This window comes from Equus asinus, chromosome 20 (genome assembly GCF_041296235.1).
Source record: "Equus asinus isolate D_3611 breed Donkey chromosome 20, EquAss-T2T_v2, whole genome shotgun sequence".
NCBI classification, from domain to species: domain Eukaryota; kingdom Metazoa; phylum Chordata; class Mammalia; order Perissodactyla; family Equidae; genus Equus; species Equus asinus.
Genome location: NC_091809.1, coordinates 45638658 through 45778970, shown reverse-complemented (window position 1 = coordinate 45778970; position 140313 = coordinate 45638658). Strand labels below are relative to the sequence as shown.

The 140313-nt window shown below is 49.4% G+C and overlaps 5 protein-coding genes and 1 long non-coding RNA gene across 16 annotated transcripts in view; 4 read left to right on the top strand and 2 right to left on the bottom strand.

Annotated features, from left to right (window-relative positions):
• Positions 1 to 31651: 31651 nt before the first annotated feature.
• Positions 31652 to 56037, bottom strand: LOC106840291 (uncharacterized). 4 transcript variants are annotated; one of them, XR_011495670.1, is made up of 5 exons: positions 48899 to 56037; positions 35958 to 36023; positions 35438 to 35570; positions 34859 to 35003; positions 31652 to 32404 (listed from the first exon to the last, which is right to left on the bottom strand). It is a non-coding gene; the product is annotated as an uncharacterized lncRNA (long non-coding RNA). The 4 variants fall into 4 exon arrangements; XR_006516840.2 differs by having other exon boundaries at positions 55740 to 56037; XR_011495671.1 differs by lacking the exon at positions 48899 to 56037 and adding an exon at positions 36730 to 37296.
• Positions 46696 to 58820, top strand: CXCR5 (C-X-C motif chemokine receptor 5). The gene is made up of 2 exons (XM_014855640.3): positions 46696 to 46910; positions 56049 to 58820. Exons 1-2 carry the CDS (start codon positions 46854 to 46856, stop codon positions 57114 to 57116), a joined length of 1125 nt encoding a protein of 374 aa, XP_014711126.1. The 5' UTR covers positions 46696 to 46853; the 3' UTR covers positions 57117 to 58820.
• A 1643-nt stretch (positions 58821 to 60463) lies between these two features.
• On the bottom strand, positions 60464 to 87216 carry BCL9L (BCL9 like). Of its 8 annotated transcripts, XM_070490130.1 has the most exons (11): positions 86481 to 87216; positions 80105 to 80162; positions 74386 to 74706; positions 71568 to 71669; positions 69901 to 70286; positions 69074 to 69193; positions 65848 to 66058; positions 65596 to 65680; positions 63204 to 65496; positions 62476 to 62757; positions 60464 to 62042 (listed from the first exon to the last, which is right to left on the bottom strand). In XM_070490130.1, exons 4-11 carry the CDS (start codon positions 71591 to 71593, stop codon positions 60949 to 60951), a joined length of 4497 nt encoding a protein of 1498 aa, XP_070346231.1. In that variant the 5' UTR covers positions 71594 to 71669; positions 74386 to 74706; positions 80105 to 80162; positions 86481 to 87216; the 3' UTR covers positions 60464 to 60948. The 8 variants fall into 8 exon arrangements, with proteins under 8 accessions (XP_070346231.1, XP_070346232.1, XP_070346230.1 ...); XM_070490131.1 differs by lacking the exon at positions 74386 to 74706 and having other exon boundaries at positions 80098 to 80162; XM_070490129.1 differs by lacking the exon at positions 74386 to 74706.
• Positions 87217 to 87523: 307 nt separating this feature from the next.
• UPK2 (uroplakin 2) lies at positions 87524 to 110171 on the top strand. Its single transcript, XM_070490138.1, has 7 exons — positions 87524 to 89908; positions 92378 to 95281; positions 107180 to 108004; positions 108481 to 108615; positions 108807 to 108945; positions 109189 to 109259; positions 109655 to 110171. Exons 3-7 carry the CDS (start codon positions 107929 to 107931, stop codon positions 109789 to 109791), a joined length of 558 nt encoding a protein of 185 aa, XP_070346239.1. The 5' UTR covers positions 87524 to 89908; positions 92378 to 95281; positions 107180 to 107928; the 3' UTR covers positions 109792 to 110171.
• A 5337-nt stretch (positions 110172 to 115508) lies between these two features.
• Positions 115509 to 124082, top strand: FOXR1 (forkhead box R1). The gene is made up of 5 exons (XM_014855731.3): positions 115509 to 115739; positions 121978 to 122052; positions 122153 to 122403; positions 122647 to 122873; positions 123736 to 124082. Exons 1-5 carry the CDS (start codon positions 115679 to 115681, stop codon positions 124001 to 124003), a joined length of 882 nt encoding a protein of 293 aa, XP_014711217.2. The 5' UTR covers positions 115509 to 115678; the 3' UTR covers positions 124004 to 124082.
• An 8477-nt stretch (positions 124083 to 132559) lies between these two features.
• The window catches only part of CENATAC (centrosomal AT-AC splicing factor), an 8371-nt gene continuing 617 nt past the window's right edge, over positions 132560 to 140313 (top strand). The window contains exons 1-8 of the mRNA XM_014855655.3: positions 132560 to 132755; positions 132900 to 133063; positions 133487 to 133585; positions 137514 to 137580; positions 137653 to 137715; positions 138042 to 138106; positions 138261 to 138366; positions 139357 to 139387. Of these exons, the coding sequence (XP_014711141.3) occupies positions 132591 to 132755; positions 132900 to 133063; positions 133487 to 133585; positions 137514 to 137580; positions 137653 to 137715; positions 138042 to 138106; positions 138261 to 138366; positions 139357 to 139387 (760 nt within the window). The 5' untranslated portion in view covers positions 132560 to 132590. The remainder of the gene's footprint in view (positions 132756 to 132899; positions 133064 to 133486; positions 133586 to 137513; positions 137581 to 137652; positions 137716 to 138041; positions 138107 to 138260; positions 138367 to 139356; positions 139388 to 140313) is intronic.

The window sequence follows — 140313 nt, the reverse complement described above, 5'->3', positions numbered from 1 at the left end:
AAAATAAATAAGGATGGTGATTGAATAAAATAGGACTCTATATGTCCACACTGATATAAATAAATGGGGAAAAGAGAAAATTTTTCCTTACAGTAGAATGACAACTAATAAATTTAGAAGGAAAAGTGAAATTGGAAAATCACCATTTGGCAACTATCATAGTAATAATTCATTCCGTTTATAATTATTCAGTTATTTTTCAGTTATTATTCAGTTATTCAGTTATTATTCAGCTTATAATTATTCAGTTATTCATAGAAATAATTCATTGAGTTTAAAAAACTCAAATTAGTGAGTAAAAGTTTGATGAGGAACAGGATACGTACATGGTCTCAAAGTATCTCCCCACAAAATACTTACAAATTACAAAGGGCAAAAGAATAACTTCACAATAGAGAAACTAGCAGACACCACCTTAATCAAGTAATCTCTATAATGGGACAAATTGAAATCAGGTACCACCTAACAGAAGGCAATGGAAAGAACGTAGCATCACTTCTGTGCTATTCGTGCCAGAAAATGCATAACCTGAATTCAGCCATGAGGAAACTCAAACTGAGGGACATTCTTCAAAATAACTGGCCTGTAAAAAATTGTCGAGGTCATGAAGGTCAAATAAACACTAAGAAATAATTGTTCCAGATTGAAAGAGACCAAAGAGACATGACAATAAATGCAATGTATGTTCCTCGATTGGATCCCTTAATTATAAGGGACAGTATTGGGACAATTGGAGAAATTTGATTGGGATCTGTGGATCAGATGGCAGTCATATATCAGTATTAATTTGTTGATTTTATTTATTTATTTATTTATTGAGGAAGATTATCCCTGAGCTAACATTCACCGCCAATCCTCCTCTTTTTGCTGAGCAAGACTGGCCCTGAGCTAACAGCTGTGCCCATCTTCCTCTACTTTATATGGGTCCCCTGCCACAACATGGCTTGACAAGCGGTGCATAGTTCTGCACCCGGGATCTGAACCTGTGAACCCCAGGTCACCAAAGGGCCGCCAAAGCGGAATATGCAAACTTAACCACTACACCACGGGGCTGGCCTCTTAATTTGGTGATTTTAACGATTTTGTTGGGTAAAAGAATGTCCCTGTTTGAGGAAGTACACGCTAGTATTGGGGATGATGGGTATCAGTTGGCAATTTACTCTCAATGATTCAGGAAAAAATTTCCTTAAACTATCATTGCAATTTTTTAAAAAAATTTAAACTTCTTTCATAATAAAAAGGAAAGTTTAATGAAAACTTTATCACTAATATCCTCAGAGAAATAAGAAAAGCCATCAAATTAGTGAAACAAGAACAGTATACTACAAAAAGAAACATTCTTAAACATTCATAAACAAATAATTGAAAATTAAAAATATGATAGCAGAAATTTAAAAAAAACAGAAAGTTTGCAAGATAAAGTTGAGGAAATCTTATAGAGAAAAAGACAAAGATAGAAAATAGAGGGGAAAATAAAAATAAAATAAGCCCCAAGATAATTAGATTAGACCAGGAGATCCAACATCTAAATAATAGATACCCAAGAGAAAGAGAACAGAGAAATCGGAGGGGGAGGAAATCACCAAATGAATAATTAAAGGACATTCCCCAGAACTGAAGGACATTTTTCCAGATTGAAACGTCCCTTCTAGTGCTAGCACAGTGAATGCGAACAGACCCGCAACAAGGCACATCATCAAAGCATATAAGAAAATTAGGGATAAAGAGAAGAAGAGATCCTGAAGGAACAAACAAAAGGAATCAAAATGACGTCAGACCTATTAACAGCCACACTGGAAACTAGAAGGCAATGGAGATTCTGAGGGAAAATTATTTATACCTGGAATCCCAAACATAGCCAAACTATCAATGAAGTATGAAAGCAAAGACATTTTTAAGCAGGCAAGATCTCCAAAAATTTCTTTCCCAACTACGGTTTATTCAGGAAGCTACTGAGGGATACACTTCACCAAAATGAAGAAGTCAACCCAAGAGGAAAACACGGGAAGAGAAGATGCAGCAGGGAGAAAGGTGAAGGGAATCTTAGAATGATGGTGAAGGGAGATCCCGGGAAGCCAGCTGTGCACCAGGGGTCGTAGCAACCAGTCCAGATGGCGGTAGGTCAGATGGCTCCTGGAGAGATGGTTCCAAAATGAAAGCACTAGAATACCCGAAGCACTTCATGTATTGAGTGAGGATTTCACGGTTGAGGGAGAGTTGGGGCTGAATTAATAAGTACATAGAAAAGTAAGCATTCAAACAAGCAAACAAAAAGGATCATTATTAACTTTGGGAAAGCAGAAAGTTTTGCCAGAAAGGAAAGGTTATCGTAGTGATAACGACCCTGATATCAGTTTCCCCACATTGAACCCAGCATATATGGGGTTAAAACCAAAACACTCGTTCCCTGCTTACTCTCTGGCTTTCTGGCTCCAGAATCCACTATCCTCCATGGAGACAGACACGTCAAGGACAAGCACCTGGACTATCTCCTCCCGCAAAGAGATACAGGCTGGTGGGAAAGCTGCTGACCAGCAAGGTCATGAGCTCCCTCCTCTCTGCAAGTAGTCTCAAGGCCAAAGACAGGCTGGTGGGAAAGCCCTGACCAGCAAGGGCATATGCTCCCCCTCCCCTACCTAAAACCCCAAATAAAAGCCCTTCCTTTTAGCTTTTCGGGGAGTTTGGGATTTGAGCGTTAGCTGCCCTCTCTCCTTGCTCAGTGCTGTGCAAAAATAAAATTCCTGCTTTCTTCCACCACACCCGGTGTCAGAGATTGGCTTGCTGCACAATGGGTGAGCGAACTCACTTCAGGTTCGGTATCAACAGTATACGACGTGACTCACTTGTGAATAGCATTTATGCAGTCTTAATGACTTAATAACCTTAATAAGACTAAATAACCAAAGTTATGATACAATTATTTTGGGGCATGGGGGATGGGACATATAAACGTGTGGTGGTGGTATGTGTGAAAGAGAGAGAAATCTTCATCTTCCATAACGGGGAAGCCAATAGATAACACCTAAAACAGAAAAATCAGTAAGTAGCAGTGTAACTATGTTATCCAAGATTCACTGTAAAATACAAAGGAATCAGTTAAAAGAGTAGAAAGTGAGGCAGGAGAGGGGGGTGGAGGGAGAAAGAGACTACTCTTTTTGTTTTTTGTTATAAGTCTTGTAGACTCTTCAAACATAGAAAGAAAGCCAAAAAAAAAAAGAAAAAAGAAAAAAGAAAGATTAAAAAGAAAAACCTTTGCCCACTGGAAAAAATGTTCAAATTGAAACTCTGTTGAAGACTTGTTTTGAGGGTCTTTGTTTTAGAAAATCCATCCCTCAGGCAGTCCCGGGGCACCTGTTGGCTGGAATCTTTCTTTGAATGTTGACAGTTTCTGGCATGCTCTAGGGTGCAGAGGATGGAGTCTGGCCTCAGCTAACCTGTTGCCCAAGGGGCCACGAAGCATTAAGTATTTAGATCCCACGGTGTCTTACCTGTGGACCCTTTCTCAGAGCATATTTCTCTCGTTTTATGTGCAATTTTAACACATCCCTTTATTTGAAGAGCAATGTAGTATAGCAAAAAGAACTCTAGATTGAGAAATGTGAGGCCTGGGTTGAATTCTTTTTCTGTTTACAACGAAGGGTATTCATTTATGAAATAAGTCATTAGTTTCTCAGTCGGTAAAACCAGTAATAATATCCCTATTATCACAAAGTGTTGATGTGAAGTTCATACTTGTCAGAGCCCTTTTTTTCTTTTTTTTAATCTCCCCAAAGACCCAGGACATGGTTGTCTATCCTTGCTGTAAGTCCTTCTGGTTCTTCAATGTGAGCTACCGCCATAGCATGGCAACTGACAGAGGAGTGGTGTGGTTCTGTGACCGGGAAGCAAACCCAGGCCGCTGAAGCTGTGAGCACAGAACTTTAACGGCTAGATCATCAGGGCTGGCTCTGTCAGAACTCTTTTGGTTACAAATGACAGAAACCCAACTCAAACTCATTTATTTTTATTTACTTACTTATTTATTTTAAAGATTTTATTTTTCCTTTTTCTCCCAAAGCTCCCCCCAGTACATAATTGTGAATTTTGGGATGTGCGTCCTTCTAGTTGTGGCATGTGGAACACCGCCTCAGCATGGCCTGACGAGCGGTGCCCTGTCTGCGCCTAGGATTTGAACGAGCGAAACCCTGGGTCGCGGAAGCAGAGCGTGCAAACCTAACCACTCAGCCATAGGGCCACCCCCTCAAACTCATTTAAATGTAACAAAAATATAAACAAGAAATTGATGTTTGTGGTGGGGTGGGTGTGGGAGCTCATGCAAGCTGAAAAGTCCAGGATTCAGATATTCAAATGATGTTGTCAGGTCTGTCCCCATCTCTCAGCTGTGTTCCTGTATGTTAGACTCTTTTCCTGTGGCAGTAGGATGGACTTGAGCAGCTCCAGGTCTACCTGTTTTTCATAGCATTAAGATAAACTTCAGGGGCCAGCCCGGTGGTGCAGTGGTTGAGTTTGCATGTTCTGCTTCGGCAGCCCAGAGTTCGCCGGTTTGGATCCTGGGTGCGGACCTACGCACCACTTGTCAAGCCATGCTGTGGCAGGCCTCCCACATATAAAGTAGAAGAAGATGGGCATGGATGTTAGCTCAGGGCTAATCTTCCTCAAAAAAAAAAAAAAGATAAACTTCAGAAACACTGCTTTCCTGATCACTCTGACAAAAATCCTAGAACAGATTCTGTTAGGCCCAGCTTGGGTCATGGGCCCATCCCTGAACCAGTCATTGGTAAGGGAGATGGAGTATTCTGATTGGTCAGGCCAGGCCCTAGGACTATGACTGACAAACGAAAATGTCAGCTGTAAAGGTCAGATGAGCACTTTATAATTGGTGAAGTGTGGTGCAAATGTAAGTAACAATTATCATCTGCCCATAGCAGATTAGAAACTGCATTAGAATGGAAGAGAGGCTGTAATAAGCTCTACCCTAAGAGGAAAGAGAAGTAGGAGCCGATAACAGGGAAAGTGGCAGGAAAAACTATAAAAGTCCTACATAGAAACTTTAGAAGGGAGGGCTGGTCCAGTCGTGCAGCGGTTGGGTGCATGCATTCCACTTTGGCGGCCCAGAGTTCGCAGGTTCAGATCCCGGGTGCAGACATGGCACCTCTTGGCAAGCCGTGCTGTGGTAGGCGTCCCACACAGAAAGTAGAGGAAGATGGGCACGGATGTTAGCTCAGGGCCAGTCTTCCTCAGCAAAAACAGGAGGATTGGCAGCAGATGTTAGCTCAGGTCTGATCTTCCTCAAAAAAAAAACAAAAAGATAAAGAAAAACTTTAGAAGGGCAGCATTCTGAGACGTTTGGTCTGTAGACAAATAGTTTTACAAATTTTATTATACCCTATTGTTAGTAATTTAGAAAAATTTTATATACGTTAAAAAATTAGTGCTTGTCTATGTGTTTAATTTGTCTATCCAGAATGACTTTTCTCAAAGTTCCCAGGCAGCTGGTGATTTAACAGGGACTCCGTCCTAGTGGAAAGTTAATCTAATAGGGAAGATGGTGTAGATTTATTACAAGACAGTGAGTGTATAATGAGAACTAAATTAGTCATTTACACAATAAGCTCTGCACAATAGTTAAGCTTTCAGTTCTACTCTCAAAGACAGAAGATCGAATTGGGTGGGTCTATTGAAGTAGGGCAACACTCATGTTTTCATGTTAAGCTTACTTGGCCAGAACTTAATACCCTAAAAATACACTCTACCTACATATAGGACGTAAACACATCTCTCACGGTAGATCTGTGTTTAATCTTCTGAGTGCTCTTTTGCAGTTTCCTCATTAATAGGGCGTGTGTTGGTGGAACTTGCTCCTGGCAGCACAAAGCACAAGCAGGTGCTTAACACATGGATTTTCACACTGTTGGTGCTTCTTGCAGAAGATGAAATGTTTCACCCATTTTCCCATCTCACAAACAGCTCTGACATTAGATCCACCTGTTACTTCAGGACATTCCAGGAGCTTCTGTTCAGAGTCGCATCTCCTTCCCAGCTGATGTGCATTGCATCCCATCAGGAATGTCACCATGCTTCATGCAGTTTGTGTGATCACAGCTTGTCCCAAGTAATGACTATATTAGGAAGAAGAAGAGAGAGAAGGAGAAAGGAAAAGAATGGTTAACACATAATTCATTTATTAACTTTCCGGACTTTGATTCCTCTCCTCAAACTATTTCCTTCGTAGTTGAGTTGTAAGTCAACCTCTTTTTTTTTTTTCAGGTGTACATCGTTATATATTTCATTTTCTGTGTAGACTACATCATATTCACCATCCAAAGACTAATTACCATCCATCACCACACACATGTGCCTAATCACCCCTTTCTCTCTCTCTCCTCTCTCTTCCCTTCCCCCCGGTAACCACCAATCCAATCTCTGTTTCTCTGTGTGTGTTTGTTGTTGTTTTTATCTTCTACTTATGAGTGAGATCATACCGTATTTGACTTTCTCCCTCTGACTTATGTCACTCAGCATAATACCCTCAAGGTCCATCCATGTTGTCACAGATGGCTGGATTTCCTTGTTTCTTATGGCTGAGTAGTATTCCATTGGTAACCTAATTCTGAATTTTACCTAGGTCACTCATTGTTTTGGGTCACTATTTTGTACTAATTTGTATATATCTCACTAACTTCCTTGAGGCTCTGTGCTGTTTACATTCCGACTCACAAAAATTTATTCTATTTCCTTATATAGCTATTTAATAGGAAACAAAATGTCAATACCCAAGGTATTCCTAATTCTAGTCATCAATCAATATAGCTCTGTAAAGAAAAAAGGGAATCTTTACAGGAGTCACTGCTACTGGTGGGAGGTTAGTTTGCACAGAGGATTTATAAGTTAAAAGGCAAATACCCAAAGCTATCCACACACCAGGAGAGGGAGACTGGCGAGAAAATTGGGGTGGAGGGAGTAGGTAAGGTAAGTGGAAAAAGGCAAAGATTGATTAGAGTGTAGTAGGGAGTGGCTGTTAGAGAGAAAGCAGAGGGGCGAGCCCAGGGTGGAATTCAACAGTTCAACTAGAGGAAACTAGTTGTATTTGTTTATGTTTCCATGGTAACCAAAGTACCTTAGAAAAAGGAAGTAGGCCAGGTGGAGAAATGAAGAGAAGTACAAATCCCCAAATTACGACATCTTTAACTGGGCTTTAGGAGAGCTGGTTGCAGAGCTTCTTTGAATTAGCTTTATAGAAATCAGTTGTTTGTAGATTTAATCCTTTAAATCTTTTTTTTTTTCCCCACAAGACATCTATTTGTCTGGGGGAAGTTAAGAATGATCTTTGAAGGAAGGTGTCTGTACAGTGACTCCATTTCCACCCAGTCTTGGAATTCTAAAAGATAGATGTAACTCAAAGTGGACATGCCTAGAATACCTTTCTTCATCTTTTTTTTTTTGAGGAAGATTAGCCCTGAGCTAACATCTGCTGCCAATCCTCCTGTTTTTGCTGAGGAAGACTGGCCCTGAGCTAACATCCATGCCCATCTTCTTCTACTTTCTATGTGGATGCCTGCCACAGCCTGGTATGCCAAGTGGTGCCATGTCCACACCCAGGATCTGCACTGGCGAACCCCAGGCCGCTGAATCGGAACATGTGTACTTAACTGCCGTGCCACCGGGCCAGCCCCTCTTCATTTTTTTTATTTCCTTGTAAAAGGTCAGGATTCACCTCCTCTAAAAAGTCTATCCAGACCAGAGAAAAGTTGATCACAGCCATGTTACTGCTGACATGTTAATATTAGTACACCCTTTTCAACTCAGAATTCAACTGTACTCTCTTAATAGGGAGCTATACATTTTCACCGGGCCTACACGCTTTCTGTGGGCATCTATCCTTCACACTGCCACTGGAGTCTTTTTATACAAGCTCTTTAATGTCACTCTTTTTCCTACAGAATAAGGGACCAAACTCTTTAAATATATTCAGAGCTCTCCCCAATCTACCTTTGTATTCTCATCTCCCATTATATTCTTCATCCTTCTCCGTCTACTTATCCTCACAGTCTTAGCTCAAAGTCACCACCTCCATGACACCTTCCATTTAGTTGTTGGTGTGTCTGTTTCCTCCACAGAATGGTAGTTGCATGAAGGCTGCTTCCTGTGTGACCCAATTTTAAATCGAACATTCTTCCATCTTTTCCCTGTGTCTATCATTCATTCATTCATTCAACAAAAATTTATTTATTTATTTATTTTAAAGATTGGCACCTGAGCTAACAACTGTTGCCAATCTTCTTTTTTTTTTTCTTTCTGCTTTTTCTCCCCAAATCCCCCCAGTATATAGTTGTATATTTTAGTTTCGGGTCCTTCTAGTTGTGGTACGTGGGACGCCGCCTCAATGCGGCCTGATGAGCGGTGCCATGTCCGCGCCCAGGATCTGAACCAGTGAAACCCTGGGCCACTGTAGCGGAGCGCTCCAACTTAATCACTCTGTCATGGGCCGGCCCCGACAAATATTTATTGATTGCTTACTCTATGCCAGGCAAAGAAGGTAAACAAGTAATTCTCTTGTTACAATAATAATCATAATAATTAAAAAGAAAGTAACGGTTAATGTTTATCGGGTATTTACTATGTATCACATGCTGTGAGAAGTATTTTACATTTTTAAAAACTTTTTCTCTTGAAATAAAGACTCACGGAAAGCTGAAACAATAGTACATAGAGTCCTGTTTGCCCTTCACCCAGCTTCCCCTAATGGCAACATCTTATGTAATTATAGCACAATACAAAAACCAGGAAATTGACATGGAAAAATACTTTTAACTAGACTACAGATCTTCTTCAGTTTTCCCCATTTTCTGTATGCATTCATCTGTGTGTGTATAGTTCTATGCAATTTTAAACCGTGTATAGATTTGTGAAACCACTACCAGATCAAGATAAAGAACTGTTCTGTCACCACAACAGAACTCCTTTGTGCTATCCCTTTACATTTGTGAGCAACGCACACTCACACGCACACCATCCCTGTCCCCTAACAACCGCTAAGTACTTTTCCATCTCTATAGCTTTCTCATTTCGAGAATGTTATATAAATGGAATCATTGTGACTGATTTTTTCCACATTTTACATTTAAATTCATGGTCCATTGTGAATTAACTTTTGTATAAGATGTGAAGTTTAGGTCAAGATACTTTTGTTTTCTTTTGCCTGTGAATGTCGAATTTCCCCAGCACCATTTATTGAAAAGACTATCAATTCCTTTATTGAATTGCTTTTTTTCCTTTAAAGATTCAATTGGGTATATTTGCATGAGTCTATTCCTGGGTTCTGTGGTCTGACCGATGGATGTGTGTGTCTACCAGGCCTTACTGTCTTGATTTCTGTAGCTTTATAGTGAGGCTATAGCTATTTTGTAAGCCTTAACATGAAATAGAGTGATTCCTCCCACTTTATTCTTCCTTTTCAAAATTGTTTTAGCTATATTAGCTCCTTTGCCTTTTCATATAAATTTTAGAATAAGCTTACCTGTACCTATAAAAATTCTTTCTGGGATCTTGAATTTTAATAATTTTAAGAGATTTTTTCATTTCATTTATTTTGTTTATATTAACATTTCTTTTTATTATTTATTCTATTGTATGTCACAGAGATGGTCAGAAGACTTCCATTTTCCTATGTTACTAAGAGATAGGACAAGCCCACTTTTGGCATAGTGGTCACCAATCTGTTTCATACATTATCTTTAATGTGTTCTTTAAACTTTATAGTAACTCTGAGAGGAAGATACTAGTATCATCTCCATTTTACTCATGAAGAAACTGAGACATGGATAGATCAAATAATTTGTCCAGCATCTCATAGCTAGCAAGTGGCCAAGCTGGGAATTGAACCTATGCAGTCTAATTCTAGAACACACACTCTTATCCTCCGTGCTATGCTGCTTTTCTTTGAAAATAATTATTTCATTCAAGAAATGTTTATTGAGTCCCTATTACGTGCCAGGGACTGTTCTAGGTGCTGGGGCTACAGCAGCCATGAGGAAAATAAAGCAGTGAATAAAACAAAACCCCTGCTCTCGTGGAGCTTATTTTCTAAAAAGGGGGAGAACCTGTGGAATGAATGCCATCATTATTGTTTTGTTAAAGGATTATTTTATTATTGGGTTTATGTTGGGGGCATAGTCACTCTTAGATGCAGGGGCTGGCATCTCATCCAAAAGATACACCTGTTCACTGAATCATTCACCACAGTCCTATCAGTCTTTTGGGGTCTTGACTGGGAGACAGGAACTGGCTGGGAGCTCCAGGGAGATGGTAAGTAAGCCACCAGGGGACAAAGCTGTCTAGACGTTCACTCTTGTGTGGCAGGAGATAAGATCACACCTGCTCCTACTGTGTGTTCAAAGGCCTGGGAAAACAGAACAGACACAAGGTGCTTAGGCATTTGTCCAGTCTCAGAGTGGGCTGAGGATCATTCGAACCAAGCTCATGAGGGAGTCAGCTAGAGAAAGATCAGGAAATCAGACCATTGTACACTATCTTCTAGAAAACATTTTATTGATGTATACTATCCATATAGAGAAGTGTGCAAATCATAAGTGTACACCTCGATGAATTCTCCCCCGTAACCAGCACCCAAATCAAAGAAACAGAACGTGATCAGCCCCCTAGAAGTCCCTGTGCTCCTTTTAGTCATTAGCCCCAGTGACAATCACTATCTTGACTTCAAACACCACGGATTAGTTTTGCCTGTTTTGGAGCTTTAAATAAGTAGAACCATACAGTATATCTCCTTTTGTGTCTGGTTTCCTCCACTCAACATTATGTCGGTGAGACTCACACATTTGTTGCACAACGACGAACAAACTACAACTACAGGCAACCGGTGAGTGAGGATACCCTAATTTGTCTGTTCTACAGCACATGCACATTTAGGCTGCTCCCAATATTTGGCTATTATAAACAGTACCACTATTAACATCCTAGTATATATAGTTTTACTGAACAAATGTACACAAAAAATGCACATTGGGTACATTCCTAGGAATGAAATGGTTGAGTTGTGGCATAGATATATGATTATGGTCAGCTTTAGGAAATACCGCCAAACAATTTTCCAAAGCCATAACATTGTTTCATACTGCTTTCAAGAACATCCGTTTGTTCTCCCCTAATATTTAGTAAAATGTATATATATTTTAAAGATTTTATTTTTCCTTCTTCTCCCCAAAGCCTCCCAGTACATAGTTGTATATTTTTTAGTTGTGGGTCCTTCTATTTGTGGCATGTGGGACACCGCCTCAGCATGGCCTGATGAGCGGTGCTAGGTCCGCGCCCGGGATCTGAACCGGCGAAACCCTGGGCTGCCAAAGCAGAGTGCACGAACCCAACCACCCGGCCACCGGGCCAGCCCCTGAAATATTTTGTCGAGGACTCTAACCCATTTCATCTACAAACAAGTTTGAAAATCTATGCTTGGGCCAGAGGGTTAGAGAAGGGACAGCAAAGACATAGGAAACCAGAGGGAGGGGGACCAGGGACAAAGTTGGGCCCTTTGGTCGGTTAGTTCTTCCTATCTATTCTCCTTCAAGAGCTAAGCTTTGGAGGTTCTGGTTTTGTTTAATAAAGCACAATGTTCCCTTAGGTAGTTGAACTGTTTTCCAATGAATATTAATTAAATTGTCTCATTATTTCTTTAGGTTAAATAATTAAACTGTAAGCTTAGGTGGAAAAAAGACCTTGTACATTTTTCAACATTGTAGCCTCAGGTGTAACAGATGTTCTATAAGCGTTTGGGTGAATAAACGAATAAATAAATGAATTAGTTTCCTAAAACTTCACAGCTATGTATCGTGGCCTGATGTAGCATGCTTGGTTCATTGTCCAGATATTAGTCCTGTGTCTTAAAATCAGTGATGAGGCCTTTCTCCTGAGTCTACCCCAATACCATGAGACAGTCTCTGAGCTCTTCTTGGTATTAACGCTTGTAGGATCGGTCAGCTGGACAAGTCCACTCCCCCAGGAGGGACAGCCCGGCACTGCCCTCATAGAGATCATAAAAACAAAGCAGAGGCGCACAGAGAGAACACACGAAAGAATACGGACACAGAGAATGACCCCTAACTGTTCATGAGTGTGAACAAGGGGTTCATTTACATAACCCTGTCACTAGCCCTACGAGGCGCTATTATCATCTTCATGCTATAAGGTAAGGCAGTTCAGAAAAGTGAAGTGAGTTGTCCAAGGTCACAGCTCATATGTGGTAAAACCTAGAGTTAAATTTAGGTCTGTCTAAATCAAGATCCTGAGATTTTAATAATGACGTGTGCATAAATAATTTAAAAATTAAAATTGCTTCGGCTCTCGAGTACATGTGGTGTTCTGCGTCTGATTTCAATTAAGCTAAATACATTCAGTGCCTACTATGTACTGAAGACATATGTGTCACTTAACCAACATTAAAATTAATTTACTTTCTCTAAACACTCCTTCAGCTTCTCTGGTTAGGAGGAAGCTGGGCCTAGACTGAAAAATTCTTTTTTGATGATCGTAGCAGGGATGAATAGAGCTGAGTAAGTAAGCTTAAGGTTAACGAAGCCTTTCCAGAAGGGGAATAGAAGAGAAGCGAGGAAGATGACTTAGCAGAAAAAAGGCAGGAAAGAGACATCAAGAAGGAAGCCTGAGGTTTTTTTCCCATCAGAGCTTTCTTTGTTTTGTTTTCATGACAGCTATTCACTTCTTGAGGGCCGGAGAAAGCAGAACAAACTTGGGGATCATTGGCAGATCCTTGCCTTGCCAGACTGCAGAGAATACAAACAGTGGGTTACAGATGACGTGGCTGGCCACCTCAGCCACAGTTCTGCCCTCTGGTTCTGGGTAATGCCAGCTTCTTGGCTGCCGTGACCCTGGGCGGGGATGGGGGAGGGGCACAGCACCAGGTGGCGTGGCAACACTGCAGGACACGGGAAAGCAGTGCTAAAAGCCGGCTGTCCTGAAGTCCTGCGGCAGGTCAGGGGACTGCAGAATCCTGGGGAAGAGGGGAGACAGAGAGAGAAAATATTACTGTTGCGTGGTGCTAGCCAGGAGGAAAAGGCTATAAAACTCTGCTTGCTGGCCTGGCTCCCAGCACAGCGAATGCTTGGAACTGTCCAGTCGCCTGGACAGTTTCAATTTTTCATCACATGCAGCTCACGCCTTGGTGTTCGGTTTTCTTTTGCCCCTCAGTTTCAGGTGGCCCTCTGTGGCCCCGGCTCATGATTCAGACTGAAATAGTGGCCTGCTTTGCATGCCAGTTCAAGCTATATTTCAGTTCTTGTTTCTTTGAAAATGTCCTGCCAAGGAAGCAGTACGAAATGTCACGTCTGGTCTGGTATTCCCCCCTTACCTTCAACCTTGTAGTGTGACTTTTGTGGAATTCCCACTCATGGTCAGGATGCCTGCATGTTAATGGACTTGTCTAATTCAGAAATGGCTGGATGATGCGATGCTGTCATGGGTCGATGAGATCATACTTTTTCACCTTACGTCACCTTCCATGGACCAGCTGGAATCCAAATCAGTTAACCCACCCCATTCTCTATTAAGACGTCTAAGACGTCTTTTACGTACAAAAAGTTATCAAAGAATTATTAATTTCTTCTCACGAAGTAACCAAAGAAAACTGTATATATTTTTACAATTATCTGTCCCGGAAACTCACACTTCTGACAGTTGGTTAGTCCTTATTGACATCTAACACATACCTGTCCTAAGGCAGGTTAAGCTCAGTCTTTCTTTTCCTGTCTTGGGCATAAATAGATAATGGCTTCGCATCACTTTTGCAGTGCCCACCCCCCCAAAGTTTTTTCCCAATACAAGACCACTTAGATCTTTGTCATAGTCCTGAGGAGCTTAAGTTCAAGGTTATATGTAAGACTTCAGGAACTTAAACTTGGGGATTTTTAAGCATGGAAATGCTCAAGACTTTCATGCTTTGCCCAGGGCTACAGTTGTCAACGTCTCTGGCTATCGTGGCCAGTCAGAGAGGGCTAATAACCCTTTCAGAAATGGATGGTTTTACTCTGACCCTGTTTTTTCATCCCTCCACTTTGTGAAGGAGAGCCCCTTTCCAGATTTCTATATGTTCTTTAATACCTATCCTTTTTATTCAGAAAGCCCCTTCCTGTATGTTCTGAGCAAATGACCCAGGTGTGTTAAGAGTTAGTTGGTGACAGGAAAGCTAGGATTTAGAGTAATTAGTCAGAATTGATCAAGGACCCCACTGAAAAATAAATGAACTTGAAAGTTCACAAAAGAGGAAATATATTGGGCTAAAAGACACGTGGGAAAATGTTCGACTTCACTAATAACAAGAGAAATGCAAATTTGAAAAACCAGGTACCATTTTTCATCTATTGAACTTGCTCAAGTTAAAAAAAGAAAAAAAAAAAAAGACTATCCAGTGCTGGCAAGCGTGCAGTTCAACAGCTATTCTTAAGCCCTGCTAGCGGTAGTGTAAATTGATGCCGCTTTTAGAGAAAACCTGGTGATGCATATCAACGATATTTCTGTTAAATTATCCTAAGAAAATTATCCAAAATACATACAAAGATTCATTCACAAAGATGCAGTGTCATTTATAAGACTGAAAAAAATGGAAACAACTTAGGTGTCAAAAAATAAGAGACTGGTTAAATAAATTTTAGTATGTTCTCATAGATCATTAATGCAACCATTAGAAAAGATGTTTTGAAAAGTTTCTAGTAACATGGGGAAATGCTTTAATTTCAGTTTTAAGTAAAAAGAGCAAAATACAAAATTTTATATACGTTGTAATCTCAGATATGTTAAAAAATAAAACCCAAAAACATAGAAACAAGGAAGGGATAAAATGTACTAATTTATTAACAGCAGTTGTCTTGGAATCATTGGTAACTTTTTTCTTTTCTCCCTTTTCCTCTAATTTTCTATAATGATAATATATTGTATTTATAATAAAAACTTTATTTAAGAATAGTAAGTGGCTACAGTGATCAAGCCCAGGAAATACTGGCATAAGAATAGGCTCATCAACGGGGCAGACTGGAAAGCCCAGAAATAAACTGTTCCCTCTACGGTCAATTGATTTTCAGCAAAGGTGCTAAGACAATTCAACGGGGGAGAGAATTGTCTTTTCAATAAATGGTTCTGGGACAATGGGATATCCACATGCGAAAGAATGAAAGGTGAATCCCTTCCTCACACCGTGCACAAGGATTAACTAAGGTGGATCATAGACCTAAATGTAAAAGCTAAAACTATAAAATTCTTAGAATAAAACTTGGGAGTGAATCTTTGTGACCTTAGGTTAAATAAAGCCTTCCTAAATATAACACCAAAAGCACAAACAACATAAGAAAAATGGATACATTGGATTTCATCAAAATTAAATATTTTTGTGCTTCAAAGGACATGACTAAGGGAGCAAAAAGACAACCCAAGAGTGTGGGAAAATGTTTGCAAGTCGTGTATCTGATAAGAGAGTTGTATCAAGAATATATAAAGAGCAGCTGGCCCGGTTGCGCAGTGGTTAAGTGCACTCGTTCTGCTTCGGCAGCCTGGGGTTCGCTGGTTCGGATGCTGGGTGCAGACATGGCACCACTTGGCAAGCCATGCCGTGGTGGGCATCCCACATATAAAGTAGAGGAAGATGGGCATGGATGTTAGCTCAGGGCCAGTCTTCCTCAGCAAAAAGAGGAGGATTGGCAGCAGATGTTAGCTCAGGGTTAATCTTCCACAACAGTAAATAAATAAATGCTTCAATTGAAAAATGATCAAAGATTTGAATAGGAATTTCTCCAAAGAAGATACACAAATGTCTAATAAGCACCTGTTTATTCATTTCCTATTGCTGCCATAATTAAATTACCACAAACTTAGTGGCTTAAAACAATACAAACTTATTGTCTTAGAGTTCTCAAGGTTACAAGCCCAACATGGGTACAAATGAAGAGTGACTGCTAATGGGTACAGGCTTTCTTTTGGGGGTTATGAAAATATTCTAAAACTGCTTTTGGTGAGGGTTGCACAATTCTGTGAATATACTAACAACCATTGATTTGTGTGTGTACTTTAAATGGATGGATCGTATGTATGTAAATGATATCTCAATAAAGCGGTAAAAAAACAATAAATGAATCCTAAGTAGGGTCCCACATCCATTTAACAAAAAAGTCCAACTCAAACTGGCCTAAAGAATAAAAAAAATGTATTGGCTCATTTAACTGAAAAGTAGAAACGAAGAAAAGATTTCAAGTGCAGTTCAGTCGGCAGGCCCTCTACCCCCACCCCGAAGGATCTGGAACTCCAACTATGCATGCTGCTACGGAAGTAGGGGAGGGTGGGATGGATGTTGTGGCGACAGTGTCCACTATACTCCTAAGAGCAGAGAGAAGAAAACCAAGAAGGGCAAATCGAAAGAGACATATGAGAGCAGTTGTGCGGAGAATGACGCTAGCGAGGAAAACCCTGCCTAGACTGAGCCTTGAGAAAACCAGCTAAGGACAGTAATAAAGACACTTTAAAAGTGTTTAGGATTGACTGCGAATGGGTGTGGGATTTCTCTATGGGGGGACAAAAATGTTCTAAAATTAGATTGTCCTGATGGTGGCACAACTCTGTAGATATACTGAAAAATGCCGAATTATACACTTTAAATAAGTGAACACTTTAAGTGGTATGTGAATGATATTTCAATAAAATTGTTTTTTAAAAAAGAAGTGTTTAGAGCAAGAAGATAATTATTAATCTAGTGCTTGGGCATATGGGGCCAGATTTACAAGTGATGGAGAAAACCCTGCCTCTCCTCTTCAGGGCTCCACTAAGGAGAATGGAGTTAAACGTCAATTGAGGTCCGAGATGTGAGAAAGATAAGTAAGCCTCTGTGTATTTTAAAGGAGTCGAACACTCCAGAGCCCGGATAAATGACCTCCTAGGGCACTGAAAGAACTTGTAGGTGTAGTCATTGTTTACCCTAGGAGCTGGGAGAAATTATGGAGAATTGGGGGAGGGAGGAGTTTTAGAGGCAGGTACACATATAGATTTGTCAAAAGTGGCCTGGGTAGGAAGAAAGTGAAAGGAGTCTTCCCAGAACTCTCAATAAAATCAAACCTATTTCCAGAAATGTAGACTCTGTAAGACAGACTTCTCACCTGCTCGTTCGCAACTGTATCCTCAGCTCCCAGAACATTGCCTAACCCACTACAGGCACTCAAATGTTTGTTTAAGTGTTGACTCCTTCAGAACTGGCTGTGGAGGGGGAACCTTGGTGCACAGTGAAAAGCATGGAAGTTAGGTGAAACTTGGACAAAAATCTTAGTTAGTTTTGCTGTTATAAATTGGTTTTGAATTTGGTCAAATGCTTTTTCTGCATTTACTGAGATAATCATATGGTTTTTCTCCTTTACTCCATTAACATGATTAAATTAACTGATTTTCAAATGTTAAACCAATCTTGCATTCCTAGGATAAACCCACTTGGGAATGCTGTGTTATCCTTTTTACATATTGCTGAATTCAATTTGCTAATATTTTGTTAACAATGAAGCCATCTGGGCCTGAGGGAAGATTTTTCATTATAAATCCAATTTATTTAATTGATGTAGGACTATTCAGGTCTTTTATTTCTTCTTGAGTCAGTTGTGATAATTTGTATCTTTCAAGGAATGTATCCATTTCATCTAAGTTGTTAAATTTTTATTGGTATAAAATTTTTCATAATGTCCCATTGTTGTCTTTTTAACATCTGTAGGATCTGTAGGGAAGTCCTCTCCTTTATGTGCACCAAAAACTAAATCTTGGGACAAGAGTCAGACTTGGAATTCTCGGCAAATGTGTCCTCCACGTTGCAATTGGTTGCTGTGTCTCTTAAGCCTCCTCCGCTTGTTTTCCTTCCATTGCCAACCTTGGAGGATGAATTTTAGATTTAACTAAGGCTGGTAGAAACAACAAAGAGCAAGCTCAATGCTGATCTATGGTGAGGTTCTAGATCAGATTTACGAACAATACCAAAAAAAATTGGTGATCACTGAGAGCCGTCATATAGTCACTAAGAACAATTTTGCTTTCTTTCCTAATTCTTATGTTATCTATCTCCCTTGCACAGTCAGGATTGTTTAAACTAGCATTACCGAGAGCCTATTCTGTACCAAGCATTGTGCAAGGTGCATGAAAAATGGGTGAGAAATGCAGACACACTGTCTGCCCTTACCATGTGGTGAGGGAGGCAGTCATTAAACCCGTAAGTAATGAATAAATATGTAACTACAAACTGTGTTAAGTGCTGTGAAGTAATAGTGGGAGACAATCACGGGGAGACCTAATTTAGATTTGGTGGCGGGAGGAGGGAAGAGGTTGGTTCAAGCAAAGCCTCTAGGAGGAACTCATATTTAGAGACCGGTAGGAGTTAGCTAAGGAAATATTGGAGGAAGAGTGCTCTCGGCAGAGTGACAGCACGGGCAAAGGCTTTGAGTCAGGAAAGTGTTTGGTGAATTTGAGGAACTGAAAGAAGGCTAGTGTTGCTGGAAAGTAGTGGGAGAGTGATACATTGGGGCAGGAGAGGTGAAAGGGTCAAAATTATGCAATCTTTAAAGGGCATGGTAAAGCTGTTGGCTTTTCTGCTAAGGGCACTAGAAAGCCATTGAAGTTTAGACAGGAATGTAGCACGACCCAGTTTTGTTTTACTTTTTATTAGGGGGAAATCTAAACATATATGACAGCAGATATCATAGTATCAGAACTCCCCAAGTGCATATCACCAGCTTCAAGAATTATCCGTTTTTGATCATCTTCAGGATTCGGGAATGAGAAAGAGAAATACCCAGAAATTCTTGATATTATAAGCTATTTTGTATTTTTCACAACACGTTGTTTACATGTTTTAAATAATAATGTGGTCATAATAACAGTGTACCAGTTTTCTGTGATAAAGTTATACTAAAAGTTTCAGAGGTTTGCTATAAAAAAGCAATGTAATGATCTATATCTGATACAGACATTTGATAATAGGAAACACTAAAAGACAATTTAAAATGTTAACACAAAATAAATGCCAAGTAAAAGCCATTTTAAAAATTGAAAGATAACACTACCAGTATTTAGTATGTAAAAGTTAGCCTTCTGAGCGTCCAGCCCAGTGGCATAGTGGTTAAGTTCGCATGCTCTGCTTTGGGGGCCCAGGGTTTGCTGGATTGGATCCTGGGTGCGGACCTAGCACCGCTTGTCAAGCCATGCTGTAGCAGGCGTCCCAAATATAAAATAGAGGAAGATGGGTGCAGATGTTAGCTCAGGGCCAATCTTCCTCAGCAAAAAGAGGAGGATTGGCAGCGGATGTTAACTTAGGGCTAATCTTTCTCAAAAAAAAATTTAACATTCTTAAAATGAAATTTTTTAAACATGCAAAGCATTAATTACACTGTCTTATTTTTGTTTCATGACAGATATTCTAGATATAAAAAGTCTTTCATTTGCATTGACGTCAGTCAAATTGCTAAAAATACACCCAAAAGCATCTTTAAGTTAGGCAGTAGAGTACATGTTGCTTCATACAACCTCATTTCCCTTCGTAACAATGAACATATTTTGTCTGCTTGCCCTGATTTTAGTTTTACTGTTAAAATCGGTATTACTTTTGCAAATTCAGATTTTAGATCAGTTTCGGATTTCACGTCAGTGTATTCTGTAACATTCACATCTCTTCGCATTTCTTCTGTTAAAGTTTTTACAAATGACTGTGACCCACAGCGAATATTCAAACGCTAAAAAACACCAGATAACGTTATTCAAAGTATTCGAATAATGGAACATTCACATTTCCTGGCATTACACAGAATCCCAGACTGAAATTGCCAATTTAAGGATTTACTTTGCCTCCAAAACTTATTTGTTGAATAAGTTACTCATTAGATTTCTATGAAGTAAGCTATGCATCTAAACTTAATAATATTTATTGTATTTGCAAGAATACTTGCCATTAGCAGCAGACAGAGCCACGAACGCACACTCATAACGTGGCAGTGAAGGTAAATTGACATGGATGGGTTCATGCTATGCTTGGGAATAGGTCAACACTGTCAAGATAGAACAGCTCATTTGCATAGTCTCAATGCAGTCCATGATCTTTTCGTCGACACAGTGACAGTCTGAGTGGAACACAAAGTGGATATTAGAAATTTAGAGGGCAATAAGATTGGACAGTTAGGGTAAGTGGGACTCTCAGAAAGGAGAGAGGGCTACAGGGCAAAAGAGCTTGTTTTTGTGCACGAGAAATGGATAGGGAAAGCGAAAGCGGTGGGAGTACCAATGATGAGACCAAACAGCCGTTGAAACATTAGTCTTCTGGTAGGATTTCATCAACATTTGCTTGGGTAACTTTCTGCTGTCACTGGGAAACCTGTGGGACTTTCTCCTCCAGAATGAACCAGGCCCACACCCTTGACACTTTCACTTGTGCCTTGGTGGCTGTGGCTGTGTGCAGTCTGCAATTGGCTGCTTCAGGGCCCTCTGACTACATTAATCTAGTGGGAAGGTAGCAGTGCACACAGATTAGGTGCTTACACAGTCTCACATTTGTCAGTGAGCTCAATTCACTTTCATATCTGGATCATTCGCTCTCTATTCTGTTCCTTGAATAGGCTAAGACTTTCTGTAAACTGAGACTTTGGTAAAGTCCCTTCCTTGCCAGTTTACCCTGACTTTGTACCCACAGTTCAAGGCTGAGCTTCTCTTACTCCTTTGATTATTGGAGTTGCCAAATCCCTTTTTGTCGAGGCTACGGGTCTCATGTAGAAATCGTTCCTCTACCTATATGCTCATCCCGATGTGCACACCCGTACGATGAGTTATTATGTAGCCTGTAAAGAATGATGTAGAGGGGCCAGCCTGGTGGCATAGTGATTTAGTTCACGTGCTCTGCTTTGGCAGCTCAGGGTTTGTGGGTTCAGATCCTACAAACGGCTCATCAAGCCATGCTGTGGCAACGTCCCACGTACAAAAAAGTAGAGGAAGACTGGCACAGATGTTAGCTCAGCGACAATCTTCCTTAAGCAAAAAAAAGAAGATTGGCAACAGATGTTAGCTCAGGGCCAATCTTCCTCACACACACCAAAAAGAATGATGTAGGGGCCGGCCTGGTGGTGCAGTGGTTAAGTGCGCACATTCTGCTTCGGCAGCCCGGGGTTCGCTGGTTCGGATCCGGGGTGCGGACATGGCACCGCTTGGCACACCATGCTGGGGTAGGCGTCCCACATATAAAGTAGAGGAAGATGGGCATGGATGTTAGCTCAGGGCCAGGCTTCCTCAGCAAAAAGAGGGGGACTGGCAGTTGTTAGCTCAGGGCTAATCTTCCTCAAAAAAAAAAAAAATGATGTAGATCTATTTATACACTGTTGTGGAAAACTCCATGCTATGTTATTAGGTTAAAAAAAAAAGTAAGTCACCAAACAACATTTGTGGTATGCACACTCGTGTATGTGTGTGTGTGTGTATTTATAATTGCATAGAAGTAGTTCTGGAAGGAAATATTCTAAACTCTTGACTCCAGGGGTTGGAGTGTGTATATGACAGAATTGAAATAATAATTTTATTTTTCATTTTTATTCTATATTATTTTAATTTGCATGTATTACTTTTGTAATTTGAAACAAAAATTGTAAAAACCCTAAAGCTTGCACTCCCTAGATTCACTTGAACCCTAATTTGGTGGTATCCCTGAAGAAAATTCCTCAATTAGACTTTCTTCTGTTCTTGATTGAACACAGATTAATGGAGTACCTATTCTGTGACAGGTACAGGATAAGCACTATAAGTCAGAGATGAGAGACATCTGTGTCCTTTAAAGCCTTCAAAGTTTAGAGGAGGATAGAGACCGAAAATGAGAAATTGAAGTACAGTGTGACAAATGCCTCAGAGGCACACCTGGGAGCTTGGAGAGTAAAAGGGTAAACAGAACCAACGTGGAGGAAGAGAGGGGAGGTGGGCAGGAGAGGCCTCCAGGCGAAGTAATAATCAAGATCAGTCTCCTGTTTTCCCTGTTATGTTATTACTAAAAATTTCAAACATACAGAAAAGTTGAAACACCTGCAGATCCACCACCTGGATTCGACACGTTACCATTTTACTACACTCACTTAAGTACTAAAAAGAAATAAATGCTAAATCATTTGAAACTTCGCCCCTAAATATTTGAGCACCTAAGAATGACATTCTCTGACATAACTACAATGCCACTTACAAGCATAAAAATTAACATGAATTCTCTTTAATCCTCTAATAGCTAGCCCATTTAAAAATCATTCCAATTTCCCCAAAACGTCTTTCATGGGTGGTTTGATCCAGTCCAGGTTCATACATTGCACATTACTGTGGCAGTTTGTACTATGAGAACTTGGTTAAGCTGGAACTATGTTTGCCAGAATCCCCTTCCCCGGATGGTTTCAGATTAGAGTTGGTCAAAAGAAGAATATGCATGAGATTTGGAAGACAGAAATGAAACAGCAAGTATTATTCTCTGAAGGTCATTGTAGTTAGATGTGGTGACAGCTGGAAATAGAAGTGTTAGTGAACTCAATCTTGTCCTTGCTTTGCTCCAATCAGTTGTCCAGGAATTTTTCCCAACTGCTGACCCTGTTGACCAACAGTGACCTAAGGCTCACCTCCAGAAACTTGGTGGAGGACCCACAGAGGTGGCAGCTCCACGAGCTTTCCCATCAGTCTCATGTCAGCTAGATGTGAGCTTGACTTCACATATTGGTGACTCCTTTTCTGATCCTCTGACTTCTCTGCTGGTCCTTCACTTCCCCAGCTCCTTCCCAAAACTGCGTTAGGTCTAATTCCTACAGTAAACTCCTTGTCTCGTAATTCATGATGGTTCTGCTTCCCTGACTGATGTGCTTATTGGTACTGGTTGTGGTCTCAGGGAAATAGAATCTTGAGGATGGGAATCTGTAATTGGTTCTCTAATTTGATTAAATTTTTTTTTTTTAAGATTTTATTTTTTTCCTTTTCTCCCCAAGGCTCCCCGGTACATAGTTGTATATTCTTAGTTGTGGGTCCTTCTAGTTGTGGCATGTGGGATGCCGCCTCAGCATGGTTTGATGAGCAGTGCCATGTCCCCGCCCAGGATGCAAACCAACGAAACTCTGGGCCGCCTGCAGCGGAGCGCGTGAACTTAACCACTCGGCCAGGGGGCCAGTCCCTAATTCGATTAAATTTAAATCCCTTAATGATTACTGCCAGTGGCAAAGGTGACATTGGTGTCATTCCATGACATTCCGTGGCAAAACAGTCGCTTAAATTCTCACCTGTAGTCACCTGTGATAAATGCTTATAAGGGGACAAGGCTTTGAGTAACCAAATATTTGCTGCCATAGAACATTTTAGTAAAAAATGAGCTAGTATAATGAGCTTGTTGGTGGCTTCTAAGTACGCTGGAGAGTTTGGAGAAAGAAAATGATGAGTTTAGGGCTTTAAATTCCCAGCTCCAGATCTGGGAAAGGAACCAACAACTTCTTTGACTTCCCTAAAAGAAACTCATCTCTCATCACCTCAGGGTCAAGATTTCTGATAATTGAACTCTTAACTTCCGCTTGCAGGGAACTGAATTTCAATACAAATTGAATTCACAACCTAGCAGGGTCTCCTGTTAAAAATAAGACATTGATTGGGAAGGAGTGAGCCCTGAATCTCGGGGTGGGGACATATGGACAGATTCTGATGAAGCTGAAGACTTTAAACTCTAAATTCTGCTGACCCCTCCTTCAGCAGTAACAGCAGGTTAATCTTCCCTTCCCTGAAGAACCTGTATGGCCTGCCCTGAGATAGTTGCCTGGCAGAGGACTGCTGATCCATCCTGCTAGGAACCTTACCCTACAACCTCTTTTAGATCTACAACCAGATTCAAGTAACAGAAAGCCCCAGTGGGCCCCATGAGGAAGCACCATACACACCAAAAGAATATGGAGAGTTTGTCAGTTTACATATTGTTTCAGTTTTCGTTTTGACATAATATTACCCTTACTGAAAGTTACAGGAATAATACAAACAATTTTCTTTACCTTTCATCAATGTATATTGACAGAAACCCAGGGAATACGTATGCGAATGGATCCTAAAGGTGTTGGATCACGATAGAGGGAATACAGTTTTGGATTGAGCTGAATGTATTGATACGGGTGCACTAGCAGAGATTCTGAATGTAATGTATTTGCTCAAGTTGGTTGGGAATGGCTCTAACAGTTTGCTATTAAACTCAAAAATGGCTTGCACTGAATGAAGCTGAGCTGTCAGAACTTCCAATACTGAAGAGGAAGGTATCCAGAATGCCAGAGTCAATTTATAACGTAAAACCAGCTAACCATATTCCTTGGTAGGATCCAGAGGACACTCTCTTCACCGAGGTCCTGAGAAATGCATTGGTGAAAAGAACATCAGCAGCCGTGAAGAGCTCTGTGGTGGCTATTCTCTAAGGGCAAGGCAGGACAGTGGGAGACGCAGTCATCAAAACGGGCTCCTTGAATTAACGCAATGGGAATAATGGGTGTCAGGAGCTAAGTGGAGGCATTTAGTAACCAAGACAAAGTTAGCGTAGTTACTGTAATGGACAGCAGAGCCAAAGCAGGAAGCAAAATGGTTTGGTCTGCAGAGCTTTGGCACTGGCTAACTGATCATAGAGTCTCTAGGACAGAACTGGATATGCCTACTAAAGCCTTACCTGGTTTGTGTAAGTGGCAAAGCTCTAGTACGTGGGAACAGAAGTCTGACTTCTGACAATAGAATAACAGCCGTTCAGTCAATTCTAAGATTGAGCCAGTTCATAAACCCTGATCCCCTGGAATGAAGGGAAGACTGGGACCACTTGAGGAAGGACCCTACTATACTGCCCAAAACTTCCTCCTACTCTTTCCGCAAAGGGACCTACAGCCCTTTACCAGGATGACTGTGCATTAGGAAGGGGAAATAACCAGATTTTTAGGGGATTACTGAACCTTGGCTCTGAACTGATGCTAATGTCTGGAGACTCAAAATACCACTGTGGTCCACTGTCAGTGTAGGTGACTGTGGAAGCCAGATAATCTTTGGAGTTTTGGCTTCGCTCCATCTCACAGCAAGCCCAGTGGTTCTCAGGACTCATCCCATTATTATTTCCTCAGTTGCTCAATGCATAGGTGGATATATATTGCAGCTTAGAAATACTCAGTAGGTATCTGAGCAGACACACTCAGCAACTGGTAGACTCCCCACACCGCTTCTCTGACCCATGGAGTAAAGGCTATCATGGTAGAAAAGGCCAAGTGGAGGTCGCGGGAACTATGTCTACATACTAAAATAATAAACCAAAAGCAGTATTGCATTTCTGGGGGGACTAAAGAGATTAGTGTCACCAACGAAGTCTTGAAAGATACAAGGGTGGTGATTCCTACTATATCCCCACTCAAATCACCTATCTGTCTGTCAGAAGATTGACCGGCTTTGGAGAATGACAATAGATCATCCAAAACTTGGTGATTCCAATTGCAGCTGCTGCTCCAAGTATGATTTCCTCGGTTTGCTATTGATCTGGTTATTGCTTTTTACTCTGTAACTTTTAGAAAAGACCAGATACAGTTCTCTTTTAGTTGGCAGGGCCAGCAATACAGCTTCACTGCTCTGCCAACTCTCCAGCCTCTGTCATACTGTAGTCTACAAAGACCTTGGATCCCCTTTGCGTTCCACATGAGTGCAAGTTGGTGCATCTTGTTGGTAGGATGCCTCAGTTCCTTGATACACATGACTCTCCACAGGGAAGCTTGAATGTCCTCAAAACATTGTGGCTGGTTTTCCCCAGAGCAATCTAAGAAAGAGCAAGGTGGAAGCTGCAATGTCTTTTAAGACGTAGTCTCAAAGTCACACACTATCACTTCAACATACTGACCAATATCCTTTGGTCATACAGGTCAGCACTGTTGAATGGGGGTGGAAACTACCCAAGGCCATGAATACCAGGAGGCAAGGATTATTGGGGGCCACCTTGAAGGCTGGCTACCACGGTCAGGAAAATTATGAAAGTTCTTTGTTCTGTCTGTCCGAATTTTCCAAGTTTGGAGTGGTTCCGAAATACAAATTTATTTTTTTAAGGTTATGTAATTTTAAAATGCAAATCCTATTATTATTAAAATCATCCGTTGAGTAGATCAAGTCTTAAACCAGAAGACGAGGACCCTGGCTTCGGTTCCTACATCTGGTGCTGACTCAGGACATGTCCTTGAGCATTTCTTTCTCTTAACATCTTTGGACTTTAAGTTCCCGGTTGGTAAAATAAAGAACAAATTCCTGCCCCTTCTTTCCTCTCCCAAAAAGGTTGTAAAAGTGCTTTTAGTTCTTTAAAAACTGCACATTTACCTTAGAAGTAATCCCATAAAGGCCTTCATTTTACAAATGCAGAAACTGGCGTCTAGAGAAGTGAAGAGGTTTACCCGGGATCACACAGCAAGCTAGCAACAGCCAAGATTAGAGCTCTGCTCCACTGCCTCTATCTTAGAGGAAAGGGCTGGAGAAATTCTGAAAAGGATTTTCACATTATTTATGACAACTCACAGAGTAAAGACTAGATACCGGCCTGAGGGAATATCTCCTCTAATGTCATAGTTCTTGAACTTTGTGGTTTCAAGACCCCTTTACACTCATGAATTTTTGAGGACCCTCAAGAAGTTTTGTCTATGTAGGTTAGATCTATTAATATTTGTTATATTAGAAATTAAAATTGATAAAAATTGTTGTCTTATTTATTAATTGCTTTTAAAATAATAATGATAAACCTATTGCATGTTAACATGACCTTTTTATGAAAAATAACCATATTTTCCAAGAGGAAAAAAAACAGTGAGAAAGGAGTGGTTTTGTTTTATATTTTCCCAAATCTCTTGAATGTCTGGCTCGTAGAAGACAGCTGGATTCTCATAACTGCTTCTGCATAGTTTACTGTGACATCATACATCATGCAGCCACCAGATAGTTCCAGAGATCGTGATAGAATGAGACTGTAATAGACATTTTAGCATTATTATGAAAATGGTTTTGGTGTCACAGGCGCCCTGAGAAGGTCTCAGGGAACTCCAGGATTCCCAGACCACACTTCGAGAACTCTTGTAGTGTTATGCCAAAGACTCTGTTTTGTCCTGTTTGGCATTTTCATGAACTACTAATGACTATTTTGTAGTTTATTTTTATTAACTACAAAGAAATTAATGCTCATTAGTTTTGCAGATGATGCAAAACTGGCGATGGGATTATTACAAAAGGTGACAGAATAAAAAATTTACGTTGTTTCTGCAGACCACAAACAAACAAAATTAAATGTGGAATGTCCTGCATTTACATTTTGCTTTATTTTTAATCAGTTGCACGTGTACTAGAAGCATAGGCTGAGAAAAACTGGCCTGACAGCAGTTTGTATGAAAAAGATCTGGCGGTTTAGGTCAACCACAAGCTAAATATGAACCAACAGCTTTTAACATCATGTTAGGAAGCATCAGTAGAAGGGTAACCATTGAGCTGGGGCAGACAGGCAGGGTGACTTACTTGGAGGAGCCGGGGGGAGAGGATGGAATTGTGACACTTTCTTTGCTCTAGCCCCCACCTGGATTTCCAGAAAGTGCAAGGGGGCAGATAGGAGGCATGCAGCATTTGTGCTCTACTAACAATGTGGCTTCAAAGGTTTAAATAAAAGATTTTAGCAAATCCACAAACAAAAGTTCCCTTGAGCTCTACAGATTTTCATGGCCCAAAAGACAAGGACATCCTTCCATGTTGGATTTGCAGGTCTCCACCACAGCGTCCAGCCCCACGTCTGTACCAAAGGGGCAGCCTCGTCCAGGATGGGGCTCCAGGCTGCCAGTGGGGGCTGTTCTCAGGTTTCCTCTGAGTCTCCCAACATAGCTCACCCCAGCAGTTCACTCTGGCCAGAGGCCCCTGTCCAGTGGGCTGCATGCTTCTGGAGATACTCTAGCTATCTCAGCGTCACCTTGCAGCCTTCGTCCACACCACTCTTCTGAACTTGGCTTGGTCACCTGGGGCTCAGCTGTTCCTGGCCTGGCCCAGATGGAGAAAGGGCCTTGGTTCCTTCCCTCCTGCTGCATCTTTGTGCCCTTGTTGAGAAGTGGTTCTACCCGCTCTCTCCTGGGTCAAGAAACAAGTTCCTCAACAAGTCAGTAAGGATGGCCCCAATTGGCACACACTTCACAGAAGGTGATGGCTTCTCCTATTCTGCTCCAGTCTGAGTCAATCTCTAGAAGAGCCTTCTAGCCTGGGCACTCCACATTAGGGGATCATTAGTGACCTGGAAAAATTCCAGAGGATGATAGAGGTGGATACAGGCTCTGGAGTCAGCTGTTGGTTCAAGTCCCAGCTCTGCCACTTGCTGATTGCATGACCTCTGCATAAGTTACTTACACTCTATGAACCTCAGTTTCCCCATTTATAAAATGAAAATGATAATATTGGGTATTATGAAGACTGAATAAGACAATCCATTTATTTATTTATTTTTTAAGATTTTATTTTTTCCTTTTTCTCCCCAAAGCCCCCCAGTACATAGTTGTATATTCTTCGTTGTGGGTCCTTCTAGTTGTGGCATGTGGGACGCGGCCTCAGCGTGGTTTGATGAGCAGTGCCATGTCCGTGCCCAGGATTCGAACCAACAAAACACTGGGCCGCCTGCAGCAGAGCGCATGAACTTAACCACTCGGCCACGGGGCCAGCCCCGAGACAATCCATTTAAAGTGCTTATCATAGTACCTGGCACATGATAATTGTTCACTAAATATTATTGTATAAATTGTACTTTATATCAGTTTTTTTTTTTTTTTTTTAAGGGGAAGAGGATCTGAAGAGATGCCCTTCTGGCTACAACACAGGCTACTTGCATTATTTGACCATAGAAGAGTGCCCCTGGGCCACAGGGCCACAGACATCTCCATTTCAGAAAAGAAGCTCTGCTTTATATTTGCATAACTAAAAGTCCCCTTAAGTGGTTTTCCTGGAATGAAAATAGATTATAACGTCAGCTTTGAAATGACAGTTTTTCAAGTCCTCCCCTTTCCTATCAAGGCTTCAAAGATTTTAGGGTCAAGTTTCAGTGGGAGCTAGAGGTCCAAGGGCCTGTGTGCGGCCCACACCTTATGCATAGAAAGGCGAGCTCAGCCCAGGAAGTTCACGTCCTTCTGTCCAGCAGGCCTGTCCCTGACATAGCTAGGCCCAGGCCAAGAGTGCAGACGGAGGTGCACAGACCGTATATCTAATATTTAAAAGTTATAATTCAAGATAGAAGGCTATTGGATAAAATATAGTCTATCCTCCTACCTCGACAAATACACCTTCAGAACAGCTAGGAAGGCCTAGCTCTAATGTAGAATTCTTGGACTCCTTAGAGTTTCTCCCCAGAAAGTGGAGGTTTGGGGAGGGCTGGCCTGTCCTCCTTCTAATCCCATTCCTCCACCTCATCCCGCACGAGACCTCTTGGCCATGTGCGTGGACCCCTCAACCAGCACATCCAAGTTCCACCACACACTCAGCCTTCTCACCTTGGCCGCCTTTGAGGCCTACGGATGCACACATAAGTGACTTAGTCTGTCTTTGGGTTGATGGTGTCATCAACTAATGGCCTCAAGGAACTCAAAGGTGGGTGAGGAAGCATTTAACGGTTTAAGAGATGCAATCACCAACCACTCTGAACCAGACCAAACCCCACCACAAGAGCAAGGCCTATAACCTTTGCCTCATTTTTAATGATAAGATCTCCTCTCTGAGGAGGAGCTTAGGCCTTATTACCATAATCTGCAGGGTATGTGGAAGCATGTTTTCCACCTGAGCCTGCATAAGCGAATACCCTTCTCTCCCTTTTGCATATTCATTCCTCAACTGAAATAAAAGGTCCCTGCTTCCCTTTTTCTGGGGACACTGCGACTTTGGAAATGATTCCGTGTGGCCTCCTATTTGCTGCAAATAAGTATTACTTTGTGTGACAACTACTTCTGGTAGAGAATCCAATTGTAACTCAGCAGGAGGGGAACCCACTTGGTTCAGTAACAGTGGTTCAGGGAAGAGGCCCATGCAGGCCTGAAAGAGATCAGAGGGCAGTTGGGAAAGGAACTCCAAGATCCCAGGTGGTTGGGGAGGAGGCTCCTGGAGAGGACATTGTCTCTCCTCCCCAGAGGGAGGGGCAGAACTATGGGAGGCCAGAGCAGGGCACTCGAAAGCACAGGCCTAAGGTAGGAGCTGGTTTTGCTCTGGTCTGAGGATGTACTATGGTCAACAAGTATGTACTGAGCGCACGTGCGGGACACTGGGCTGGGTATTGAGGATGCTGCTGACAAGGAACTGACAGTCTACTCAGGGGAGATGGACAATAAAGAAGTGAGCAAACAAATAACGAATATTTACACATTATGAAAAAACCTTATGAAAGGGGGACCCACTTTGGTTTGGGTGGAGGTAACTCTGAAACTGAGTCATGGAGGATGAGAAAAAGCCAGCAGAGTGCGTAGTTGAGGGAAGTGTGTTCCACATAGATGGAACTGAGAAAAGGCCAGTGGAAGGGGGTGATGGGGAGTGAGTGAGGATGAGATGGGAGGTGGGCTTTGAGGCCACATCCAAGAGATTGGATTGTACATAAAGAGTGTTAAGAAGGCAATGATTTAACTTATACTCTAAAAAGATCAGTCTTGTTGCTATGACGAGAAAGGATTGTAGGGTGCAGAGTGGAAGTAGGGAGGCCAGCTGGGAGGTGGTGACAGCAGCACAGGTGAGAAATAACGATGGTCTGGACTAAAACTGGGTTGTGGAAGAGGAGAAGAGCACACAAATGGAGTCTGTGTCCACAGGGCTTCCTGATGGCTTAGATGTGGGTGGGTGTGAGGAAGAAGGAAATGTCAGGAATAAGTGGCCTCTTCCCCTCCTGGCACGGCCACATCCTATTTCGGTCACTGTTGTCTCTTCCATGTGCAATCCCTGTAACAGACATTTCAAATGTTTATGTAGTCAAAGCTGTTGATGTTTGCCACAATGACTTTTTTCCATTGTTTCTTTTTTGCCTCAAGACTTTATATTGTTGATCTATAATTTCTTTCTTTAATTGGAAATTAATTTGGGTATAAGGTAGTATTCTAAGTGCTGATAGTTATTCATTGGGCTCTTTTGTTTTAAAGATTGGCACCTGACCTAACATCTGTTGCCAATCTTCTTTTTTTTTTTCCCTTCTTCTTCTCTCCAAAGCCCCCCCAGTATGCAGTTGTATATTTTAGTTGTAGGTCCTTCTGGTTGTGCTATGTGGGACGCCACCTCAGCATGGCTGGATGAGCGGTGCTATGTCCGCGCCCAGGATCCGAACTGGTGAAACTCTGGGCTGCTGAAGCTGAGTGTACGAACTTAACCACTGGGCCACGGGGCCAGCCCGTATTCATTAGTGTTTTAAGATCAATTTAGTGGATAGGGACAAGAATTTTCTTTTTAATTGGCTAGGATAGGAGTGGAGTGGAGTGGGATAGAATAGAATAGAATAGAGTAGATCAGAGTTCATCTGACATAATAAGAACAAATATTGTTTTAGGAACTTTTGCTTTAATTATGAATTTATACTTATGAGCACATTTACTCAGCTGAGTTGTCTCACATATTTCTTATTGTGGGTCATGGTCAAAAAAGTTTAAAAGGCCCTTTATAGGATGAAATGATAAAATCTAATTATTTTATTCCAAATCAGCAATTTTCCCAACACCATTCAAAGAATAGTCTTTTGTTTCACCAATTGATTTATGAGTCCTTCCTTCGCATGTATTACATTCTAATTTAGGCAGTCAACAAATATTTTTAATCAGCTACTGTGTGCCATACATATGCTACATGGGGGAAATGACACAACGTGAATAAAAAAGTAGTCTCTCTCCTCACTCCTGGAGCTTATACAAAGGCTGAGGTGTGTTACTGGGTTGTCTGTCCTGCTCCGTTGATATTTCTCTAAATTTTTACCCCAGTGCCACAGTTGTTGTCAGTGAACTTGTCATTTATTGAGCAGCAGTTAAGGGCTAGGCATTGTGCAAAGTGCTTTCACACAACACTTCGTTTCATACTTATAATGACGCTATAAATGGTGTTCTTATTCCCACTCTACTGAGTGGGGAAACTGAGGCTATGAGATGCTAGGAATGCTTCCCAAGGTGACTGTATTAGTCCACTCAGGCTGCTATAACAAAGTACCACAGATTGTGTGGCTTATACAACAGGAGTTTATTTTCTCACAGTTCTAGAGGCTGGGAAATCTAAGATCAAGTTTCCAGCAGGGTTTGGATTGTGGTGAGAGCTCTCTCTCCGGCTTGTAGATGGCCGCTTTCTCTTTGTGTCCTCACATGGCCTTTCCTCTGTGCTCACCCTGGGGGAGAGAGAGAGAGAGAGCAATTTCCAAATACAGTCACATAGGGGGTTAAGCTTCAGCATGCGAATTTTGGAAGGACACAATTCAGTCTATAACAGTGACATGTCCGGGAAGTGGTGGAGCCAGATTCAAACCCAAGCCTAATTCCTCCAGTACCTGAATTCTTATTTAACACCATTTCTGTCCAATAAGGCAAATCCCATCTCATTATTTTTATTTTCTTAAAAAAACAAAAAAGCTGTTCTTGTCCATTTATTCTTTCAGATGAACTTCACTAATCACTTTGACATGTTCCACACCAGTAAGAATTGATGTCTTCACACCGCTGAGTTGCCCCATCCAGGAATATGCTATATGCTGTCCCTTGGGGAAGTCACGTGCTTTCCCGCTTATAGTGTCACACATTTCTCGTCAAGGGTTTTCTGAGGCCGTATTTTCTTAGTTTAGTGCTTCTCAAACTTTAATGTGCATTAATCACCTGGGGATTTTCTTAAAAAGCAGACCAGGTCAGCAGGCCTGGGGGCGAGCCTAGGAGTCTACATATCTAGCAAGCTCTCAGGTGACGCGGCTGCAGTGCCAGGAACCACACTTGGAACAGTAAAGTCATAATTGTGCTATTTCAAATGGGATAGTTTAATCTAATATTTTAGAACTTGTGATTCTCTAGAAAAGCCATTGATTTTTATTTGACCAGTTTTGCATATGATTCCTTTCCTGAACCCAGCGAGTTTGCTTGTTGCTGTGGAGACAAGCTGGAGCTTCCAGGGCCAGGGAGAGGGGACCATCATGCTCGTACTAAAAAGGGATCTGTGGTATCCATGCCTGGAAGTCTAGGCAACCAGGACTGGTTGCCTGGCAGCAGCCCCCCTCCCATCCTTATCCCTTACGATGTCACCCTTCTGCCTGATTTAGACTCAGACCCAGTGAATCGTAGAGCCTGGCGTACAGTAGAGTAGGCGCTCAATAAATACTTGCTGGGTCAATGAATCTAGGGCAATTCCCCCCAACAAACTAGTCTTGCAGATGAGGAAACTGAGGTCCAGAGAGAGGAAGCAATCTGTTAGAGCTGACCTACAGGCCTCACTGGAATAAGACCTCAGGTTTCCTGCCTTCTTCTCAGAGTTCCACCTTGCTCTGAGCCCTGAGAAAGACATCAGAGAAGCAGAGGCCCACGTGAGGGAGGTCCCAGAACCACAGAACACATACCTGAGAAGAGACCTTCAAGGTCATCTTACCCAGGGCTTCTTAACCCAGGGTGTGTTGGAACCAGCGTATATAAGCCTGGACCTCACCCCGGAAGAGTCTGATTCAACAGGTCTGTTGTGGGCACCATAGGCTCTGAACAATAGCAAGGTGGGTGATTCAGGTATGCAGCCAGCTTTGGGAACCACTGTCCTGACCCAATCTGCTTGTTTTACTAAAGAGGAAACTGAGTCTGGGAAGGGTAGCAACTTGTGGATGGCCGCACAGACCTATTCCATAGGACCACCTTAAGACCTGACCTACAGGAAGTCAGGAACCACATCCAACCATCGCCTTCCTGACCAGGAGAGGGGAAGAGGAAAGGTACTAGGGCCTGAGGCTACCTTGACAGCTACACCTGGCGTCCCATTTCTCCAAGCTCAGTAATAAGCCAGAAAAGTCTTACGTGTGAGTAGGAGAGCAGTCATTTAAGAGCTATAAGCTGCAAGACGCAGAAAGCTTTCACCTCATCTTTAAAAATGTTGTGCAAGTCATTTGGCAGAGTAATTTAAAAAGTGGAGATCTCTCAAAGCAGAGAGTCAGTGAGACAGTTCACAGCCTGCCTCTGCCACCAGTGTTCGCAAATTACTTAACCTAACCCTCAGTGTCCCCACCTGTAAAATGTGGTCATTAACAGAACCCACCCATATAACCTAGAGCTTAAGTGGATGCTGCTTGGAGCCAGACTGGCTGGTTCAAACCCCAGTTCTGCTGCTTATTAGCTATGTGACTTTTGACAAGCTATTTAGCCTCTTTATGCCTCAATTTCATCACTTGTAAAATGATGCAATAATAGTAATTTCCTCAGAGGGTTGTTGTTGTGAGGATTAAATGAATGAATACATTTCCCTCACCTCTGAGCTTTGGTCCACCTTAGGCCACAGTCCCCATCTCTTCTCTGCCTACATGCACGTCCTTGGCTTTAAATACCATCTGGTTAGTTCCAAATTTACAAGTTGAGCTCCTTCTTCTCCTCTGAACTCTACTCTGAATATCCAACTACCTGATGGACAACTCCTCTCGGGCATCTAATAGATATCTTAAGCCTAAAGTGCCCCAAACTGAACTCTTCATCTCCACCCCTAAACCTGCTCTTTCCAAGGTCTTCCCTATCTCAGTTAACGGCACCTCCATCCTTCCAGCTGCTCAGGCCGAAGTCCTTGGAGTTAGCGCTTAGCAAATTGTGTTGGCTCCACTTTCAAAATATACCTGGAATCTGATCACTTCTCACCACCTCCATTGTAACCACACTCGTCCTTGCCACCGTCATCATTACGCTGCATAGCTTCTTGGTTTCCATGCTTTCGTTTTTATTCACCTCTACTCTATTCTCAATGCTGCATCCAGAGGGAGCCTGTTTAAACAAAGGTCACATCATGACAAGCCTCTCTCCCAAAACCCCCAGTACTTTCTGTTTTAGAGTAAAAGCCAAAGTCCCCACCAGGGTCTATGACGCCTTAGATGGTCTGGTCCCAGCATGTCTGCCGTCATCTTCTTTACACAACACTTTGCCCACCTTGGTCCAGCCAGATGGGCCTCCTTGTGTGTTCCCACACCTCAGAATCTATGCACTTGCTAGCTGCTCTGCCTGAAGCATTTTTACCCCTTTATCCTCAGGGATCGCTCTCTTAACACTTTCAAATCTTCATCCAAAAGTCTCTTTCTAAATGTTACATCTTTCCTGACAGCTCCAGCCCTCCCTATCCTCCTTTCCTTCTTTACTTTCTTTAATAGCACATATGTCCCTCTCATGTTCTATTTATCTAATACACTATTTAATTTACTTACCTACTATGCTGATTATCTGTCTTTTCCCTTTAGAGAATAAGCTCTGTGAAGACTTGAGGACAAGGATCTTTGTCTCTTTTGCTCACTTCTGCATCCTCAGAGCCTGGGACAAAACCTGGCACATAGTAGGTTCCTTCGACGTAGTGGGTTAAGTAAATTTAATGAATACCTGTTAGCTCTAATTATTCTTTTAACATTTTAGAAACAGAGTCAGAAAAAGAACAATTTTAAACATTGACATTTTGTGCTAAAAACTTCCAAACAATGTCTGCGAGCTCACACTAAATGAAAAGGCAGCCTACAGAATCACACATCTACCATGATTGCAAATTTGCAAGATGTATATAAGAGCATAGGCGGAGCACAAAAGTTATATTAATTCTCATCATAGCGTCAGGACTGATTTTTTCTGCTGTTTTCCAACTACACGTACTGTGGGTTTTAAAATAAAATAAGATTTTAACTTACTGAAATATGAACAACATGACATCCTTTATAGAAAAACGAAGCAAAACGATACCTTATCTTTTCTATGCGCCTGGAACAGGTCTGGAAAGATACATTGACCTCGTCGCTGCAGTTATTCCTGGGGAGAAGGGGAGTACATTGTCGGTATTGATTAAACATTTTTCTAAAATGTTTAAGTCATTTACAAAAATAATGTGTTCTTATATTGTGCAATCAGATTTTTTTTAAAACAAGGCTAGAAGGAAACACTTAAAAATCCTTAAAGAAAACAAAGTGTGGTCTATAACTAAAGGCTCCCCACAGCAACAAAATTCCCCTTTCTTTTCGCACCTAAAGGCTCCAGTTCCTTCTCTTAAACAGAGATATTGGGGCTGGAGAGAGACCAGGAGGGCTCCCCCTGCCCGCTGAGGACATGGCTCCAGGTGAGACATCCCAAAGTCCCCAGCCAGTTTTGGGGCAAATGGGGTGAGGGGAACACCACCTTCCCTTCTCCCTGCTTCCAGCAGGACTGTAAAAACTCCTATCAGAGACCCCCAGCACAGGGAGGAAAGTGTGGGTGGATACTGAGTGCCAGTTCCACACAGATTTAGTCTGCCTAGAGAAAAAAAGACTGGAGAGAGACTGTGGCTTCCCAAGGGCCCTCCAGTTCCGTAGATTCCCCCAGCTCCGCCATCTCTGGGCAGCAGCAAAGCTGGTTTCTCTCAAGGGCACACCCACACATGCTGTGTCACTGTGCACTAGCCTCAGATTACAGAAAGCCCTTCGTAAGCCTTCCGTGCCGCTGTTGTGAGAATCTCTCTATGATGTGTTCCAACTCTGCTCACCTCAGGGAACAACTGGGTACAGGGGAAGTTGTCGAGGCCAGTTTGGGGCTCCTTCTTCCCTGTCCTCAGGCACCTCCCCAGCCACTCTCTTTGCCCACTGCCCAGCCCAAGGAGTCCTCTCCTTGCAGCTGACTGAGGATCAGCCTTCCACACCAATCTCCAGGACAGTGAGTTCCATAGCCATAAAGCCCATGCCAATGTCCATTTTCCACACACCGGGCTAGTTTGTAGGGCACAGTGTATAGTGGCCTTTTCCTCCTCACTCCAGGCCTGGCAAGGGCAAAAAAGTGCCAGTTTGTTTCTGGGTCAACCATCAAGCAAAGGATGATTGCCCAGCCTCTCTCCTAGCGCTGCCTCAATGGCACCCCCCCCCCCCACCTCAGCACCCAGCGGGGGGCCTGGAGGATCACTGGACTGGATTACGTGCCCAGAGGACTAGAATTCCTCTACCTGAGTCAGAACATCAGTGACAGCAACAGCCCATGTTCATTTAGTTTCCAGGGCACCTTGATTAACTGGAAGTAGGATTTTAGACTCCAGAGGCTATTGATTCAGTTATCATGTGTGTCTCTCCATCCATTCATGAAACTTCTTCTTTTTTTTTTTTTTTTTGAGGAAGATTAGCCCTGAGCTAGCATCTGCTGCCAATCCTCCTCTTTTTGCTGAGGAAGCCTGGCCCTGAGCTAACATCCGTGCCCATCTTCCTCTACTTTATATGTGGGACGCCTGCCACAGCATGGCTTGCCAAGTGGTGCCATGTCCACACCCAGGATCCGAACCGGCAAACCCCGTGGCGCCGAAGCAGAACGTGCGAACTTAACCACTGCACCACCAGGCCGGCCCCCATTCATCAAACTTCCATGGCCTGCTGACTCTACTTTCTGTGCCTGGCACTGTGCTAGGTTGTAATCTACTAGGAAAGAATCGATAGGTACACAAATGTCTCTACCACAAAGAAGAGCAAGGCAAATGACCACTCCCCCCACCCCTCCACCTAAGGAACGAGGCTAAAAGTTACTCTTACTTGGATAACTAGTTAATTAATAATCTTTATTGAGCACTTACTAGGTATTGGGTGTTTTCATGTATTGATCACATATGGATCCTCACAATAATCTTTGGAGATAGGTACTATATCATTTACACATAAAGAAGAAGACAGAGACTTGCCCAAGGTCACACAGCTACTGAGTACCAAGCTGAGATTCAAAGGCCATGTCCTTCTCCTGACCTTGCTGGCAGCCCCAGGATAAGTACTGCAGGCTCAGGCCACAGAAAGCCACCAGGGAGAGCCAGACTCCCCCAGGCCCCAGCCCAGACTTCCCACCACCCCTTCACAGGCCTCACCCCAATTCCCTCTTCACTCATTCATTCATTCATTTAGTCAAAGACAGTTATTGAGTACCTACTAGGTGCAAAGCTCCTGGGGAATGGATGAATTATACATGACTTTGTCATCAAAGGCTCTCGTAGGAGAGTCTAGTAGATAAATAACTACAATTCATGGTAAAAAGTAAGAAATATAGGTAAAGTGCTAGACCAAGTTTAAGGGAGGGAACAATTACTTTGATTTAGGAGAATCTTTGTGGAGGAAGGGGCACTGAGGTGGACCTTGAGGATGTGTAGGTTTTGATCCCGCAGAGATGTGGGGAAGGGCTGCTGAGAGTCAGGAAACGCCTTAGGCACAGATGTGGAGGCAGGAAGGGATGGAGGGAGAGGGAAGAGGGAAGACTGAGGAGATCGTGTGGTTGGCGGACTGTGCACCTGAAGGGGAGTAGCAGGATACGTTTGGAAACACAGTGGACATTCTGTAAATATTTATTACCTGAAAAATAAAAACAGGACATTTGGGCTGGATTACAGGGACTAAAATGCCAAGCTGCCGAGTCTGGTGCCTGTCTCCTTGCTAACAGGGAGCCATTGACAGGATTTTCTAATGTCCCCTTTGGTGGGTAAGGCCAGGTGGCTGTTCCATCTCGTTCTCTCCCGGCCTCCTCCCCAGAGCTGGTCCCACAGTGTCAGCAGCTCTGTCCTCCACTGCTGTGTCATCATTTACTCTCTTTCAAGTGCCTGGCCCACACCCAGCAGCCCCCACACTGCAAAAAGCTTCCTTCCTGGGGCAGCAGGACGAGTCATTTGGAAACCTCTCTCTGATGAGCTCCGTGATCAAGGTGCTGATACGGCAGGTGGGCCGGCCTCACCGTGTCTCCAGTCTCGGAGGTGAAGGCAGTGGTGAGTTTCGTTGGCCCATCACCTCCGCCTTGAGCCTTGTTCACTTTCACTGCTGGAGACAGTGCGGATGCCTTTGACAATACATTTCATGATCCTGCTTCAGCCGTTTCCTGCCTTTGCCTTTCAAGGTTGCTCGGTCCTGCCGGGGCCCATGCTGGGCCACCCAAGACCAGGCCTCTAACCTACCCCCTCACTGACCACAGTTCCTCGCTGTAGCCTCATGTAGAGGCAATGAGGATGTGGATGTGGGGAAGATGGACTTTCTGCCACTTTACGCCTCCTCTCGGGCAAGCAAGCTAACTGTCCCACTGGGGACCAGTTCATCTCTTGCTCCTCGGAGAGCAGAGTGCTGGGTCTGAAGTCAGAAGAACCGACTGGGTTTCCTCTCCAACTGGACAGACTTATGCAACTCATGAGAACTGCTGAGCCTGGGTGTTCTCACAAATAAAAGAGGCTAAGAATTCTTGGCTGGCTTTCTCCACTGGCTTGAGATGCGGCCCTCCTGAGACAAAGAATGTGAAAGGGCTTCATAAACTGTAAATTAATCTGGGAGTGTTATGATTGTGGTTATTAGTTTGCAAAGATTGAGTTCATGTTATTATTCTCTCTTGGCATCCTGTTCCTTTTCTTTGTAGCTCTTACAGATTTTTGTACTCATAAGTTATCATTATTACTAAGTGAGTTGTGTATTTGTCTCATGCCCACCTCCTCTCCGTAGTGTAAGCTACGATAGGGAGGGAGTCATGTTTAGTTTTGATTCTCATACTTTCCCAGCATCTAGTTCAGTGCCTGGAATGTAATGGAGGCTTAAGGAATAATTAACTGATAAGTTATTTGAGGACCCACCACCCATCCTCACTAAAGACATCGACTAGGCTAGTCTGTCTTGTCTACTGCTAAACCCTGGCACAAGCTGGGTGATTAATAAATGTTTTTTGGAAGTTGAAATGTACAAACCTCCTTAAATACCAGCTTCATTGTGAAATTCTGTTGCTGAGGAATCTGCTGCATTTCTCAGTTTCCCCATCTGCCATCCAAATGCCCAGACAGCTCCCTGTGCCTCTCAGAACCCACCTTCCTTGCCTCTTGTCCTTCTCCCACATCTTCCTCTGCTCCAGTCCAGACAAACTACCCACCATCCTCTCCCCAAGACATGCTTGTACCACCTGCAGGCCTCTGTTGGGACTCAGGCATTCCCTTTACCCTTCCCTCCGAGTTCTGTCTAAACTTCCTTCCTTTCCCTTTAAAAAAGCACATGTAGGGGCCAGCCTGGTGGCACAGTGGTTGGGTATGCACGCTTCGCTTCATGGGCCCAGGGTTCACGGGTTCAGATCCCGGGTACGGACCTATATGACCCATCGTTCTTTGGGCCGTGCTGTGGTGATGTCCCACATACAAGGTAGAATAAGACTGGCACAGATGTTAGCTCAGGGACAATGCTGTGAAAATAGAGGATATTTAAAGTATACACAGGGCCAGCCCCGTGGCCAAATGGTTAAGTTCGCACGCTCCACTTTGACATCCCAGTGTTTCGCCGGTTTGGATCCTGGCCATGACATGGCACCACTCATCAAGCCATGCTGAGGCAGCATCCCACATAGCACAGCTAGAGGCTCTCACAACTAGAATATACAACTAGGTACTAGGGGGCTTTGGTGAGAAGAAGAAAAAAGAAAAAAGAAAGATTGGCAACAGTTGTTAGCTCAGGTGCCAATGTTTAAATAAAATAAAATATACACAAATAAATTTTTTTAAAAAAAACTGTGTGTGTGTGTTTCATAGCACTTTATACCTATGGAGGATTTATGTTTGGAAAAAAGACTTTTACCTTTTTTTTTAAGTACATGATATGTATATGATATTATTCAAAACAAATGAGCAAGATTGGCAGTGCAGGCATTTTATAGGTGTACAGATTAGGACACTAAAACTCAGAGAAGCTTTATTTGTAATTTATATACCTGGAGATTGTGGCTTATTTGTGGATCCATGAAAGCAATTTGTTTGAGTGATCTCCATTAGAGAAAGAAACAGGGAGAGAGACAGAGACAGAGACATGGAAGGAGGGAAGGAGGGAGGAAGAAAGGAAGGGTAGGAAATATGAGTATATCAAACATACTAAGAATAAGTATTATTTGTTAAATGTGTGTGTGTGTGTGTGTGTGTGTGTACACGCCAACTAGGTTGTGATGTAAAACCTGTTTCTTACGATGGGCCATGTTCAAAGTGACTGGGTTACGTGATATGCTGAAGGTTAACTAGCAGAGCTTAAGCTCCACCAATAAGAGTGGAGGCTGAGATGGACCAGAGAGGTGCCAGAGGTGGGAGCCAGCCAGGGTCGGGGGAGGTGTGATCTAAATCTCAGCAGTGCCAGCCTGGGCCCCAGGGAAGCCGGGTATTCTGGGGGAAACCAGCTGTGGGTTGCGGTGCCAATTGTGTGAGATGCCATCAGCTGTTCTAGAGAGGCCTCAGCTACAGCAGCATTTGTGTGGAGAGGTTGGCAGCAGTGCTGGGGTGGGATGGGAGCTCCATGTCAGGGCAAGCCATCTCCGTGTACCATCCTGTGTAGCCTAAGGCGGTGATTCTCAAAGTGTGGCTCCCAGCCCGAGAACATCGGCATCACCTGGCCGCTTGCTAGGAATGTGAATTCTCAGGTTCCTACCCCAGACCTCTGGAATCACAAACTGTGAGGGAAGGCCCAGCAGTCTGTGTTTAACAAGTCCTCCAGGTGATGCTGAGGCATAACGTTTGAGATCCGCCTCCCTAGGAATCCCTGGGATCCACGTTCCTAGGAATGCCCTGTTTGGCATTCTATCTTTGAAGTGTCTCAGAATATTTAGGCAGAGTCTGGTCTAAAAGCAGCCTTGCTGGAAAACAGAAGTGCTGGGTCTCCAATCCAGGCCTTTTGATACAAAATACAGTGTTTTCGCCACAGTTTACGCAGCACGCTCACGCACTGCCTGGTAGATCCTCCTTACTCTGCATGCCTTCCACACTGCTGGACGCAGCCCGCGCTAGGTTCAGTGACACGGTAGATTCATATATATTGCTTTGAAAATGTTCTCAAGTTGCACGTAGATATGAGTGTGCAAACTTGAGGACACGCGTCTGTTCTGCCTTCTCTGTGAGACAAAATGCTGCCAGGGCAGAGCCTAAAGCCCATCTCCCTTGATCTTTACATCTCCTCTCTGGCTGGGGCTCAGCTCCTGCACAGAATGCAAACACCTGATCAAGCACTTGACTCATTTTCTAACCCTGGCCGCACAGCTCACCCCCAGGCCAAGGTTCCCAGACACACTCATGGCCCTTATAACCTTGAGGTAACCTTGATGTGCCTACCCAGCACCTGCAGCCCATTTCCTCCCCGCAGGACTCCTACCTGTTAACTAATGAGAGAGGAGCTATGCGTAGGTGCTGGGTCCCGGCACTGAGAACATTTACCACCCCGCTTCCTGTGTTGATATGTATTGTGCTTTTTGGTCACTGGTGCCTGAGCGAGGTGTTAAGACTCACAACTACTTCCTAGTACTGCCTGAAACTCAGTTTCCACATGTGTGATAAGGTGATAAAAATACCCACCACTTAAAGACTGTTCAGAGGATGAAAGGAAATGATGTGTGTGAAGAGCTTAGCACAGTTCATGGCACATAGCGAGTACCTGATAAACAGCCCATAAAGGGTTTAGGCAGAGTTTTTCCTTTAGATAGCCAGATAAGTGCCTGTCCTTTGCAAAACTGAATCTCTGAGAGAAGGTTGTACGGTCTGGTGGAGAGAGCCCCGGGTTGGGGGCCCACAGGGCTGGCTTCAGACCCTGACTGTGCCGATTACTATCCTTGGAATCAGGAGCAAGGATCTGAGCCTCTGTTTTCTCATCCACCCCCCACAAAAAAATATGGCCAGGGATGATGCCAATACCTCCCACACGAGGTGTTTTGAGGATTAAATATAACTAAATGTCAGATTAACTTAAACATGAAGATCAGGTAAAATTAACTTTAAAAATTATAGGGCTTTGTAGATTGGCAAATGCTATGCAAATATTGCTGTCCTTCTCTTTGGGTGCCTAGAAGGATGCCCAACACTTCCACAGGCTGACTCACTAAGTGGGGACCGGGGGAGCTCTGTTCTGAACAGTTGGGAAACACCCGGATAAAGAGGAGAATAAGATCGCCGCCCAGGTCAGAAAGAGAGTGTCTCAGCTTAGTGAAAGAAATAGGGGAAAAGCCCAACCCATTCCCTGCGTCCCAACACTCTGGGGGACACCTGAATTTTTCTGTGGAACGTGGGAAGTGAACTCCAAGACAAGTGATTATATCTAGTATTTGGAATAGATACAAACTTAATATATCCCATGAACTGTGAAGAAAAATTATTGAGAAAAATCCACCTGAGCTGATGCTAAGCAGCCATCTACCTCAGGCAGACACAAGCCTGCTCTTGGCAGAACCACCAGCAGTCATTCTGATAAGAAGCCTGGAAAACAATCCAGCCTCCAACAGGCTGCCCATGAGGTGGGGATTGGGATCCCACATAGAAATACAAACAAGTTGCATATTGAAATAAAATTTGGGCTGCCTCACTTAGAAGCATCCCCTCCATCTAATCGTCACACACAGGTGGGACTTCTTCCATCTCATCTTTAAAGTCAAGGGGTCACAGCCTAGGCATTTCCCCCTCTATCCTGGGGGGCTAGTCTGGTTTTGGGGTTTGAAGATCATAAGATCATCTTTTCTACCAGCGGCAGGTACTTTCTGAAACTTCTAAGGCAACATTGGAACTCTAGTCAGTAGATATTTACCCATTTAGGGCAAACTGAGTTGACCATCAAAGGTCAGTGGCTGGGTCAAGTGGGCCCTGGGAACCTGTAGTATGTCCCAGCATCTGGAGAGACAGGAAGGACTATCTGAATGGGTTCGTGGTGCAAGAAGCACCAAGAAGTCAAGGGACTGGAGAGGAGTTCAGGTGAGAGTCACAGGTTCCTCTGCTCTGTAAAACTCACATCAGCCAATGAGAAGCTAGTAGATGCCTCACTGCCCCACACCATCACAGCTGAAACTACTGCCACAGCCCACTGCTGCACCTGAGAAGTAGCCCTGAGCCTCCTCCCAAGCCCCTCTTCTGCACCTGCAACACACCAGTGGGAAAGGACAACCATGGGAAGAATAGGAGAGGAGTAGGCCACAAGAGCAATTCCCACCTTGTCCAGTGCACACTCCAACCTCCTCCCGCCTCCTCTTGCGGCCCCGACCAACATCATCATCATCATTATCACTACCATAACCACACCCACCACAACTTGAGTAATTCTTTCCACGTATTTTTTCATGCAGTCCTCATCATCCCCCATACCCCCTACCACACACCCTCCCCTCCAGGCACATCAGGCCTTCACTCTATTCAAACCTTCAATGTCCAGCTCATGTCCCACTTCTTCCACGAAGTTTTCTATGATCTCTGAGAATAGTAGGTTTCTAATGGCATGAAGGAAGTTTCTGCTTTTGGCATTGTCCTGTCAATATTTTCCATCAGGACTTGGATAGACCCAAGGACGGCATGCTTAGCTAAGTTGTCATCACATCAACAGATGACTGAAGCAGCATTTCCAAAGTGTCCCCTTATAGGCTGAGATGAGGGACTAGAACCATCAAAATGAAATGTCTTAGGCATGTTGTCAAGGGGAGTGGGAGCCCACAGGAAAAACCATTTTAATTGCAATTATATAAGTATGGAGTCTTGAACAAGGAAACTCTTATCTTCCTATATTTTCTCCTAGTCAGACAACATCTGAACCATCAGCCAGAAATCACCCAGAGGTCAAAGAAGAGGCTGGCGAGGAACCCAGAAACCACGTCCTTTGAAGAATGGCTGAGGACACTGGGGATGTGTACTTTGGAGAAGAGAAGACTAATGGGGATGTGATCTCTGTCTTCAGAGGGTACTTATTGGAAGAGGAGCTAGGCAGTCTAGACGGAAGGCAGAGCCAAGACCTCTGGGGATGAATTACAGGGAGACAAATTTTGACTCAGCATGAGGAATAAGTTTCTAATGATTAAATCATCCTACATTGAAACGTGATCTCCGCATGGAACAAGTTTTTCACCCTTGGCGATGTTTGACTAATGCTGGGTGCCCACCTAAAGAAGAGGTAGTGACAAGAGTCTTGCATTTGCTGGGGGCAGGGGATGGGGGATGAGGATGGATTGGTTTATCTCCCCAATTCCCTTCCAATTCCTATATGATTCTCTATACTATATTCCTTCCTTATCAATGTCCTTAGAGCAGTAAAAGCTAAGTTGAATATTTCAATGGATTGGAGGGGGAGGGATATCGGGGGGTTGGGCTGGAAGAATGGAAAGTACACAGCAAACTTGGGACACAGGAAACATTGTGCACATCAGCTTCTTCCTGAATGTTTCGGGACCAGAAGTGCAGGAGAGGAACTCAGACCACTTGTCCTGGGACTCTTCCTCCTTAAAAGCAGTTGCTGAAGGCAGTGAATAGAGGAAAGAAAAGACCTCAACAGCAAAAACAGAGGCTGAAAACTCCTCAAGTTGTTGAAGCCCAAGAAAGATGTATCTTTTGGGAGTGATGTGAGGGTTATAAGCAAGGTGTTTGGAGAGAAAGGGGAAGATGAATATGGAGGAAAAGGTGAAGGAGGGCGCTAGAAAGGGTAGAATCCCAGCAAATGGTAATTTGGCTGGAAGGGGAGGATGACAACAAGGATTGAGGTGGGGCAGAGAAACAGCATTTCATGTGTAGATGCCACGGTGTGTGCGGTCATTATTTTCACATCGTTGTGGACCAAGAGAGGAAATGCCCTCTCCTGGAAGAAGAAACACAAAGATGACACTTGGGGGCCCTTAAGGCAGAGTTGAGGGAAAGGAAAGGGGTTCTACGAGTCTATAAGAGTGGCAGCCTGGTGTAGCAGAGAAAACACTGAATATGGAGTCAGGAAATCTGGGTTCAAGTCCCGGCTCTGCCAGTGGTGAGCTGTAGATCCCGGGGACATTACTCTCCCTCTAGGGACCTCAGGATCCTCCAGTGTAAAAATCTGCTCTAGCTGGGTAGTCTATGATGTTAATAATGTATGTGCCAATCAAGTTAATTTGTAGCTAGAACATCACTATTTTTGAGTCAGAAAACGACTCTGTGACTTTATTTTTTTGTGCTTGGTAATTTGGGTAATTTCATTTTTGTCTTCCAGTAACGTTTTAGAGTTTTCCTTTTGAAAATTTCTAAATTATCTCTTCTAAACTTGAGCTGGAAAGGGAAGGGGTTCTGCCCCTGCCTTGGCAGAAGGAGGGTAGCAAGTAGAGTGGCCAGGTGTCCCAATTTGCCTGGGACTGAGGGGTTTCCCAGGACAAGGGACTTTCAGTCCTGGGCCAACTGGATGATTGGTTGCCCCAGTGGTGAAAAGATGAGGGTTTGGAGGTGGCTTGTAGCAGAGGTCCTAGAAGGGCTCTCCTCTTGTTCCCTTTCTATGTGGAGATTCCCTCATGGTCCCACTGAGTGCTGTGGTGGTTTTAATTACAAGGTGCGGCTCCCTTATTGGGAAGCTGGTGGAGATCAGGGAGGAGAAGCAAGGGGCAGCTTCATACCAGTCATAAGCCCCAAGTCAGACAACTATTGCCGGGAAAGAAGCTGAAATGCTTGACTAGCACTGATGCTGTGGGGATTTTCCCTTTTTCTTCAAAAAAACAGAAAAGACCCAGTGGAAAAAAAAAAAAGTGATGAGTTGTGAGGCAGACAGTGGGTCCTACGCAGCCCCAGGAGACGGTGCGCAGCTCATTTGTTTAAATTTGCAGCTGACGGCTGCCTCCTCTCTATAGGGACCAGGCAAAGAGCTGCTGAACATCAGACAGTGACCAGTCTGGTGACGTACAGCTACAGCCATGAACTACCCCTTAACCTTGGACATGGACCTCACGAACTACAACTTGGAGGACCTGGTGAGTAGGGATAGAGGGCTCATGGTCGCCCAGGCCTTACTTGGAATTCTAAACATCCTGTGCCCGGGGCCCAAGGAAAAGGGGAGTCCCCTCCCACTGTGGATTGGCAGAATCTAGACAGGCCCATTGACATCTACCTTTTAAGATTTTATTTCCCATTCCACGGAGGAAGCAGATAAATAGAGCTGTTGCCTTAAAGAGACGTTCTTTAGAGGAGGTTGGAAGTATGGGTTCAGGTCCTGCATCCTCCCTGACTGCTGTGTGACCTAGAACAAGTCACTTTGCCTCTCCATTCATCAACGGGGGATGCTCTGCTTACCTCTTAAAGCTGCAATAAGGGGCTAGACGGGAAAGTACTTTGAACGTTTTCTGAATGCCAGGAGGCTGGCATTGCCAGCCAATCAGTCAGTGTATACTTATTCATCTCTTGCTGTGTGATTATATTATCGGGATACTACATTTGGTATTGGACCGAGACGTTGAGGGCCTGGTCTTGGCCCTCAAATAAGTTACAGTCTAGCCGAGAAGAAGAAAATCACTCAATGGAAGCTCTTAGACAATCATTACGTGCTAAACCGAAGAAGTGTGAGACCAAGTGGTCAGCAAGGGAGAGGACCCCAGTGGGCTGGAGTCAGGGAGCAAGGGGTGCCAGGTCAGTGAGAGAACTCTGTGTGAATCCTAGAAGTGTTTTAGAGCATGTTGTGGCCTCCCTCAAAGGACTGGAATCTCTAGAGATAGGGTATTCTTGGATGGGCTGAGAACTTGGTCCCCAGCATCGCTCTCTGCTACCCACCGAAGTCTCTCCCATGAAGCAGAGTGGTTCAGTTGGCTTAGCTGTCACTGGGCTCCCAAAGGATATGTGTGGGGAACAGCTCAGCCAGAGACCTTAGGGCTCCTTTGTGCGGGCAGCAGAGCGCTGTTTGTAAGGATCTTTTGGAAACTTCTTTGTGGTCTGTCATCCCTTTCCTCCACTGCCAATGGCACTTGTAAGAAAGGACTTCTCTCTGAGCTGCACTCTGGGCTTTCTTTTATACCCACCAGCTCTCCTGACCCTAAGCTCACCCTGAGATGTTCCCCACTCCCTCCAGCTCCCCAAGCTAGAGTCTGTACTGTAACTCCACCAACCGTTCCCAGACTTGCTTGGAAAAGTCTGCCTCTCACTTGCTCAGATCTCGAGGCTTGGAAGTATGAGAAGAACATGCAGGAAGGTGAGAGGAAGGGCTAATTACCCAAAGTCAGATCTTTCAGATTCAATCCCCATGTAAAAGCAGAGCCAGGACCATCAGCCTAATCAGACGTGCTGCGTAAGTTGTGGGACCCAGTGAAAAATGAAAATGCAGGGCCCCTTGTTCAAAAATTGTTAAGAATTTCAAGATAGCAATGGCAGAGTACTAAGACAAGGCCCGGGCTCTTCTAAGTGCAGGGTTGTGTGTGACTGCATGGGTCGCACGCCCATGAAGCTGACCCTGAGTCCAATCCCAGAGTCTGGGCGATACCCTACATCAGACTAAAGCTCCACTGCCCTGGCAAGGCAATGTGCTCCCACCCGGGCCCCCAGTCTGGGCTCCTGGCCCCACCTGATTAGGTTACTGGGTGTCTTCCTCTGCCTGTAGCTTCAAGCTGACCACGAGCCCTGACCCACTTGAATATCATAGTAACTCGAGACCTGGCTGGTCCTGGCTTCTGAGAAACCTCAAGAGTTTCCCCTAATTGCATGCCTCACTCCACTGGGTGACCTACTAGAGCCAGGTGGTGGCGAGGGACAGCAGGGCATGTCCTATATATCAAAGAAAACCTACCGGTCAGGGAGAGAGACCTGGTGACTTGCTTCATGTCATCCCTCAAATGAGTGGTCTTGGGCTAGGCATCCCAGCATGCTGGGACCCTTTCAGTCAGGGTCTAGCCAGGAGCCCAGGAGTCCTTGGACCATCCGGGCTCTGGAGCTCTTCTTCAATCAGCTCCCAGCGCCTTGTCCCGCCTTCACTTACCTCCTGTACACTCTCTCTCGGGCTGTTGCTCCCTCAGGAGCACAGACCCTCTCCGTCTACCCTCGCCCACTCACAGCAGGGCGTTGAGCAGTTTTATTTGTCTCCCCGACAGTGTCTCACAGCACATGGGCCCTGGGATGGCAGAGTAGCAGAAGAGTCTTGCAGGCAGTAGCTTCTCAATAAGCATTTATTGATTTGTGCCGTATTGAAGGTCTCAGCTCGTTGTTTCTCTCTGGATTTAGTCCCACTTCTACTCCTTTTGCTTCCTATTGCCAGCCTTGTCCTTGTCCAAAGCACGCATTGGTTCACTTTCCTAGAACACTGGCTTCTACACTCCAACGTTGGGTTAATAACAGGACGCTCTGGGCCATAAGCCACCTGTTGGTCATCCTGTCTTCCCCTCCTCCTCTTGAATTCTAAGATCAACTCTAGCCACTTAAAATGGCCATTTTCTTAAGATGGGCTGCTAACTCCCATGAACGGAGGATCCATACGGAAAAAATCTAGATAGCTAGGTACCAGGAACAAGGATCCAGATCCCTGGGGTGGGCATACCAGGGACCACCCTGCTGGGAAGGCAGATCTAGGCAGACCTAGAAAAGTCTCTGTTCACAGGAATCCATCTGAGAGTGTGGAGAACCAGGGCCTGGGCGGGGGCACCTACAGGGGCCAGTCATAAACTGCACCTCCAGCCGTACCCTACACACCAACCAGAAAAGGAAGCTGCTACAGAGCAGGGTTAAGCTGGTCGAGCCTCAGGGCCTGGTTTCCCCTGACCCCTTCTCCAGTGACAGCCCCCACAAACTCTGACTTCAGCGTGATCAGAGCATCACAGGTTGAAAAACCCATCCACATGTACTGTCTCATTTCATCAAGGAGATGTAAAGAAGAGGAACCAAAACCAGCTCAGGCCATTTCTGGGCTTTACCTTGGGGGAGGGGAGGATCCACTCCCCTAACCAGGTCAAAAGTCCCAGAGGAACCCCAGTGGAGAAGGCCCCAACTGGGGGTTATTAGGGGCGCCCAGGATAAGGGAGCGACCCAGGGCCACCCTAGGGAGGGGGCGGTGTGCGGTGAATCTGGGCTCAGGCACACAGATCACAGTCTGCATTAGGAACTCTTGTCTTCCTCGAGAATACAGACTGGCTGATTCCACTCCTCTGGCAAAACAATGTGAAAAATGGCCATGGATTCAGCACTGAGAATCAGGACACAAGAATGAGTCTTCTTTCAGGAACGATGGGACAAAATATTTCAAATCAGTACGGACTGAGGAGATGGTTTCAAGATGTTGCTGTACACACCTAGGAGACATGTCTACCTGTCCCTCGGACTGTGTGACTCTGTCCCCAAAGCGCAAATTGATTTGGGGTGCCAAGTGGGGGTGCTCTTAAACCTAGACTCAGTTCAGAGGAAAGGATAGCTTAAAGTCTCCCCCAGAAGATCATCCAGAGTAGTACCATGTTTCTAATGGACAAAACCCTTAGGTGGAGATAGAAGAGGAGACTGGCAGGTTTGTTTCTGAAGTGTTGGCTAGGGGACAGGAGGAAGATGTGACAACTGGTAAGCCAGAATCTCATATGGTCTTTAGGGAGTGTGGGCCCTCTAAAGGAAGAATGAGGTAAGGGATATAGACCTCTACCCTAGCCCCTTGGCCCAATCTCATTCCTCCAGACCCCTGCACCCCTCAAGCCACTGAAGGCTGGAATGAGAGATGCCCTGGCTGGCGCCACTCACAGCTCCTGACTCTTGGCTGGGAATATCCAGACAGGGACATAAAGGAGATGGAGCCTGTGTGCTCTCTACGGCCAGAGCAATGATCCGCATCTGTGCGCAGATGCCTCTTGCAGCCAGAATGACTCAGGGCCCTGGAGGCCTGGAGTTTGGCCTGAATGAGCCATGTACTCAGCAGCCCTGGCCCCTCCAGGGGGCTGAGAAGCAAGGTCAGGCTGGGGCATTCAGTGGCTTCAGGACAGACAGACTAGAAGCAAACAGCTCCCACCAGCTGCTGAGCTAGATGAAGATCAGGCTAAGAACTAGCTCAGCCTTGGGCAGGGCACGACAGCCAGAGAATCTGAGCATCTGGGAGCTAGGAGCAACAGGCATTTGAGGGCAGGGCCCAGCCTCCTTTCCAGGGCAGGAATCCCTTCCCACACACTTGGGCTCAAACATTCCTCTTCCTCTCAAGGGTTGGACAGTTCTGCCTGTTAGAAGGTTCTTTCTCCTTTGACTGAAACACCCCTGATCCCAACCTCTGCCCATTCCTCCTAGTCTGCCTTCAAGAACCTCACACAATCAGCCCATCCTGCCCTCTTGCCCAGGGGGCCTCTTTCCAATCCTTGAAGAAGACGGCTCTCCTGAACTCAATCTTCTCTTCCCTAGACTCTACGGCCCCGTACCTGAAGACTTCCTCCCACGGTGGGGATTTCCAGGCCTCTCAGCAAACTGGTCACCCTTGTCCAGACCAAACAAACTGGGTTGATGCCAGCTGCCCACCTACAGGTTTCTGTTCACCTAGAATAAGGCAGCCCTTCTGGCAGCCACGTCACCCTGTTGACTCATTTTAATCTTGCAGACAACAAACTCTCGGGTCTTTTTCTCATAAACTTTTGTTAAGCCAGGTCTTCCCTAACTTGTCCCTGGACAGTTGAAGTTTGAAGCCTGAGTCTAGGTCTCTATATTTTTCCCTATCAATTCCATACAGTCAGTTTGGGCATGTAGTTCCAGGGTGTGGAGAACTCTGCATTGTCTGAAAGTGTCCACCAGCCATGTCATCCAAGACAGGGCTGAGAGTGTAAAAGAGGAGAGGATCCAGGACAGACCCCCGAGGAATGCCCTAGACATGCCCTGCCCAATCTGCTGACACAGAATCCCAGGCAGCAAATGTTTGCTGAGCTTCTCACTGGCCAGTGCAGGGCAGCGAGGCAGCCTCATTATTTGGAGAAGTCAGAGGGGGCTTGGAGACCTTAATTATCCAGGCGGGGGGGCCTGGGTCCTACAGTGGCTCTTGAGGAAGGAGAGAAGAAAGACGCAGAAGGAGGAGGGGAGTGGAGGAGAAGAACAACATTTGTAATCCCACCAGGGGCCGAGCACCTTGATCTCTTCCTCCATCTTCCCTTCTCCTGGGACCTCAATACCAGGACACAAAACGTTCAAGCCCCTTCTCCTGCCTCGTCCCCAGCGCTCAAGCAATTTTCTACTGGATTCCTGGCTTGGTGCTCAGTTTCATCTGGTCATCATGTTTTCTTGCTTCTTTGGGGCATGAGTCCCTGGCCTCTGTGTAGGCTATTGTCTGCTGGGTCCTTACCTATGCCACACACTGTCATGGCCCCACCTGGGCACATGTCTGTGTCTATACAAGGTGCATGCTGCTGTCAGAGTGGGTGCATGCTGAGGACCTTGGGTTCCTGCAGCTCTTCCTGTCAGAGAAGGAGTGAGTGCTTGGCCAGACCACCTGCACTGTGCTCCCTCTGGGCGTGAGTCCCGGGGGGCTCCCTTCTGTGCCCCACTCCCCATGCTATTCAGGATTTCTGAGTCTCAACTTCCCACCAGACCACAGCCAACCTTGCTTTGATACCTCTCTCCATGGTTTGGGGAAGGGTGGGGGTGTCTGATCTCCTAGGTATGGGAAGTGGCTTTAACAGGTGCCACATCTGAGCCCCCAAAATGTCTGTTTGACACCTCCTGCGGAGATGTACTGCCAATTCCCGGCACCCCTCAAACCAGCTTCCTCCCATGCTCCCCTCTCTGCCTGACCACCTTGCCAAACAAATACCTCTTGGCAAGAAGGAAGAGACGGTCCCCCCACCCAACCCTCCTCTAAACCTGGGTTCTCAGGAGACAGGGACTCTGGGGTCCTGGGGACATGCTCCGCTGCATTGATTTTAAATGAGCAGTAAACCAGTCAACCTGGATGTTTTAGAGGGGAAGGACTTGAGTGGTTCTCATAAAGGGCCTTTGGGACCAGACAGGCTGTCTGCACCTAAACCCTCCACCGCACGTGGAACAGCCGAGCTCTCACCACTGCGAAGTTAGGTGGAGTCCTGCCCCACAGACTGCCCCAAGACTGGCATCTCTCCTCTCTGTGTCTGAATTGCTTTGCTCTGTGTGAAGACTGCTCGTCTCACTGTTTGCCTCTTTAACTCCTGCTGAATTCCAGGTCAGGGCAAATGGTTATATATTCATTGACGATACTGGAAATAACTCCCAATACAGAGAGAGAACCCAAGATAAGCTCTAGGCTGTCAAGGGCATTGGGAGGAGGAAGGAACTGAAGAAGGATGAAAAGCAGTGTCTGAGTCTCCTCTGAGCACAGAGGACTTGCCTAAAGTCCCAGAATACAAGGGCCCCTGGCCTTTCCTGGGAAACTGCTCTCAGAGCAGTTCAGCACACATCTGTTGCATGTCCATCATGTGTAAAGCACATGATCCTGTAAGGGAGACAGAAGGCCTGCCTCCAGGAGCTCACCATCTAGGGTGGAAATGGACATCCCAACCCTGAGTGCCTAACAAAGGCACATGTAATGCAAGAAATGGGAATGTAATTCCGAGTGGAAGAGCTAGGAAGGATGTAGGAAGGTGGGCTTGAACTGGGCCTTGAAGGAAGCATAGGTATTAGATGGTAAACTTGGAAAGAAAGGACTGCTCAGCAACAGGAAGAGTTTGAGGAAAGTTTTGGAGACAGGAATGTGTCAGGGTGTTGGGGGCAGGCAGCCAGTAGAATGATGAACCTGGAGGGTAGGCTGCCTAAAGCGGTAAAGTAGAAGATGAGGTTTGATGGTCAGAGGAATATATATTTTCTGGAAATTTAAAGGCCCTGTTGGGGAGTTTAGACCTCACCCTGCAAGTCCATGGTTTTCAAATGAAAATAGAACCTTTTGTTTTTCCTAAAGATTGGCACCTGAGCTAACAACTTGCCAATCTCTTTTTTTTTTTTTGCTTTTTCTCCCCAAACTCTCCCCAGTACATAGTTGTATACTTTTAGTTGTGGGTCCCTCTAGTTGTAGCATGTGGGACGCCGCCTCAACATGGCCTGATGAGTGGCGCCATGTCCGCGCCCAGGATCTGAACCAGAGAAACCCTGGGCCGCCTAAGCAGAGCGCACGAACTTAACCACTCAGCCACAGGGCCAGCCCCAGAACCATTTTCTTAAACAAAAGCTTATGTGTGAAATACCACATGAGACAAAAGTGGAAAGCTCTGGTTTAAAGGCAGGGAGGGGGGATTGGTCCCTGCCCGGCCCTGGCCCCAGGAGAATCCTGCGACGAAAGTCCATGGAATCTTGCTGTATGGGATGCCCTGCAAATGGCTCTGAAATCTAGCAATATGGTGAAACACCCCCTCAGAGGACATGCAGACAGGCCTCATTTCTTTCTGAGCACGGCATTGCCTTCTGTCGTGTGAATGCACTGGCGTGGCTTACTCCAATCTTCTACTGATGAACTTGATCATGAACATGAATTTTTCTTATAATTGGCTTTGCTATTCAATGTTCAATGACATTGAAGAAAAAAAAAAGATAAAGACAAACAGAAAAGAAAACCACTGCTTATAGGTAACAGGGAACCAGTAAAGGACTTTATGCAGGAAAGTAATGTGATGGGATTTGTGGGGCCTCTGCGTAGCAGATGGACGAGAGTGGAGAAGTTGGCAGGAATGGCACCTGGGGGAGACAGTAGTCCTGAGAATTAGGGTGAAGAAGGGCTGGACTGAGGTGATGGCAGAAGGTTGCTGGGGGTGGGGGGTGGGCAGATGGACCTGCCATTGCACTAATGTATACCCCCATCTCCTTCTCCCAGCACCTCTTACCCCAGGGACCAGAAGGAAAGACCCAGATTGGGGAAGGGGTCTGCCCATCACTGAGAGTGAGCATATGACCAACAAGTGGGGCCTCTGGGTGCTGGTGCATCCACCCCCTGCTTGCGAGAGACCCTCAATCTCCTGGAAAGAGGGCAGCATGAGACCACCCAGAGCCTGGGGGCAGAGTACCGTCTCCCATCCTCTCCCTCCCTGAGGCTCATCGTTTATGGAAGCATCTTTCCGAACCCACACAAGTTGGTTATAAATGGTTTTGAAACGCCGTGGGGAGGGATCTGGTTTGGGGAGGGGTGGGAAGAATAGAGCTGGGAAGTGAGGAGGAGCAGGTGCAGGGGGACAGCTGTGAGTGAAAGGTATGAAAACAGGCACTGTGTCTTCCTTTGCGGTTAGCTGAGTAAACAACCTGAGTGCTAGGGGGTGGGGAGGGGACAAGGGTGGGGAGGAGGAGGCTGGGGAGGAGGGAGCTTCCGGAGACAGAGTGGGCACATCCCCTTCACTTGGAACAGGCTCCCCCCACCCCACCCCCCGCCCCCACTTCCTTCTGCTTCTGGGCTTTCTGCTTCTGAAGCTTTCCTTGCTGTCAGCAGAGAAGGGAGTTTGCTAGTGATGGGAAGTAGCAGGGAGGGAAGCCCAGGCAGTGCTGCGTGTGGTGGAAGCATTGGCTCTGCAGTTAGATCAATATGGGTTCAAACAGACCTGATCTTTAGCCGGACTCACCAGTAAAATAGAAATATTGCATATCTTGAGCCTGTCATGCAAATTAAACAAAACAGAGGCTATTACTACAATTTCAGTTATAGTGAAGACAGTCAGGAATAAGGAACAAATCAAGAGGAAGCCAGTGGGCCACTGCAGCATCCGCCCCCTCAGCAAGATCCTGGGTTTTAGTGCCTACTGTTCTGTTCAGAATTGGAACAGATGGCTCCTTGTCCCAACCACCTCCATTCCCAAAAACGAAGTCCTGATTCCAGCCCCTGAGTCTGCAGCCTTCCGTACCTGAGGACACACAAACACAAAATAACTTACGGATGCACAGCCCTTCAGAGTTTACGAAGCATATCCTCAGTATGTATCTCCTTTCATCTTCGTCACGACCCGGTGAGGAATTGGTCCCTTTTATAGAGGAAAACTGAAGTTGGGAAAGGCAAAGTGACTTGCTCAAGGACACACAAATGGAAAGTGGGGTTGGGTCAGTGGGATGTATTGGGAGTGCTGGGACAAAAGCAGTTAGCCTCTGGGTGGGGGTAGGAAAAATCTACAGGAGACTCAGCATCCTTCTCCAAGAGGAAAGCCAGGTCCTCACTTCCTTCCCCTTCTGTCTCCTTGCCCCTGCAGTACAAGGAATTGGGCAGCTACAATGACAGCTCGGAGCCCCCCGTGGTGGAAAATCACCTCTGCTCTACAGTTGAGGGGCCCCTCCTGACCTCCTTCAAGGCCGTGTTCATGCCTATGGCCTATGGCCTCATCTTCCTTCTGGGTATGATGGGCAACATCCTGGTGCTGGTGATCCTGGAGCGGCACCGGCAAACACGCAACTCCACCGAGACCTTCCTGTTCCACCTGGCGTTGGCTGACCTCCTTCTGGTCCTCATCCTGCCTTTTGCTGTGGCCGAGGGCTTTGTGGGCTGGGTCCTGGGCACCGGCCTCTGCAAAACTGTGATCGCCCTGCACAAGATCAACTTCTACTGCAGCAGCCTGCTCCTGGCCTGCATTGCTGTGGACCGCTACCTGGCCATTGTCCACTCCGTCCATGCTTACCGCCACCGCCGCCTCCACTCCATCCACATCACCTGTATAACCATTTGGCTGGCGGGCCTCCTCTTCGCCTTGCCAGAGCTTCTCTTCGCCAAGGTCAGCCAACCCCATCACAATGGCTCTCTGCCCCGCTGTACCTTCTCCCAAGAGAACCAAGCTGAAACCAATGCCTGGTTCACCTCCCGCTTCCTCTACCATATCGGAGGATTCCTGCTGCCAATGCTGGTGATGGGGTGGTGTTATGTAGGGGTGGTACACAGGCTGTGCCAGGCCCAGCGGCGCCCTCAGCGGCAGAAGGCAGTCAGGGTGGCCATCCTGGTGACGAGTGTCTTCTTTCTCTGCTGGTCACCCTACCACATCATCATCTTCCTGGACACCCTGGCGAGGCTGAAGGCCATGGTCAATAGCTGTGATCAGAATGGCTATCTCTCTGTGGCCATCACCTTGAGTGAGTTCCTGGGCCTGGCCCACTGCTGCCTCAATCCCATGCTCTACACTTTCGTTGGCGTGAAGTTCCGTAGTGACCTGTCACGGCTTCTGACCAAGCTGGGCTGTGCCGGCCCCGCCTCCCTCTGCCAGTTCTTGCCTAGTTGGCACAAGAGCAGTCTCTCTGAGTCAGAGAATGCCACCTCCCTCACCACCTTCTAGCTCCCAGCTCCCCTCTGTTTCTGCTTTCCTTGGCGGATGCAGTGATGCTGGAACCCCTTCCAACAGGATCTGGGAGTCTAAGAGCTCACCTTGGCCTGTGTCCTCATATGGGGCAGCTAGATGAACCAACTCCTCTTTCCAGGAGATCCCTGCCAGCTCTTCTCCCAGCCATGGGACTTGGCTGGAGTCCAGGTAGGCGAAAGCAGCCCAAAGGCAAAGCAAAGGACACCTGTGCCTGCCTACATCACCTTGGGCTGAGAGGACCCCACACAGCTTCTCTCATCTTAACCATCTAAAGCTCAAGAAAGAATTTTTACTTCTGCCCTTGCCAATAGGGAAAGTCAATCCCCTTCCAGAACACACTCTATCATCTTTTGGGCCACTGACCTCCACGACTACCCACCTCTCCTCCTACCCTACCTGCTGAAAGAAGCTAGAAGCTGAGGACCAGGGGATGGATGGAGGTTAAGGCTGAGGAAAGACCAGCTGGCAACAGAGTGTGGCCTTAACATGTCTCAGTCCCTAAAAAACACAGACATTCTGCCAGGCCTCCAGCCTGCAGCATCTTGACCAAGCAGGAAGCTCAGATTGACCCAGTCCAGGTAGCTGCCTCTGGTTCTGACCAAAATGGTGCTGGGCCAGCCCCATGTCACTGGGTCCTTGGAGGTCTGCAGATTGAGGACAGACTTCAGGTGCCCTCAGAGACCAGGCAGTGTCCCAGGGAAGAACTAGAGCCAAGCCGGCAGAGAGGAGCCCAAGTGCGGCAAGACAAGATTCCCCTTCCCCAGCCCTACGGAGGGACAAGTACAAACCGAAGCCAGCTGTCGTCTCTGCCCAGGGTACAGAGCTCCCAGGGTGGGCCAGGGGCAGCTAGATCTAGGGCCTTGGTGGGCCTGGGCACTGATGGGGAAGGAGCAGACTCTCTCCTCCCTGCCCCCATCCCTGCAAACTACACAGCAGGGGAAACTCCTCAAGCAGCAGAGGGGTCTTGACTGCAGCACAGGGAGCACTTAGCCAAGAGTCAGAAGGGAGATGGAGATCTCCTGAGGAGCAAGACAGACTGACAGGGGCCAAGGGGGTCATCTCATCCAGCTCCCTGCCTGCAGGCCAAGCCCAGAGCACGCAGTCTGTCTGGGCCTCAGCAAGCGCTGCAGCATCCCCTTAGGAAGGACGGTGCGGAAAAGCAGGCCTGGGCAGGGAAGTCCCCAGGCCCCAGGAAGCAGGGCCCTGCCCCCAGAGGATACCACTCAGATGGAACCAGAGGAAGCGGCTCTGCGCTCGCCCGCCTGCCCGGGAGGGCTGACCCTCCCTCCTTCCCAGCCTCTGTCTGTCTAGGGAGGGACGACAGGGACCCCAGCACTTGCTGAGGAAACTTCTGGGTTGCTCAGTCCCACTCAAGCCAGTCAGCCAAGCTCCCTAGGAGGCCCCCATGGGGGAATCAGAGCTGTGACCAGGGGACAGTGTCTTCACGTGGAACAATGGGGAAACCCTGGAGCCCCCCTTTTTTCTCCTAGCATCCAGTGGTAAGCTGGGCAGTGGAGAAGCCAGACAAGGAAGTAACAAGGCAAAAGGCTTGATTTTTAATTTTCTCTTTTTAATAAAAAGGCACCTATAAAACAGGTCAATACAGTACAGGCAGCACAGAGACCCCCGGAACAAGCCTAAAAATTGTTTCAAAATAAAAACCGAAAAGATGTCTTCACATATTGTATTTATATATTTATATTTATATATATATATTTATATAATGGTACAAAATGGCTGGGGTTATGGCCATGGATGGAGGGAAGAAGTAGGCTGGCCTGTGGAGTTCACCTTGGAAAGCTAGTCTGATGGCGGAGGTGGGAGGAGAATGGGGAGGCCACTGGGTCCTTGGCATTCTGACCCCTCTCCTCTGGGCAGGAAACAGTCAGTTTGGGGAGTCTTGGGTCAGGGGTGGGGGGCTCATGGGCACAGGGCCCAGGTTGAGGCAGGGCAGGCAAAGTGCCTGGCAGGATGGAGGGCAGGTGGCCTGTGAACAGAGGCCGGGCCCTGGCCCCTGGGAGGTGCTGGGGGGGCAGGAGCCTGCGGCCAGCCCTGGAGGAAGCGCTTGACCTGGCTGACGGTGGACTGAGGACAGCACCAGACTGGGAGAAGTGGGGGCAAATTCCCTTTGTTTCACAGCTGCCAACGCGAGACCAGGCCCTGCAGATCAGGAAGGCTGGGGACGGGGCCATGGCAGAAGACACTTTGTCTAGAAATGGCCCTGGGCCCTGGAGGCGGGGCGTAAAAGGCCTCAGCCAGGGAACTGCCTTGCCACCTCACAAGGCAGGAAAGGAAGTGAGAAAAGGAGAAGTGTTTACTCCTGGGGCCGAGAGGGGGCAAAACACTCAGTCGTGTATGGCTTCAGCTCTCACCAGAGGCATTGGGGAGCTCTTCTGGGGAAGAGCAGGGGACTGAGGGAGAGGCAGTGGCTGCGCCTGGGTGGGCAAAGAGCCCTGAGCCCTGGGCAGAGGGTCCTTGCCAGTAAGTAGGCAGGCAGAAAGGATGTGGTAGGACACTCTCCTGCTCCCTGTCCAACACCTTCTCTATTCCATCCTCAGGGGTGGAGGCTGGAGGGAGACAGACTGACTCAACCAAACCCTTTTCCTTCCTCCTTTGGGCAGAAGCAGCTGGTGGCAGCCTCTGGAAGAGTCAGGGCCCTGGGGGTTACCTGGCCCAGGGCCATCTGGGCCACCCTGTCTCTCCTCCATGGCTCCACTCAAGGGGGCCACACAGCCTCCACCTCTTCCTCCTTTCCTTCATCCCAGACTGGGGACCAAGGACTTCAAGTTCTGGCTAAGATGTAGCAGCAGGGGACCCTAGACATCCACAGCTGGGAAGCCAAGGCCCCATGTTACCTGTGTGGGGCAAACACGCATGCATGTGCACGTGTTCTCCTGGATCACTCAGCAGCAGACAGGCTGCCAGCCTGGGGGTCTCAGCATGCTGGGGCTCTCCAGGTGGAAGCCCAGGTGGTCTGACCTCAGTTTAGTGGTGGGGCATCTGTCATTTCACCATTTGGCGAGGGGGCTGGAATGGTATCTTTTATGGACCCAGGGACACCGTGAACAGTGGGTAGGTGTGCTGTACTGCATGTCCCTGGGTCCAGGGGAATGGAAGGGGCAATAATTTGAAGAAGGGGGGAAAGGTTTCTTTTATCCTTTTTTTTGTGTGACTTCTATCAAAACACAGAAATACAGCACACGCACAAACCGGCACAAAAGCGCAGCGCTCTATTTACAGCTACGGCTGGCACCTGCCCACCTGGCCAGCCGCCTGCAGGGAAGGGTGGGAGAGGGGTCAGCCACATCAGCAGGGAGAGGAAATGAGGCAGGAAAAGACAGAAGGAAGAATGCAGGAGCAGAAAAATCAAGAGGAGGAAAGTGACGCGGGAGCAATGAAGAGATAGGAGACAGAAGCAGAAAGGAAAGGGACGGGAGGGGGACATCTTTCCTTCCTCTCTCCCCCAAGGATTCCACACAGGACTCCTGAAGCATAGCTGAATGATGGTGGGTGCAAAGAAGGAAGGAAAATAGAGGCTCCATAGGATTGGGAGGAGCCAGGGAGGGGGCAGTTGTGGTGGCCGAAATGGAACAAACAGCAATCCAAAATCCCCACCCCCCAACTCTGCCACTTCCCCCAAAGCTGCCAGCACATCTGGTTTCCACAAATGCCACTCCCCACACAAGCCCCTCCCACCCCGTCCACCCCACCCCTTGACCCAGGCCATCCCAACACTGGAGGGGAAGAAACTTTTTTAAGGTTATCATATTTGCAATGTTGCCCCAGCTCCAGCCCCAAACGGGGACTGCTAGAAGGGCAGGTTGGCCATGCTGCCCGGCGTTGGGAGGTAGCCCATCTGGCTGTCCAGAGACACACTGCGCTGCCGCAGGGGGTGGGACACCATGAGGTTCTGCTGGGGCGGGGGGCCCATGAGGGAGCCCTGTGGGGAGAGCATGTGGGGGGGCTGGCTGTAGACCTCACCCCCCACACCCCGTTGCTTCATCAGCATGAAATTCTGCTGGGTCATGAGGCCTTGTGGAGGGGACATGACCCCCTGGTGCAGGCCGTGGGGCACCATGCCCTGCTGTGGGGGCACACCTGTCCTGCCCAGCAAGGACATCTGTCCTGGGTGGCACATGGACATGTTGAGCCCCCGCTGGACACCCTGCTGGCCCGGGAGGTTGGGGGGCCGGGAGGGAGTCTGCTCCGCCATCATATTCTGCAGGTTCATGAGATGCAGATTGGGGGGCTGGGCCTTGGGGGGCTGGTTCTCGCTCTTGGGGAAGTACTGGAGGGTGCTGCTTGGCTTCTCAGAGGGGATGATCCTCGACAAGTCGAACTCAGGGATCCCCGTCGGGGTGGGCCGGATCACCTCGCTCAGCTCGGGGTCGTTCAGCACTGATGCCACCCCAGGAAGCACGCCTGGTGGGTACGCATCGCCCATGCGCCCTGCCATGGTTTTGCCCATCAGGTGCTGCTGGGGGGGCATGGGGCCTGGCGGCTGGCTGGGCAGGTCCTCTGGGGGCAGGGGCATACCTGAAGGGTAGTGCTGCTGCAGGCCAGGCCCAGCGCCCGCACCCCCACTGGGAGCCATGGCACCATGGGGCTGCTGCAGCCGAGGGGGGAAGGGCATCATCTGGGAGGAGCTGGGCACAGGGCCACAGGGGGCATTCAGGGAGTCTGGGCCCCCTGGAGCCATGATCATCGAGTTTTGAGGGGGTCCTCCTGTCCCCTGCGCATTGGGGTGCAGTGGAATGTTGGAGCCCAAAGGGGTGGGGGAGGGCAACATGGCAGGCGGGGGCTCATGGGACAGGGGCTGCTGGCCTGGCAGGTTCATGCCCATGGGGCTCTGGGCAGCAGCTGAGTTCAGGTGCATCTGGTTGGGCTGGTTATTGCTGATCCCTGTGGGGAAAGATGGAAAGGGGGTCAGGAATTGTGTGCCCCCAGCTGGGGGAGAGTGCAGAACTGAGTCCGTCCCCTGTCCCCAGCCAGGCTGGTGCCAGGGGTGAGGGCTTTCACCATCGGCCTCTGCTGGCTGCGAGGGAAGGGACTTGAGGCATTTAGGTTAGAAGCCAAGAGATCCGAGTTCTGGCCCAGTTTGCCATGGACACATCATTGGATGTTCGAAAAACCACTCAAGTGCTCTGGGCTTGGTTTCACTAAGTGACTACAAGCGAGAACTGTGTCCCAGGACATCACACCCCACTCCCAGGGCCCTCTGGAAGCACATACAAGCCAGCATGACCACAGGGGCAATTGCTGGCCATGGCAACTCTTCCCATTCCCAGTGCCCATATCAGCTCTTCTCCCTGTGGCCCCCTTCCTGTCCTCGCACCTGGCCCAGAGCCCTGCGGTGGTGGTGGCGGGGGTAGCAGGGGCCGGTCGGGCAGCAGCTCGTCATCTGAGGTGGCGATGGTCTTGATGGCATTGTGGTAGAGTGGGGTGGAGCTGGGCATGGCATACTTGGACATCTGGGACATCATCAGTGACAGGGGGTTCTGGGAAGGCGTGGGGTCTGGGGAGGAAGTGAATGGCAGGCTGGGGTTCATGAGGCCAGTGGGAGGGTTGGCGGGAGGCGCTGAGTTGCTGCTCCGGGGGCCGCTAGGCGGGAGGGCACCTACAGAAGGGGGGAGACAGAAAAAGCAGAGGGTGACTGGGAGGGGAAGATGAATTGGCTGCTCACATTGGGGGTTTAGAAAAAGTCACCTCCCAGATCTCCACCTGACTCTTCCAGGCAGACCTCTACTGAGATGTCCTACTCAACACAGGTCCCTCATTAACACTACAGCCCCCCCATCTTCAAGCAACTCCTGCAACCTCAGTGCCCCAGGCAGTGCGGAGATCCCAAATATGACCCCCTTAAAATGCATCTGAGATTAACATGGTGTCCCGTGAGAGCCCACTCACAGCTGCCAACATCTGCCCCTCAAGCAGAGCCAGCCACCTCTGGGTCCTGGTACTGTGATGCCTTAACTCATGCCCCTGCCCCAGCATGAAGACACCAACCTGGGAGGCTCCCAATGCCCCAGTCCAATGCCCCCTTGCCCAGCCCAGCTGACTCACTCTGTTCCATACTGCCCAGGGTGGTGGAAGAGTTCATGTTGAGAGGCGGCTGCTTGTTCTGGGGGACCCCAGGGCTGGGCATGGCTGTCTTGGGCGAGGCAACCCAACCTGGAGAAGGCACCGCCATGGAGGGAGACTTGAGCCTGCTGGGTGAGCCAGTAGGTGAACGGACACTGAGGGAGGAGCTGAGGACCTGGGGCGACTTGAGAGGTCCTGGCGGGTTGGCCGAAGGCAAGGGCACCATCTGTGAGGGAGTCTGGGGTGACTTGAGGTTGGCAGAGGGCGAGGTGACCAGGGGTGAGTGCACCTGGCTAAGGGTGGGCGATTTCAGATGCCCCATGCCTGGCGAGCCCATCTGATTAATACTGATGGTGAGGTCTGAAGGCCGTCTGCCCAGCCCCCGGTTTGGGGCTGAATGCACAGACCCGGGAGGAGGATTGGATGCAGGAGGCAGAGGCATGTGGCTGAGCCGAGTGGTGCCCACATTGCCCATGGGCATTGAGCTCTGGTCAGGGCTGAACATGTCTTGGGTATTGCCCATGTCCTGGGGCATGGCTTGGTAGGGTCCCTGGCCCCCAGAGAATCCCTGCTGGCCCTGGTTAGGAAACTGTGAAGGCATAAGCATCTTCTGCGGGCCACCCATCATGCCACTGCTGTTCTGGGCCCGCACCCGGGCCATCTCCTCAGGACTGAGGCCCTGTGGCCCCATCATGTCCCCAGGGCCTCGCATCTTCTGTGACATCAGCATCTGCTGCTGCGGGGTCATCTGCACATTCAGGTTCATGTTCATGTTCATGTTCACATTCATGTTCATGTTGAGGTTGCCTGGCCCCATGGGTGGGTCCACCTCCCTCAGCCCAGACTGCCCCATGGGGGGACTTAGAAGGCCCCGACCTCCACCGAACTCCATGCCCATGGGAGTGCCCGCCAGGCCCTCGCCACCAGCCATCTGCCCGGGGAACATGGCCGGATCCATCTGCCGGTGCGCCTGCATCATCCGCTCCATCTCCATGCCCTGCCCCAGGCCACTGCCTGCCATGCCCAGGGGGCGCTGCATGCCCATCGACCGCTTTTCCAGCAGCTGGTGCCGCAGCAGCTCCTCTCGAACCCGAGGAGTCATGAATCGCTCTGCTTCACCCTGCCCACCTGGGTAGGGCACGGCATTCTGGGCAAAATTGCTAGGCCCCCCCATGGGGGGCAAATCTTCAGTCCAGCCCATGCCCGGCCTCACAGGCCTTTGCATGGTATTCATGGGCACCTCCATGGGCATACCCTGCATGCCTCCAAACCCAGGTACCCGTTGCATCTGGTTGCCTGGGAAACGAGGGCCAGGGAAGGGAGGTCCGCCCCGGAGCTGCATGGGATCTTGGACATCCATGGGCCCCCGCAGCTGTGCACCCATTCCAGGTGGCCACTGATCCCCAGGCTTGCTGTGGTAGGGAGGGGGCGGCCCCCTCACCATCATGCCCCCCATGCCCATCATGTCCTGCAGAGGGCGGCCCCCGTGCAGCCCAATCTGCTCCTCCTTCCGCCGTTTCTCCTCGTAGTACTCTTCCTGCAGCTTGCGCCAGGCCACTTGCTCAGGCGTCAGGCTGTCCTGGCCCAGCCTCTGCATCATCAGGTTCATCTGCTGTCCCATGTCCCCACCTGGGGGGTGCCCAGGCACTTCATGCTCCAGCGGGGGACCCCCTAGGCTCTGTGTCTGCGAAATCATGGACTGCAAGGGCTCTTCGTACTTCTTCAGCCCACCGGAAGGGGCCACAGGTGGCTGCTGGGGGGCAGGAGGGGCTTGTGCTGGTGGTCCCCCCTCACCTGCTCCTCCCGGGGGCCCCTTGAGGAAGGGCTCGGTCTCCCCGCTGCGGAGCAACAGCCGCTCGATGTCTCGCAGGGTCTGGAGGGAACGCTCCCGATGCTCCAGCTGCTCCTTAGACAGGCCCTCAGAGCCCACGAGGCTCCGCTGCCCATTTCCTGAGGGAGCTGTCTCCCCTAGCAGGGCAGGGCCAGGGGCACTGCTGGGGTCTCCTCCAGGAGGCAGTGGGTTGTTGGTGGTGGCAGCCGTAGGGGTGTTAGGGTGGGTGCCCGCCGTCCCACCACCCGTGCTGGCAGCTCCCACTGAGTTAGGCGTCAGGTCCTGATTGGTGTCCTCAGGAGGCCCCTCTGAAGGCAGAGCAGGTGGGGCACTGCCAGGGGCTGGGGGTGGTGGTGGCGGCAGAGTAGGTGGCTGGGACTGCGGGGTGCCTGCTGACGGTGTGCTCAGGGGTAGCGGTTCTGGGGTGGGTGGCACTTTCGGGGCCTGCAAGAGAACAAAGGCAGAGTGAGACAGGTAAGGGGATGCATCAGCCAATTCGGCTATTCACAGAGGCGCCAGGCCTGGGCCAGGCTCCACACTCACCTGGTCAAGCTTGGCCCGGGGCACGTTCTGCTGATGGTAGGCAAGGATGGAATCGGCCCGGCCCTGCAGCACTGCCTCTGCGGCCCTGCACCGGAGGATTGGGCACAAACAGCTCAGAGAGGTGGGCAGGAGGGAGCCCTTGCCCTCATCCAATGCAACCCAACCCTGGCCCCCCCACAGATGCTCACTCAGGCCCCCAGGCTGAAGGATGCTGGGTAGACGAGCAGGATTGACCTCCCCTGAGGCACTTACGTGTTGGCCAGGTGGGTGGTGAAGACGTACACAAACTGTGAGGGAGGCTTTCCAGGGACACCCCCGCCCCCACCTCCGGGGGCATCAGACCGAAGGCCTGGAGGGGGCCCATGCGGGGGGCCTGGTGCACTGCTCTCACTGAGGGGCAGTTGGGCGGCTTGGCTGGGACCCAGCTGTGGGGCCGCCATGGCTGGGTCTGCTACATTACAGTCTGCATGAGAGAGGGGAGAGAAAGTGGGTAAGCAGCTGCCCCGCCTCCCCCCACTGCCCCCTCCAGAGATGCCTAGGGACACAGAGACTCACTGTTTTATAGCTCATGCCCACAGGGTCACCCATTGCCACAATCTGGTGTTTTCACTAGTGTGGTTTCCACACTTACTTGCCCTAGACCAGTCTCTAACCAGGATGGAAATCATGGTAACTACGTGGAGAGGAGGGAGAGGGAAAATGTGACCCAGACAAACCAGGCTCCCATGCGCCCGGCATTCTGATGGACACTTACAGATGCGATTGCATCTGATCACCACATCCCTGGGAGGAAGGTGTCACACACTCCACCTTACAGAGGAGGAAACCGATCCTTGGAGGGATGAAGTTACTCACCCAAGGTGTCACAGCCTGTCAGCGCAGAGCCAGTCTTTGAACCCAGGCAGGGACTGCAAAGCCCTGCTCCTAGCTCTGCTCTGACCCCTCCTGCTATGGTCTGTGTGTGTGTACGTGCAGACGCACATTGACCAGGTAAAGGGAGAAGGCAAAGAGGCTGCACAAATCGACGATTCAAACACTGAGTGGCTTTCATTCTACCCCACCACTGACTGACTTTGTGACCTTATGAATAAGACACATTGTCCTTCTAAGCCTCAGTTCTTCTACCTGTAAAATGGAAACACCAACTCCTGCTCTGCAAGGGGGCAGGTCAGAGAAATCTACTTTTACAGCAAGTTCAGAACCGGGTCACAAACTAAAAAATTGTTTGGAAAACAGAGAGAGTTAGAAAAGGCTGACAAACTGGGGTCACTCCCAGGGAAGACTGGCCACCGTTAGCACCAAGAGAAGTTTTGTTCCACAGTCACAAGCCTGACTCTAAGACCTAGCCTAGCAAAGAGCTGCAGTTGGTCATTGTTGGGTCTAGGGGAGTGGGTTGACCCATTCCCATGCCAGGAAAACCAAGTCTAAGTGCCTGGCCTGCAGACAGTGGGTGCCAGCACTCTCAGTTCATAGGAGGCGAACCGCCTGAGGTTGCCTCCTTTGAGCCAGGGCAGCGGCCACCGTCCCCCCGGGACCCAGTGTGAGGCTGCCCTCCTCGGATAAATCTCCTCTGACAATCCTACTTCCTAGTGGCCCTGCTCTGGCCCTTGTCTCTCCAATTTTACATAGAATAACAGACCCAAAAGTTTGAGGGGGACTTGAGAGCCAACCTCAGTGTGTGAGGGCTGCCCTTGGGAAAAGGAAGGTGCACACAGAGCTAGGACTCCTGGGGACAAGTTATGGGGAGGGAGGCACATTTTATTCCAATAAGGAACTTTCTAGTACAATAAGAACAATAATAAAAGCTAACGTATTGTCCTAAGTATGTTACATGTAGCAATTCATTTACTCCTCACACCAACCCTATGAGGTAAATATTACTTTTATAGATGCGGAAACTGAGGCCCTTCCCCAAATTTACACAAATAATAAGCAGAGGACTCAGGACATAAACCAAGGTGGTCTGACTGCAGAGTCTGTGCTCTTCACCTTTATTATCCTGCCCACATTAAGAAGTCTTTGAGAATCTAATGGTAGAACAATTAAAATAATCACAATGATTGCCTCGGCATTGAGTATAGGAGGTTAGCAAATTCTTCTTTTTTTTTGAGGAAGATTAGCCCTGAGCTAACTGCTGCCAATCCTCCTCTTTTGGCTGAGGAAGACTGGCCCTGAGCTAACATCCATGCCCATCTTCCTCTACTTTATATGTGGGACGCCTACCACAGCATAGCGTGCCAAGTGGTGCCATGTCTGCACCCAGGATCCGAACTGGCGAACCCCAGGCCACCGAAGCAGAACATGTGCACTTAGCCGCTGTGCCACCGGGCCAGCCCCAGCAATTTCTTCTTTGTAGTTCTCCATGTCTTCCAATATTTCTACAATGGCGCAGCCTCATGTTATAAAAGTGAATTGGAGGGGGGGAGAGTCTGTCCTAGGAGGCAGTGACCATCCCCATCTATCACTGAAGGGTTCAGCCAGGGGCTGGTGGACCACCAGTCAGTCTCCTGGGGGGAACCTAGGACCAGATGACGTTTGAAGTCCCAGCCAGCTGCAGAAGCTTTGGTATTTGGTCCCATGCACCACCTCCACAGACACGGTCCACTCATTCCACAAACACCTGCTGAGTCTGTTTCCTCCTCTGCAATGGGCACCACAATAACACCTACCTCACAGGGCTGGGGTAAGGATTAAATAAAACAAAGCAGCAAACTAGCCAGCGTAGTTTTTTCTTCCTTCTTTCTATGGTCCCTGGCTTCAAGAAGTTCCTAGTTCAACATTCTCTGACTAGTTTCTTATGCATTAAGTTGTTTCTCCCCCAAGACGTAGGTAAGCTTTGAGAGAAAGCACCAAATAAATTTGTATGGGCTTCCCAAGGGCAGATGCATATCTGGTTCTCCCCCATCACTTGCATGAGGCCTACATGCACGCTGATCATGATGAGAGTAGAGGGTGTCCACCCATACCCACTCCTCGTCCTGGTGACACACTCCATGCACTTTCCACGAGTCAATTACAGGTTAGGGGAAGGGCACCAGAGACAGCCAGCGTCAGTTCACACCCAGGCTTAGCACATTTTTGCAAGGCAGAGCCAACTGTCCGGCTCCCAGTGATGCTAGATCCTCGCTGCCCTCCCTCCACTGACCAGTAGGTGGCAGCATAGGCCAGGAATTCATGGGAGGAGGTGAAGCTGGTGTGGCCAGGAGAGGCCACCTGAGGTTCACCCAGCCCACCTGGGTCCCTAGGGAGAGGGGGATGGGGGGACACTGAGCACCTGGAAGGCAGGGGCTGGGCTGTCACAGTGCAGGGAGGGACTGAGTCTGAGAGATGGGCTGGGAGAGAAGGAGCCTGGGCTCTTGACCTTGCTCCTTGCCCCCAGCCTTCCAAAGCCCTAGGTAAGGAGTAGGAGGCTCCCTCAGGGCAGCCATCCCCTGGGAGCACCATGGGCCACAGCATCCTGGCATCGGTGAGCACTCACTGTGGGTGGCCCCAATGGGCTTGTCGTCCTCCTCGCTGTCTGGTCCTGAGCACCATTCGTCCCCACTGTATGGCTGCTTCCGCTCCAGCACACAACGCCGCTTGCTCCGGGGTGCCACCTCTGCCCAGGCAGGACGGAGGCAGGCAGGGGTCAGAGTGAGTATCCAGAGGCCCTGTCCTCACACACGCAGGGTCCCTCCCAGGACCATTCTCCCAGATGCCCATCCCAGAGGGCACTGCCCAGGCCATGGTGGGCACTTTGCCAGCCTTTGGTCCCCACCACACCACCATTTGTTTCTGATTTCTCTCTATAGCCCTGCTGCCTGTTTCCCCTCCCCCACCCAGCACCAAGCACAGCATAATCCCCAACCACAACTGGTTCTAATTAAGGCTGGGGGGGGGGGGAGGGAGAAGCCGCTGCTACTCTTCCAGGCCCCAGTGCCTGCTCAACAGCTCCCACCAGCCGGGATACCCGGAGGTTCCTGGGAGGTGAGTGGGTCTGCTCCTCACCTAGAGCACCTCCCTCTCCCTGGGGGCTCTGGTGGGAAAGCAGGAGAGGAAGGAGACTGACCATAAGCCCCATCACTGTGTGGCCCTTCCATGGGTGGCACCTAAGGATGAGAAATCTCTACCCTGGGCAACCCCAATCTTGAGAGAATGACCAGGTTGGTGGATAGAAAGGAAGTAAGAGAAAGGTGCTCCTGCATAAATGCTGGAGAGGAGCAGGGGAGGAGGATTAGGCGAGGTGGGCAGAAACATGGTCTCTCAGCAGTTTTGGGCTTTGGACTGTGGAAGATGCTGGGGTCGTGGGGATCAGGGCATGAGTACCTTTGGCCTCTGAATCCAGGGATGGGGTCCCAGCCTCTCGCTGCTCTCCAGAGTCCACAGACACGCTCCGCTCCCTCTTCACTTTGCCCTTGAGCGAGCTGAAAGGGGGCACCCCTGCCTGGGGGTTCTTCAGACTTGAGTTGCTAGGTGAGATCTGGTTGGCCTTGGCCCCATGGTTTCCCGCCCCCACGCCCTTCGAGCCCAGGTTGCAGGTGGGTCCTTGGTTCACATTCTGGTGCTGGGATTGGGCCCCGCCATTCCCTGTCTTGCCATGATTGGTCAACTTATTTTCTGGGTGCATTGGCTTGGCTGGGGCAGGGGGGCAGTGGCCGCGGGGGGACAGCGGCGGGCTCCCTGGAGCTTCTCTCCTCCTGGGGTGGGGTAACCTGGGAGAAGGTGGAAGAGACATGAAAAGTTAACCTTGCTAGGGGTTTAGTAGGCCTGGATTTTAACTGCCCTGTTCTGCTTCACCTAATGGTGGGGGAGGTAGGGGCTGAGTGGCATCTTAAGACCACCAGCTATTCCCTACCTCCCTCTATGGCTCCTCAGACAAGAGCTGATACTCTACCTTGGGGAGTGAAGATGGGGCAACCCCCTCCACTCCCCGGCCCCCACAACTCAAATGAAAATCAGGGGCCTTGCAGTGGCAGAATCCACCCCGCCCCCAGGCCCAGCATCCTTCAGACTTCAAGCCTCCATGGCAACCCTTCTCTGCTAGCACCTGACCAACACTTAAGCATCCTCTCTGCTAAGGTTTGCTCTCTTCAAACTCCTTCCAAGGTCCCCAACCTCAACTTTCACGTGTTCCAACACCAGCAGGGAAGGGGCACAGGACCTGAGGGTCACTGCTCATGCCCCAGCCCCATTCCCTTGGGGAAGTGGGGAAAAGCACATCAGAGAGTGGTACCCACTAGTCCAGACAGCTCCAAGAGCAGGAGGGGAAAGCCTGGAGAAGGTCCACCGGCAGGCCTGGCGGGCAGGCAGGAGCAGGAGGAAGGGGGGGAGGCGAGTGGTGTGTGGAACAAACTGGAGTGCAGCTCCAAGCCAAGGATTCCTGCAGCCTAGGCTGCGGGCCCTTTAAGCTCCAGCCTGCTCCCCCCACCACCTCCCCCTCCCCGGAGACCTATTAATAGCCGCTGGAAAGATCACATCACGGGAGAGGATATTTATCCCCCCTCATTCCACACCAGCTCAGATTTATTTCAGCTCTGCTGTCCTGCTGCTGCCGCCTGGCCCTGTCTGCCGGCTTCTCCTGGGGAAGGGGAGGGAGGCAGGCACCGCCCCTCCTTCTAGGGCCCACCCTCAGCTAGACTGAGGCCAGAGGGCCCAGAGGGCCTCAGTGTGCCCAACGGTGGGCCTGACAGAGGGCCGACAGTGAGGTGGGTGGGGATCTGCTCAAGCCATTTTTAAGAGGAAAGGGCTAGAAGGGACTAGAACAGCAGGCATAGCTGGTTGCCATTCCTCTGTCCCCAGGCACTAAGGCTGTGGGCTCCTGCCTGGGGCAGGCCTTCCCATTCTGACACCCCTTTAGCCACCAGTGGCCTGGAAGCCAGGTGCCCAGGGCAGCTCACTCTCCAAGCCAGCACAGCTCAGCCCTATCACCACTGGGCCCTTCCCTTCCCCACACTCCACACACACACATCCCGCCCTCCACGACACCCACACACCTTGTCTTGTTAGCCAGGATCCTCATGGCTCCCACACACAGTGGGGCTACGGCCCCTGTGCGTGCCCAGGGCCCAGCCAGGTACTCGGTACTGGAGCACGGACTGCAGCAACAAGCCCCAAAGAGAAAACTTGTGACTTGGGGAGGGGGTGTAGGAAGGGGAGGGGAGAAGGGAGGACCCGACAGCCCTGGGACTAGGGAACTGGATAGGGTAGGGTGGGAATGGAAAGGAAGGACTACTAGGTGGGGTCTCATCCGAGAGGCCGTTCCTGTCCCCATCCCTCCCGCACCTTACCCTCAGGGAGCCTGCGGTCTCTAGCAAGGCCCCCGGGCCGCAGAAGCAGAGTTCACTAAAAGGATAGTTGCAAAGGTGCCCGCGTGGGGCGGCCGTGAGGTCTGCTCTGGCCCCCCGGGGGACTCCCGCTCCCAGGCACGCCCCTCACTCGGGGTGGGGAACCCCTCACGCCCCGCTCCCAGCGCTGCGCGCCGCCCCGCCCGGGGCGCCCCCCGCGTGGAGGAGGCCGCGGTGGGGGCCGTGCCCCGCCTCGCCCCTGGCTCGAGGCCTAGCCCGTGCCCATCCCAGCAGGCCCGGGCGGGCAGCGAGAGGCCTGGCGGGGCCCCGGGGCTGCAGCTGGGCTCTTCTGGAGACCAGTAACGCTGGCTCGGATTCCTCCCCGACCGCAAGAATGCAGGAGCCTCCCCTCCCCCGCCCCGCACCCCACCCCCGCCCCCTCCGGCAGCGCCCGAGCGGAGAGGCAGAGAGAGCGAGCGAGCGAGCGAGCTAGCCAGGGAGCGGCAGGCGGGGAGCGGGAGCCGGCGGCCACACGCGCCGCCCGACGGACACGCCGCGGCGGGCGCGAGGGGCCGGGCGCGCCGGGCTCGGGGCCCAGCGCCCGAACTCTGAGTCTCACACACTCACAGCTCACACGTGGACGGGGAGACAAAGACACGCACGGAGCCCAGGACCCTGGAGGCGCGCTCCCGGCGGCCCCCGGAGGTGCGCTGGCCGGGGCAGGAGCGGCGGAAACAGCCCGGGGCACCCGCGCACACCGGGCTGCCGGGGCAGAGGGCGAGCGCGCCGGCTCATTGAACAGACGAAAAGACTGAGGCCCGGGCACAAGGGAGCCATAGAAAGTTGAGCCTGGTAGTCACAGAGAAACACACAGGGCCATAGATACACCACCAACAAACAGACTCACACAAACACAGAAGCCTCACCCAGCCGCCCCCTGCCCTGCCACCCCCCAGCCGATCCCGGTAAGGGGTGGAGGAGCGGAGGAGTCTTGGACCGAGAGCCTTGTCCCGGTGACAGGGCCAGCCAGACACTAGCGCACACTCCCGCTGCTCCCTGCCGGGCTGCTGCAGGCTGGGCTGGGACGTGGGGGTGAAGGGGCCCCCAGCCGTGACCCTGCGGGAGTCTAACCCTAACTTCAGCCCGCGGCACATTGGCCTTCCCTGCTCCAGCTCTGTCTCTGGGGAGGGAGGCTCCTCAGGGGAAGGTTCCAAAGTCCAGGGCCTGGCTGGGAAGCAGCCGGCTGCCAGCCCCCATCTCTGCATCACAATCGGTTAGAGCTGAGGCGGGGAAGGGCTGCAGGCGGCCGGGCCAGGCCTCTGGCTGACTTGGGTCTTAGGCTCACCCCCTCCCCACCCCATTGATCCTCAAAACTACCTGCCACCTACCCGGAAAGTATTCTTCTCCCCATTTCACAATGAGGAAACTGAGGTCTGGGAAAAGAAGGTGATTTGCCCTGGGTCACGTGGCCAGTTCGCCACAGCCCCAAGACCCCATTCCTGCCTGTTTCCTCTACACTGTAGTGTCCTCCCCCCTGCGTCACGACTGCTCCTCTAAGCCTGCACTAGATAGGTGGGCTTCCCACTTGCCTGCACAGGCCGCCTCCCTGTGGGGGGCAGGGCAAGGGTCACCCACTACCTCCCATGTTTACAATTCAAATATTGGGACCTGTAATAATTTGAGAAGGGGAAAATTATTCCTCTCCAGTGTCCCCAGTCAGGCCAAGGCTCCTCCCCAGAAGAATCTTGGAGTTGCCCTCCCCTCTAGGACTCCACCCCCTCGCTCCCACCCAGCCGCAGGGCAAGCTGAGTCAAGCACGGATGAGTCAGGACTTTCCCATCTCACACCTCCCCCCTTTACCCCTCAGGAGTTGGCCCCAGCTCCCAGAGACCCCTCCTCCTCTACACACAGCCCCAGAAGAGGCCTGGAAGGGGTGGGGGGGCAGGAGGGCTGATTCCCCGTGGGTGAAGTTTTTAAACAAACAATGAGTGAAGAGGGCTTCCCAGCCCCAGGCCAGGAGCCCCTGCGGGGGGGGGGGGGGGGGGGGGGGTGGTGGTGGTGGTTGGGGTGTGCTCTGAGAACAGGGCACTGTGGTTCCCTCTTAGGGGGTAGGGTGGGGAGTGGTGACATGTGCTCACAAATGGGGAGCAGGTGCAAGTCACCTGAGTGAAAGGCCAGGAGCATACCCCTGAGAATGTGAGAACGGAGCCCAGGAGGCAGCAGAGACAAAGAGCCTGAGATCTTTTGCCCTCCCCGTGCAACTTGGGGTTGGGAGAGCCAGTGGCCTAAGGGTGACAGTGCACCTGACCCTGCCTGGGGGAGGGAAACCAGCAAGGTTTCCCTGGATGCCCAGGGCCTCCAGGTGTAGCATACTAGCTCCTTGCTCAACACAGAACTGCCACAGGTCCAATGGGCATTCCCACACCAGTGGCAACCTGCCTATTTGCAGCTGCCCCCACCTTGGGAGCTTCTGCTTGGTTCACCAGCCTGTCCACCAAGTCAGTCTCCTTGCCTAGCTCAGACCCACCTAAAAGAGGGAGTGTGAAAACTCCTGGGAGGGTTGGTGCTCTCATACTTTGGGCAGACACCTCTGGAGAGGAAATGGGCTACTAGGATCCTCTGTGATGGCTGAAAGGACACGGCCCTACTGGGAGCAACAGGGGTGGGGTCCTTGGCCCCTGGCTTAGGGAGATGCAGCCCCCAAGACAACAAGGTCCCCTTTCTCCTGGGTGTCAGGACTCCTTGGTCCCTAGAAGCTTTCCTCTACCACCCAGGTCACTTCCTCTTCCTGAGGTGGTGGTGACTCAGCCGGGTGGGGAGGTCAAGGATTCATAGCCCAGCAGGAAATCTGTGCAAGGAACAAGGTATTGCTGTAGGACCCTCTATGTGGGGACTTCCAGGCTCAGGGGGCCTTCCCCTCTCACCCTGGTTACTAGCAGCTTGCCCCACTCCCCGCACCCCCCCCCCCCACAAAGGAGACCATGCAAATGAACCATTTTTGTCTGGGAGTTTCCAGCCCCACCCCACCTGCAGCCCCAGGATAATGTCAGGCAACCCCAACTCTGCAGGGACATGGAAACTCCTGGCCCCAGAACTTTCTGGTCTGAGGTCTTTGAACAGGGTGCTTCTGGGGGGGATTCTGCCCATTCTAGTGCCCACTGTCCCTTCTGGAGGCCGAAGGGACAAGTGGCATTGCCTGGACAAGCCTGAGGTCACCTCACTTGGCCCCTTCAGCCAGTGCCAGTGTGGCCAGTGCTCAGGAAGTGGTCATCCCCTGGCAGTGGGGTGCTCCCAAAGGTGCTGCCCAATCCCTGGCTGCTCCCTCCCACAGTGGGGAGGGGAGGAGAGGGTGGGGGGCACAAGGAAACAAGACAGGGCAGGAAGCCAGGCAGGCGGCGGGCACTCTGGGCCAGGCACAAACAGCCAACACAGGAAACCACAGCCCACCCCCGCCCACCCCACCCGCGCAAAGCTCTGGGAGAGAGGAGTGCCAAAAGCCCGGCACCCCAACTGGAGCAAGGGCCAGGGGTTAGCCCAGGGCAAGGCAGGAGCAAGAACCTTTCCAGTCCTCTCTCTGTCCCAGACCCTACCTGGGGAGGGGGAGAGGAAGCCAGGCTGGCAGGGATGGTGCTGCCTCTTTAAATCCACCGAAATCCTGAGCTAGGCCCAACCCAGCTCTGGTTTCACAGGAAGGAAAGGAGCTCAGGAGCCAGTAGGGCAGGCGGTGGTGGCTGGAATTAGCCCCACCGGCCCAAATATATCTGGTCTCCGCCTGCCACCCCACTGGCACTTCCTGCCCCCTGGCACCTGCACCACAGTGGGGGTGGGCAAGGGTCTAGGTGCTACTTTCTACCCTGTGGGAGACCCCAATCTCCAGAGGTGCCCTGTGGCTGGGTACATGTGGGTAGAAGTGACTTCCCAAGCCTGGATTCCCAGAAGGGAAGAATGGGCAGGGAGCTCCCCCTGGGCCCTCACCTGGCCTCTGTCCTCCAACGGGTTAATCTGGCCCCTGTTTGGGGGGTGGTTAGGGTGGCCTAGGAACCTCCTCCAAACTGCCTGGCGGCTGGGAACAATGGGGCCATTGTGGGAGGAGTGGAGTGCGGGCAGACTGCTGGCACAGCCAGCGCACCGTGGGGCGGGACCTCACCCTGCCCGCAGCTCTGCTCTCTCCCCCAGGTACTGCCAGCAGTGGAGACATCCTCCCAGCCCCCTCACCTCGCCTGCCTGGCCCAAACTCTTGGCATCAGCAGCACCTGGAGGGCCCTCAAGCTCTGCCCACGTTGACATCCAGACTGCCATGACCCTAGAGGAAGGAGGGGCATGTGGGCCAGGATGGGGTGGGGGTGGGGGCTGACCAGACAGGATATATGCCTGTGATCCTCCTGTAGGGAAGTCAGGAAGGCCAAATGGGTTTCTGGTGTCAGTCCTGGCACCCTCAGGCAAGAAGGGATTAGGGGATTGTGAGAGCAGTGACAGGCAGGGTCCCCTGCCCCCAGGCCTCCTTTCCCACACTCATTCCATAAACCTGCCCCCTGAGGTCCGGTGCCCTGGCAGCCTCGCCCTGTGGGGTTGGGACACTGGCAGGCAGTGTGTGAGTGAGGCAGTGGAATGAGAATGGGTTTGCAGTCGGGCAGGCAGGTGCCAATCACATCCCGCCCCTTGTGAGGCACGGGACCTTGTCCAGCCCTTCATCCTTCCAGGCCTCAGTTTCCTCACCTGCGAGATGAGGATAAATTTATAGAGTGAGATACTGTTAATGAAACTATCTAACAGAATGCCTATGACATACTCAGCCCTCAACAGAGTACCTCTGGCCATAATGTCACCTGCTTTCCTCCCTGCATGGCACCCAAACACACGGGCATTTGGTAAAGGGGGACATTGTCCAGCTATGTGCCTTTGGAGTATCCATGAGAATGATGATAATGTGCTATCCATTGGGCATGATATTAGTAGTATCAAGCACAAAGACTTGGCTCTTCCTCTGCTCTCCTCCCTCAGCTAGCACTCCCCTGGGCATCACTGGGTTTACCGACATACACTCAACCCCAGAGCGTGCACTTGGAGAGAGGTTGTTTACCCTCTTAGCCTCAGGTCTGTGTCTCAAAACCCCAGGAGGCAAGTGAAGGGGAGTTTCCCTTCAACGGTGGCCTGCAGGCACCCCTCCGCCAGGCACCCCTCCCTGTCTGACCTCTTGGCAGTCTCCCTGCAGGGTCTGGGGTAGAAGGAAACTGACGCCTACTTTCCTGCCATCAATCTCTTTAAAGAGTAGAAGGTCTGAGAGAGAAAAAGAACAAATGGGACATGCAGTTCTGGAAAGTAGGGGTCCAGGGAGAAGACCTGTTCTCTTCTCAACTAGAGAGGGCTATCCCTCTCAGGGTGGCTCCACTGGCCCCAAAAGGGTTAATAAGGCCCTAAAAATAACCTGCTCCCAGCAGGACCTGCTGATTGGAACCCTCCAGCCATCTGTTCCCATTTTCTCCTGTTCACATTGGAACATCTGAAACCAGCCCCAGAGCCCCAGCCCGATCCCAAAAATAGCCCCAGCCTGCCCAAGGAACAGGCCCCAGGGGCTGGGCACAGGCGGCATGGCCAGCCCAGCAGGGGGGCACGGCCCAGGCCAACTCTGAGCCCTCAGTGCCAGGCCCATGGAAGGGAGGGGTCCCTTCGGGTTCCAGGAGGAGGTGGTAAGTAGGGCCAGGTGCTCCAGCCCTCCCTTCTTGGTGCCAGGGCAGAGAAGGTACCTGCTAGCCAAGCCCAGGCCTCAGACTAGGAGCCCTGTTATCCCAGGCACTTCTGCCACATCTGAATCAACTTTCTCCTGAGATCTGCACTTTCACTCCCCAGAAGATCCAAACCACCTGTCTGCAGAGCTCTCCTCCTTGTGGGCACCCTCTCCCTGCTGCCCACTCCTGGGCTCCTCACGCAGAAGTGCCCAAGCCTCAGCCCTTCCACCATCCCACTCCCATTCCAGGGCTGTTAGGAGCCCTGCTCACCTGCTGTCACTCATCATTCTCCCTGCCCTGCCCCAGGGCACACAGGGCTGAAGCAGAACTTTTTCCAGCACTGCCCACACTCACCCAGGCAGCCCAGGAAAGGATTCTGGGGGTGTCCTCTGGACACCATGGATGCTGATGTGACCCCACTCCTCCTCTGGGCTTCAGGATGCCTCCTCCCTGCCCATCTGTGTGCAGCAGGTGCCAAGCGTGCCCATGTGGGCTTCACATCACAGGCCTGGGCACTGCCCTGCCACACTCAGGGAAAATGCCCAGGCAAAGTATAGGGAATCAGGGAACCCTGGGCCCTGAGGCAGGCCTAACAGCTGCCATCTATGTCACAGCTCCACACTGCCACTTTTCTCCCCAAGGAAGGCCCCTGACCCCTTGGGCCAGGAAGGAGAGGAGGAGGCCATTTAAGCCATTTAAGGACAGAATGTCTTGTTCAGCCTGCTGAAAGAACAGAGCAGCAGGGGTGAGATGGTGGGAGGGGTGCTGAAGCTGATCTGAGCTAACCGCCTGGGGGAGGGAGGACTCAGCCCTGAGAAGTGCTGGAAGATAGGAAGGGAGACCGTCCTAAGTCCCCCAGGCCCCTCGCCAGGCCCATGGCTATTTAGCAAACTTGCCATCAAGGTGTCAGCCAGCACCAACAGCAGGGAAACTAGGCAGCAAGAAGGTGGGTCTGGAAGGGTATTAGAATCCAGGAGTCTGAAGTGCTAGAAAGGTAGTCTTTTCCCCACCCCCACACTCCTCCCACCCCCATCAATTCTTCCCCTGCTAAAGCCCCTGGGAGGTCAACAGTTCCTGTGAAGAGCTATGACTAATAATAATGAGGAGGATCTCTAACATTTATTGAGCCTTTACTCTGTACCATGAAGCTGTCCTGGATGCTTCACAGGCATTATCTAATTTAAACCTCAGAACAACTCTATAAGAAATGACTCTTATTATCCCCACATTACAGATAAGAAAAGCGAGGCACAGGGAAGTTAAATAACTTGCCTAAGGCACACACAGTCCAGAATTAGAACAGTCAGGATTTGAACCCAGACACTCCGGCAATTGGGTTCTCAACCATTTCACAAGACAGATTCACCCTGGTATCAGCCTTCTGTGCTATGACGAAAGAAGAGGTGCCTCCCTCACTCATTCCGCACACATTCCCTCCAGGCCTGATGTGTGCCATGTCCTAGCAAGAGGCCATAGTTCCTGCCCAGGGACGAGATCAAAGAGAGGGCACCATGCCCCACCCCCTCAACACCGGTGCCCTGCCAGGTTGGTGCTCTGAGAGCAAAGTTCTTGGGCCGCACCCCCCAGCCCCGCCCAGCCCAATCCGTTATATCCTCACCCATCCTGGTCCCTAAGAGTCAGGGGAGGGAGCAGGGCAAGTTACCATGACAACAGCACAGGGCCCCTGCTGAGAGAGGCCCAAGGGCTGGAGAGGAGTCTGCTGCCCCTCCTACTCTCCAGGTGGGGGTCAAAGGTCAAGTGGGACTCACTAGTGTGGGGCGGAGTCAAGCCCTGCCCCCCAACCTCCTCAGCCACACCTGTCACTGCTCCCCACTTTTTTCATTGTCTGAGTTGGAAGCATGACCATTTCCTCCCTGTCCCTGAGGGGTAGTGGCCTCCAGCAGGGAGGGTGGGGGGATTAGAAGCGCCTCTCTCCTGAGGACAGTCTAGAGCAGTGCCTCCTCCCTGTCCTCGGCTTTCTCCAGCTTTCCCTAGTCGGACCAGGAGCATACGGGTGTGTTTGTTGTGAATTCAGGGAGTTGTTGCTAAGTAAGGAAGGAGGGGAGGGAGGGAAGGAGGGGGGTGGCAGTAGGGAGAGAGCCTGTGTGTATGTGTGTGTGCATGAGTCTAGGGGCCAGGGCAGAAACCACAGCTGAGGCCAAAGCCCCTGTCGAGGGGGAGCAAGTACTTGAGATGACCAGGAAATCGCACCTTGCCCTCCAGGGGTGACTGGGCAGGAGCTCCCCACCTCCCACCCCAGGGAAACGATCCAGCTAAGAAGGCTGGGATTTTCACTGGAGTGGCCCTTTAACCCTTCCTGCCCCGCCCCCACTCTCTCCCAGGTTCCAGGTTGTAAGGCTGTTAGTCCCCCCTCCTTTGCGGGGAGGAGAATAAAAGGAGAAGTGGGGGCAGAAAGCCAGGAGGAGGGCGCCCAAGACAAAAAGCCAAGCAGGCGGCTATGGCAGACAGAGATCAGCAAGGAGGCTGCAGAGGACACACACAAGCACACGGACCTCTCACCTCAGGAATAATGTGTGTCGGGCTCAGGCTCAAGGGTGTGGTCTGGGATGGGGGTTCCCTGTGGAGAGAGGGTCACAGCTAGAAGCCCCAGGCCAGCAATCTATGCCCCTGCCCCTCCCATAGCCCCAGCCCCACCCCCAACACGCACACCACATAAACACGGACACACATACACAGAGCCTGCAGCTCCAGGAAGTCTCTGAGCTACTCGGACACCACCCCCCCTCCAGGACTTCTGTGGATTGGCTGGGAGCCAGGCCTGACCCAGCTGCCCCACCGCACTGCTCCCCCTCGCTATCCTGGAAGCAGGAAAGGAGAAGGCACTGGAAGATGCCTAGAGCTCCCTCAGAGCTGGGCCCCACAGGGAGAGAAGGGGTGGATGACTCCCATGACCTGGCCTGAGGACCCCAGCTTCCAGCACCAGCCACCCCCAGGGTTATCCTATGTCAGGGAGAAGAATGGTGTGGGTCCTATGTACCTGTGTGGTCTCCTTGGCTACACCCCTTGTCCCCTGAAGATGCAAAGTCCTGGGGGGCGCAGCCTGGTTGGGAAGGCCAAGGGGGAGGGAGAATCAAGCTTAGCAGTTCAGTCGAAGGGGGCTGGGGGACGCTCCCACAGGCAGGCAGGCGGGAGCGAGGCTGGTGGCTGGGCTCAGTTTGTACTGGGGGTCAAAGGGGAGTTCTTTTCCGAAGAATTCTGGGAGAGACGCCAACTAGAGCAAGCTGCTAACCACCCCTCCCTCTCTCTCTCACTGCACTGGGGGTGGGGGGGGTGTCCCTGCCAACCAGACTTAACCCTCTCCAGTCTGTGTTGCTCTCAGGCCCAGGATGGGGGAGCTGGGAAGGGGACCTCCGGTTAGGCTCAACTTTCAGTTCTAAGGGGCAAGTCCTGGGCGTCTGCCAGAATGCGGCTTGTTCCACATGGCCCCATCTGGTACCACCATGCCCTACCGCCACCTGAGTGACTTTTCTGGGCTCATCTCCTGAAGGTGTCTGCAGTGACGTGTGTGTGTGCGTGTCTCAGAGATTGAGAAACAAACTGAAAATTCCTTGCCAAGGCCCTCCCCCTGCTGGGTCACTGAGCACTGTACCAACCTGTGCCTCTACCCCTCCCTCCCTCCCTCCCTCCCTCCTACCGCGTCCTGGGACCGGAGGCCATGGGTGGGGGGAGTGTAGAAGGGACATCTCATCCTTCTGCCCACCTCCTGCTGCTGTCTCCTCAGGCCCTTGACTCAAACAAACAGCCCCTGCCCCAGCCCTTTTCTTCCTCACTGATGGCCACAAGTGCTTCCAGAGGAAAGCATTCAATTATAGCCTGAGATCCCAGGCTGGGAAATTGAGTCATTGCGAGATATCAGGGGTTCCAGTGCCTGTACCCCATGCAGACATAACTTTGCTATCACCACTCTTGCTTTGACAAAAAAACAAAAACACTCTAGCAACCTCCTCTCCTGTAGAACACCATCTAACTGCAGAAGGAAAGAATGAGATTAAACATCAAGGACTTTCTAGGATCAAGGTTACAATGGCAGCTGGCCCCACCCCAAATGCCTCATATTTCTGGGGTGGTACATCACCCCTTTAGGATTCCAGGCCCCTGTGTCTTCTGCTCAGGCTGGAAATATGAGTGTCTTGTCCTGTTTTGCTGTCTGCCCCTAGCTAGAGAAGTCAACATTTCTGAACATAAATGAGCCACCAAGCTCCCAGGTCTAATGTGGCTGGCTGTTCCTTGTTCCCAATGAAGCAAGTGCCCCCAGGGGTGGAGAGGGAACTCCCTTTCCCCAGCCCTTTCCTTTAGAGTGCATTCAGCCTGCCTATGACAGCCACCACTGTATCATCAGGACAAGATGAGGGTGGACTGGTGGGTAGTGTTGGGATCCCCTCAAGGTGCTGGGTGTCCATGAGGGGCAGAAGAAGACAGCCAACCCTGGGGACAGTTTATCCCAAAGTCTCCCCACTCCACCACTTTCTTTCCAAGGACTGCAGAACTGCCAGAAGCCTTGGCCCCACTCCAGGAAACCTCCCTATCAAAGGACAAAGGACTCCATGTCCCAGGGAGCTGCAGAGAGACCTGTGACTACACACCCCAGACATGTTCCAAGGGAGAAGGAGAGAGGCGGGAACAGAAGCAGAGAGCACGCATGTGTGCACACACGCACAAATACTCATCAAAGAGGCACGACCCGGGCGCACACACTCCTCAGAGGTACTCCCAGACATGTGCAACTAAGAGACAGACACAAGTCCCAAAGACACGCATCCAAGATACCTCCTAAAAATAACCCCGAACATCCCAAGAGTGCCTCCTTAAGACCCCTAGAGGCTCCCAAACTTGTAGAGGCGGCCCAGGAAAGCTCAGAAAATACAAAGGACACCGGCCAGTCACAGAGAACTGCTGACAGACAGAGGATACACCCACACTGGGACACACACACACTCACAGTAGTATGCGTATGGCCATGTGCTAGCGCACAAACTTATACACACACACACCCTGGCAATGCGCAGCATGAAGTCAGATGAGAGGACTAAATTCTGGCCTAGTGGGGAGGAGGGGAGTCAGAGGCGGGTGGAGAAGTACTCAGGGATTTCAAAACAATCCTGGTTTCGAAATGCTGGAAATGCTGGATTCAGGGCCATTCCCAGTTGAGGCTGGGGAGGGGGGGGGGTGGAGAGTGAGGGGGAGGGGGAAGACAGGGCAGCGCGGGGCCACCAGCCCGGGGCCACCAGCCCACTGGAGGAGGGGGTTGGACAGAGGGAGTCCCAGCCCCTGGAGAAGGGGGACTAGAAGAGACACCAAGGTTAGGAGGGGCAGACGGCCCAGGGCCAAGCAGGGAGAGCCTGGGGTGGAAAGGAGGCAAAAAATGAGATGCCTCTGCTTTTGCCCCTGACTGGAAAGGTGAGAAGGCAAGGGAGACCACCCTCCCCGTCAGGACTGAGAGGAAGGGGGAACCTGCCTGTGCCCACTTCCCCCACTCACGGGCGGTGGTGACCACCTTTTTCCCTACAGAGGAGCACCCTGGCTCCCCTTCCCCACTGGCTAGCAGAGCCCCAAGGTGGACCTAAAGCTAAGGGGTCAGATGGTATGAGAGGACGGCAAGGGCCTGCAGGGGTCAGGGATCTTCCATGGGACCCAGGACTCCCCACACTCAGGGCAGGGTGGGGGACATCTCCTGAGAACCCAGGACTTCCCCCTCCCAATGGAGAGTGGGGGCCCTGAGGGAGACTGAGACATTGCAGCACCCCCGCACCCAGGAAGTCACCCCTCTCCTCCCAGGGCAGCAGAATGCCCTTACTGCCCCTCCCCCAACCCCTAGGGAAAGTCGGCAGTTCTCTCCCAGGGAGGGGAGGTCAGGCCAGGCTGGGGGTGGGGCTCTGGAGGCCTGGCGCTGGCACCCAGCAGAGGAAATTCCAGGCTGTAACTCCAGGCTGCCTTCAGGGCCGCCCATCCAAGTGACTTAAAGCACCTCAGGAGCCCTGATGCTGTGGCCTTCTTCATCCAGCCCCTCTTAGCCTCTGGCTGCCTGGCCCTCCTACTGGCTCCAGCTCCAGCTCTGGAGAGGACAGAACCTGGGGAAACAGCCTCTCTGGAGGAGCCTCTACCATCCCCATCCTGGCCCCTTTGCCAGTCAGAGCCTCCTTTCCCCAGATCCCTGGGGGCAGCCCCTACAGTGTGGCTATGGGTGGGCAGCTGGCAGGGCTGCCAGGCAGGGGTACAGATGCCAAGCTAGAGCAGCCAGGTGCTCAACAGGTTGAGCCAGTCCCTGGAACAGCCAGCCCCACCCCAGGGAGAGCGGGCCTGGCAGAGGCTCCCTGCCTGCGGCACCCAGCCTGTACCCACTTGGCTCCCACGGCTGCCCACTTTCCCACGGTGCCATCCCCTCTGTCTCCTCCCCCCAGGTCAGCACCCGGGCAGTGTCCAGGATTCCTGGCACAAGAAGGGATGCCATTTCCCCAACACCCATGGGTGCCTAGGCTCTAGGGGTGCCTCACTGCCAGCAACAAGGAGTCCCAGGAAGAGGACACAGGGCCTCAAGGCAACAAGAACCCCAAAGTGCCCCCCACCTCCTTGCAGGCCTCTTCCAGTCCTGGGAAGACTGAACACGCAGACACCCTGGCTCCCTGCAGCTGCCCCCCTGGGCGCTGGGACAGAACTTTAGCCTGTGGTGCTAGAGGCAGTGTGGGGGTGCCCCCAGCTCCTGTCTTAGACTCCTTGGAGGAGGGGCTGCAGAGCTGGATGACTGCTGGCTCCCTCCACTCCTGCCAGAGCTGCTGCTGCCTGCAACCCTGGTCCTTTCCTTCTACCCCACTCCTGGGCTCCACGGAGCTCCATCCCAGCCACTCCCCCCACAGGCAGGCAGCCCCCCTTTGCAGGCATCTCCTTTAATCTAAAGCAGGTGCCAGGCATTCCAGCCCTTGCTGAGTCGACACTGCCACCCACTAGGCCTCTGCCCAGAAGGCTACTGCCCTGTCTGTGCATGGAAGTTGAGTCCCCAGCCCAGGGCTCCTGCTTAACCCAGGGACCCAAAAGTTGGGAGGCAGGAACTACCCAGACGGAGTCGTAGATGCTCAACACGAATTCAGTAAGCAAGTTCACTAGGTCCCACGTTACCACTGTTGTGCTAGTCCTAGACTTCCATGAACCACTGATCCTTCTCCAGGATGCTGTAATCTCTTCCCACCTGGACCCTCAGCCCCGGTAATTAGAGACTCCTTTTGAGCCTCCATATGGATCTCTAGAACCCATCTTCAGCCACGGGCTCCTGCTACCCTGAGCACAAGAGTTACTCTAGATCCAAGATTAGAGGTATTCTACCTCTCACCAGCACCCTTTCCAAGATTAACCCCCACGCCTCCCCACTCAGGAGCAAAACAGGTAAGCAGAGAGCCTCTAGAGGGAGGTGGCCAGAGGCTACTAGCCCTTCAGGCCTGGTTCTCCAAGGCCAAGGAGCCTGATCACCTTGGGGAGGAAGCACCTTCCTTCCTGGCACCAGACTCCCCCTGCCCCTCACCTTCCTCTCTCATTCTCACCCTGTCCCGAGGCTTCTATCAGCAGGCATCTCAGAACTGACACCAGAAAGACAGGGCCTGAAAGTGCTCTTCCCCTGAGGCCATGAAATCGTGGTCCTGACCCAGAGAAGGCAGAGCTGGAGGGGCAGCAGAGGAGCCAGGCAGCCCTAGCCCAGAAGAAGTGGCTGCTCCCTCGAGAGGCTGAGGAGGAGGGAGAATAAGGGGAATGGAAGCCCACCCACCATGGAGGTCTCACTCGGAGAGCTGCCCAGAGGCATCAGTAGGGTTACAGCAGATACAGCACTAAGACAGCTTTTCTAGGTAAAACAGGAAACCGAGGCCAAAGACCAAGGGGGCCTCCAAGCCCCTTTCTCAGGGCTCAGTCACATGCCCAGCTCACCTCTCCCAGAGCAACACTTTTCTTCCCTGCAGCAGAGGCTCCCCCTCGGGACACAGACACACACCCCAAGCAGCAGACAGACAGAAGGAGGAGGGAGGAGGGGGTGTCAGAAAAACCCGGAAGGAAGGAAGCTGGACAGACAGACAGAAGCTGATCCTGGCTTCATTGCTCCAGAGAGACACCTCCAGATTCCCAGATTGTGAGGGACACTCTCCTTCTCAGCTCCCAAGGCGAAGAAGGGGAGAGTACACCTCAGTCTCTCCTGAAACCAAATTCCAGCAGCCCTGGGACAAGACATACCCCAGCCAAGCAAGAAGCCCCAAGCCTCACTTCTCTTCCCCACACTCCTCCCCACTGGGCTCCTTGGGACCAAGGCAGGGGCCACCTCCCCTTAGCGGTGCAGGGACACCTCCAAGGAACTGTGTGACTGCCCCACCTCCCAGCCAAGCCCACACCATTAAGAATCTTTAGCAGGGGAGACTCTCCAGGCACAGCCCCTGCTGCTCCGAGGCAGTGCTTGGGAGCAGAAGGTGAGCCCCAGCAATCCCCAATCCCAATGCACCTCCTTCTGGAGGTTCCCATCAGCCAGGGGAGGAGTGCTGGGGTGCTGAGACCCAAGGGGTTGGTGAGCCTGGGAGGGGGACTACATTTCCCAGAAGCCCCCAGGGCAGAGTTGCTGCTCCAGCTGGCCCAAGGCCGGCCTTGTTCTCTGCGCTAGGGTGTCAGGGTCCCCTGGCTTCCCCTAAGCCCTCCTCCCTGTGCTCTGGGGCTGCCAACCTGATTGGGGGACCGAGAGTAGCCTCCACTAACACTGGGGGCGCCCCCACCCCTTAAACAGCCTGGGGGTGCGTGCCAGAAGGCAAGAGACAGACTGGGTTCCCCCTCCCCAATTCAGACTAGATCTCCCTCCTCGCACCTCTGCTGGCCTTGGCATGACTTTCGCCCTCAGCCCCAGCCCACCCCTCACCTCACGCGGGTCGGGGGTCCTCACGCCAGGCCGGAGCTGGACGCCATGACCAGGTCAGGGTCGGTGGGTGGATTGGGGTCCTCCTGCTCGCCAGTTGGAGGTGCAGAGGGGGGCGGGCAGGCGGTGATCTTTTGATCCTGGACGCCTTGGTCTCAATACCAGCCCGGCCCGGGAGGTCTCCGGGGGTCGCTGGGCGCCTGGGTTCCTGCCTCCCAACCGCGGAGCATGGTCGTGGGCGCGGGGCAGCGGCGGGAGAGCGCGCACACCCGCCCGGCCCGGGGCTCGGGGCTGGGGTCTCGGCCCCGAACCTCACGGCTCGGGCTCCCGCTCCTCCTCCCTTCCTTCCTTCCTTCCTTCCTTCGCCTCCTCCTTTCACTTTCCCCGGGGCCCGCGGGGACGGCGGGCGCGGGGCGGGGAGGGGGCTGTCTGGGCGCTTATTGTTGGTCGGACGCCGAGGGTCCGGGTAGCAGCCCCCGGGTGGCGCGGCGCCGGGGGACCCAGGCGTGTGGGCGTCCGGCCGGCTGGCTCCGGGCGGCAGCTGTGGTGAAGCGGCCCCGAGTCCGGGGCATGTCCGGCCACTGGCTCCGCCGCGCGCCGCCGCCTCCCCGGGCTCCCCTGCGCTGCCGGAGCCTCGCTCGCCCCTCCACTCGGCTCCTCTCCCCAGCCTGAATAAGCATCGGGGCTCTCTGGCTGCCTCCTTCTGCCTTCATACCAGAGCCCGGAGAGGCCCCTGTCAAAATAAGAGCTCCCCCATCTCGCTCGCCTCCTCGCCCAACCCGGCTCCCCCAGCCTCCCAGTGGTCTGACTCGGTAAGGCGCCGGCCGGCTAGCGGGAGGCAGGTTGGCCCAGGGGCGGGGAGGGGGCTTCTATCCGTCTCTCCTCCCCATTCCTGAAGACTGGGGAGGAGAGGCGCCAACAACATCCCAGGCTAGGGAGAGGTTTGACTACCTACCCTCCTGTCTACACTGATTGGAAAGAGTGGGAGTTGCCTGGACTCCCTCAACCCCCAACACACACACACACACACACACACACACACACAGAGTACTGGATCCCCTCTTCAGTGTACCCACCCACATACATTGTGCACTGAGCATCTCTTTATTCATCTCTCTTTCCTAGCAGACCATGAGGTCCTTGAGGACATAGACTGGATTTTTTCATCTCAATCCTCAGCAGCGCAAAGTGGATGCTAAGAAAATGTTTGTGGAACTGAAACCTTTGTCTTCTCAAAAGAACTCTCTCCTAACCTCAAAGTGCTACACACATAGACACCCCCCCCCCATACACACACACACAGACCCTATAGGAGGGTAGAAGCAATGAAGAAGAAATTGTAAAGCACTTTTGAAAAGCACTGTACATATATTATTTCAATGTTTACCACAAAGCTATGAGAAAGATGTTATGGCCCCATTACACTGGTAAGGAAAGGGAGGCTTGCATTAGTTAAGCACTTACTCGGGATTACACAGCTAGTAAGTGGTATGCCCAGGACTAGAACTTGGGTCTCCTTATCCCAGGGCACTTTCCCTGTATTCCACTGCCCCCACCCACCCAGAATCAATACTAACAAGTAACAAGCATGGACTGCATCAGAAAGGAGGGGCACTAACCAGCTCGTTTGCTCCTGCTGTTTGATTCCTCTGCTCTCCCCCCTGCCCCTCCTCACAGATGGTCCCCAGAAAGCTCCTGCCCTCACTGACCTCCCTCTCTTCTGACCACCTGTTACATCTATGCCACCCAACCGAGTACCTACTTATGTGTTTTCTCTTGGTTCTCCTATATATGTCTGGTTGCCCCCAAAAGATTCTTGAGGGCCAAGACCATACCTCCTATGCCTCTATATTCCTACAGCACTCAAGTGCTGGGTTCATAGTAGGACTTCAGTAATGCAAATACTCACTTGATGGGTTGATGGTGCCAGCAGCTGGGCACAGGGCAAGGTCTGGGAAGGCACAGGTGGAGAGAGGGGGCAAACCCTGAAAGAAGATAACATAGTAACCCCTGAGGGTGCCTCACATCACAGTTTAGAAAGCATTTTCGTACACATTCTCTCTCCATCATGCTTCGATCCAGTCAACAAAACTTACCCAAGTGCCTACTAACTGCTGTGCTAACCACGAACAGGCTTCGGGGCTGAATCACCACAATGCTGGGAAGTAGGTGTTATTCCCACTTAAAGGAAAAGAAAATTGAAGCCCAGGGAGGCTAAGCTCTGGTGTGAAAAATCCCAGAGCCTAGGATAATACCAGACCCATAGAAGTGGGCTTTACTTTCCTCTCCCCTCTCCAGGGTGTTGCAGGTATAATATGAGCCACAAGGCAAGAGGGTCACGTCTCAAACAGGATGCTTGTTAGAAGGAAGGGTCCACCTTATTTATGTGGATCAGTCTTCTCGTTACATACATGACAAGCCACATGGGCTTGTTACATCCGTTTAGCACAATGCCAGGTTCATAGTAGGTCCAGAAAACAACATTTGTAGGGGTGCGTGGTGGCTGTGTTGCAAGGGGTCTCTCAAATGTGGTACACAGGAAGTTGAAGCGTATTCAGCATGTCCTGTGGAGCAGTCATGTAGCCTGCTCCCCTGGGTGGGGCTGTGACTCATTCCCCCAGCGTAGGTTCTAGGTTGGGATGCAGAGCTCTGCCCTGGGCAGCCACGAGTTCTGGGTGGAACCCCAGGGTGAGCAAGGAGGAGACGGGGAGAGAGGCCGGCGGCCCGCTGCTGGAATCGGGCGGCTCCCTCTACTGGCGAACTCGGGGAACCACCGTGTATTTCGTTTATGTGTGTGTCACTGTGTCGCGAGGAGTGTCACAGGTGTGTTCGAGAGTGTCGGTCGAACTGCTGGCATGGGTATAGGTGTGCGAGGGTGCCTGCTCGTGGCGCACTGTGGGTGTGCCAGCGCCACGCGGGCCTGTTTCTGGAACCACAGGGTGTACGTACACAGCCACATCTCATAATACAATTTACTTTGGGGTGGGGGTGGGGGTGGGGGTGAGGCACTAGGGCTGCTGATTGTCTGAGATCACTTCCTGGGGTGACTAGGACGCAAGGGTCCTCCAGCTGCTACTCCTCATGGGCCTCGTGCAGGTGAGAGGGATTCAGAACCGGAGAAATGTTCCTGGAAAGGGATCCTATCCCCTCAAGCAACTAAGGAACCAAGAAAGGGTTAACTTTGAGCCCCACAGTGACTTCAATCATTGGCTCAGGGCTGTGTCAGTCAGCGTTCTGGGGGTGGGGTTTGCGGGGCCGCTTTCGGACTGCCCAGCGCCCCTCACTTGCCCCTCGACCCCGCACATCATTTCACTTCTGGGCTGCGCCCACACCCCCCATCTTGGCGGAGAGAGCTTCCCGGGCCATGAAGGAGAAGCGGATCCGGGCATCCTGGGCTTCCCCACTCCAGCTGCCTGGCTTCCTGATAGATGGTGATTATTATATAATAGACCTGCTGGACAGAACCGTGCCAGCGCTCGGAACACTTTCCCCCTCCTCGAAGCCTGCCCCACAGCCTGGCACCAGCCGCACAGAGCCTGCTGCCCAGCTCTGCCGGCGCCCCCCAGCACCGCCTCCATTACCGGGGAGGGAGACCTCTGGGCCATCTTCCCTGGTGGCCCTTGGGCCGTGTCCTGGGATGGGGCGGGCGCCAGGCTGCGAGCCGGGCTGGCGCCCAGCAGGTCTCAGGGTCGGTCTGCGGAGTATGGCTTCAGCAGCACCACTCCATGATTGTGGGACCCACCTGGCTCCTCCAACCTGAACTTGGAACTTGGGAGCCAATAAAGGTGGGGATAGGGGGCGCAGGGGCCACGGTCTGAAAGGGAAAGGAGTTTGGAAAAGGTGCGGGGGCAAGCAAAGGGAGGCTGGGAGAGGGGGCCAGCAGGGGCAGTGGGGGAAGGACTCTTATCCTGACAGGGCTCCCGCCTTCCCCGACTGGAGGGTTTGGAAAAACTGAGCAGGCAGCCAAGGCTTGGCTGGAAATCCTGCAGCCCACCCTCCTGGGGACACAAAGCTGGAGGGCGGGGGCAGGGCGGGGGAAGAGAGCACGACCCCGGGGAGGGCAGGGCCTCTTTTGGGGCTGGGGGCCCAGGGGCCAGGTCCCTAGGGAGGGGGTTCCTGTCGCTGTCTCCCTGCAGTCGGCTTCCCCCTTCTCCTTCTCTGCCCCCTCCTCTTCCCCCTCCTTCCCCTCCCCGGCTCCAGTCTTGCAGATTGCGGGCAGACTTAACTCCTTGCTTGCCAGCCTGGTGGACTCCGAGGTGGTGACGCCGAGAGGAAGGGAAGAAGGGAGGGACTCCCGACCTCACTCCCACCCACAGTTTAACACGTTGTGGTCCGGAACGCAATCTCAGAACTTGGGCTGGTCAGAGCCCTGGAAGGCTGCCTGGTACTCAAGGAGCAACACGAAACCGGGCACCTGAGAGCAGCGTAATCCAGTCCCATCTCCTGCCAAGTCTTAACTGTCTGCCCTCCCCCAACCCCAACCCTCTGTGCCGCTCCCTCCACTCTTTAGCCACCCCCCCCCCCCCCACACACACACACCCGACCCACTAGTTGTTGCAAAGGCCCCTGATAGATACAAGGCTGCAGGGAACCCGGAAGTCTGGGTTCTGTGGCTGCCTCAGCGGTCTCTACATCCCGCCTGTGAGGCCCAGCGCAGGTCACCACAGCCCATGCTGCTCTTGCCTCCAGGGGGCTCCTTCACCCATCCGCGGGGCCGGGGGTGGGGGGGGGGGGTGGGGGGGGGTGGGGAGAGGGGGAAGGGGGACGAGGGCGCGTGGGGTAGCTATGCAACTGAGACAGGGAATGCTAGCCTCCCCCAGCTCCAGCTGGGACAAGGGCCTGAGTAACGGGAAATTCTGCTTTCACCTCCACCCTAGCCCCTCTCCTAGGCAACACACCCTCCCCCATCAGATTTGACCCCCAAGTCCGCTGTGAGTGACTACCTGAGGAAAGTACCTCAGCCTAGGCAGGAAGGGGTTAACGGACTACCAGGCTTTAGAGCCAGGTGAGGCACGCCCATCTTGGCCTTCAGGTATGTGTGGGTTGGGAAGCGAAGGGAGCCGACCTAAGGGCTGCTTTTTTGCCCCCTGGTGGCTAGATCTGGCTTAGCAGTCGCCTGGCAAAAGCTAGGCTCAGGTGGTGCTTGGTGGCAGAAGGACTTGGGAGAGAGCTGGAGTACTCCTCCTGCAGAAGCAGCACCTTTGGAGGGAAAGGGAGTCGTGGGAGAAGGCCGGTGGAAGAGGGAGCGCCCACAATCCCTGCCATGCCATCCCCACTCCGCAGGCTGCCTCGGCCCCTTCCAGATCCTTGCCCTAGAGACTCTACTTGTGGGTCCCCGGTGCCCAGATACTTGGAGGAGGACCAGAAAAAACAGAAGGCCCTGTCCTCTCAGGCTCTCAACCTAATAGAGAGGGTCAATAGAAGGGAGCTGCTCCTCACCTTCTTTTCTTTCTGTGCCCCAGGCCTTCCCAGAACTCCCACCCCCTCCAGACCCCTGCAGCAAATTCAAACCTCTAGCCAGGCTTCAACGCTCCTACCATCCACCCCATCTGCCTTCGGCTTCCCTCTCCACCAGCCAAGCTGCCCTCTGAGTTTCTTCTCATAAAAAGACTCCTCTTGAGGGATCCTAGGTGCCACAACCACTTCCTCTTATCCCCAGCAGGGTTGAGGCTTGTCCTCCCCTCTACCCAGAAGCCCTCCCAGGTTAGCAAAGGCCATGATCTTGAGGGGCTCCATTCTTCTCCTTTCTTTCTTCAGTTGCCTCACTTGCCTCTCTCTCCTCGTTTCCCATTATCCTCTATATAAGACTTCCTTTTGTACAGGCAGTTCACCCAACCAGAGACAACTCAGTCCTCCTGGCCGGCTGTGACACCTGACTCAATGTTTGCCTTTTCTTCCAGGAATCCTTCTCTGACCAACGCCACCTACTTATTCATTCAACAAATATTTATTGAGGACCTCCTATGTGCCAGGCTCTGGACTAGACAATAGGTATATTTTGGTGAACAAGACAGATGTGGTCCTTGCCCACACAGACAACAAGTGAACAGTTGACTTCAAGTTGGCATCACGAAGGCTTGGGGAGCACTTCAGAGATGCCTATCCTGGACTTGGGAGTCTTGGAAAGTTTCCTGCAGGGAGCCACATCTGAGCTGAGCCTCACTGCAGCCTAAGGTGCGGTTCTGTCCAGGCGGACAGTTCATCTTGCTGGAGGTTTAATGATAGAACAAGATCCCAGCAAGGGATCTCACACACGTTATGAGAGAGCTCTAAGGCTCCCTTCCCAAACCACCCATTTAAATCAATTCTCCCAGTCCCAAAAGAAGGAAGACTGGGGGGAGAGTGAAGAGTCTGTGACCTTGGCCTAGTCACACCCTGTCTCTGGGCCTTAGTTTCTTCAAATGTAGAACAAGAGGGTTGGATGATTTTATCTCCAGGCTCTTTATCAGATAAGATAGCAGTTAAATAGCAGTGGGGTGGGGGGGTATCGAGAGAAAGACACTCACCGAGCTCTGGTCTGCTTGCGGGGGAGGTCAGAGTTCCTAGGCTCAGGAGAGGCTATCAGAGGCAGGGCCCCAGAGAAGGGCACATGCGTCACCTCCTACTCCTCACTGCCCAAGTGGTCTGGCAGTTCTGAGTCCTGGGAACGTTTACTTCTTGCCATCAACTGAAGGCAAGAGCCTTTCTGAGATTGTGCTGGGAGGGGTGAGCCTCAGGGGGACAACACTCACAGAATATCTTTAGTTACTGCATTAACTTACTCTTCTATGTAGCACTATAGAGCTTTTATTTTTCAGAGACGGAAGGTTCACAGCTGAGGAAACTGAGGCCCAGAGTGGTGAAAGGACTTGACTAAAATCACGTGGTTGGGGAGTGGTAGCTGGAAGAGGTGCCCAGGTCTCCTGATTCCATGTCCAGACTCTTTCCACGAGACCACGGCAGCACTGGCGTCCAACTTTCCATTGGACTGCTTCCTATGTCTGGCTCCTTTCCCTGTGAGGCCATAAGATCTGGGAAGGCAGCCTTGGCCTCCTTATCTGGATGTCCCCCAAAGCCTGGTGCAGGGCTCCAAACAGAGGGAGGGGTGCTCAGAACTTCCAGCCTCCAGACCCCCCTTTTTTCTCTCATCATGACCCTATTTATATGCATGTAACTTTCTGGGCCAATCTGAAAAGGCATTCCTGGATTGTGGATGAAGCCCTGGGCCAGGCATATTCCCAGTCCCAGCCAGGCCTAAAGCCTGCTGTGTGACTTCCAACAAGCTGATTAACTTTGCTGGGCCTCATTTCTCCATCTGTCAAGACACGTAACAGATTCTAACTCCTAGGGCATTTGTAACTCGAAATCTCAGATTAGGAAGTAGTTTTAAAAGGTAGAACTCTGAGGTAAGGGAAGAAGCTTAATGTTTCAGTCTTTTTGCCAGATCCCACAGCCTCAGGACCACATCTATTCCATCTGCAGGGACTGGGGTGCTGCCTAATGGGGCACCTACACCCTGACACCATGCTGGATCCTGTGAAAGTTATAGAACCCTGAATATATGTTATGTAACCTGAATATATTCTGGGGTCCCATGCCCCAAATACCAAAAATAATTTCAGAAAGGAATCCCAATTTTTACTTGTATCTCTCACTTTCTTTTTTTGGTGAGGAAGATTGGCCCTGAGTTAACATCTGTTGCCAATCTTCCTCTTTTTGCTTGAGGCAGATTGGTGCTGAGCTAATGTCTGTGCCAATCTTCCTCTATTTTTTATATGTGGGACACTGCCACAGCTTGGCTTGATGAGTGGTGTGTAGGTCTGTGCCCAGAATCCGAAACTGTAAACCATGGGCTGCTGAAGGGAAGTGCATGAACTTAACTTCTACACCACGGGACCAGCCCCTACCTATGTCTCTTGAAGGTGATCCAATTCGTAACCTACATCACCACTTGCTAAAATTCCCTTTCCGCTTCTATTCTGCTGCACCTTGCAGCAGTAGACTCACTTTCTGCAAATCCCAAATCTGCCCCCTCTCTGCCTCTCTCTCTGTCCTCCATAGTCACCAGACCATTTCTGTCTCTCTTTGCCACTGTCATCTCCTTATTTTGTGGATTGGCTTAGCCTCTCGGGTTTCATTATTTTCCTTTTTCCTTCACCCATTACCCAGATTCTCCCTAACACACAAGAAAGTTGCCCTTCACCTGCCTCTCTAGTCTATCTTTCACCTCCTATTCTCCCAGTTCTGTATCACAAAGTCCTGGAACTGAGCAGGCCAAGACAAGCTTTCCAACAACAGGTGAAGGATAAAATTATCTCGGGCGTGAGGGGAGGCGGGGCAGAGGGAGGCTGAGAACGGTCAATGATGAAAAAGTTTTTAGTAACAGATAATACAGGTGCCTGCCCTCAAGGAACTTATAAGATGGAGACAATTAAAGAATGATAAAAGATGCTGAATAATTAAAAGATGTGGACTCGATGCTATCAGTGCAGGTTGCGTTCTTAGTTAGACCTGGTGGAGAAAGAAGAAACTGCCCTGGGGTACAGGGGAGTGCAGAGGGCTCAGTGAGGGGCACAGAAAGAACAAGAGCAGGAGGCATTGCAGATCTTGGTGGGAAAGGGTCTCAAAGACCAGCTGCCTAGTTCAGATTCTCTCGGGTGCTCAACTCCCTGCCCACATCCCTGGCAAGCAGTTGGGGAGCTCACCGCCTCCCGAGGCGGCCCATTCCATTTACGAACATCTGTTTCTCCTTTTTTTGAGGTAAACGCTGTCTCCCAGTGGTCTCCACTTATTAGTCCATGCACTACCTCCTGGGGTCACACAACGTAAGTCTATTTCTTCTTCCCCATGAGAGTCCTTCATGTATTTATGCTTTAAAGACTCCTGACTCTTCTCCTCCTCTCTGGCCTAAACATTTCCAGTCCACAAACAGTCACTCCCACGATGACACCTGGCCAACAGAGCAAAGCAAGACTATCGATTCTTTCCTCTATTCCAAATACTATATCTCTATTACTGTGGCTTAAAATTGCATTTGCTTTTGGCAACCATATTACGCTGACGACTCAGACTGAACTTACTAAAACCCCTGAATCTTTTTTACCTGAACTGCTTCTAAGCCGTGTCTGGTCCCTTGTGCGTTGCTGAGGTCTTACATAGATCCCTGATCATTTCATCGTGTTAGGTTTGCCTGCCATTCTATACATGCAGATGATTTTTAGATCCTTATCCTGTCTTTCAAAGTGTTTACTATTCCTCCAGGCTTATATCTGTGAGATGTGATACTATATTTTCATATAGGCTGTTAATAAAAATATTCAACAGGACCAAGATGAAGACAAAACCCTGAAGCACACAAATGTTCTCCTGGTTGAGAAGTAGCAAGATACACGGTGTTGTAGGTGGGATGGGGTCAGATCACAATGAGCCTAATGGAAGAATAAGAAAATAGGAAGCCTCGGAAGGTTTTTGAGTAGAAGAGTCATATGGAAGCAGGCTGGTAGAGTGAAAAACAAAACCAAACCCTAGGGGCTGGCCCGGTGGCACAGCGGTTAAGTGTGCATGTTCTGCTTTGGCAGCCCCGGGTTCGCCAGTTCGGATGCTGGGTGCAGACATGGCACTGTTTGGCAAGCCATGCTGTGGTAGGTGTCCCACATACGAAATAGAGGAAGATGGGCACGGATGTTAGCTCAGGGCCAGTCTTCCTCAGAAAAAGAGGAGGATTGGCAGCAGATGTTAGCTCAGGGCTAATCTTCCTCAAAAAAAAAAAAAAGCAAAACCAAACCCTAACTTTGGACTCTAAACATCTGTATTTGAGTCCTACTCTATTGCTTAGTAGCTGTAGAACTTTGGGATAATCACTGTAACCATTCTGAGCATCAATTTCTTCTCCTGTAAAATGGGATAATACCTACTTTATAGATTACTTTGAAGATTACATGAGATGACATGTATGAAGAGCCTAATATATAACAGATGCTCAATAAATGACAAAGAAAAAGAAGGAGGGGGAAGGAGAGGGAGAAGAAAGCCACGCTGAAGACGGGTTTGGTTTCTGAGAGGAGACTACATTTATAGACGGCCCGGGGGAGAAGTGCAAGTGGGAAGTGAGGCTCTGGTGAGGGCCCAGATTGACTTGCCTGGTCTCCAGTGGTGTTTATGAGACGGCAAAGGGACAGAAGCGGATACGGATGACATTTGAAAAGGAGAACTGATACACCTGGGACTCTAACTGGATATGGAGGATGACAGAGAGAGAAGAAGCACAGAGTGCCCAGGCTTTTACCCCAGGTGGTGACAGGGAAGCACAAGGAGAGCTGACAGCTTGGGGAAGATGGGTTGGTGTTTAGAGTTGTGGCGTTAGGCATGAGAGTAGGACACCCCAGTGGATATGACCAGTGAGCAGCGAGAGACAGCTTTTTTTTTTTTTTTTTTTTTGAGGAAGATTAGCCCTGAGCTAACTACTGCCAATCCTCCTCTTTTTGCTGAGGAAGACTGGCCCTGAGCTAACATCCGTGTCTGTCTTCCTCTACTTCATATGTGGGACGCCTACCACAGCATGGCTTGCCAAACAGTGCCATGTCTGCACCCGGGATCCGAACCGGCAAACCCGGGGCCACCGAGAAGCAGAAAGTGCACACTTAACTGCTGCGCCACTGGGCCAGCCCCAGCGAGAGACATCTGACTGGAACTTTAGAGAGAGAGAAGTCAGAGCTAAAGTTAGGTCTCTGGGCAGCACTGCATGCCAGTGGTAGCTGTAGGCATTGGGTGAGGTCTCTGAGGGCAAGTTGGGAAATGAACCAAGGACAGTGCCCTGCAGGACATCCCCGCAGCCACACTGATTCTGTCTGAGCAACGGAAAAGAAACTGCCCAATACTGCTTTCCCTTCCCACCATTCCCTGCCCCCCGGGCAGAGTTGAACAGATGAATGTGACCTCACATCCACTCTTGCATCACTGACCTCTGTCCAGGGCCACTAGGACCCAAACCCTGTCCCTCCAGGACTCTCCACTTCTCTGCCCTGATAGCAGAAGGAACACAAGTTCTTGTCTAGCCAGCAGACTCTAGCTTGTTGCTACAAGCGAAGACTTGAAAAGGGAGAGACAGGAGGGAAGCTATAGAAAGGGAGATGTGAACAGAAGTGGGCAGGGACAAATGGAGAGCAAGAGACAAACCAAGAAGCTGAGAGAGAAAGAGAAAGGTGAGCACCATGAGTTTGTAGAATTGCAGACTGATAGAGGAGATAAAGAGAAATTGAAGGAGGGGACAGAAAAAAAGATTTGCCGAGAAACTGATGAAGTGCAACTGAGAAAACTGTTGCCATGGTGACGGGTCCAGAGGAGGGAGTAGGAATATGAATCGGATTATGAGTTGGGGGAGTGGGGAAGGGGTTGTTCCGGACCCAGAGGCAGTCCCCCCACACCAGGCCCTCCCCGTCAGGCCCCCTGCCCAAGAGGAGTACCTTTCCCAGAGATCTCCCCAAAGCCAGACCAAGCAGTGCCGTGAGAACAGAAGCACTGGAGGGGCCTGGGGCTCTGGCTCTTCCTCCCCTCCTCCCCATCCTGGGTGGAACAGAACAGAGCTGTACCCCTACCCTGCAATGTGCCTCCTGGGCTCTGGGAGAGCTCTCTCCATCCACCCTAGTTTTCTCTCGTTCCACCTCTTTGTCAGAGCCCCAAAGTGAAGAGAGGGGAAGAAGGCACTTGTTTGAAGGACCTACTATGTGCCAAACACTGTGTCGGGCACCTCATGCCCTGTTCATTTAGTCCTCACACAGCCCTGTGAGGTAGGTTTACCACCCCCATTTACAGACAGGAAACTGTTTCTAAGATCCCCAGGAGAAGGTCAAGGTCCCAGGCTGGAAAGCAGCAGTCAGAGCTGGGTCTAGCCCTGGGCAGCTGCTCCAAAGCCATTACTCTCCTCAGAGCCCTTTGCCTACCTCGCAGAGCCTGCTTCCCACTCCAGGCTTTTCCTGCACCCTTAGAACAGGCTGGGCAGGATGGGGGCTGCTGGGGATTGCCGAGCGCAAGGCCCTTCTCCATTCTTAGAGATGGAGAATTGGGGAGACGAGGCAAATAGGCCACAGCCAGGGAGACTCTGGGCTAAGTGGGAGGTGGAGGGGTGCTCTGAGATCAGGGCTGCGGGAGTGTGGAGGAAGGGCTGAGGTGGGGAGGACTGTGGGGGTGGGGGTAAGCTCAGCGGCCAGGCCATTTCCGGCAGAGGGAAGAGAAACTCCTTGCACTGCCACGTGGGGAGCTGGGGAACCGGCAGTGCTCACATTCCCAGGTCTCAGAGCTAGTGAGTGAGAGGGATGGGGGTTGTACATGATCGCAGGCCCCTGCAAGTGGAAGTGGCTGGAGGGGAGAAAGAGGAGGGAGCGGCTCCCCCCCCCACCTCGGGCTTCTGTACAAATAACAGTTTTGCAAAGGGCACCGGATCTGATGTGCATCTCAAACAGGGCCTGAGGAGGTGGGAGAAGGCAGAGTTCAGGGCTGCGGTCTGGGCAGCTGTGCCAAATGACCCCTCCCCACCAGGAAGGTGTGGTGGGATTCCAAAGGATTCCGGCCCTTTCCTGTCATACCTTGCTGTTCCTCCTAGCAGCCACCTTGGACCATCTCCCTGTTCTCTCTGGGGACTGGCTTGAGCTGCATGCTAATCCGGAAGTTCCTGGGGGTGGGGGTGGGGACATCAGAAATGGCTGGTCCCCAAGAGGGGCTAAAGGTCACAATACTGTTTGAGCCCCTGTCTGCTGGGCTTGATCTCCTAGGTCTCTGCCCCACACCCCTGTAAAGGGGGACAGGGGGACAGAGCTTCTTCCTCCTCAGGCCTGAAGGGAAGGCTGATCCAGATACGCTCCCTTCCATCGCTTCAGTTCACACCTTCTCCTCCACACTCCACCCACATCCCAGGAAGCCCCTCCTGATCCTCCTTCCCTGTGCCCATCAGGGATTCCTACAAACAGCTCAGAAGGGGGCCCAGCCGGAGCCAAAATGGTGTGAGGAACTTTGGGGCATGGCAGGGAGCAGGAAAGACCCTGCCCTGTCCTCCTCCACACCTGCCCTCCCCAGGCTGAGCGCTTGGCTGACTCCCAGAGCCAACGCCACCCAGACCTTCAGTCCTTCAACCCCTCTTGCCCAGCTCAGTCCCTCTCATTTACACGTTCTCCCAGTTTGAAGAGCTCTCCAGTGACTCCTATTTGCCAAACCCCAGGAGCACATTTCCAGTCGCTTCAGTTCCCTGAGGACCAGTTTGCTGCGGAACTGCCTCCTGGAAGTGTTCTCCTCCGGGTGCCTGGGATGCCCCCTCCCACCCGACGCCCCTCCAAGGTTCTCCGAGGCTGCAGCTGTCACACCTGTGCTGACAACCTTCCTGAGCCCCAGAACCACCAACATCCCACCACCTTCCACACTCCTGCACCTGGGTGTCCTTCAGGCACCTCAACTCAGCAAGTTCAAAGCTGAGACATCTCCACCCTCTCCCCACAGATCTGCTCCTCCCACCCCAGCTCACCACAGCGCCGTCATCCGCCCAGCTGCCCAAGCCAGGACCTGGGAAGCACCCTGAACTCCGCTCTCCACCCGCGTCCATAACCCTCCCAGCCAAACCATCACCCCAGAATCTCCTCTTTTATCACCTTTTGCTTGGCTCTTATCTCAACAGCATGTCACGAGACATCTAAAACGTCTCCCAGCTGTTTACCCAACACAATCTCTACATCACAGCAAAAATCACCTTTATAAGATACTAACTGGATCATGACACTCCAGTTCAAAACTCTTCAAGGGCTTCCTTTTATCCTTAGGATAAAAATTTCAATTCCTTAAAGCGGTTTACAAAGCTCTTCATCTGGTCCAAGCTACTTCCCAAGTGACTTCCCAAATCCCTCTCTAAACCTCCAGTGGCCCCTTCTCTACCCTGGTCCCTTGCAGCTCTCTCAGCCTCGAACAACCTCCCCTCTCCACCTCTCCCTCCGCCTTCACCCTGCTAACTCCTACTCAACTTCTAGGTCCTCGCTTATTCACCACTTCCTCCAGGAAGCCCTTTGGGACTGCCCAAGCCCATGTCAGTTACCCCTTTGGTGAGGAGCCTCTTTGGCAAGCCATTTAACTTCTCTGACCTTCATTTCCTCATTAAGAAAATGAAGATAATAACAGTACTCACTTCACAGAAGTTGTTATGAGGATTAAATGAGAAAAAATATATAAAGGACTTAGCACAATGCCTGGCATATAGTAAGTACTCAATAAACAACAGCTCTTCTTATGACTTCTACTAAAATCCTAATGCAGTGTACTAGTGAACTCTTCAGTATCTCCCACCAGACCATAATTTCAGGGAGAGCAACGTCTTCCCTGAAGGTCCAGCACTTAGCACGGTAACTGGTGCAAAGGCATTTAATAAGCATTTATTGAATAGGTTAATTCACGTGAATTCGGCCCATCACTGTTTCCTGTATGGACTAGATCTCCTTCAGGCCTAAGGAGAGGCTTAATTACCCCATGATCAAGCCTCCACCTACTCTAACAGTAATCTCTCTACAACCAAACCGAATTATGCCACTTCCCTGCTTAAAACCTGTCAGAGGCCCCTCCCGTCTGTGGACGGCACCGTGGGCCAGGTCTTTGGGGGGCAACTGCTCCTCCGGTTGGCACCCCACCCCCTCCGCAGCAGTCCCTCCGTCCCAGGGCTCCACTCACTGGCTGCACGGAACCCCTTGCCGCTTCTACAGCCCTCCAGGCTCTATCTCCTCAGCCTCAAATATCCTTCCTCCTTCTCACTACCAAGACACCAACTCCCCTTCCATTCCCCCGTCCCAGAGCACACAACCTGGGGACCCCGATGGCAAAGCTGGCCTTAAGGATGTATATTGTTTGGCTTCAAAGTGCATTTTTATAATGAATATTAGTTTAAATTTTGAAAATAAGAACATTTTACCTAAAAATTCAGATTTCTGGCTTCTCTTGAAAAAACAAGGAGGCGAGGCCTCACTAAGTCCCCCTTTCCGCAGGGCAACTCCTCCAGAGCTGCGTGGGTGGCCCCTTTAGACAGCTCGTGCTGCTACACTCTCTCCAGTTGGCCCCAGTTGCACCCACCTCGTTTTACTGCTTTTGTCATCTGCCTGGGCCTTGGAGACACCGAGGCTGCAGTCCCTGTCTGGCCTCACAACATTTTCCTCCATCCAGCTGCAGTGAGGACCTCGGCTTTCTCTCCTCAGCAGCCCCCTAGGTGGCCACCACTCTGTGTCCTGCCCCATCCACTCTCCCCTGCTCTTCCACTTCTCGCACGTCTTTGTTCTGCCTGACCTCGCTCAGCACCCCCCCTCCCCAGTGCCCCCCCTCACATCTATCACTCCTTTTCATAACTAGCCTACAGCTTATTCTCCATCTGTTCACTCTTGCCAACACCTTTAACTTTCCATGCCTTGAAAACCCTAACCCTGGGTTGGTACAACCTGACAATTTTATCATTTCTACACTCAAGCTGTCCCGTAATTTGAAAAACGCCCAAAATGTCAAGGTCAGGGTGATGGTTAATTTTATGTGTCACCTTGACTGGATCATGGTGCCTAGATATTTGATCAAACATTATCCTGGATGTTTCTGTGAAGGTTTTTTTTTTTTTTTGGATGAGATTAACATTTAAATCCGTGGACTTTGAGTAAAGCAGATTACCCCGTAATATGGGTGGGCCTCATCCAATCAGTTGAAGGCCCTAATAGCACAAAGACTGACCTCCCCACTCTCCCCACCAAGAAAGAAGGAATTCTGCCAGCAGACCACCTTTGGACTCAAACTGCAACTCCTTTCCTGAGCCTCCAGCCTGATAGTCTTCTCCATCAGGTTTGGGACTTGCCGAGCCTCTACAATCACATGAGCTGATTCCTTAAAATAAATCTCTTTATATATACACATCCTGTTGGTTTTGTGTCTCTGGAGAACCCTGACTAATACAGTCAGTGCCACTGAAGACCAGTGGTCCCCAAGCTCAGCTGGACTGTCACCACCAAACACAGCCTTCCTCAAGGCTCTTTTCTAGCTGCGTCTTCCTCTCCCCACAACAGCTATTTCAAACTCTCACCCCTCGTCCGTCAGGCCCCAAACCTTTCTCCCTGCTGAGTTTCCCACTTCCCAGAGAAAGCAGAGGCCTTCCGGAGGGAGCTCCCTTAACTTACTTCTTCCATCCCCCAGCCTTTCCTACCCAACCACCCCCAAAAGTATAGCAGTTCTCTGCATCATTGCCCCGTTCTCTCTGCTGGAAAGTGTCCTTCCTATGGCCGAAGGCTAATGCTTCCACCTCGAATCTGAATCCCATTCCCTCCCTCCTCCAGAAGCCTCTCCATCAATTATACCTCCCTCTCTCCTGCATCTTTAACTTTAGAAACAAAACAGATGAGCCTTTCCTGTACCCCAAAGTCCCCTCCAGGTATCTAACCATCTCCTTCCCTTCCCAGCCGAGCTCTTCCAGCGAGCAGTCTACACAGCTCTAACCCTACTCCCTCCCAGTTATCTCTGCCCTCTTACAGTCTGGCTTCTGCCTTCCTCACCCGCAGAGAGCTGCTCCTAAGGATCTGCATAACCCTCAAGACGCTAAGCCCAGTGGACATTTTTCAGTCCTTACCTTCAATCCTGACCTTCATACCATTTGACACCTTTTTGAAACTCTCCGTCTACTCCTTCCTGGTTTTCCTCCCAATCCTCATTCCTGCCTTCATCAGCTCCTCTCCCTCCATCTGTCCTTTAAGTATTGTGTTTCCCAGTATCCTGTCCTTGACCGTCTTCTTCCGTTCTACTGCTCTCTTCAAGGACTCTCTCCCACATTCATGATTTTAACCATTGCCCACCTTCCCTCTCTTTATCCCATACTTCTCCTCTGTGTTCCAGACTCATATACTCAATTTCATTTTCATCTGAGTTTCTCAAGATATTTGTATTAGTTATCTATTATTGTATAACAACTTACCCCAAAACTTAGTGGTTTATAAAAACAAACATTTATTCTGAGAATCAGGAATCTGGGAAAGACTTAGCTGGGTGGTTCTGGCTCAGGTGTCTCATGAAGTCGCAGTGAAGATGTTGACCTGGGCCACCTGAAGATGACCTGGGTCATCTGAAGGTTTGACTGGGGGTGGAGGATCTGTTTCCAAGCTTGCTCATTCACATGGCTGTTGGCTGGAGACCTCAGTTCCTTGCTGGATGTTGGCAGAAGGCCTCAATGCCTTGCCATGTGGACCTACCCTTAGAGGTGCTTCAGTGTCCTCCAGAGTGAGCAATCCAAGAGAGAGCAAGGAGGAAGGCACAATGCCTTTTACAACATTGCTTCTGCTATATTCTATTGGTCACATAGACCAACCCTGATACAATGTGCCAATCCATTACCTGCTGCCAATCCATTTTCCACCTGCTTCTAGAATGATCTCTATACAATTAAAACTCCTCAAAAGCTTTCTGTTATCTTCAGGGCAAAAACCAAGCTCCTTAGCATAGCCTACGAAGCCCCTGGTGATCAAGCTAGTAGCTAGAGCTCTCATCATGCCCATCTTTGAATACTTCTCTCTAGCCGACATGTACCGTTCGTAGTTCCCAGAAGGCATCAGGATAGTTCCCATCTCTGAGCCTTTCAATATGCTGCTCCTTCTTGTTGGAATATCCCCTTCCATATTTCAACCAGGTTAACTTTGGTTCATTCTTCAAAACTCAGCAACTTGAGGGCAGGAATTATGTCTTGTCATCTCTGTATCTCACCACCTACCATGGTACCTGCCACAGAGGAGCTGTTCAATAAATGTTTCCTGAACGAATAAACGAGTGAGCAGGTTCTTCCTGTGTGCCTGGTACTCCTGTGGCATGCTTCCTACACAGGAACACTGGTCCAATCGCAGTCACTCTTCCCCCTCAGACTGCCTTTCCTGCCCAACCGTCTCCCTTGGCCTCAATGACACAGCTGGAAAAGCAAATTCTGAAAGCTATCCCACCTCGTTCCCTACTAGTTCTGTGACCTTGGGAAAGTCATTTCTTTCCTCTGAGTCTCTAGTGTTCATCTGCACTAAGGGTTAATAAAAAGGAGAGGATAAGGTGGATTATTTAAATTAATATTTATTGAACCAGATACTATGCTAGGCACTCTTAAATAAATTAGTTTGAGTGATAGTCACAATATCCCAGGGAGACAGATTTCCCTCCCTTTCTACAGAGGAGGAAACTACAACTCAGAGTAGTTAGGTAGATATCTTGGCCAAAGTCACAATGCTGGAAGCACATTTAGGGTAAGTGATTGTACCATAGGCAACGTTAGAAAAAAAAATGGAGTATCTAGGTATTTTCCAACCCTGAACAACTGAGATTTTCTTGTTCTCATAGTCTTTTCCAGCCTCAAGTCTCAAGGATAGAGACTCTGCCGTTTCCCATCAGACCAACGTCTTGTGAGCTCTGGGTCCAAAGCCCCAGGGTTTCCCCCAGTTTGCTCCTACAGATTATAACAATGATCTCCAGCATTCCTTCTGCACCGTTATTTTAAAGCATTTTTACACCTGTCATATCTTGCTAGATAAATGGGAAGGAATGAGTTTTCCCATTTTATAGGTGAGAAAATTGAGGTTCAAAGTGACTCACCTAAGTCATATGGTATCATTCATCAACAGGAGGACAAGAGTCCCCATCAGAGGTTGACATGCCCATGGAGCCAAGTGGATACGTTTTTTGAATTGGCTGAGAAGCAGAAGAGTGGCATTGTGAAAAGAGAACCGTAGGTGTATCAGACAGACCTGGGTTCTGATTCGAGCTCTTCTGGTTGCAAAACTACCATAGTTCAAGAAAAAAAATAGTTCAGAAAGAGTAGGTCTGTTTTAGGAGCTAATCTTCTAGTCCCAGCAGAATAGAGAGATTCGGCGCTCCTTGAGGGTAGAAACTTATTTTCCCTTTATATCCCTGGTCAATAGCACAGTTCCACAGACATTCCTGGTACTTAGTAAATATTTGTTGACTTGAATAGGGGATTTGGAAGGAAGGAGGCAGGGGAGGGAACTTGAGGGAGTTTAGAATGGAGAATCGAAGGGGGAGACAGGCTAGAAGAGTGGATCCAAGAAAGAGACTTGAGGCATTTGTGGCTCTGGTTCCCTTACTCCAGGCCATGAGGAAATCCTCCAGAGGAACAGGATGCTGTGGCTTTAAATGACTTCAGTGTTGTCAATGAATCTGCTCTGCTAAAAGAGTTATCCTCTTGCTCCTGCGCTCGGCCTCCCCCTCCTCTCAGCTCCCCAAACCCTTCTTGGCCGCTGTGATGGGATAATTAGATGCGAGAGCTCAGCACAGATGATGCTCCAGTTGCTTAGCAACTAATGGTTTCCATGGAGACCGCAAAGCACAGCCTCCAGAGCAGCCAGTGAGCAGCTCGGCAGGGCAGGGAGAAGACGCAACTCTCAGCTCCTCCAGAAACCTGGGGAGGGCCAGGGGTGGGGAAGGGGGGGAACTGGAGGGAGAAGGGAGGACTTAAAGGCACAGGGCCCTCTTATCCCTTTAAAATCTGGTCAGAGCTCTGCCCTCCCCTCCCCTACTCGGTCCCACTCAAATTTCCAATGGGGTTGGGGGCTTAGGTGTGAACCCAACACAACCCACCCTGCGATAAACCCAACTCTTCTCCTTTCTCCTTTCTGGTTTGTGACTGAAATGGGAAGGCATACCTCCCAAGCCCAAGTGTAAACATCCTATGGGTTGGTGATGGAATTTGAAGAGCATCAGGAAGATGCCCTTACCCCTAGAATGCCACCATTTAGTCTGCTCCCTCTCTCCAAAGTTCTTCTCAGTGTGAAAAAGATCTTCTTTCAGTTTGTAGAATGATGGTAGGATCTGATCTAAAAGAGGACAAAAGCCAAGGAAAGACAGAATTCAATTCTTCACCCAAAGGCAGCCTGTCCTGGGAGACTGGGGAAAACACCTGCCCCTGGTCTCCATCAAAGAGGAGCCGGTGTGTGCGTGGTGGCTGTGGCGGGGGGCAATACGAAGCATCTGGCAACTCAAAGTAGGGGCCTCTCAGGATAGCATCAATCAACGAATGTTACCTGGAAGCTCATTAGAAATGCAGAATTTCAGGCTTCACCTCAGACCCACTGAATCAGAAACTGCATCTTAACAAGATCCCTGGTGATTCACATGCACATTAAATTTGGAGAAGCACTGGTCTAAGACCCTCCTACTCTCTGCTTGGCCCATGAGTTCTATCTTTACTGCCACCCGCTGCTTGCACCCCCCACTTTGAGCCTATCCTTCCCACCAGGGGGTAAGGACACAACCCCACCAGGCCCTTGCTTCCCTACTAGGACTCTGGCCCTTCTGTGGGACTGGGGAAGATAGAATGGCTCCTGGAGCAAAAAGACATTCGTTAGCATTCTATGGGGCTCCCAGGCGTAGAGGTCCGAGAGGTCTGCAACCTCTCCTGACAAAGCTTTTCACTTTCCATGAATGACTCCCCCTCTCAGTCTCAGTTCCCACATCTACAAAAGGGAGCCAGTGACATCTATGGCCCTGGACAACTGTAAGGAGTGCGTTAGAGCCTGCGAAGGCCCTGCCCGGTGCCCAGGAGAGGTGCTTTCTCCTCTCTCCTCTCTGTTCACAGCATCTCCTCCACTTCTACCTAGCTGAGCATGGGGGTGGGGGACGCAGTCAGAGTGGTTGTGTCTCTTTTTCATTTTCGTTTACCAGGTCTCTTTCTCTCCTTTTTTCTCAAACAGTTCAACAGTGGCTGCTGATCAAGGCTGACTGCCTACCCCCTAGCCCCTGGACAGGGTCAGTGCCCACCTCTCCGGTCTCTCCAGAAGTCCCCTGGCATCCCTTGGCCTCACTCTTCAGAGAAATTCAAATCCCTATAGACTCCCTGACGTGATCCCCCTCTGCCTCTCCCACAGCAGCAACACCTGGGTCTCAGTGGACACCATGAATTGGAGCCCTTGGCTCTGCTCCCCCACCCCTACCACCTGTCTCAGTTTCTCTCCCATTCTTGCCCAGCCAAGGCCCTTTCAGGAGCCCCTCAGGGTTACTCTCCTCTTCCTGCACACCAGAGCAACCTCAGAACTTGCTGCCCTCCTGGGAAGACCTCCATAACCTGGGGGGAGCCGTCCTTCAGGGGCCAGGCTCCCCATGCAGACGTGCAGGCAGGAGCACTCCTGCCCTTACACGTGGGAGTCCCGGAAGAAGGGGCGATTTTCACCCTCCACCTTAGTTACCTTGATCCTCTGCAGCTGAGTAAGCCATCAAGCTCTAGCCAGGGCATCCCCCCTCCTGGCCTGAGGGCTAGCTCCCCATCCTGAAAAACCTGTCTGGGGGCCACCCCTGAGGCCGAAGGGCCCAAAGGGCAGGTTGGACAGGATTCCCCTCCAGCCCCTCCCACCCTCAGGACAAAACCAGCCACCCCGGGGGTAGGGCCTCACTTGCTTCACGAAGCCCCATCCTGCTATCACCCATTCCTGCTCCCAGCCCAGCCATGGCATCCCTGCTGCCCATCCGGACCTTGCCCTTGATTCTGATTCTGCTGGCTGTGATGGCCCCAGGAGCTGCAGGTCTCTGCCATTTCTGGCAAGGGTGGGAAGGGGCTTGGGGGCCTGGACAGGAGGAATTGTGTCTTCTAGGGCTCTGAAAGAGAACCTGGTCTGGTCACTTGGGGGTGGGGGGTTGTGGGGGAGGCAAGTGATGTCAGTGACCAAGCATCAGTGAGCCCAGGGCATACTCCTGGTCCTCTTCCAGATCCAAGAGGCAGAGAGGTGTGGGGAAAGTCCCAAGCCTGCAGGTAGGGGTGAAGTTGGGCGCTGCCCCATCTTGGCACCCAGGGTCTGGCGGCTTGGTGGAGTATCCGGCTTCTGCAGCCCAAGCCTGCCACCTGGTGGTCAGACAAGCAAAGTCCTGTCTTCTGCAGAGGGACCGCAGAGTGGAAGGGGAGAAGGACTCTGCATCCTTAGAAATGGCCCCTGGGGGCTGGGCCAGAGCTGATGGGCAGGAGGGGATTGATCCTCCCCTGAACTCCCTCCTGGCCCCCCAGTGGACTTCAACATCTCAAGCCTCTCTGGTCTGCTGTCGCCGGCACTAACGGAGAGCCTGCTAGTTGCCTTGCCCCCGTGTCACCTCACAGGGGGCAACGCCACACTGATGGTCCGGAGAGCCAACGACAGCAAAGGTCTGCTACCCCCTCCCAAGGCATCCCCTAAACCCCAGAGACCCCTCCCCAGGACACCCCCAACTTCCGTTCTCCCATGTGTGCCTTCCTATGGACCCCTCTCCTGGGCCGTCCACTCTCTAAATGCTGCCCCTTCTCCTTGAGGCTTCCAGAAACTTAACCCTGCCTTTCATCCCCAATTTCTTGCCCAGTGGTGAAATCTAGCTTTGTGGTGCCTCCATGCCGTGGGCGCAGGGAGCTGGTGAGTGTGGTGGACAGTGGAGCCGGCTTCACAGTCACCCGGCTCAGTGCATACCAGGTGACAAACCTCGTGCCAGGAACCAAATACTAGTAGGTACCAGATCCAGGCCTGGGGCACCTGCGGGAGGGAGGACAGGAAGAGAAGCTGGGTCCTGACATCTGGTGGTGGTGGTGGGATGTGGTCAGCAGGGGCGGAGAAAGTGAGGGTTAAAGGGGTCAAGAACAGGCCTCTCTTGGAGGAGGGCACCATGGGAGGCACAGCTGCCAAGGGGGAGGCCTGGGCATCCCAAGTCCCAGATACTAAATGCTTTCTCCTAAACTCCACCTCAAAAGCATTTCCTACCTAGTGACAAAGGGGGCATCCACTGAGTCCAGTAGAGAGATCCCAATGTCCACGCTTCCTCGTGAGTAACATCTAAGGGCCCCCAAACCTTCCCAGGCCCCTCCCACCCCATCCCCTAGCTGTCCCCCTGTGCTCCCTCTGCTCCTTTGCGGACCTCTCTCCTAGCGCCTTAACTGCCTGCTGACTCATCTGCCTGTGCTGCTAAACTAAAGGTTCTCTGTGGGCAGGGATCGAGTCCGATCCATTTCGGTATCCTCAGCGAGTGATGGAGGACACTTCATGAATGTTTGTTGGATGGATGTTTGGCTCCCTTGGATGATCAGTTGGTTGGCTGGATGAATAAACAGATGAAGGGCTGGCTGGTTGGATAGCTGGATGAGGGGCTAAGCTGAGAGCCTCGGGTGGGACAGGGGCCCTTCATGCCCACTAAGGCCTCCCCCCTCTCTCTTCTGACAGGAAGGAAGCTGGAATCCATTGGGCTGGGAATGGCCCGGACAGGGGGCATGGTGGTCATCACAGTGCTGCTCTCTGTCGCCATGTTCCTGCTGGTCATAGGCTTCATCATCGCCCTGGCACTGGGCACCCGAAAGTGAGGCAGTCGGCACGAGGCAGCAGCCTCCTCTGGGAAGTGCAGGGCACTGTCCGTGTCCCCAGCCCACAGCTTTGCCTTTTGCTCCCACCTCCCCTCCTGGAAAGATTGCCTGCTCCCAGGCGTCAGTCACCAGGCTTTGGCTCCTTCAGGGCCTTCATGTCCTCTCCCTGCCTCCTCTCTCCTGGAGCCCTTTCCTCCCTCTGTCCCTCTCCTTGTCCCCTAACGCCTCCCCTCCCCGCAACACTCCCTGTTATTCCCCTCACCCCACTCCTATCAGAATTGATTCTCTTCCCATTTCACCACTTTAACCAACCCCACCCGCCAACAACAATTCAGCCCTCCCTCAGCGCACTTAGTCCCTACAATAAAGTCTGCTGCCACATCGCTGTCTGTTTCCCTTCAGTGGGCTCCACGTTGGGGTGAACCCCCAGAAGCTACGTCCAGGCTGCAGGTCCCCTCTCTGCCCCAGAACCCTAGAGTTGCTTTTCTCAGAAGGTAGGAAGGGGCCGGATGAGATAAGAGCCCAGGAGTCAGAGTTCTCAGACCCACACCTGGTTTGTGGGTTTTGCACCATCCACAACAGGCCACCCAACCAGGGGCCAAGGGGTAGGGGCTGAGGCTGAGGCTGGTGCACCATGTGAGGCTAGCAGAGCAAGCGGAAGTGCTGGGGAAAAGATTAGAGGCTCTGACCAGGAAAAGACAGAGGCCTACCAGGGTGAGACCCAAGACCAGGGCGCTGAGAGGTGGGGGAAGTGGAGAATAGGTTAAAGCGGCCCTAGGAAGAAAGAGTAGAAGGGAAGAAACCTGGGTGGAGGGGGACAAGAGTGGTGCAGTCTGGTAACTGAGGGAAAAGAGCAGGAGCGGTCAGCCTCATTCACTTTTACTCTCTCCAATATATCTTCCTTATAAGGATCAATGATCTTTGCATTGCTCTTAGGGTGAAGCCCAAAATCTTTGTATGTGTGTGTGTGTGTGTGTGTGTGTGTGTGTGTGTGTGAGGAAGATTGTCCCTGAGCTAACATCTGTCCCCATCGTCCTCTATTTTGTATGTGGGTCACTGCCACAACATGGCTTGATGACTGGTTTAGGTCTCTGCCCAAGAACTGAACCTGCGAACCACAGGTTGCCAAAGCAGAGCATGCGAACTTAACCACTACACCACTGGGCTGGCCCCAAAAGTCCAAAATCTTTAAGGTGACCTTGAAGGCCAGCCCTGGTCTGTCCCCTAACTTCCCCTCAGCTCTCATCATGTTCCTTCCAAGGTCCTGTGTTCACTCTTGCCTCAGGGCCTTTGCACAGACTATTCTGTAAGACCAGGCTGCTCTTGTGACTGTCCCCACCACCACTCCACTCCTATTTGCATAGTTGACCAGTTTCTCCAGGGAAGCCTTCTCTACTCTCCATCCCATTAAGCTGGGTTCCCCTATCCTTTCATAGTATTTCACAGTATTACTATGGGGTTTATAATTTTGTGCTTATGTGATTAGTCAGTTGTCTGCCCCACCAGACTGTATGTTCCCTGAGAGCAGTCATTTTGCTCCCCTGAGAACACAACCTTTGCTCTGCAGTGCCTGGGACACAGTAGGTACTGAATAAATACTTGTTGAATAAGTGAATGAACGAATGAATGAACAAGCCCTTGAAGAGAAAGAGGGGGGTGGGACAGTGCCAAAAACTCTGCAAAAAGAACAAAAGATGACTCAGAGTTAGAAGATACTAGAACAAATGTTCTTTTTCATTTTGTTTGTGTTTTTTTTTTTTGAGGAAGATTAGCTCTGACTAATGTCTGCTGCCAATCCTCCTCTTTTTGTTGAGGAAGACTGGCCCTGAGCTAACATCCGTGCCCATCTTCCTCCACTTTATATGTGGGAGGCCTACCACAGCATGGGGTGCCAAGCGGTGCCATGTCTGCATCCAGGCTCCGGACCGGGGAACCCAGGGCCCCCGAAGTGGAACGTGTGCACTTAACCACTGCACCACTGGGCCAGCCTCTAGAACAATGTTCTTCATGACCCCTTTCTAAAGTAACCCAAGAGCTCAGGAGAGGGAGGCAATGGAAGAGAAGGACAACAATATTTCTTCACTCCACAAACATTAACTAAGCATTAGTTAATGCCAGGTGCTAGGAATAAACTGTGAAAAGACATTGCTCCTTGCTCATGGAACTTACATGGAACTTAGTGGAAGAGAAAGATTCCCAAAAGCGTGAACAAGTAAATAAATTAAATTTAAAAAGTGAAAAGTGCTATGACAAATGAAAGAGGAGGTGGACACTGGGACCCTCCTTTGTCTGGACGGGCCTGACGGAGCGGAGGCCTGAAGTCAAGAGAAAGGGTCAGGGAGAGCTGCCCTGCAGAGAGAATGGCTTGGACTCTACTCCCCCACCCTAACCGCACCAGCCAAGAAAGGTTTAACAGCCCAATCTTCTTATGCTGTTAGAAGAACATCAGACTGGGAGCCAAACTGTGCTGCACATTAGAATCATCTAGGGGGCTATTAAAAATCCAACACCCAGGATAGCCCATATCAGAATCAGAATGAATGGGGGTGGGAGCCAGGCATTAGTATTTTTCAAAGATCCCCAGGAGATTCCAATGGGCAGCAATGTTTGGAAATGATTGATATGAACATTTTTTCAATTGTGGTAAAAATAAACCTAACACAAAATTTACTATTTTAACCATTTTTAAGTGTACAGTTCAGTGGCATCGAGTACACTCACATTGTCATGCAACCACCACCACTGTGCATCTCCAGAACTTTTTCATCCTCCCAAACAGAAATTCTGTACCCGTTAAATGATAATTCCCTATTCTTCTCCCCAGCCCTTGGCAACCAACATTCTACTTTCTGTCCCTATAAATTTGGCTGTTCTAAGTATCTCATAGAAGTAGAATGGTACAAAATTTGTCCTTTTGTGTTTGGCTTATTTCACTTGGCGCAATGTTTTCAAGGTTCATCCATGTTGTAGCATGTTTCAGAATTTAGCCTTTTAAAGGCAAAATAATATTCCATTGTATGTATATACCACATTTTGTTTACCCATTCACTCACTGACGGACATTTGGGTTGTTTCCACCTTTCAGCTATTATGAATAATGCTGCTATGAACACAGGTGTACAAATATCTGTTCCAGTCCCTGATTTCAATTCTCCTGGGTATACGCCCAGAAGTGGGATGGCTAGATCATACGGTAAGTCTACATTTAATTTTTTGAGAGGTTGCCCCATTTTACATTCTCCCCAGCAATGTACAGGGTTCCAATTGCTCCACATCCTAGTCAACACTTATTCCTTTCTGCGTTTTGTTTGTTTCTTTTTATAATAGCCATCCCAATGGATGTGAAGTGGTATCTCATGGTGGTTTTGGTTTGCATTTCTCTAACGATTAGTCACGGTGGGCATCTTTTCATGTGCTTGTTGGACATTTGTATATCTTCTTTGGAGAAACGTCTATTCAAGTCCTTTGCCCATTTTTAAATTGGGTTGTTTGTCGATGAGTTGTAGGAGTTCTTTATATATTCTGGATGTTAATCACTTATCAGATATGTGATTTATATGATATAAACATCTTAAATGGTACACTAATCTGAAAGGGCTATAAAAGGGTGGTTGCATTACAATAAATTTGTTTAATAAAACCAAAATGAAACACTCATAAGGAAAAAAATTGGAAGAATATACATCAAAATGTAATCAGTTATTATCTCCGGTTGATACAAAGAATGACTTTTTTATCCTTTTTTTTCTTTGGGCTTGCTATACTTTCAAGTTTTCTGCATCAAACAGGTATTATTTTTATAATTACGGAAATTATCGTTAAAATCATTATTAGCATTAAATGTAAAGTCCTAGAAAACTTTTATAAAGGAAGCCATTGTTTTCAATGTAGTTACAACAACATTATTGAGGGTCTCCTATGCGCCAAGTATTCTCAAAGTTTCTAGTCTAGTAGACAAGCACCAGGCAACACAGTAGAGGGTGGATGAGCTCTCATGGGGAACTCAGAACACACAAAGGGACCAAAGGGGGCTGCCTCATCCACTGGCCAAATCTGGGACAATTTGAGGATTAAAGAAAAAAAGGAGGGGGCTGGCTCCGTGGCTGAGTGGTTAAGTTCGCACGCTCCGCTGCAGAGGCCCAGGGTTCGGATCCCGGGCGCGGACATGGCACTGCTCGTCAGGCCACGTTGAGGCGGCATCCCACATCCCACAACTAGAAGGACCTGAAACTAAGATATACAACTGTGTACAGGGGGGGTTTGGGGAGATAAAGCAGAAAAAAAAAAAAAAAGATTGGCAACAGTTGTTAGCCCAGGTGCCAATCTTTAGAAAAAAAAATAGAAAAGACAAAAAGGAGAGCAATGAATTAAAATCTACTTTACGAAGTAAGAATCCTTTGAGTCCATGCTGATAACAATCAAATAAATAAATACAGGATAAGGAAGTGCTCCTTACAATAGAATGCCAACAAAATAGATGGAAAAGGAATGATTGATTTAGAAAAATCATCATTTTACACCCATCATAGTAATTATTGATTCAGGCAAGAATCATAAATGGATGCTAGAATTAGTGGGTCCAAACCAGGATTTTAGATCAAAATATTCTCCTACAGATTGCTTACTAATTACAACAGGGGGAAAAAGGTAACTCTACAGTAGAGAAACCTGGTGGATACCATGAAACCAAGTGATTCAGGTTAACATCACCAATAATGAGACAAACTGACATCATGGGCCTCTTGACGTGATGTACTAAGAAGGAAATAACATAATTTCTGTGGTATTCTTGCCCAAAATGCCTAATCTAAATCCAATTATGAGGAAACATCAGACAAACGTAATCTAAGGGATAGTCTACAAGATAAATGGCCTGTACACTTTAAAAATGTTAATATTATGAAGGATTAAAAAGGCTGAGAAACTCTCCAAATTACAAGAGACATGAAAATGAAGTACACTGCACAATCCTGAATGTGATCCTAGACCAGAAAACAAATTTGTGTAAAGGACATCACTGGGACAATTGTGAAATTTGAATAGGATCTGTATATTAAATACAGTATTGAATCAATGTTAATTTTTTTGATTTTGACGATTTTCTCATTTCTGATTTTCTGGTTATGTAAGCCAATATTCTCGTTTTTAGGAAATACACCCTGAAGTATTTATGGGAAAAGGGGCATGATGTCTGCAAATTACTCTCAAATAGTTCAGAAAAAAATGTCATATATACAGAGAGAAAAATAAAAATGTGATGAAATGTTAGTAATTGTTGTAACGGGTGCATAACAGGATTTAGGTATACAGGAATTCTTTATAACATTCTTGGAAGTTTTTTGTAAATTTGAAATCATGAAAAACAAAATTTAAAAGTCACCCTTCAATCCTATCCCACCACGTACCACAGACGCGGTCCTAGATAAACCATAAAATCTATCAGAACTTCTAGAAAGTAGCTATTAATACTCTCACGGGATCATTCTTAAATGGTAGACCAATTTGCTAAATAAAATAAGAGCTTTGTGCAAATGCAGAGGGGGAACAGGAGCTGGGATACCCCCTTCTGGACCCCCAAGGTCCCCAAACCTCAAAATGAAAGCGCAGGAAGGGGCTTGAGGAAAGACGTCGTCGTCGTCTAGAGTGCTCAGTCGAGGCCAGAGGGGATTAAAGGCGTCAAATAGGGAGTCTCCACACCTGAGCGGGCTCCAGCTAAGTCAATCAGCCCCGGGGATTTGAGGACGTGCTCCGAGGCCTCAGCCTCAGTGTCTCCGACTCTCCCACCCGCTGCCGGGCTCTCCTCTCCCTAAAGGTGGACCTGAAACTCCGACACCTCGACTTCTGGGCCAGCCTCCATGGCCAGGTCCCGGGACTGTGGGACTGGGACATGGGAAACGAGTGCTTCCTGGCCTTCACCACAGCGCACCTGCCCTTAGCCGAGCAGAACCGTGAGTCCTGGGGGGTGGGGGCGGGGGGGGGGGCGCGGGGGGGAGGGGCGTGCCCGGGTGGGGGGCTCGCGGGAGCGCCCAGGCCAGTCGGCCCCCAGCCTCCCCGCTGCCCGCTCCCCGAGCGCGCTGGGTCCGACAGCGTAGAGTTTCGGGGTCCCGCGCCCCCTCTGCTGAGTCCGGGAGCCCCCTCCCCCTCCCCCACTTCGCCGAAGGCAATTGGGCCCCCGTCTGACTGAACGCCCCCGCAGGGCAGCGGTCCTGCCCCACCCGGTGGCCTTCCTCACCATTCCGCCGCCCGGTGCCGTCCCAGAACTTTCTAGGCCTCTTCTCCGCCTTTTCTCCATGGCGCCTGTCGCCATTTGGCACGCTACATATTTTACTCATTTTTAAAAAGTTTAATTATTAGTTTTGTTCGGGGCTTATCCCCACCTCTTAATATATTATCTGACCTCCGGAGGTGCTCAGTATTTGCTGAATGGATGGTTGACTGTCGTTGCCTTTAAAAAATTTTTTTCTTTGGACCTCAAGTGCAGAGAGTTGAGGTGATCACCCACATTCATGGTACATCATTGCCATCTGTTTGGCCAGGTACTTGGCTTAACTGCTTTTTCCCTTTCAACCCCCACCCCCACTTCCATCACCTCCCACACTCCCATATATTTACCCTGATCGATTTAATGTCTTTAGCTATGTGTAACTTTGAAAACTATTTAGCATTATTTCGTTTTTCTAGGTGACTTTAATTTACATAATGTTCATTGCTTTTTTCCCTACTCACATTGTTTTTGAGAGCTATTTTGGTTGCTAAATGCTGATCCGGTTCATCATTTCTGACTGCTGTATAATATTCTATCATCTGGATATACTTCCTTGGCATTTTAATTCTTGCTATTGGGGACCTAGATTGCCTCCAGCTCTTTGTCACCATAAGTAATGCTGATGAACATTCCTGTATGTTCATTGATTTGAGAAATAATTATTTAGCACCTCCAATTTGCCAGGCACTGTTCTAGACACTTGTGATACATCATGAACAAAACAGACAAGGCTTCATGGAGCTTACATTCTACTGGGGCCGACAGACAACCCACATAAAAAGTATATATGGTATATTATAAGATGATAACTGAGATGAGAGAAAAAGGACACAGAGGGTTCAGGAATGTGGGGGGAGGTGGTGGCAGCTATAGTTTTTTAAGTGGGGTCATCAGGTTGGGCTTCTTTGGGAACATATATTTGAGCAGAGAGTTGAATGAAGGAGGTGAGATAGTGAGCCAAGAGGATATTTAGGAGAAAAGTTTCCCAGGCAGAAGAAATAGCCAGTGCAAAAGCCCTGAGGAAGGAATATTTCCCTGGAGTTTCTGAGAAACAATAAAGAAGCCAGTGAGGCTGAATTAAAGTAAATAAAGAGGAGAGTTCAGAGGGTGTGGAGCAGAGATCAGGAAGATCCACTTTAAGGATGTTGGGGTTGACTTCAAGAGTAAGAAGGTGTTGAGCAGAGGAGTGACGTGATCACCAGCTTCATAACCTCTGCAGTTGCATGGGGTGCCTATACTTGGTTTAATGCTCTACTGTCACTTTCTTGAGAATTTTAATGACTTTTGAACCAAGAGCCCCACATTTTCATTTTGCGCTGGGCCCTGCAAATTATGGGGCCAATCCTGCATGATCTAATTGTGAAAAGATCACTGTGGATGCTGTGTTGAGGGTACATTGTGAATGTAGAGAGACTAGGAGCCTGGAAGCCAAGAGACTGGTTAGGAGGCTACTTACACTCCAGACAAGAGATGATAGTCGAGTGGACCTCCAGGGTGGTAACAGAGCACAGTGAGAAAGTAGAAGTAGCTGGATTTGCTGATGGATTGGATGTGTGGTATAAGAGAGATTAGAAGATGACTCCTCTGAAGTTTTTGATCAAGTGGGAGGAGGGAGTTGCCTTGTTACTGAGAAGGGGGAAGCTTCTGGTAGGACAAATTTAGGGAGGAAGATCAGGAATTCTGTTCTGGACACGTTGAGTTTGAGACACTTTTTAGATGTGCAAGCAGAAATGTTGAGTAAGCAAGTGGATATATAAATCTGGAGTGCGGTGTGGACTACAGATATAAATTTCACCAGTCTTTGGTATATAGATGGCATTTAAGAAGTGAGAATAGAGAAGACAGAGGACTAAGGATGAGCCCTGGGGGCAGTCCATTGTAAAGAGATTAGAAGAGAGAGAACCAGCAAAAACTGAGGAAGTGAGCATTGAGCATCAAAACTAAGAGATTGTGTTCTCCTGGAAACCAAGTGAATAAAGTGTTCTGAGGAAGGGAGTGGTCAGGCGAGAGGAGTGCTGCTGAGAAGTCACGTAAGAGGTGGACTGACAATTAGATTTAGCAAAGTAGATAATAGTGGTTTTGGTGGAGTGGTGGAGGCAAAAGCCTGGCTGGGAAGGGTTTCAGAGTGGAAGGAGGGGAAGTGGAGACAAAGTATAGACAATTCTTCCATTAAGTTCTGCATCAAAGGAAGGCAAAAATATGCAGTAGTGGCCTGGCACAGAAAATGGGGCAAAAGAAGTTGGTGTTTTTAATAAGATGAGGGAATTAACAGCATGTTTGAATGCTGATGAGAATGACAAAAAAATTAAACACAGGAAAGAGAGGAGAGGCTTGTTGGAACATTGTCCTTGAGAAGGCTCCAGAGAGGGAGAAAAGGAGACAGACAGGTGCTATCCTTTGATCCCACTGAGATCACCAGTCTGTTGATCCTGTCACCTTTTCACTGCTCTCACTCACTGGATGTCCTCTTCTTCTTTAACTAACATGGAATTCCCTGGTCAGACACGCTCACTCTCCTTCATCCACCGTCAAGGCCTTTGACCCTCCTGGGCTTTGGACCACTTGCTCTTGGCCAAACCACAACCCTGAGCAAATCCAACTCTACCAAGCAGGTGCTCCAAAGCCATAGATCAATGGATTGGTGATATTGGTGGCATCAAAGGAGAGTTGGGGTTGAGGGGGACTTAGCTGGAAAGATGGGAGGTGATGCGTTTTTATGTGGTGCAAAAGTGAGAGAGATTGGAGAGCACAAAATGGAGACGTTGCAGTTACTGCTTTAGGTTAGGACAGTGAAAAAGACTGTTTAAAGTAGGATGGAAGGCAAAGGCTTTGGAGAAGGGTTCAGGAACCTGATAACCTGGGTTATTAGGAGAGTCATCGATGTATCTATTGAACTAGCCAAGATTTAAGGCAGGAGTAGTTGCTCCTGAATCTCTTAATTCTCAAGTTTGCAGCTGATGCAGTAAGCCAAACACTGAGACACCTGTGCTTGGAGGTGGAGAAAGGTTTATTCAAGTTGGCCAAGATAAGAAGGCCGGAGCATGGGTTCTCTCAAATCCACCTTAATAAGAGAAGAAAGCTGGAAGTTTTATAGACCTAGGGGGTGTGGCAGGAGGAGTTCAGAAACAAAGGGGTAATCCTGTTTCTTTCACTCCCTATAAGCCCCTGGGCAATCTGACTTCTGGGCACACCTGGGGGCCGGTTATCCGGTGATCCTTGAAGGCATTGTCTTTCATCTGTAAAACAAGGTGGTCAGTCTGTGTGAGCCCTGCAGTTACCCCTCAGGTTAAACAGGAAAACAGCAAATTGACAAGACTAACTTCTTTTCATAACAAGGTCAAAAGGTAATCTTACTGAATTTTTACAGTAACCCTCAGGTGCTGCCTTCATAGTGTTAGTGACAGGACCCAGGAGCTAAACTCTAAATGAGGGGGAGTGACCCAGAGTTTGGGGGATGACAGTAACAATGATTAGGATATAAGTTCGGATATTAACTTGAATATACATGCTCAGGAGGAGACAGTAAGGTGTAGTAAATTATGGTCCTGCCTGATTATTCTTTGTGATGGCAGCACCAGTTGCTATTCAGATCTCAGTGTGATAAAGGATTCTATTTCCCTGCATCTTTGCCAATACTTGGTATTATCTGTTTTTATAATTCTTGTCAGTTTTATAATTCTTTCAGTTTTATAATTCTTGTCAGTTTAAAATCCTTGTCAGTTTTATGTATCTTGTTAGATGTAAAGTGTCACCTTATTATTCTCTTGTGTTCTTGATCCTAGTAAGGCTCAGCATCTTGTTAGTCAGGTGTCCCTTCCTTGCGGGTACTGATTCATATCTTTTGCCCGTTTATAGACTGGTGTTAGCCTTTGACTTATTGATTTGTAGGAGCTGTCTATCTCTTAAAATGAGAACTTTATGAGTTAAAATTTTTTTCTGGTTTATTGTCTATTGATTTTTTTCCCCTTGTGATGTTTTACTTTGCAGAACTTTTAAATTTTTATGTAGTAAAATATCTGCATAAAATGTATAGATTAACTTGAGAGTAATTGGCATCTTTATAATGTTATATGTCTTTGTTTATTCAGATCTTCTTTTATGTCCTTAAATAGTGATTACATCTTTTGCCCATAAAGGTCTAGTCCATTCTTTATTGGGTTAACTCCTAGGTACTTTATAATTTTGGTTGGTATTGTGAACAGTACCTTTTTAAAAAAATATTTATTTTCCGGTTTCTTAATGCTGATATAGAGGAACCATACTGCTTAGTGTGTTGCTCTTATATCTAGCAAACTTCCTGGACTCTTACTGGTTCTAATAATTTGTATATAGATTTTGTATGGTTAATTATTTTTTTGTGTAAATAATGAGTTTTGCCTTTTTCTTTGCAACTTTGTATCTCGTGCTCCTTTTTTCTTTTTTGAATACTATATTGAACGCTGGTGATGTAATGGCCATCCTTTCTGATTACTGAGCTCTTCAATAAGTATATCATCATTTTCCAGACAAAAACCTAGATTCATGTGTAATATGATGACACTCGTGGGAACAATGAGGGGGACAGAAATAGTTCCCCTTAACCCCAAGGAGCGAGTAGTGCCAAGCAGATAACTCTTATACCTGATTGACTCTTAGCCCACTATGCATTCATTCATCCAGTTAAGTTGAGCTCCTCCCATGTGCCAGGTGGTGAACAAGACAGACCTGCAAATAGACTTTAAGCAAGTAATTACAATAAAATGTGTGCAATGGGAGTGTTCGGACAGGTGGTCAGAGAAGGCCTGCTTTAGGAAGATGTTTAAACAGAGACCTGATGGGTCAGTAGCAATTAACTAGGCAGGCAGGAAGAAGGAAGAGTGTTTCTGGCAAAGGAAACAGCTTGTGAGAAGGCCTAGGATCAAGTGTGGTCTGTTGGAGATGAGTGGAGAGCCTGGGAGGAATGACTTAACACTGATGGGAGCCAGGGCCTTGAAGACTGTCTCAAGGAATTTAGGTTCGGCCCAAGGGCAATGGAAACCCATCAGTTTTACAGAGAAGGGTGACAAGATTGGATTAACATTTTAGGAAGGACACCCAAACTGCTATATGATAAGTTAAAGAATAGACATAAACAGACCATTCAGGTTGTGGCTTGGACTAGGGTGATAGGACTTGGTGACTGATTGGGTGTGGCTGTACCGGAAAGAGAAGAGTCAAGAATGATTTCCAAGTTTCTGGCCTGAACAACTGGTTAGGTGGTGGTGCCACTTGCTGAGACAAGGAATCCAGGAGAAAGAGCAGGAAGATGGAGTTTAGTTTTAGAAATGTTGGGGCCGGCCCGGTGGTGCAGCGGTTAAGTTCGCATGTTCCGCTTCTCAGCGGCCCGGGGTTCACCGGTTCGGATCCTGGGTGCGGACATGGCACTGCTTGGCAGCCATGCTGTGGTAGGCGTCCCACATATAAAAAGTAGAGGAAGATGGGCACGGATATTAGCTCAGGGCCAGGCTTTCTCAGCAAAAAAGAGGAGGACTGGCAGTAGTTAGCTCAGGGCTAGTCTTCCTCAAAAAAAAAAAAAAAGAAACGTTGTTCCAAGTGCCTGTGGGTTATTCCAAGTAAAGACATCTCATAGGCAGTTCTACTTAAGGGCGAGCAGAGAAGTCTGGGCTGGAGGTAAAGACTGGGAAGCCCTAAGTTTATGGGTGGTTTACTGAAGCCACAGACATTCATGAGGTCATTCAGGGACAGTACTTGTGGAGCGAGAGGAATGCAGAGGAGAAAGGGAAGGTCAGAGAGGTAAGGAGAAAACCAGTAGAATATGGTGTCGTACTTCCCCAGGCAGGACCCACAGCCATCTCTCAAGAGAAGCTTCTAGGCCCAGGATCCTGGGACCACATTGGAAATCCTGGGATGTTTTGACCCTCGTCTGTCTTTCCTTTTGCCAGTTGCCAGATATAGACTCCGAATAATTCCGCAACTAAAACTACCTCTGGAAAAAAAACCCAACCCTGATAAAGATGGTGAGTAGAGGGGCATGAGTTCTCTGATGTGGCCCTGTGGCCTGGGCTGGACATCTAAAGCCATTGAGCTATGGCACACAATGCCTTTGTGTCTTCGCAGGTCCAGATTTTGAGCCCAACCTGTGGATGTGGGTAAACCCCAACATCGTGTTACCCCCTGGAAAGCTGGAGGTCCCAGAACCTAGTAAGGGAGAGGATCTGACAAACACACTCCCCTCCCCTCAGTCACCTCGAAAAGAAGAAGACTTTGCCAACTTCTCAGAGGCCACAGTGGTGGAGTCGCTGCCGCCTTCCTCCAGCGAGCAGTCTCCCGCTTGGAAACGGTTTGCCTCTTCCTCCAGCAACTGGGAGGTAGGGATTTCTGGGGTTGTGGGCCAGACTTGGGCTGTAGGCAGGGTGGGCACAGGGATGATACACCAGAGAGTTCTATTTTCTTAGGAATAACAAAGGGTTAATGGGTTCAGAAATTCACTGTGCCCTTGTGTTGGGGAGAAGCCCAGATGGTGGCCCTAGACCACTACCCCTTCCTGCCAGTTGCACCCCTGGAGTAGAGGCCGTAGAGTCAGGACCAGTTCCTACTCTGTGCTCCTTTAGCTCACAGAAGAGGAGGAGGCTGAGGACCAGGATGACAGCTCCTCTGTGGCTCTCCCGTCCCCTCACAAAAGGGCCCCCCTCCAGAGTCGGAGGCTTCGGCAAGCCAACAGCCAGGAGGGGAGGCTCTGGTCCCGGCCCCCTCTCAATTACTTCCATCTAATTGCACTGGCATTAAGAAACAGTTCCCCCTGTGGCCTCAACGTGCAACAGATCTACAGTTTCACTCGGTATGTGCCGGGGGGGCCCTCTGAGGAGGGGGAAGGGAGGGGGTCAGGGCCCTTGGTCTGATACCTTCCAGTCTGCCCCAGGCCCTGGGCTGCTGCCTCGGTTCCCCCATCTGGGTCTGAGAGGATAAGTGTATTCCCAGTTCTCCTTGCCCAGGCACTGGTTCTAGGTTGTCCCCCAATATGTGTCTACACATCACGTGTACAGGCAGATGTCTGCCCTCACCCCCTTTCACATCTAAGCAACCCAACCTTTTTATGTCTTAGTTCCTTAAAACACAAGTTCACCCGGGTCATCAATTCTTCCCCCTTCCCTCTCAAGACTATCCAGTATAGAATCTGGTTTCCCCAACAGTTTCTCACATGCTTTCCCCTTGGATCGTCCTGCCTGGCACAGCTCCCTGTGCCCCCAGGGACCAGAGGAGCCCAGTTGAGAAGGGGCTTACATTTAGCTTTGATAGTGATGTACATATGAATATGAGAGAGTTTCTCAGAAGCGTCTCAGAATATGTATCCTCAAGTGGTGTCCGTCCTTGACCAGGATTCCTCGTACAGGGGTTGGTTGGCCTGATTGCTCTTCTGTTCCTGTTGCAAGTCAAAGTCCTGAGCCCTCAGAGGGAGGGAGGAAAATGAGCCTGGGAATGGGGGCAGTAAACTGGGTTTAAAAGATGAGGGTTTGCACAAGCAATGCACCAGCTGGAGGTTTTGTCACGTGCTCAGTCTGCAAGGCAGTTCTAGGCCAGCTTGCCATTCTCCACCTCGAGAGAAGGGCTGAGGCTCCTAGCCCCTGGGGGAGAACATTCTCAAGGGTAGGGCATCTCCCAAAGAAATCATGCCTTTCCTTACCATTCCTCCCTGTCCACAGACAACATTTCCCCTTTTTTCGGACGGCTCCGGAAGGCTGGAAGAATACTGTCCGTCACAATCTCTGTTTCCGAGACAGCTTTGAGAAAGTGCCGGTCAGCATGCAGGGTGGGGCCAGCACACGGCCTCGATCCTGCCTCTGGAAGTTGACTGAGGAGGGACACCGCCGCTTTGCAGAGGAGGCCCGTGCCTTGGCCTCTACTCGGCTGGAAAGTATCCAGCGGTGCATGAGCCAGCCAGGTGTGAGGCCCTGTCACGTGTGGGGCTGAGGGGACCTGAAGATCCTGAGTGTGCAAGGAAGGAGCCTGGGTCACACCGTGGGGGACACCTTCTGTAGGACGGGGAGAGGATAGCAGTCATCCGAGACCCCTGGGGTGGTGCCTGCTGACGTGGGACCCCCCCCACACACGCATGGGACCTGAGGAACAGGGAGTTGATGGAGAAACAACTGAGGTGCCATCGGCCCTACTCACAGCCCAGCAGCCTAGGGAAATGGTGACCGTACAACGTGAGAAGCATGGTATGAGAGGTTATGTGCAAAGGGGGCTTTTTCTTTTGCTGGAGACCAGGTGTCATTTGGGCCTTGGGAGGGGAGGAGAAGTAGATCATCTGCCGTGAGTGAGCTTCCAGGCTTAGGGAACAGCAGCTGCAAAGGGCAGATAGATTCCTTTGACTCTCCTCTTCTCTTCCAGATGTGATGCCCTTCCTCTTTGACCTTTAAGTCCAAGAAGCCAGAGTCAGCCCGTGCCTTATTAAAGTTACCTGCAGCAGCCTTGTGTGTGTGTGGTCTCTGAGGATGGGAGTGGGGTGGAGGTGGTCAGCTCTGAGGTTGGAAATGGGATGGCCTCAGAGCTGACATGCTCCAGAGGCAATGGCACAGTTGCCTACTGTGCAGCAAAGGGGGCCCATACTCTTCTTCCTGCAAAGGAAGAAAATACTCAACTCCTCAGGATCCTGGAGCAATTCCCACTTTTCTGGGTCATGAAGATAGTTTTGGGAGATGCCAGTTTGTAGCAACCCTGCAAAAGGCCCAAGGAAGCACCACCCCGTCATGGGAGTGGATGTAATCAGTTGGGGACAGTGAAGAGAAGTCTAGGGAAACACCTCATTTGTTGGGCAGTTGTAAGAAAGACAGACCCTCATAGGAGGCCATGAGGAACGGTGAGAAAGGCAGGAGGAAGGAATTTCCTGAGAGAGGGAGTCATCAGGCTCAAGTCTCATTTCTCCCATTTAACCATTGGGGGTGAGGGATGGGACCTCTGACCCGATTTGCATGGCCCTTCCCTGTGCTGTTTGTCTCCACCATACCTCCAGCAGAAGCCAGAGTCCTTAGAGGCTGCAGATCCCAGCTGGGCTGCTGTGGCTTTCCTGGTTGCAGGAGACTGTGTCCAGGGCAGGGCCAGCTGCCGGCCTCAGGTTTGAGGGGAAGAGGGAGAAGCCTGGGGGATAAGAAAGGAATGAGGTTGGAAGCTGTGTCAGGATACCATAGACATTGAGACAGTTTTGCAAGAGAATACTGGATTTCCCATGGGGCTGAGATGACCATTCTCATTCCCTGTTCTGTTGCCTCACCCCAACAGGCCTGCGCAGAAACATGGCTCTACCCTCAGACACCAGCCCCCCCACCTCCAGGAGACTGGGCATCCCTTCTCTCTGGAGGTGGCAGTGAGTGGTACTTGAGTCTTGAGGGGCTCCCAGGTCTCTGCAGTTGGGGTTGAGGTAGTCTCGCTTCATCTTTCCTCCCTGTCTCGTAGAGCTCCAGGCTGTCAGCTCTGACATGGCTGCTTCCCACTGCTCCTGCGTCCTCATTCCAGAGGAACCTACCTCAGGCAGGCACTTTCTCTTTAAGCTTGAATGTCCTGATCAGGAAAATGAGTTAATGATGCCTCTTTCTTAGTACCAGAGTAGAAAACGAGTGGAGAGTGCCTCATACTGAACCTGGTTCATAGTGGAAGCTAAATAAATGGTAGCTGTTTTATGGTTTATTGTGACATCTAGTTAGGAATGTCCCTGTTCCAGGAGGATGGTGGGCGAATAATGGCCTGGATCTACTTTTAGCACTTGACATAGTGGTAGCCTGGATCTTACTGTTCCTAGTGATGCTTTTTTCAATCTTTGACTCCCAGCTCTGTTCCCTTTCAGTAGAAATCTTGTCCTCCATTACTGTATCTTCTTCACTACAAGTTTTCTTAACATTTCTAAATTCAGTTTCTTTTGTATGCAAAACAGGGATCATAGAAGTACACACAGATTTGATATGAGAACTAGATAGGACAATGCAAAGTGCATAGTCCTGTGTGGGGCATGTTAACATGGAGTGCTTACTATTGGGCTGGACGTCATCATACCTGCATGTGCAGATTTCCTCCATACAGCCACTGTAAGGAGTAGGTACTGTGATTCTCTTGTCTTTGAGTGTGATGGTCATTATCTTTGAGGAGGAACCTTCATTTCCTGTCCACTTATTTGTCCTTAATCCCTTGCAGTCTGTCTCACGTGAAATTCCACTGCCTCCTCCCTGGTCTCTGAAATGTGGAATTCCTGAAAAGCACGACCCATGCTCTACCAGACCCAAATCTCTACCTTGAAGAAAGGCCCCAGTTCATTTGCTTGATTTGCACATTTCAGTAACAGACACAAAATTCCACCCTGGTCACCGCTCCATCACGGCCACCACCTCTGCTCTACTGGCTGCAGTTTGTGCCTGCCTTCCCAAAAGGGCACCAGAAACTTAGCAGTGCTAAACTGGGGCTCTCACTGAGCCTAGGGGACACTATGGTTGTTGCAAGGATTTGAGGGTGATATGGGCATCGGAAGTCAGGCCCAGGAGTGTCAGATGTCCTCAGTGCAGGAGGCAATCTCTCACCTGGAAGAGTTGACCCTCATACCTCAGGCCATTCATAATGAGCTGAGCCAAGAGCCTAACTTGGTTTTATACCTAAGCAGAAAGTATTTGTTGCATCATTTTAATATACACTGAGTTTTCCGGGAATGAACTCTTATATAAAATGAAAGAAGACTACTTTTTTTGGTTTGGAAGTTTACCAAGAGTTGTTTGCCATTTCGGAAAATCACTTCACTGACAGCAAAGCTGCTCTGGTATTTAAGTCACCAATACCACATGCCTGTGTCCCTTGGTGCGTGTATCTGTTGTACTCACAGGGATTCTCATGTAGAAACAAATATTTAGCTATTTCAAGGTAGCCAATATAAAGAAAAAATATTTAATAGTCATTTGAATATCATCTCAAATCTAAGCTATTCATTATAAGTATGTGGAAATTTCTGTTATGTTCTCAAGTATAGTTTATCTGTTGAAATACATTTTATTTTAAACTTCTCTCCCTTTACTTTTCTGTTATATTAGCGCATTATATTGCTCTTTTTAAAATTACATGGGTGGGTAGGTTATTTTATCAGTTAAGGTTCGTTTCAGAGTAGTAAAGACAGCGTTACAAAATATTTGCTCTATTCCTCGGGTGTTAGGGCTGATGGAGTAGAGAACCAATGAACCAAGCAATGTATAAAATGTAGTCCCTGTCCCAGAGGCCCTCACCCACAGCGACACTGGCAACCAGTGAGGACAATCTAACGGAATAGGTCACATTCATGTCCAAACCCCCAGAGCCTAGCATGAGGCCTGTTAGGTAGTGAGAAGGCACTGTTTGCTGTGGATTGTCACTAGTAACTTCTCTAACTGGCAGGTTTCATATTCTCTAGAAGCACAGAGAAGAGAGCAATTAGCTCTGTCTGGAAGGGCTGGGGAAGACTTCTCACAGGAGACATTAGCACTGGGTCTTTTTTCTAGGTCTGGAAAACAAAAGCTAGTACTCCTCCAGAAGTGCTCAAAGGCAGCCCTGCTCTGTCGGGGAGCTGCTGATGCTCCCCGGAGGCAGAGGTGGAGGCTGGGGAGGTGGGCAGGGGCAGGGATGGGATGGGAAGAAGAAGTGACTACTGCCAAGGAAAAGACAGACAGACACGTGCAGATGCCCCGTGGAAGCAAGTTGAGAACTGCCTTTCCCTAATCCACCTGGAGGTGCTTTGTGCTGATTTTCTCCTCCCGGACTGTCTGGATGCTAATTGTTATGTGACATCTACTAGAGGAGTCGGGGGAGGGACCAGGTCATTAGTGTCATTCACTCTGGGCCCACCCAGGACTCTCTGCAGCCAGAGCCCCCTCTGCTCCCACCCTGGTCTATCCAGCACCCAGGAAGAAGGAGATGGTCCTGAATCCTAAGCTCTGATTTCATCTGATTTGGCCTCAACTTGTTCACCTCATCTGCACTTTGTGCGCATCCTTATCCCTGTCCACATTCTTGTTGCTGTCTGGTTTAAGTTGCAAGTGAATCCCAAAAGGCAACAGGTCAGAAGGAAAGAACAAAACAATATAGCCTTTGTGGAAAAAGGGACCCTGAGAAAAATCCACCTTTGCGCATTTTGCCCTCCAATAGAATATGATACTCCTACCCTCACATCCTCTTTTTTGCTCATTCAGCAATTATTTGCTTTGAGTTTTCAATATGCCAGGCCCTGTGCCAGGTGCTAGGGGTAGAGTGAAACCCAAAAGGGTTCCTGCCCCACAGAGTTTTCAGTCTAGATGGAAAGACAGATACTAAACAGACACACTAATAGTGTACAATGATAATAAATATTAACAAGGTAAGTTTAGGTTATTGTGAGGGAAAATAACATGGGTACTTAGATTGGAGAGAGGGTCAGAGAAGGCCTTTCTGAGAAAGACATGTTAACTGAGACCTGTATAATGGGTGTCCAGGCTGAAGAATGGGAAGGAAAATTATTCTAGTAGAAGGAACAGAATGGACAAAGCCTAGGAGGTAGGGAACCTCCTCAGCTTGGCCTATTGAGAGAATGGTGGTAAGGCCGTGGAGGACTGAATGCAGTAAGCAAGGGGAGGGCGATCCCAGGGGAGGTGGGGAGGGAGGCAGGGACTAGACCACACAGGCCTTTCTAGGCTATGATAAGGGATTTGGGTTTTTTTTTCAAGTATAGTGAAAAGTAATTGAAGTAACTGACATAACCTGATTTTATTTTTTTAATCATGCTTAGCCACTCATTGAAAATGGCTTGTAGCGGGGCAGATGTGGAAGCAGGCAGGACTGTTAGGAGGTGATTGCAGTTGTCCAGAGGGAGAGGCATAGTGGCAGTGGCAGAAGAGATGGGGAGAAGCAGACCAATCTGATGATGTATCTTGGAGGTAGAATCAACAAGTGAACAGGACTGATTGGATGAAGGAGGAGAAAAGATGGCTGAGGCTTCTGGTTTGAGCAGTTGGGTGAACGGGGAGGAAAGGAAGCCTGTAGGACCAGCAGGCTGGAGCAGTTCTGTGTTTAGAATCTGTGAGGCATCAGGGTGGTTATGCCAAGTAGATAATTGTTATAAGTCCGGAGTTGAGAAGATAAGTTTGAGCTAAAGATGAAAATACATTCGACAGTCATTGGGATATAGATAGTATTTAAATCATGCTGTATGTACTGACATAGAAAGATACCCACAACAGATTTTTTTTGGGTAAAAAAGCCCAGTAGCAGAATAGTATGTTCAGTATGATTCCAAATGTGACGAAAATTATTCTTCATATATATAAATATGTTGTCTAAGCATAGAAAACAGCTTGAAGAATATAGCTATCAAACAGCAATAGTCATCTTTGAGGATTGGGGGGTAACAAGATATGGAGGACAATCATTTTTTATTTATAGCCTCTAGTTTTTTTTTTTAACAAGAAATTACCTTTTACAATTTTTAAATAAATAAAACTCCCATTAGGCTGTTTTGTGGTATGATACTATTAATTAGCAGGCCATTAGCTGTATGCTTCCTAGGCTCCTTCCTGGCACAAATTCCCACCCCAAGGGCACCCTAACTTTCCAGGGAGTTTTGATGGTTTTAATTTAATTTGCCAAAATGCATAGAAGACCACTTTATGCTAGTTCTAGGGGGCCAGGCACGAACAAGACACAGCCCCTGCACTTGAGGAGCTTTTCAACTGACTACTAAACAAAAATGGCGACAGGATGAGCAAAGGACCTTGGAATCGAGAAATTAATTCTGCAGCAACAACTTTGGAAGGCTTCACAAACGGGGTGATATTTCATTAATTCAATAATAAATTGATGTGAGAGCTTACGAATGGATTGAGAGCTTACCATGTGCCAAAGTTACCAGCCTCATGGAAATTCCAATCGAGTTCATATCTCAGAGCCTTATATAATAGAAAGAATTTACCAGGCAGAGCTAGAAAGAAGTGAATTCCAGGCAGAGGAAACCAAGGGCTGGAGATACTAGAATGCACAGGTGCAATAGGACTGCTGGAATATTGCCTGGAGGAGGTCAGGGAAGGAGGAGGGGAGCGGTGGGAAACAAGATGAAGAGGAAGGTGGGAATCATGTTGTAAAAGACTTTGAAAGTCATGCTGGCAAGTTTAGAGTTTTCCTGAAGGCAATTTAGAGGCATTAAATTAATCAGGAAAGTCATTTTAGAGACTTTCTTAAGACCATAGTCTGGAGGATAAATGGAGCTGAAATAGACCAGACACTTGGAAACCTAGTTAGAAAGAGTTTACATGAATCCAAGCAAAAGAGGAAGGGAATTAAAATAAGGTATGTTTTGAGTATAAAAGATGGAGAACAGACGTTAAATATCACAGAAATTCAAGGAAACAACTTGTGCAGGGTGGATATGGGGACTGAGTAAAAGGGAATGTCAAAAGTAAATCACCCCAAAACTCCAGGCTTTAGGTTGCGGGTATCATTCCCTGGGAGGATGAAAATAGGGGATATTCTGAAGAGGCGGATGTTGAATTCCATTTCACACAAGTTCAGATGGCAGCTGAATGAATACTTGGTGGTGAGAACTTTAGAGAAACTGCAGAGGACTAAGAAGTTAGTAGGAGTGAAAGCAGATAGTGTAGACTACTCTAAGCAGCTTTGAAACAAATGAGGGGAACAGATGGCTGGGTTGATCCACAGTTGGGGTTTGACAAAATGAGAGGTCTTAGAAGGTCAAGTGATATAACAGGTTGCCGTGAGAGTGTGGTGGAAATATTCCTGGGATCAAGCGGGTAAAGTGAAGCCAAGAGGACCTAAGACCTAGACCAGTGATCCTCAAACTTAATTAAGCATCAGAAACACCTGAAGAGCTTATTAAACCACAGATTGCTGGGCCCCATACCAGAGTTTCCCATTCAGTAGGTCTAGAGTGGGGCTCAAGAATTTGCATTTCTAACAAGCTCCCAGATGCTGATGCTGCTCACCTGGAGGCCACACTTTGAAAACCACTGGCCTAGAACAAAGCATCTGGCAGCTAGCAGATGCTGAATAATTTTCTGAGAAAATGAATAAGAGTAGTCATCTTCAGGAATGGAGCGCTCCCTGTAGTTAAAGACGAGACAGAAGGTAAGGCCACACGGAGGGTGGAAGAGGCTGGTCAGAGTAGAACATCAGAGTTTGGGTTCAGAGAAGGAAAAATTTTGGGTGGACAAGGTCTAGGCTTGACCCTGCTAAGGGAATAATGGGAGGTCAAGGAATTGACTGTTGCAAGGGTCATCAAAATGGATCACATCTGACAGAGGCTTGGGTTTAAGGGGAAGCTCCCACAGCAAATCAAGATCTGAAGGGAAGTCTGGCTACTTTCTGAGCCTGGATTATGTACAGTTGACTGTGTATACACCTACAGATGTCGTAGCCATCCAAGTTAGTGTACCAGTACTGGCAAGAAATCTAAGGGAAGTTCAGGACTCTGTGCCAGCTCTGCCTGCTCATCCATAAATAAGGTCTGGGCTAGGCCCCAGGCTTTTATGGGGGAGCTCTAGAGCGAAGATCACAGCCTGGAGATTTCAGCCCTGTAAGGAAGCAGTTCACCTTAGGCCCTAGGGCTTAGGGAAGCAGGACTGACAGGGAAGCTGCTGATTCTGTGAGAAGTTGCTAACCCTGGGCAATGATTTTGCACCCTTTATAGCTTCCCCTTTACAGCTTTACAGGAGCAATGCTCAGAAGACCCCAGTGGGGGTATGATTGTGATTACATCTTAGATTATGGCCACCTCCAGCTTGCGTTCTCCGCAGCCTGCTGGTACTGAAGATCACGGGGCCCAAGGTGCTGCCTCTACTGCTTAACATCTGTGCAACCGTCCACAAGGTTACTGCCTCCTCCCTGCCTCAGTTTTCCAGCCTGTAAAATACCTATAATAGGAGCCACCCTGTGGGCGAGTGGCTAAATTCATGCCCTCCACTTAGGCGGCCCAGGGTTTCACGGTTCGGATCCTGGGCGCGGACATGGCACCACTCATCAGGCCACGCTGAAGCGGCGGCCCACATGCCACAACCAGAAGGACCTACAACTAGAATATACAACTATGTACTGGGGCGCTTTGGGGAGAAGAAGAAGAAAAAAAAAAGATTGGCAACAGATGTTAGCTCAGATGCCAATCTTTAAAAAACAAAGTGCCAATGATAATAGTATACTATATTGGGTAATTGTGAAGATTAAGTGACATAGTTAATGTAAAGCTCTGGACAAGGAGTGAGCACTCTAAATGCTAGTTATGATTCGTTACATTGTCTAATAGGGTCCTTGTCAATGCCCCAGCATGTGTGTGGTTTGTGGTCCTGCAGTTACACCTAACTATTGCGTGCGCTGTTTCCTCCGCAGCTGCACCATTTTTTTTCTGGCTAAACAGAGTTTATCAGGGTTACCGGTGACTGGCCGGGTTTGCAAGCAGCAAGGGAGCCAAGGGAAGGCCCCGCGCAGCCGCAGAAGGGTTTGCAGTGGCGCCTGCCCGCCGCTAGGGGCCGCTGGGCTCGCCCCGCCCCGCCCCAGAAGGGTCAGGGGTCACCGGATGGCAAAGGACAGGCTGCACGTCCGGTTACCCAGAGCTGGGCCGATGGCGCCGGCGGAGCGCTGCGGTTTGTGCCGCCAGACCTTCTTCTGCGGTCGCGGACACGTCTACAGTCGCAAGCACCAGCGGCAGCTGAAGGTGGCTTTGGAGCGGCTGCTGCCCCAGGTGCGGACGGGAGGCCGGAGTGGGCTGCGGGCGGCCTGGGAGCGGGGATGCGGGCACTGCGGTGAGGGCCCGAGGGGGTGGGATTTGGGGGTCCCGCTCCGGGTCCTACTTGGCCTCTGCCCGGTTACCCCCTCTCCGCCGCAGGTGGAGGCCGCCCGCAAGGCCGTCCGCGCGGCTCAGGTGGAGCGTTACGTGCCCGAGCACGAGCGGTGCTGCTGGTGCCTGTGCTGCAGCTGTGAGGTGCGGAAACACCTGAGCCACGGAAACCTGACCGTGCTGCACGGGGGGCTGCTGGAGCACCTGGCCAGGTGACAGCCGCTTTGGGAGCTTCATCCAGCATATTTGCATACATACGTGGGAGGGAGGGTTTAGGGTGGGTAAGAGGAGGAATGCTTTTGTGATTTGATCGGGGTGGATGGATTGAGCCACCTTATAGGCTTTGCCAGCCTTGAGGGGTAGAGGACTTATGGCTGCCATGGTCCCGGGAGTGTTGGTGGTCCGGCTGGAAAGCCAGCTGGCTCAAGGCTACTCCCATCCCCTCCTCTCAGACTCACATTTTTATTGAAAGAGGGAGACTGGAGATCAGGAAGAGACTAGTACGAATATTCCTCCTCTAGCCTTGTCCAGAGGCAGAAACCCAGATGTCAGTTTGCATTACTTATCTAATGCCTAGATATCTGAGTAATATTCTATAATCTGTCATTGAGATTACTCATCCTCTCCTCTTTCAGCCCAGAGCACAAGAAAGCAACCAACAGATTCTGGTGGGAGAACAAGGCCGAGCTCCAGATGAAAGAGAAGTTTCTCATCTCGCCCCAAGATTACGCACGGTAAGTCACTGGTTACGAAAGATGAAGTAGCAGGGGGTGCATCCTCTGGATCTGTGGGAGGCACTGGAGCTTCCTCTATTAACTGGAAAGTTCAGTAAGGACTTCATAAGGATCTATTGTCTTCATAGCCCCCGTTATTCTAGGCACTATATTGGACACAAAAGTATGACAGAGTCCTTGACAGGTTTATAATCTAGTTGGGGGATGGGATTTACGGTGCATTTACCAAATAGAGAGCAGTATATAGTAAAAGTTGACTGTAATCAACTACTTAAATGCGTGGCACAGAGAATACTAAGGTCCTTTAGGAATAGAAGAGGCTGTTTGCAGTGTGCGAAAAACTGGTGCTCACACAGTGCCCACTTTTAATTGTTTTAGACTCTATTGTAACTGGCCTCTGGAGGACCCTTAGAAACTAAAGTGCAGGAAGCTGGTCAGCATAGAAAGGGTGTGAGCCCTGACTGCCTCAGGAAGAGGGCAGGCTGCCTCACGTCACCACTTTTACTGGGACTGTGTTGAGATTATGAGGTGTGAAGGGGATCCCAGAGCCAAAGTTACAGAAAAACTCATGGTCCTTTCTACTCAGTGTGGAGAATAATGAGGGAATGATAAGAAATGCCTAAATCCCACCAACTTGCCTTCAAACTTGTGGTTCAGACTGGGAGGAGACAGGAATCTGAGGACGAAAAGCACTCCTCACACCCTGTCCCAGCTACATATGGTTTTTGGTGGATGAATAAAGGATAGTTGGGGGGCTGGCCCCGTGGCCGAGTGGTTAAGTTTGCACACTCCGCTGCAGGTGGCCCAGTGTTTCGTTGGTTCGAATCCTGGGCGCGGACATGGCACTGCTCATCAAACCACACTGAGGCAGCGTCCCACATGCCACAACTAGAAGGACCCACAACGAAGAATATACAGCTATGTACTGGGGGGCTTTGGGCAGAAAAAGGAAAAAAATAAAATCTTAAAAAAAAAAAAGGATAGTTGAGCAGAAAAGGTTATGATTGAGAATTGTGAGGATGGGCTGTTTGAACTTTTTATTTAAATAGAGTTTTGACTTTTATTTTTATTTTTTTGAAGAAGATTAGCCCTGAGCTAACTACTGCCAATCCTCCTCTTTTTGCTGAGGAAGACTGGCCCTGAGCTAACATCCATGCCCATCTTCCTCTACTTTATATGTGGGATGCCTACCACAGCATGGCTTTTGCCAAGTGGTGCCATGTCCACACCTGGAAATGGAACCCGTCCGTGAACCCTGGCCTGCCGAGAAGTGGAATGTGTGCACTTAACTGCTGTGCCACCGGGCCAGCCCCCCAAATAGAGTTTTGACTTTTAATCTTAAAAATTTCAAGCTCACAAACACAGGACAAGGCAAAGCCAAGCTTGACTGATCTGACAGGTAAAGATCAAATGAGCCACTTTTAGATTTAGACAGTTGTTTGGTTTTTGGTTTTTTTAAAGATTGGCACCTGAGCTAACAACTGTTGCCAATCTTTTTTTTTTTTCTGGTTTTTGTCCCCAAATCCCTCAAGTACATAGTTGTATTTTTTAGTTGTGGGTCCTTCTAGTTGTGGTATGTGGGGTGTCGCCTCAATGTGGCCTAATGAGCGGTGCCATGTCCCCACCCAGGATCCAAACCAGCAAAACCCTGGGGTCACCAAAGCGGAGTGCTCGAACTTAACCACTCAGCCATGGGGCTGGCCCTGATTTAGACAGTTTATTACTTACATGGACAGCAAAGAGAGTAAGCTCAAGTGCCAGCTTCCCAGGTCCTTGACCCCACACCAAAAAGGACTACACTGAAACCAAGAGGCCTGGATGACTGCAGTGTGAGCTGTGGGATACCTTCTTGCTGGGAAGCCGAATGTAGACTGCAGCTCTCGTCTGAGAGAGGTGGCGTAGAAAGCCCATTCCTCATCAGAACCCGGGAGCTGATGAGAAACTCTCCTGACAGCCTCCCAGGGGAGACAGGGAGGCAAGCGGGAGATGGCCTCATAGCAGCTCCTTTCAGGCCTCCCATCCTCGCAAGTTCTGGGAGGATCACACGGGCAGGAGGCGAGACTGACAAGCTGCGGTTCAAGGCTCTGCGTGTGTGGAGAAGTGCAGGGCTGCCAAGGCACCGTGCTAGAGCCATTTCTCTACATAAGTGTTCTACATAGTAAAATTAGGTCACAAGACAAATCCTAAAATTGATTGCAAAGACACATTATCTTAATTATATATAAAACTGATAATAACCACAAACAATAAGAATTGAAGTAACTTTTATTTTGCTGGGAAAGAATTGCCCTGAGCTAACATCTATTGCCAGTCTTCCTCTCTTTTTTTCCTCCCCAAAGCCCAAGTACCTAGTTGTATATTCTAGTTGTAAGTCCTTCTAGCTCTTCTACATGAGCTGCCACCACCCCATGGTTGCTTTTTTTTTTTTTTTGAGGAAGATTAGCCCTGAGCTAAATCTACCGCCAAACCTCCTTCTTTTTGCTGAGGAAGACTGGCCCTGAGTTAACATTCGTGCCCATCTTCCTCTACTTTATATGTGGGATGCCTACCACAGCATGGCTTGTCAAGCGGTGCCATGTCTGCACCCGGGATCCAAACCAGAGAACCCCAGGCCACCGAAGTGGAACGTGCGCACTTAACCGCTGCGCCATGGGGCCGTTCCCCACCTCATGGCTTCTGACAGATGAGTGTTGTGGTTCCATGCCCAGGAAGTGAACCTGGGCTGCCTAAGCGAAGTGCACCAAACTTTAACCACTAGGTCATCAGGGCTGGCTCTGAAATTACTTTTGAACACAAAATTCTGGTGAGGAGAGATTGGCCCTGAGCTAACATCTGTTGCCACGCTTCCTTTTTCCTTCCTCCCCAAAGCCCCAGTACATAGCTGTACATCCTAGTTGTAGGTCATTCTAGTTCTTCTATGTGGGATGCCACCACAGCATGGCTTGATATGCAGTGTGCAGGTCCATGCCGAGGATCCGAACTGGTGAACCCCAGGCCACTGAAGCAGAGCATGCGAACTTAACTACTTGGCTACCGGGCTGGCCCCTGAACACAAATTCTGACTGTATACATTTAGAAGGATATTTTCTAAGGGCTAAAGAACTGCAAAGAAATCTTGAGCTTTCCTTAGTTGTCATGATGGCGGTATTGGTATTATTCTATGCCTTTTTGTGTGTGTTGTAGGATAAAACAACTGCAAGTATATTGATGTTGTTGGGAACCAGGGTTTTCACTATGGCAGAAGGAAGGTACCAGTAAGGAAGGGAGAGATTTGAATGGGGAGGTAGCAGTATGAATTATTTATTTAAGGAAAAAGAGCTCTCTCCTCAGAAAGAGCTGGAAGCATGACACCTGTGGATCAGTAAGAGCTTTGCTAACTCTCAGCTCTTTATTTCTAAATAATACTTCCTAGTAAAGTGAACCAGATTTCACTGGAGAAATCATTGATTTCAGGTTTGGAGCAGGGAAGGTACATGGTGAGTCTGGAATATCTTGCGCTGGAAATGCTCAGATTGATGGAATGGTCGAGAGGACAAAGGAGCTGGTTTGAAGGGGTTCTCACTAGCCAAATATGGGATAATTTGAACATCAAAAAGAGTAATTGATTTTCTTAAGTGTGGTAATGGTTTCATGATTTCATAGACTGTTCCTGTTCTCAGGACATGTATGCTTAGAGTTAAGTCTCATGATGTCTAAAACCCATTTTTGTTTTGGCACAAAGGAAATGTGTACATAAAAGAGAAGTGGAGCCAGTATGGCAAAACGTTAACAGTGAACCTGAGTGAGAGGTACACAGATGTTCATTGTACTATTTTGTTTCTGTGAGTTTGAAATTATTCAAAATTTAAAGAAAAAATTATCTACTGAGGATCTTTTCACAACTGGCAGGGACTGGGGTTCTGGGCTGACTTGCCCTTTTTCTTTTTAGATTCAAGAAATCCATGGTGAAAGGTTTGGATTCTTATGAGGAAAAAGAGGATGAGGTGATCAAAGAGGTAAGTTAAAGGAAAGGCCTCTGAAGGACCCAGCCCCCGTGACTTTGTAGCTAAGCAGCCTCTCTCCCACAGATGGCAGCTCAGATCCGCGAGGTGGAGCAGAGCCGGCAGGAGGTGGTTTGGTCTGTGTTAGAGGTTGGTTTCTCTCGGAGAAGCCAGAGCAGTATCCAAATCCACTGATCCCTGGTTCTCTCAGGTCCAGCATCTCACCTACCAGCTCTTCTAAGAGAACTGATGGACTCCATGCTTCACCTGCTCGGCTTGAATTCCCTTACCTGTCAGCCAGGGGGCAGGCCTTGTCAGTGGAGATGGGGCAAGGGCTGGGAGGGAGGGAAGGGAAGAGTTTGCAAGATGGGCAGTACCCTTCATATGCTAATTTGCTTCCTTCTGGAGGGTGGGAGCATGGCCAGGCAGACTCTTAAGCATCCTAGACACATTTATTTTTCCTGAATCAAACTCAGCCTCAGGCAGTGCCAGACCCAGAAGAGGGCTCTTCGGCACCTGGAAGCTGGAAAGGGACAAACAGGTAAGATTATTTGGGAATTTCTTGCTGGGAGTTTGACACCTGTTTTAGAGCATTTTGTAACCTTTTGGCTGTGAAATGAGAGCAAATCTCATGTTTGCTGTCCTCATGGCTCAAGGACCTTGTCTGCCAGCTGGCTGCTGTTTGTCTTTTTCAGCCAAGTAGCTTCCATCTCACAGCAGCCCTCATACTTGGACCTGCCACCAGCCCCAGAGCTTGACTGGATGGAAACAGGACAACCTCTGACATTCATTGGCCATCAGGTATAATGGATAAGGAAGCCCGGAAAGGGGAAAAGGCCCCGTCAGTCAGCACCCACCTCTGTTTTTTCTACCTATTCTGGCTGCTCCTGTCTTAACTCAGGCTTTTCCCTCTTGCTGCACCGTTCCACAGTAGCATCTTCTCAGACCTCTTTCCTCACCCTCCATGGTGAGCTTCTCCACACCTGTTGCCCCCACTGTCACTCCTAAACCTCATCCTCTGCAGAACCCAGGGCCAGCTCAATATAGATTATAGATATCCCATAGGCACCTGAATCTACCCCCTCTACTCCTGTATTTCCACTAACTGTAGATGCAGATCCTTATCCCCTTCTTCTGTCTCCCACATCCTGTCAGTGAGTATGTCTGCTTTAGCTCCTGAATACAAGTTGGCCTCTATTCCACCTTGGAACAATTTTTCTCCCTGTGATCCTGTCCCAAACACAGAAAATCATTACATTACCTGCAATCTTGTATTCTATAGTCCAGCTGTACTGTGCTTCTCCCTACTTTTGTCTTATGTTGTTGCCTTTGCCTTTAATAATGCGTTTTCCTTCCCTCATCACCTAGTCAACACTTACTTTCCTTCAGCTCTTAGCTCAAATGTCAGTTTTTCACAGGTGGCTTATCTGAACAGGCTGTCTCTGTTATAAATGGATGTAGTACCATGTAGAGCTGTGCATGTGATTTAATTTATACCGAGTTCTCTTTCCCAATGATCTGTATGCTCTGTGAGGAAAGGTTTTGTTTACCTGGCACGTAGTAGGCAGTCTGTTTTTGGGAGATCAGTATTAAGATCATGAGTCTCCTGAGGACAAGACTGTCTTTCAATGACTTAGTGTGCTCTAAGATTTAACATCAGTCCGTGTGCAGAATTAACATTGTGGCAATGGTTCCATCCGCCTCCTGTAAAGTTTGCCCTTTGTCTAGCTGTGAGTATCCTATCATCTCTTGGCTCTTATCTAGGATTTTTCCCCCCATTTCCAACTACAGGATACACCAGGAGTTGGTAACATCCACTCAGGTAAGGCCCACGGCAGTTTCTCAAATTTTAAGAGGCAATTTTTCTTTTTAAAAGAATAAAGTTGATTAAGATAAAGCACTATCTGATGAAGGACTTGTATGAATATATGAGGAACTCTCAAAACTCAACAAAGGCATATACAAAAGATGTTCACCCGAATGGCTAAAGGTCACTGCCCATGTTTGTGGAGGAACTCTCATACACTGCTGGTGGGAATATAAAATGGAACCACCACTTTGGAAGACCGTTCAGCATTTTAAGAAAAGTTAAGCATACACCCAGCATTAGGATCCAGCCATTCCAAGAGAAAATAAAGTCTGTCCACACAAAGGCTTGGACACAAATCATCATAGCAGCCTTATTTGCAGTAGCCTCAAACCGGAAAGAATCCAAATGTCCCTCAACAAATGAACAATGGAATAGTAAACAACAAAGGAACTTACTGATACATGCAACACAGACAAAATCTCAAAACAATGCTAAAAGCCAGACCAAAAAATATATATATATACACTATATTCCATTTATATAAAATTACAGAAAATGCAAGCTAATCTACAGCAACAGAAAGCACAGCAGTAGCTGCCTGGCGCTGGAAAGGGGTATGTGGAAGTGTAGGAAGAGTATTATAAAGGGATACGAGGATACATGGGGTTGATGTTCAGTATCTGGATTATGGTGGTTTCACACAAAACGTTTCAAATTGTACACTTTAAACGTGTGCAGTTTGTTGTATGTCAATCACACCTCCATAAAACTATTAAATACTAGCACGTCACATGTAAGATATGCTATTTTAAATTAGCCAAGGACCTTCATTTCCCATGGTCCAGGATTCCTGGGTTTTGCTTTTGAACATTTCTAGGTCTTAAGTAAGAGCTTAAAGGCACGTTTCACAGTAGACTGAAGGTTAAAAAATTTTTTAA

What these genes read in the sequence shown, in the direction of transcription:
- CXCR5 (XM_014855640.3), top strand. Translation starts at nt 46,854, where the DNA reads ATGAACTACCCCTTAACCTTGGACATGGACCTCACGAACTACAACTTG. An exon ending in ACTACAACTTGGAGGACCTG is followed by an intron (nt 46,911 to 56,048) that starts GTGAGTAGGGAT and finishes TTGCCCCTGCAG; the next exon opens with TACAAGGAATTGGGCAGCTA.
- BCL9L (XM_070490131.1), bottom strand. Translation starts at nt 71,593, where the DNA reads ATGAGGATCCTGGCTAACAAGACAAG. An exon ending in ATCCTGGCTAACAAGACAAG is followed by an intron (nt 70,287 to 71,567) that starts GTGTGTGGGTGT and finishes ACCTTCTCCCAG; the next exon opens with GTTACCCCACCCCAGGAGGA. An exon ending in ACCGCAGGGCTCTGGGCCAG is followed by an intron (nt 62,043 to 62,475) that starts GTGCGAGGACAG and finishes CTTTCCCCACAG; the next exon opens with GGATCAGCAATAACCAGCCC.
- UPK2 (XM_070490138.1), top strand. Translation starts at nt 107,929, where the DNA reads ATGGCATCCCTGCTGCCCATCCGGACCTTGCCCTTGATTCTGATTCTG. An exon ending in GTGCCAGGAACCAAATACTA is followed by an intron (nt 108,946 to 109,188) that starts GTAGGTACCAGA and finishes CCACCTCAAAAG; the next exon opens with CATTTCCTACCTAGTGACAA. An exon ending in CCCAATGTCCACGCTTCCTC is followed by an intron (nt 109,260 to 109,654) that starts GTGAGTAACATC and finishes CTCTTCTGACAG; the next exon opens with GAAGGAAGCTGGAATCCATT.
- FOXR1 (XM_014855731.3), top strand. Translation starts at nt 115,679, where the DNA reads ATGGGAAACGAGTGCTTCCTGGCCTTCACCACAGCGCACCTGCCCTTA. An exon ending in CTTCCTCCAGCAACTGGGAG is followed by an intron (nt 122,404 to 122,646) that starts GTAGGGATTTCT and finishes GTGCTCCTTTAG; the next exon opens with CTCACAGAAGAGGAGGAGGC. An exon ending in CAGATCTACAGTTTCACTCG is followed by an intron (nt 122,874 to 123,735) that starts GTATGTGCCGGG and finishes CCCTGTCCACAG; the next exon opens with ACAACATTTCCCCTTTTTTC.